At 36.4% G+C, this 112,841-nt stretch overlaps 11 protein-coding genes and 2 long non-coding RNA genes across 17 annotated transcripts; 9 read left to right on the top strand and 4 right to left on the bottom strand.

Annotated features, from left to right (window-relative positions):
• Positions 1-1,799: 1,799 nt before the first annotated feature.
• On the bottom strand, positions 1,800-10,646 carry LOC105153637 (uncharacterized). Its single transcript, XM_087406186.1, has 2 exons — positions 9,181-10,646; positions 1,800-4,127 (listed from the first exon to the last, which is right to left on the bottom strand). Exons 1-2 carry the CDS (start codon positions 10,067-10,069, stop codon positions 3,169-3,171), a joined length of 1,848 nt encoding a protein of 615 aa, XP_087262312.1. The 5' UTR covers positions 10,070-10,646; the 3' UTR covers positions 1,800-3,168.
• A 17,152-nt stretch (positions 10,647-27,798) lies between these two features.
• LOC147909797 (uncharacterized) lies at positions 27,799-38,094 on the bottom strand. Its single transcript, XR_015545098.1, has 3 exons — positions 37,141-38,094; positions 34,986-35,215; positions 27,799-34,283 (listed from the first exon to the last, which is right to left on the bottom strand). It is a non-coding gene; the product is annotated as an uncharacterized LOC147909797 (long non-coding RNA).
• An 82-nt stretch (positions 38,095-38,176) lies between these two features.
• On the top strand, positions 38,177-39,733 carry mRpL2 (mitochondrial ribosomal protein L2). The gene is made up of 2 exons (XM_011068448.2): positions 38,177-38,420; positions 38,976-39,733. The coding sequence occupies exons 1-2, from the start codon at positions 38,192-38,194 to the stop codon at positions 39,653-39,655; spliced, it is 909 nt and encodes a 302-aa protein (XP_011066750.1). The 5' UTR covers positions 38,177-38,191; the 3' UTR covers positions 39,656-39,733.
• On the bottom strand, positions 39,725-42,723 carry Sfxn1-3 (Sideroflexin-1-3). The gene is made up of 4 exons (XM_011068447.2): positions 42,258-42,723; positions 41,718-41,894; positions 40,919-41,307; positions 39,725-40,579 (listed from the first exon to the last, which is right to left on the bottom strand). Exons 1-4 carry the CDS (start codon positions 42,425-42,427, stop codon positions 40,335-40,337), a joined length of 981 nt encoding a protein of 326 aa, XP_011066749.1. The 5' UTR covers positions 42,428-42,723; the 3' UTR covers positions 39,725-40,334.
• A 385-nt stretch (positions 42,724-43,108) lies between these two features.
• Positions 43,109-57,266, top strand: LOC105153540 (uncharacterized). Of its 3 annotated transcripts, XR_015545096.1 has the most exons (5): positions 43,109-52,810; positions 53,234-53,510; positions 54,024-54,287; positions 54,685-54,772; positions 54,991-55,081. XR_015545096.1 is itself a non-coding variant. In XM_011068445.2 (4 exons), exons 1-4 carry the CDS (start codon positions 52,562-52,564, stop codon positions 55,077-55,079), a joined length of 879 nt encoding a protein of 292 aa, XP_011066747.1. In that variant the 5' UTR covers positions 43,109-52,561; the 3' UTR covers positions 55,080-57,266. The 3 variants fall into 3 exon arrangements, 2 of the variants coding, with proteins under 2 accessions (XP_011066747.1, XP_087262315.1); XM_011068445.2 differs by lacking the exon at positions 54,685-54,772 and having other exon boundaries at positions 54,991-57,266; XM_087406189.1 differs by having other exon boundaries at positions 54,685-57,266.
• A 3,782-nt stretch (positions 57,267-61,048) lies between these two features.
• On the top strand, positions 61,049-66,343 carry Osi24 (Protein). The gene is made up of 4 exons (XM_087406187.1): positions 61,049-61,691; positions 62,455-62,628; positions 63,265-63,563; positions 64,364-66,343. The coding sequence occupies exons 1-4, from the start codon at positions 61,049-61,051 to the stop codon at positions 64,784-64,786; spliced, it is 1,539 nt and encodes a 512-aa protein (XP_087262313.1). The 3' UTR covers positions 64,787-66,343.
• LOC147909796 (uncharacterized) lies at positions 61,107-64,535 on the bottom strand. Its single transcript, XR_015545097.1, has 3 exons — positions 64,425-64,535; positions 64,138-64,331; positions 61,107-61,232 (listed from the first exon to the last, which is right to left on the bottom strand). It is a non-coding gene; the product is annotated as an uncharacterized LOC147909796 (long non-coding RNA).
• Positions 66,344-66,570: 227 nt separating the features above from the next.
• Osi2 (DUF1676 domain-containing protein Osi2) lies at positions 66,571-70,169 on the top strand. Of its 2 annotated transcripts, XM_011068443.2 has the most exons (5): positions 66,571-67,635; positions 67,986-68,137; positions 68,443-68,746; positions 68,971-69,164; positions 69,735-70,169. In XM_011068443.2, exons 2-5 carry the CDS (start codon positions 68,008-68,010, stop codon positions 70,067-70,069), a joined length of 963 nt encoding a protein of 320 aa, XP_011066745.1. In that variant the 5' UTR covers positions 66,571-67,635; positions 67,986-68,007; the 3' UTR covers positions 70,070-70,169. The 2 variants fall into 2 exon arrangements, with proteins under 2 accessions (XP_011066745.1, XP_087262314.1); XM_087406188.1 differs by having other exon boundaries at positions 66,571-68,137.
• A 1-nt stretch (position 70,170) lies between these two features.
• Positions 70,171-81,176, top strand: LOC105153537 (hypothetical protein). Of its 2 annotated transcripts, XM_011068442.2 has the most exons (3): positions 70,171-76,240; positions 76,708-77,218; positions 77,898-81,176. In XM_011068442.2, the coding sequence occupies exons 2-3, from the start codon at positions 76,717-76,719 to the stop codon at positions 78,248-78,250; spliced, it is 855 nt and encodes a 284-aa protein (XP_011066744.1). In that variant the 5' UTR covers positions 70,171-76,240; positions 76,708-76,716; the 3' UTR covers positions 78,251-81,176. The 2 variants fall into 2 exon arrangements, with proteins under 2 accessions (XP_011066744.1, XP_087262317.1); XM_087406191.1 differs by having other exon boundaries at positions 70,171-77,218.
• Positions 81,177-82,858: 1,682 nt separating this feature from the next.
• LOC105153536 (hypothetical protein) lies at positions 82,859-91,564 on the top strand. The gene is made up of 3 exons (XM_011068441.2): positions 82,859-84,626; positions 84,704-84,823; positions 85,280-91,564. The coding sequence occupies exons 1-3, from the start codon at positions 84,179-84,181 to the stop codon at positions 85,549-85,551; spliced, it is 840 nt and encodes a 279-aa protein (XP_011066743.1). The 5' UTR covers positions 82,859-84,178; the 3' UTR covers positions 85,552-91,564.
• Positions 91,565-91,742: 178 nt separating this feature from the next.
• Osi6 (DUF1676 domain-containing protein Osi6) lies at positions 91,743-97,533 on the top strand. Its single transcript, XM_011068440.2, has 3 exons — positions 91,743-92,203; positions 92,444-92,546; positions 92,709-97,533. The coding sequence occupies exons 1-3, from the start codon at positions 91,877-91,879 to the stop codon at positions 93,089-93,091; spliced, it is 813 nt and encodes a 270-aa protein (XP_011066742.1). The 5' UTR covers positions 91,743-91,876; the 3' UTR covers positions 93,092-97,533.
• A 1,427-nt stretch (positions 97,534-98,960) lies between these two features.
• LOC105153534 (hypothetical protein) lies at positions 98,961-102,293 on the top strand. Its single transcript, XM_011068439.2, has 3 exons — positions 98,961-99,393; positions 99,503-99,678; positions 101,706-102,293. The coding sequence occupies exons 1-3, from the start codon at positions 99,125-99,127 to the stop codon at positions 102,098-102,100; spliced, it is 840 nt and encodes a 279-aa protein (XP_011066741.1). The 5' UTR covers positions 98,961-99,124; the 3' UTR covers positions 102,101-102,293.
• A 2,130-nt stretch (positions 102,294-104,423) lies between these two features.
• Positions 104,424-107,961, top strand: LOC105153532 (uncharacterized). The gene is made up of 3 exons (XM_011068436.2): positions 104,424-106,048; positions 106,616-107,112; positions 107,347-107,961. The coding sequence occupies exons 2-3, from the start codon at positions 106,632-106,634 to the stop codon at positions 107,634-107,636; spliced, it is 771 nt and encodes a 256-aa protein (XP_011066738.1). The 5' UTR covers positions 104,424-106,048; positions 106,616-106,631; the 3' UTR covers positions 107,637-107,961.
• The last annotated feature ends 4,880 nt before the right edge of the window (positions 107,962-112,841 follow it).

Genomic DNA, 112,841 nt, shown 5'->3' with positions numbered 1-112,841 from the left:
GGGGGTTGGTTATTTCACGGTCCACTCGCTCTACTCACACCCCTCAGAGGCGGCGGCGGCAGCCCCTTTCCCAAATCCACCCCTAAGAATTAATTCGAGAGAATCGTCCGGCGACCGACCGACAGCCACTCCTACCTTTTCGAGCGCCCTCGGATCATCTTCTCTCCCTCCTCTCAGATCTGTCTTCTCTCCCGTTGGTCTTCTTTCGTATTCCCGTTCGCGTCGATTTAACTTCCTTCTGACTTCTGCTTCGATAACACCGTCGTTTCGACAGAAGATCCGACAAAAGAGTCAAGATAAGAACGAAGGAACGAGTAGGTTTCAAAGCTCGTTCAAATTGCCTTTTTGTTGTTCTAGATATAAAATTTATCGTTGTTGTTAGAAAATACTGTTAACATATTGTATTGAAATTTTTTTATTTTTTCGAATCAGAATAAATCTGAGAAATTATTTTGCCTACTGACTATTGTTTAAATAGCCGGATTATTTTCCTCCTTTAATTTATAATAATCTATCAACGATGGAAAAATGTGCATCCGAAAATTTTTCTCGTAGTTCATAAATTAATACTTACCTTTAATTTTACTTATAAAATATTCTTCTAACAGGGCTGCTCAGTTTCATTTTTTAGTTCCATTCGGTAGCAAAGGACTCTCGCAGTAATTAGTTTAAGCATTTAAACAACATTTAACAAGTGTAAAAGTCACTTTGTCCTCTGTTAATGTAAAGAGATGCTTTTATCTTCAGTTCATAATTAAGACACGCATAAGCACATGGTCAGCTCGCTGACGACGCGTGTCGTGCAGGCCGGCCGGGTAGTTTCTAATTTGAGCATCAAAGCAAGGCGCGAGCAATTTTCCGTCAATTGAACGTGGCTGCCTCTGGAAGCTGCGAACAAGGCGGTGTTATACGGTCGGAATTACGCGTGGAAGACCGCGGTGCGCGGTTTTACCAAGACTTATGTCTCTCAAAGAACGAGTAACGTACAACTAGCATCCGGCCATCTAATGGTTCACTTCACTTAACGCGTCTTTTCATTTTCTTCCTCGCCATAAGGTTTCCTCTTTATCTTCCGCAAAAAAAAAAAAGAGAGAAAACATTTTTTCTCTCATGCCCGAAATTAAACGGGCCACGCTATCGAGAACGACGGACGAGCGATCACCGCTCGTTAAGAACTGATAAAGAAAAGAAACGTAATCGGTGAGCTGCAAGGGAGAAAGTAGGAAAGCAATTACGATCCAAAGAATTAGAGAGATACGGAATAATTGGCTTTCAGCACCGTCTTAATTGAACTTATGGTTTCTTTTTCATAGAAACATTGTGTTAAGACGCTGTAAAAACCAAAAGTGTCGCGAAATTAAAAATCGTTGGACGACGATCAATGGATTTTGATTTCAATGTGCCGACGAATGTATTGTGAGAAATTGAAATTCGAGTCGAGTTTAATTATTGAATTTGTTTAAATGACAAGAAATGAATCTATACTTGCATCTACTCGTAAAAAAGAATTATCTGTAATAAATTTTAATATAAAATATGTTCTTTCAAATTGAAATCGCGCTGATATCGCACCGATATCACTGATATCTGTATGATAATTGTTGTAACGCATTAGACAGTGGATGAGATAAAATTTGTAACTTCATCCGGCAGCAGAATTATTTTAGGACAAATGCGAAACGTAAACAATACGAGATATCGTTGTTACAACACGACGATTAGAGTGTGATAAGCAAAATCAATCTTTATCCTTGTACATGTATGAGGGATTATTTGTATCTATACACACTGGATAAAGGTTTTTACGAGCGTAACGTATGATTTTTATTTTACACAGGAACGATCATTACGTTCCGGATGTGCCTGATTTTTGCGATCAGCACGAAACATGACTCACTAATTTTTCTCGACAGTCGCAATCGTCGCACTCTCCCACTCATTCTCGCATATTCATTTACATGCACGCACCTTACTGCTATATATATAAGAGCGTTTCTGATAAAATCTACTTCCCTTTAAGACAAGTTTCTCCCGTCGCTTAATCGCGGCGACAAATGGAGTATATTACAAAGGTGAGAAAACGACAAGGGCGCCGGTGTTCGTGTTACTCTACTTGTTAGGAGAAAAGTACCGAGGTTTCTTTTTTTTTTATTGGATAAAAAATAACTTGCGCTAGTTCCGGACAATAATTTACGCCTCTGTTTAATTTTTACGAAGCAAAACTCGCAAGCGAGAAGCAAGTGCAAATTGGAGAAGCGAAAGCAATCAAAACTTTTTAATGAAGTTCTGCCTTCTACCATTCCACCTTTTGTCAAATGTCAGGTTGCCTATCGAGAGACCAGTGCGTACGTTTTAAAAAGACGTCGTTCTCTTCACCATTAGTCCAAAGCTCGACGTTTGGAGGAAAATACGTATGGAATTTAAATGTTTGGCCGGTGTCGCGCCGGAATGATACGCTCGTTTTTTGAACGTCACCCTACGTAAACCGATTATGCTATCGAGTCGTTCCACGTGCGCAACGGGAAGGCAAAATATAACATTGGGGCCGCTTACGCCCCGATCCAACAAACGAAAACATTACACCCATGTCCAATTCAATACTTAATTAGATTTCAACATTTTTCTCTTTAAACTTATATATAGCACATAAAAATTATATAATACTATCTTGATGCCAAAACAGTATTCCATACTTGTACTTTGAAAACAACATAAGTCCAGGAATTAAAACTGTTGAGATACAAATAACAAACACAAACGTTATATCCCTTAATTATAAATGTTACTTTCAAGTGGAATAAGATTTATATATCTTTCTTTTAGTCGTGTATCTGCAAGAATTATGAACTTATGTTATTTTCAAAATAGTCAATTTCACTTGTTATATATAGCGACGAAAATATATACTATTTGATAAAAAAAAAAAAAACAATCACGATAACCAGAAGGAATGATCATCAGGAAAAAAATAACAAATTGTCGGCAACACGTTCGGAGATGATACTAATAAGAGTCTAAGAATTTTGTTTTATATATATATGAACGCGCGCAATCTGCGCTCCTGGTACTTTTCTTGCCACGGCCAGAAGTACTCACACAAACCCACCGTTTCCCTGCCGAGGACTACGAAGGCGAGGACGTTGATGCAGGGTATCATCGCCGAATTCGCTACGCGTGCGGATGCGTGTGCGGATGCGGATGAGACGAAAGAGCTAGGCCGGTGGAGGAAGGCGTAGAGGTCGGCGGCGGTCCTGACGCAGTCGCAGCAGGAGTCGCCGACAGATGATGGCCGAAGAAGGTCGGTCCGGTCGGCGGGTAAGGTGGGGCCGCTGGGTGGTAGTATCCGGGCGGTGGCGGCGGCACTGGCGGCGGCGGGTGGTGTACGTGAGCATGTGGATGTGGATGCGTATGCGAGTGTGGCAATGGGTGCTGATGAGGATGCGCGGCGAAGAGGAAGGCGGGTGCGTACGGCGACGGATGCGGTGGCGTCGTCGGCACGGTAGGGCTGTTTACGTCCAGGCCAGGATTTTGCTTCTTCCATTTGGTTCGCCGATTCTGGAACCAGATTTTCACCTGGGTCTCAGTCAGCTGCAGCTCAAGCGCCAGATTCAGACGTTCACACACGGACAGGTATCTGGTCGTCTTGAACTTGTTCTCTAGCCTGACCAGCTGTTCATATGTGAAGGCTGTCCGCGCTCTTCTGGGTTTGCCACTGGTATTACTATTACTTCCGCCACCTCCACCTCCACCACCGCCACCACCACCGCCGCCACTACCGTTGCCGCCACCGCCGCCGCCGCCGCCACCGCCGCCGCCGCCGCCACCGCCAGTACCGTTTTGTCCGTTTTGACCCTGACAATTTTGTACCTGAACGCTGCTCGACGATGTAGATGACGACGACGAGGATTGTCGTTTCTTGCAGTTCGACGTGGTCGTGTTGGTGCCGCCGCTGGTTGTATTTTCCCGTCCGACGCTGCCAGAATCTTGATCCACGACTCGCATTTCAATCTCCTCGTCCTCTTCTTCTTCCTCGACGTCTTCTTCCATTTCCTCCATGATGGTATCCGGTGTACCTTCCTCATCTTCTTGGCCGCTGCCACAGGCGAATTCGCCTCGCGAGTCGCCGTCTGAAAGTAATAACCACGGGATCATTTTTGTGGTACGTGGATGAGAGATAACTACGAAGGGAGAAGCGATGATACGGGGTCGGTGTCAGATGACGAGGATTGATTATATACGAGGGACAAAATTGCGGCGACAAAAAGACGTCGCGTTTCTCATTGTATGAGGTGATTCTTATAGATTTAACAGAAATTCATTTCACTTACAGATATTTATACGTACAGATATTTCTTTTTTTCTTTAAAGAAATTTAATTTATAAATAAAGATCAATTTCAAAAATTCACGAGAAATATAATTATGAAGAATATATAATAACAAAATAGTAGTATGTTTTCAAATCGAAGACTTCTATTAATAGATATATATACACACACACACATATATATATATATATATATATATTATATATGTAATATGCAGATTGTTATAATTTGTATTGTGTATAGCAAATGTTAGCTTTTAATGACCGATTAATGACTCGTATGCACCTGTGTCGTTTACTGAACAACGTTTAACCGAATTCCTATTTGTGATTGATTGTGAAACGATTCGGCGCGAGGAAGTATTGCTTCTTGCATATCGCGAAAGAACTGCGTTGCGTAGCCGAGACACACACCGGCATTGAGCCTGCGAGAACGGAACGATTTGAGCGCGAATCAGAGAGGAACAGAGAAAAGCGGGAAACAGAGAAAGAGAGAAACGGCCAATCGTTCGCTCAATGAGAGAGGAGATTGGAGATTCAATCAGCACGCAGATGTCCCGGGGACAGATATTCCCTGGCTCTGGTCCGTGGGGGTTGGGGTGCCCCTGGGATGCTGCGAGTGGGGATAGCCCGCCGAACAAAACCAGAGAGACAGAGAGGAAGAGAGGAAGAGAGAAAAAGAGAGTGACATAGAGACGATAGGCGGAAAGTGACGAGGACGGTACGTCGACAGTACGTTGAAGGCAGTAAGAGAGACAAGAGAAAGACGGAGTAAGCGAGAGAGAAAGCGAGAGGAAGACAGTGGGACTTTATCCGAATTGGCGTGGCTCGTGGCCCATAGCCTACAGCCTAGCGCACAGTGCCTGGGGGTTGGAAGTCCGTAGGGGGCGACGGATCGAGAAGGTTTACGCCGTAATGGGATTTGTATCTCGTTAACGCGCGATCGTTCTTGCCCCGTCGTACAGGCCGCCAAGCGGCTACCTTTTCCCATCTCCCTATCTCTCTCCTCGATTCTCTTTGGCCTTCTTCCGTAGACTATACAGTTCTCGTATAACTCGACTGTCTCCACATCGAGATATACCTGGCCGGCGCCGATTGATTGCGTCTAATTGAATTGCGTAATTTATATTGTTTCTCCTTCTTCTCACTTCGACGCTCATCCGCCCGCTTCATCAAGGATTGCGTTCTGTTTTGTCAGCCGGAGCATTTCGCGGTCTTTGATAACGTCAGGTAGGGTCCTTCTTTTCAAAATCTCTCTCTCTTTCATTTCTAATGTCAGTGTACTCTATCTAGTACGATAGAATTTCAATTAAGAAGGTGAGAATAATATAAATGTGTAACGTAACTTGAAATTGTTAAGTTTTTAAATTGAAAAATATGAGCAGATTATCGAAATACATATTCAAAATGGAAATTGATTAATTAATCAACTGTCGTGGCTTTGAATTGCTTTAAATATAATTCGTGTTTAATTATTTTCGCAGAAGTTAGATTTAATAAAAATACTAATATCTTTTATTGCAAAGTGTTGTCTTAAATTAAAGACAGCACTTCGCTCTGTTCCAAAAAACGAAACGTATATTTGTTAGCGTAAATCTGGGAGAATAATGAAACTGTGTTTTCTCAGGAGAAACATTATCTATGTCATTTCGTCGCCTAATATGACAGCTGCGACAACGTGAAATTAATTGAGTTCATCAGAAAATTAACGACTGCAGATAGCGTTTCTGTCATTGCGTTTTTATGGCGGTAGAATCGCCGGCTAGAGGACCATTCATATCATTTAGATCTTCTTCATTAACCACGATCAGGCGGGTTATGTGCGAGCGAAGCGATCGGGGATACATGCCAAGTCCCTAAGGGATACGTTAAGGGTACACAAGGGGGAGTCGATCGTAGCGTGCTGCGACAAAGCAGTAGACACGGGAATACTTATCTCATTTCGGTTTTCCTCATTAAACACAATGACAGTGTTTAACGACAAGTGGCACGATCGGGAAATACGCAATAAACAACATCCCTAACAGTTCCTGTCTTATTATAGCAATGAATCCGCAATATATATATGTTAGCAGATTTCTAATAATGTATAGTTAACACTTGAACGCCTTAACGTAATTTACGCTATGATATTGTGTATAATAATATGAATAATATGAATGTAACAGTATATGATGTTTATCGGATCTATAATAGAATCGATTAAAATTATATCGAAAAACAGAGAAGTTTAATAAACTTTGCGTATATAATATTACACAGGGATTCTTTCATTCGTGATAATGAACGTAGCAGTTGGGAGAAGCGATATATGGATCAGCGATATCTCTTAGGATTTTTCGAAGCGTACGTAAGATAATTATAAATTTCGTTGAAATCTAGCGGAAGATCTCGGATCTCGAATCATGAACGCGGTGCTCTGAGGGGTGACTTTCGTGGATGCTGCGACAACTAGCAGGGGCAAAGTGAGAAAGAGAGAGATAGAGAGAAGTCATTGTGATGCAGAAGAGCCAATTTTCTGGGCGGCTTGGCGCGATGCGGTGCGATACGGCGCGATGCTGCGCGATTATCATAACAACCGGCGATATTATTCCATTCGGCGGATCCGTGTGGCGGGGGTGGAACGGAGATCTCGGTGGCGGCAGTCGAAACGGATTGGCTTGGGTCTAATGCACTTTTAATAGGAAGCGGCGACCATCCTGGTAAGATGGATGAGCCGACAATCGTGTAATCTCGATTTCGACGGCTGCGATCGATCCATCGCGCACGGTTTCCCGCGTGTCCTTTTCTCACCCTCTTTCTTTTTTTCTTCCTTTTTTTCTAGCCTATGCTCCTTCCTCGGTTAACGATAATAAATACTTTTAGCCGTCGTACCGACGGGAGATGCCACGACAGGCTGGACCGTCCATCGAGATGCTGATTTCGCAAGCACCCGGTGTCCCGTACCGGGATAAAGGAACGACGATGACGGGGTTCAAGGACTGGTTAACGCAGATTAGCGGAGCAATTTGTCACGCTCCGACAGGCCGCCGCCGCCGCCGCCGCCCGGTCGCTACCCCTGCCCACCTCCGTCGTTGCTGCTTCTGCCTCGATTCACCCCTTCTTCGGGACACTTCTTCCATCTCTTATCGGCCTGCAGGACCACTTCTCTCGTCTGCCCGCCAGACTCCATTAAATTCGAAAGTCAACTGTGAAATTGGGATTCTCCGCGGCAAACGGTCACCGAACTCGGTCCGATCCACCAACCATTTTTCTTCACGGTTGCAAAGTTAGCGTAAAGAAAGACAAAAAAATTGGTGAGATCGACTTAATTGTTTACATATATCGGTAATACGATGATCTTTCAAATTCTTAAGACAAAACGGTTGATATATTTAGCATAGAATTATTATAAAATATAAATCTGAACGTAAATTAAGATTCTTCATCGATTATAAATACTGCAATTAATACGGCTTTTTTCAAAAATATGAATTCTTTGCAAAATACTTTAGTTCCAATATTAATTATTTTATATCCCACAAAATTTAGAACAATGTTAATGGAATCTTTGGATTACATATATCTTGTAATAGCATTTACTTTTGTAGAATTATTTACCATTATATGTTACTTTAGCACACAAACTGAACGATTTTGCTAAACTATCTATAAACTTAGCCAGATTTGATAATAATTTTATTGGGCCATCAAAATAATTATATTGGAATCTTAAAGCATATTGAGCAATGGTGAACAAAATTTAGTGTGACAGCTTGAGCAACTTATATAAATTATTTTGATAGTTCGACAAAATTATTTATTTTCAAATCTATATTTATAGCTAAATTTTTAGATTCATCAACAAAACTGTTTTATCCGTGCATTATATATTCTCTCATATGTAAATTAGTTTCCATCGCGTTGCGAAACCTGTAGCTTATGTGTATCGCTTCGCAACCATATTAATATTATCGTAAATGACGTTAATGAGACGCTGGAAGAGTTTCATTCTCACGTTTCGAGTGAAATATCCCTACGTTGTCACTTTTGCTGGAATCTTCGTGTATCGTCGTACACGCAAATAGCCCGACAGCTCCCAAAATTGCACGATCGTCGGAGAAGAAGTCCTCCTTCTAGCGTCTAAAGTTAGAACGAGGAAGAAGCAAGAGAGGACCAATGAAGCATCAAGGAGGCTAAAACGCAGTTGCCGGACGTGAAAAATATCGCTTGAGAGATCGCGTGAAATTTTTAAAGACAACAGTGGAGAAAGTATCAATTTTTTTTCTGCAAATAATCGAATGGATAATACTATATAACGTGAGTTCTTATAAAGATTTGTTTTCGAAGTAATTAATTCACAATTATCCCATTTCTATATTATAAAAGTGCTCATATATAAAACATTTCTATTATGCAATGATTATACAAATGTTTGTTTTATTATAAATAACTTTGTCTATTTGTATATTTTTTAACGATTGTATAAAAGATATAAAAAAATACGCGAATTTATTTCATATGAAAAAGTTATATTATATATATTATCGTTTTGCAATTGTATTAGAATATTGTGATTAATATACATGTCTACTTAGAAATAAAAATCAAAGAGATTAAGTTTACTCCGAAAAGATAATTTGAGTTTACCGGCTGACTCTCTCCCTCTTTCTTTCTGTTTCAACCAATTAAATTCTGACTGAAACGCGCCGCTTAAGACACCACGCATTCGGTTATTCTTAGTTCATTTGCTGAGATAGCACACAGTGTGTTTCGACATAGATACGTGTCAGGGGTCTCCGGCCCTAATCAAGAACGTCAATCGGGAGTTCCAGGAAGTGGAAGATAACAAAAGACGAAAGCTCGTTTATTCACCTTCGTGCACGCTGCCGGCGCGCCGATGTCGACGATGCTGCACACGATTATGGACGACACGGCCACCGGTAAACTTGTTCGGATCGAGGATATTCTCGACGGAGAATGCGAGGCACCGCTTGTTGTTGGTCTGCACCGTGCTGGCAGTCGTGGTAATGCTACCTGTCGACGTGCCGGTAGTAGTGCGCGCCACGCCACCGGAAGTACACACCGTCATGACGGCCGAGCCGGTAGCGCCATGCCCGGATATATACACTGGTGTCCCGTGACCGGCGGGCCCGTGGCCACCACTTTGTACACAGGTAAAAGAATGTACGCGGTTGGCGAACGGATGAACAAATTGCTCGGATGCGACACCCCTCGACGAGGGCGCCGTGAGATCCACCGGGCTGCTTGGATTGCTCTCGTCAGCATCCTCCCGGCACACGTCGACTTCGACGTCTCCGTCCTCGTGGTAGCTGCCGTTTCGATGTCCTTCGGGCTGGCTCTCTTCCTCATCCTCTTCTTCCTGCTCCTCGTCATCTTCTTCGTCCACAACAACGTTCCTCCTGCTCGACGTGTTTCGCTCGTCTTCAGCCTCATCCTCTTCCTCCTCATCCTGCTCTTCCTCCTCTTCGTCGTTGGACCTTTTCTCCCTGATGTGCGAATCTGTCTCATGGTACTGATCTTTCTCGACGGCAGTGACGGATCGTAGGATCGGTGGACTCGACGGCGACTGTTGTTGCCGTACGTTATCGTATCTCGCAAATGATTCGCCGGTGCGTACGAGCAATACGGGTCTCCTTTCCTGCTGCGGCAGCGATAGACCGGCACGCATATCGGCTTCCTCTCGTTGCAGGACGACCGGTCCTAAAGGTGACACGGTCCTGCTTTCCTGCATCCTCCACATTACCCGCTAGTAAAAAGACGATCTTCCTTTATCTAGTTTCGCGTCGTTTCATCTTTGCCTCCGAAAATTATAACAGTCACTCGTGGAACCATTTGTAAATTCCTCTGATCAGCAAACTTCACTTTTAGCAAACCAATACCGATCGGTCACGTCAACGCAAATCCATTGTATTTATATACATTATATTCACACTTTTCTTCCTTGAACGTCACTGATCCTGACACGGTCAATCTCGGCACTAGTTTGTTATAATAGAATCGTCGTACAACAGCGAAACAATTAACGAACGCGAGACATTAATTTGATCGAATTAAATAGCACTTTCCGAAGGTAAATGTGATGACGAGTTGTCGCGATACTTGGTGACAGGGTTGGTCAGGTATGTGTCAGGTAAATGGTAGATTTAGGATATCCTTCGCCGCATGGGTGAAGTGCGCGATTAGCAATGTCTTTGGTAGGTCGACGCGGCGCGCGTACCGTGGCAGTTACTCTCGAGAGTCCCGCGTAGAGCCATGGTGGCAGAATTGGTGGTATATCGGCGTATTATTAGCGCCGAGGAGAGAGAGCCGCTGCGCGAAGAGCGAAGAGCGGTGGCACCGTGGCCCGTGGAACGGCCAAGTGGAACGGCGAAAGCGGGGGTTTGTTCCGCCTCGACAGGGCGTGGTTAACCCCGCTCGTACTACTCGAAAAGCTACCGTCAGCCGCCAATGGGCGTGCCGGACGGTATTCCGCTAGGGGTTGCGCGCACACACGTGCTTTAACACGCTCGTAACCGAGAATCGCACCGCGAAGGCCGGCGTGCCTATGTATTGGTCGCGTGCGCATCGTTGCACACACTTACACGTACAACACCCACATCAAAATGGTTAATGTACATGAGCGCATCGCGGCGCTGAATGGACGAGGCACGAACACGCGGACGAGTCGCGTGCAGACGTCTCGCGGTGAGCTTTCGTCAGATACTCGGCTGTGTACACACAGGTACCACTTCTATCATCCCCTCGTTCCCTTCTCGTTCCCTTTTCGCGTCTCTCCGCCCCTTTCCGCGATCGGACTGCTCTCTCTCTCTCTCTCTCTCTCTTTCTAAAGTGGTTTGTCTTTGATTTAACCACCACAGCGACTCCGTCGAGCGGCGCCGATGAAGGAACACCTTTTCCCTCCGTACCCACGCGAGCGACGTCGGGGCATCATTCGTTGCGCTTGGAAAGGAAGGAAGGCAAAACGTGTGGAGGAATTGCGTGCTCGCCGCGTGCATTACGCGTTCGCAAAACGCTCGGTGGGTTTGGCGATGATCATCGGTGTGTTGTCGGCGGTGGGGGCGGCGCATCGCGGCCTCTCTTCAACGGTTGTGTATAGCGATCTCTCTGTGTATAGGGTGGAGAGTATAATCGTGGTACACGGAGCGCAGGTATCTCCCTCTCTTTTCCTCCCCCTCTACCCTCCCCCTCTCTCTCTCTCTCTCTCTCTCTCTCTCTCTCTCTCTCTTTCTCTATCCTTTTACGAACGCGGGGAGCGGGTTGTGGATGGTACTAGCGATCAAATCAGGACCAACACACAACGACCAAACGACCGACGAACGGACGGACTGATGTGAGAGCTTGGTGCCGCTACCGCTCTGCTCTTAACTCGGTGCACGGATATTGTTTACCCGACCATTTAGGTAATTGCTGGCCTACCGCCCTGCGAGCCAATCGAACGTAACCAGCGGATGTGTCTGCAATACCGATCTCCCTCTCTCGCTTCGTCAATTCGCTCTCGTGATCTTCAGCTCTTCTTGTTTCTCTCTAATTTCTTCTCTCTCTCTCTCTCTCTCTCTCTCTCTCTGTGTCTCTTGTCTTTTATCATCGTTTGCTCTGCGGCGTCACTCCGTCGATCACTCGATCATCATTGAATTATCTCGAGACCAATTGTTCGATGAGACTAACACTGTTATTGTCACGGTGATCGATTCTTTCCAGGAAATTGGCGAGATTGGAAAGATACATACGCTTTGCCAAAAGATTGTGGCAGTGGAGCGTTTTGACAGTTTTAATGATTGCCGTTGTATTGTTCCGGTGCTGCATTCGATGATAAATGGTCGACCAATATAATGTAGCGAGCTCTAAGCGTTTCATGCGCGACCGCACTTTGTTCGCGCGACATTGAAAATGCGATTGAGCTTGGAATAGTTTTATAGATGGTACATACGTAGCACACACACACACACACACACACACACACACGTTTGCGAACGCGAATATTTCGTTTTGCAAAATTATGACTATGACAGCGATCACGTTGAATGACAAATTGGATTAAGCGTGCCTCGACTAATTCTCAATTGTACCGTCTCATTATTTGGTTAGCGCTCGAGTGAAGTAACGGCGCGGTAGTTGAGCCGCGCGAGAAGGTATCGTGGTGTTATCATGTTCAGCGAAAACTAATTATCGCGGGTGCCGTAGTTAATGCGATAATAGACCTTTTATTCATCAAGTCTAACCATTTTGTTAACCGCATACATTATATACATATCACAGCTTGTACCGCGCGTACGGGCACTCTAGAAGGGTCGCTGTTCTTTTCATTTATACATTCTCCGAGCATATTTGAAGTATAATATTCTTTTTAAGAAAATTTTGATCGTCCCTTTCTCAGTGCTTTAATATTAAATATTTTTATAAATTATTCTCTAATGATTCCATTAAAGTAAAATTTAAAGAGTCGCTGCTTTTCTCATTTGCGTGCTTGAAGCATTATTCCTCCGAGCGTATTAACTTGTCAAGCTATTCACTGGTGGCTCCGAATTAATGGAAAAATACGCTGCTGAAAAAACCGGAGACAATTTTGGAACACCCTTTGCGTTCTCGACTTCAGAAAAAGGTAGAAATACGCTCTCCTCATTCCATCTTGTCACATAAACGGACGAACGTAATTATTCACCGCACGTCTCTGTCTACAAAAATATCGCTTTCACAACGTCGTCGGTTTTTGAAAACGTCATTCTAAACTTAATGTCAATTATCCGCGGACAAATGAGCGCGGTTTCACTCACGTCACTTAGGGACGATTTAGTCAACGTCGGTCGCGACACTAATCTTTGTTTGCAATATGTCCCTTTTCCTCAAGCTGTAGCGAGTCATAATTTGTACTAATATTCTCATTACAAAATAACGATTGAGAAAACTATCTAATGAGTCTCACAATTAACGCAAAAATAAATGAGCCTTATTTTTCCCAATTTTTACGATAAAGATATTGTAAATTTTTACAAAAATTTAATGTACCTTCTGTGTTCCATTTTGCGAATCAATATTTTAATTATCGCAAGAGATAAAAAATTAATGTACCTACTTGGTAAGCGTCACGTACGATGGATCGAGGTCATTTACGGTGCATTCCGTATGCATGCAATGTTTGCTACCCGATTTGTAGTACGCTAAAACTTAGTTAATAATTCAGGACGTTAATATAACGTACATCAATGCACGCGATCCAAGTATTCTAAGCGCATTGCTCGTCTCCGAGAAACGATTAAGTGTAATAATGTATAAAAAAAAAACTCGTTACGAATAATCTCGCGTACGCACCCCTGATGAGGATCGTAGCGCGAGCCTATTGTTGATCATTGAGCGTGCTGGAGCGCATCCCTCGTGTCATTATGGCACAGGTGAACACTGGAGCCGGTGGATTACTCCACCTGCCAAAGTGATGTGGATTTAGGCGGGGATCCCTAATAGTTCCGAAACGGTACGCGAGTCGGGAGGTTAGCTAGTTGGCGAGATAGACATGGAGCACGACGGCAGGATGCAACGGTGAGGGGGGAGGAGGGGTTGATAGAGCGATCGAGCGGCCAAGCGGGGTGAGGAATGAGGAGGAGGGTGGCACAGAGATCGGACAGACCAGCCGTGACCAATTTGCGCCCGTTCGTGCTCCCGATTCTGATCCCGATTCTATCCGCCGCACACGAATACACGTATACAGGTACTGTTCGCACACGTACATATCGATGTACGACCCCCTCGATCTTCCCTTCTCGATACCCATACATCCCCTGTCCCTTCCCTACCGCCCACTCTTCCTCATCCCCGCGCCCTCTCCCTGATGGATCCCCCGATCCGCGCGCGCGTTGGCACCCTCCTGCCAAGAGATATTCGTCACAGAAAGTCGCGTTGTGTCGCTCGGTGAGCAGGCCACCCCAAAAGTTTCACGCCTATCTGGACCGGCGGCACCATCTATTCGCGCCACGATAATTGGCCAATTAAAACCGGGCGAGAGCGTTCGAGTTACCTGCCATCCGATAATTATACGGTGTCCTCGCGGCGGTTCGACCACGTATCCACGCGACTGGGTGTGGGTGGTGGAGACGAATAGCAGTGGAAAGAGAGAGAGAGAGAGAGAGAGAGAAACAGGGGTTGCAGAACTGAAATCGCAGGATGGACGTGGGAGGAAAGGTTCCTCCGGAGGGCCGAAAGGTGGAGGACGGAATCGACTATTCCGATCACGTGGCTTCGGATTCTACAACTACGGTGATCCTTCCGATCTCTCTCTCTCTCTCTCTCTCTCTCTCTCTCTCTCTCTCTCTCTCTCTGGCCTTCCTCTCTGCGATGCCACCCCGTTCCCGCTTCCGTCTCGCAACCCCGCGCCACAACCTCCGCGACTCTCCTCTCGTTCTCTCGCTTACTCCTCCTCGGCGTAAATCAATGCGGACAGCACGCCCTTTCCTTAACCCCGCGACGCATGACTGGAGTACTCCTTAGTGCCACATTTAGTCGCGATGGACGACGTTTACCGAGATATTCCGATTAACTGCAGCGTCAATAGTGGCGAATATTAGCGACGGATTTCGGAAAAGCCATTATACCATGAAATATTATATATTCAATTCTTCATATTATTATTCATATAAATAAAAAATTAACAAACATACAAATTTGATTATTGTATTTTATAACCTCGATAGTTGCCTAATAAAGGGTAAATCGATTTATTGATATCACCTAAAGTATCAAACATAATTTCTCAGTAATAAAATTGTTACAATATTAATTATATACTAAAAATATTTGATTATTGCATAATGTAATATATCTTCCTGATGCAATATCAAAGTTATTAATGAATCATCAATTCAGAATTTACACGATAAGAATTCCTACGTCGTCTGCCTTTATAGAAACAGAATTAATTAAAAAGCATAATCCGAAGTAATGTAACAATTATCGCGAAGGTTAATTTAATGGACGTTTAAGAAATAAGTTTCACGTTCATGATACACATCTCATTAGGAAGCTCCTCCTCTGATTTACTTCGAGACCGAATGATTGATCGTTTATCCCTAATTAGAGATCGGGGAGCTCTTGAAAAAGTAGACGAAATTACGCGTGACACGAGCGGAAATTAGGTTCATGGAGAGCAGAATGATATATGGCGTTATACTTCAGTAACGTTAGCGACGACGGTGTTAAGATAGAACTATATTCAGTGACAGCTCTATTTCAGAAAATCTTAATTTCCCTATCTCGCGGTAATAACGTTAATTACGACGGCAGTTGGCATTGCGACGTTATCGTTTTCGATCTATATTTCATCGTGAAAAATGTAGTACCGGTGAAATCGCGGTACTACAATGAGCTTACTAGCGGTATTAAACGGATTAAGCTATTTTAAATGCGATCCTACAAAGTGTCATAGATTTCACGCTTAATTTTGTACTGGCAAGACACTGAGACATCGAAAACTCGTCCAATATAAAAAAAAAATTATCGCAATTTTTCTTTCAGCGATGAAATTTTTCTGAGTTGCAACTAAAAAATAAATTTTATTTTTATTTGCATTTAAATTGACTTTACTTTTTTCATAATATTAAATTGATATATATATATATATATATTTATCGTAACATTAAATACCGAGTAAAAATTACCTCTCACGAGATTTCTTCAAATGAAAAGTCAACGTCAGATTTATTAATAAAATCCTCATTAAAATTAAGAGAGATATTTGGGTAATACTTTCTCATATACATACATATACGTACACATATATGTACTGGTAGTTGAACAATCAGAAACTGATGAATTCATTTTCCGTAAACGCAATTCGCGGATTTTGCAGAAACTCGCAGACATAGTGCGACATGCCGTTACGGCTTTGTACCTATATATGCATCGCGAAAGCGGCGCGTATTACGATGTGTGTTTCTGTTTGTTCGCGCGCGAATATGTTACTAATTCCCATTTACGTCGCAGTTTTCCTCCTGGCTGCTGCGCCGCCGCCGAGTGTACGCACTCGGAGCAACACAATGACGTCGGCTGTGTAATCGCGTGAACGTTAATTGTTAGCGATTACCCCGCCCGCAATTAGCATTTCCTATAGGCTATTGAGCATCGATTAATGTAAATTATTAAGTGCAATTTCGTTTAAACCGTCGAACGTTTCGAACAGTCAGCGCAGCACTGGCTAACGTGTAAAAGCACATGTATTGTGACTTTCGCGCTTGAAAATGTGAAACGTACGTTGTTCTCCTACGATGGTGAAAACGAGCACATAACGCACAATGGAGAAAAAATATATATTATGCATTACTCGAAAAAAAAATAGTTGCATTATATATATCTGGCTTGATATGTTCGATTCATAGTCCACAAAAGATATTTATTTAACGCTATTGTTTAAACTACCGCATATTTAATATTCGTATAAAAAAAGGAGGAAAAAAAATAAACGTACATAATATACATACAAAATTAATTAGAAAACAATCTAATGTTTTATTGCGGTAGGTAGAGTCGCGTCGATGAAAATCAAAGAATTATTTCGTGATACAATGAAGATAATAGTAGGACTACTTTCAGAATAATCCGACTGAGAAGGACAATTTCTAAACGACTGTGATGATATATATTGGGGATCGTGTGCGAAAGAGCGAATCGGACCCAAAGGAGGTGATTATACGGCTATATTGAGTTCCGATACACGATTACGTACATAAGGAGAATCCTATAGGCATTCTTTCATATACAGCAATTCTCCAACTAATTCATTATATACGGCAAATATATATCATTGAATTGTATATACGTATAATATATACATACATGTATTATATATACAGACACGTGAAAAGAATATAAAGGGACGCGCATATATACATATATATATTGTGTCGTATTAGACGCGAGGGTCACAGTCCGGGTATCGCTTACGCGTTATTATTGCAGCGATACGACACGCCATGGTGTCAGCCGTGACCTCCCATGGGGACTCTGTGCGATATCATATACAATGTAGGTACCAACTGTCACACCGTCACCGAAACCGGGGATCCCCGGGAAACCGGCTAGGCGTGCTTTATGGTGCGTCAAATTAAAAGATTCCCTCCTTTGCGTTCCCTAACTGCGATCTGATCCACTTGGCCGACATATATATGTATCCATCTACATCGCGTATGGATCCATCTACATCGTCGAGTTCGTACGTGCGTCTTTACTAGGCGAATATCCCGCATGTAACGCCTAATACCGAGCGACATGCGACGCCATAGAAGCGGCTTTAATTCGCGATTAATGGCACGTTTAATGGCAACCGTGAAATTTCAAGCGGAATATCCCCGGTAAATGGACCGAACCTACTTTTCATAAACGTTACAATCTAAATCGTTGTCGGCGTATGACTTTCCAAGATTAGTTTTTAAATCATCGTAATGTATCTTTATGCTATAAGATGTGATGCAATTTTCAATGGAAAGAGTTTACAGAATAGGCTATCATTGCGCGAAGTAAATGATCGAGTTTTGTGACGTCAAATAATGTATACTTTGAGAGATTAATTCTGAATATTTTAACACACCTACTAATTCTGTCATAAACTGAAAAAAAATATATAGTCAATTTTAATAAATTTTTAGTTTAATATTTAGTTGAATACTGCCAACTAAATATTTATTAAACATAAAAATATATATTTATTTGATACAAGAAATGTTAATTTGATTTAACAATCCTTTTTTTTTTTGAACTGAATAAATATTTATTTACTATAAGTAAATGTTTAGTTAGCAATATTGAATTAAATATTTATTAAAATTGACTATATTTTTTTTTCTCAGGGTACTTTCTTTATATTTTTCATTGTAATAAATTTTAAACAATTTTTTTTCAATTTTTTTTTTAGAGTACAATGTAGATATACGAGACAAAAATTTCGCGTATTACTTCGTGGTCTATTGAACAAATTTGTTCCGTTTAATTTGCGATTAATGACGCGTCTAATAGCAGATCCGAGTGTGGTTTCAGTATGCACTGAAATTCACGGCTATCCACATACTTAACGACACGTATGCAGCTCTCGCGCGAAGAACTCGCACGTGAAATGTATATGGCTTTGCCAAACGTTATGTCGTGCCAGACGTCTTTCTGTCGGAAACACCGCAAAGCGGCTGAGCTCGACTGTGAAATACACGTCGGACGGAGTCTTGCCGCGATGGCGAATAGACGGCTAATAGTTTAAGCTATTGCAAAATTTGTTGAAGAGGAGTTACACTCGATAGGAACATACGTGTATATATTAATCCATATATATAGGCCGCTAATTTATACTTCACATTTATCACGCCTTTGCATTAACTAAGTAACATAAGTAACAGTGCTTTAAGACTTTGGCGCGAGTCCCGGGGTACGTTAACCCTTTCCAGACTTCTGGCATATGTATGAGTCTCGCTGTGTGAATATTCTTAGGAGACTGACACTCGAGATTAGGTTACCAACAAAAATATAAAGTACATTCAATTTTACATTTATGAATTTTAGCTCTATTAGGTCAGCTCTAAATTAATTTGATTTATATCTTTTCTCGTATGTTCACAAATCGATATAGATAATATTCTAAAAGAAACAATAAAAAGAGATTTTACACACTAAATTTACAAAGGCAAATAGGGAGGAAAAAGTTTTCTTTAATTATAGTTCCGTTGATAAATTTAAACTCTGCTTTTCTATACATCTGCCATAAAAAGATTAATTGCGTCTGTCACAGGTTACGATCTTTCAATTTTCTTAGCCTTAACTCGCTCGGTGATTAAATTCCTGTTAGAGTACGACCCACTTGAAATCGAGCGAAAAATAAGATTTCGTTATCCCATTCACGCTCCAGTAGCTCGTTTGCGGCAACATCAGAAAAGTCCCATCCCATCGCGTCGAAAAGTCTTGTCGCTGTTGAGCCGCGCGTGTTCGCGTAAAGGCAACCTCATAAGTTTCGATCTGCACGCGATTCCGTCTCAGCGTTGCGGCGCTCGACGTCTGAATTTTAAACGTTGCATGAGTATTAACGGAGCGGTCGGTCGCAATTTCGCGCGAAACTTACGGCCGTGTCCCATCGCGGCTCGTTAGCAAAAATAATTTCCGCGACGTCGCGGCGAAGGAACGATAGAGAGACCGAGAGACCGTACAGATGGCTCGCTACATCCAGGGACGGATGCTGAATTTCAGAGCAGAATAAAACGATTTTTGAAGACCGTCAAAGAGTTGAGACGAAGTGAAAGACGAAGAGGGAAATTAATCTTCGTATTACGATAAGATAAAGATATTTTATAAAAGAAAGAATCAATAGGTTGCGAAGTTTAGTTTATTAGCGATGTAAGTTAAGAATGAAAGAATGATTTATCTTCTCTTGTACATATTCTATACAAATGTAATAAAATGTAATATAAGTACATATAAAATTGGAAATACTCTTGTAGAAGAAACTTCAGTTTAAATTCAGTTTTCACGCAGAACATGTTTCGTATTCTTGGACCTCTTCTCGGCCGCACGCACGTCTCGTACAATCGCTGGTTGCAAAGCGCCAGCACGATGTATCTTGACGAGGAGAAGACGCGGCGCGGCGCGGCGGTGCAATGTAAACGAACGAGTCTATAAGTCCGTGTCGGTTCCGCCGCGCGAATAAACTCGGACGTTTCTGGCACACGGCCGAAACAAATCAGCTTTTTCTCTATTTCACTCACTCGGGCCTGTTCTTCTGTTCTTCTCCCTCCCCTCATCCTCCCAATCACCCTCCTTCTCCCCTTTTTCTCGCGCTTCTTGGACGTTTGCCTCTTCAAAGTGTCAAGTGACAAACGGTCCCGCTACCGAGTAGGCGTAGTCGCCGGGGTGGATATAATTTGTCAGGAAATCACCCAATTAGCCTCCCAGTTATGCGGCCCAACAGATTTAACCAATTAGTTTAGCTATGCGAGCCCTAATACATTTCCACGCCGGCGGCGACTACCAGCCACAGGCGTTTCTCCCTCGGTCCGCCTGTCAACCCTCTCTTCTCCTCCCTTCTCTCGTTCACTCATCCTCTCTCTCGTTCTCTCTCTTGCGATTCGCGTTCGTTCTGTCCTTCCTTCGTTCGATTACCACATTTCTGTCTCTCTCTCTCTCTCTCTCTCTTCTCAGCTTTCGCTGCACTTCTCAACCGCTGCTCGATTGCAGCCTGCTAGGCGGTTATAGTGACAACGTGGTCTGGATGCAGTACAAAGGACTCCGTCGTCGTCGACGCCTACGACAACGGCGATCATGTGATTGCGGCTGTGCTCAAATTGCGTCTTTGCGTTTACATGTACGCACATGCCAAACGCGCGCGTCACGTACACGTGGAGCCACGTGGAGAGGAGACCGCCAGAGCTGAGAGCTGAGGGGCGAAGGAGGCTGTTCGGAGACGGTTGACGTCTATCTCTATAGAGATTGCTCCACTGCTCACACGCGCTCCCGTGATAGGGAACACGCGCGACGAGATGGGGGAAAGGGCAGTAGGGGGAGAGCGTATAGAGTCGAGAGGTGAAGCAATTTGTCTCCCTAATGAGATGTCACCCCGTCCGCGTTGAGATGCGGCCAGTAAGGAGGCGAACGATCATCCCTGAAACGGCTGAAACCGATCGACCAGATATTCTGCTCCTCTCTTTTGGAAATTTATGGAAATCTATATGGATATATTATCGTTTTGCCAGATCACTTAGGAATGTCTCTCGAGAGTTCAGTTCGTGCTGACATATTTTTGTGACCAAGTGTTCGAAGGAGTGTTTCTCAATAAAAATTCTCTCTTCTTCCGATTCCTTATTTCGTACGTGCGAGATAAGTGATACGTAACTTGTGATACGCAAATAATACTTGAGTGTAATTAATTATGATGAATATACGGTTGTCATATTTCAGATCTCATCTACTACAGATGTTAAGTTTTTCCGCAAAACTGTAAAGATTTATTTAAAGTAACAATACAGTCAAGGATAGATGTTTAGAATCTCAATCTCTCTCGATATTTAGAAAATCAATTTCAAATTGGAATTTGATGTAACAAAGGTAAAATATCGTACGCAAGTAAATTAAAAACATATGAATGAAGGTACAATGGCGCGGATAATGTGTAAAACAATCCCCGCATTTATTTTCTAATCAGTATGACTGCGCATTTCAAAACGTTCACCAGTATAAAATATAAAACGTCTATGAAATATTCAAGTAATGAGCAATGAACGAAAGAGCACAAATTGTTCGCGAGAATGAAAACATAAATATCGTTGAAAAATTTACATCGGCGAGCATTATTGCCACACAAAAGAACGGTCTCTATTTATATCGTGTTTTTTACCTACTATTATGGTCGGTGGGTGGTCAATTCACCGTTATTACCGCGTAATTATTAGCGATATGATAAATTTCGCGAGCCTCTCTCATAAAAATATCGTTCAATAAAATTTATTAAACGCAATTCTATGGAACAGCATTTTCGGTGATATACTTCATAGATATTCTCTCGCATAGAAACAAACTTAGGGGCGCTTTAATCGTAGGAAGAGATTCCAGCAGATCGATCGCGCAGAGTTACACGGTATGGGTCGAGAGAACGGTCAATGGGACCGGTTGAAGTACAGGATTGCTCTGGTTGATACTAATTGAATCGTCCTTTGGCCTCTAAGCGATCGCAGACCTGCCCGCCCACTGTGTTGCTGACGAGCGAGACGTTTTACCCTCCCAGGCTTCTATTACGTGTACCCGGTGCACGATGAAGAGTGGAGACCTCCGGGCAGATGACTAGTCTTATTTTAAACGCGATCGACTCGATCTTCCTCTGTAACGGGAAAGTAGAATTCACAGAATACACCGCGCTTTTAATAGCTGCGCCATCTTGTACCTGAAATCGCTGGGATTTTGAAATAGAACTTGAACTTTTAACTCCAGTTTATAGAATTATACGCTTCATAAATCTCTGAAAAAGAATTACTTTCCATTATTTTCAGAATTGTAAAAATTTACAATTTACAATTTTCGATTGCGCACCTTTTCTTCTTTCTTTAAGACATTATATTTTAATATATTTAAGAAAATATAATATTTAATCCCAAGACGTATACATATATGTTAGACAGTACACGTCAAAAATGTATGCATCGAGCTATAGATATTCTCTTAGATTATCGCTTGCTTAAATATGTAAATATCCATCCCACGTTCATCGCATTATACATGGACTTTTGTACTTGAGAAGAGAATTTCGTAAGAAATTTTGCTTTTTTGCCTGATAAATCGCATATTGAAATATGCAATATTTACGTATATTCGCGTAGAAATATATGAATTTCACTGGATATTTACAATTTTTGATTTAGAAGTTTAGAGGTTGACGATACTCGGAGTTTACCATGCAATCTCAATGCTTTTTCACGTTTCGATCAATTGATCCTAATTCGCAAAGAAGCTTTCTCGGTAAAAGACCGACAGGTATTTGTAGGTTGACTTCCCATTCGCTCCATTCGCACGCGCCGCTCGTTGATCATAAGATATGCGGGAGTCCGCCCTCATCCCGAAATCTTTCCCTTTTAGAATTGAGTGCCACGCTGGCGCGCACGCGTGGGTATTAAATTAATGTAGTCGACTCCGTAGCCGGCGATTAAACAAAGGGTGAAAATTGAGCACCCTCCCCCCGCGATTCAGTGCCGACGGTAAAACCGCCGACGGGTGGCACGCACACCTTCAATGAATCGACATACACACACATATGTACGTAAATGTGTATACACATCTCGGTATGCATCCCGCGCGCAACACAATCGACCGTGTCTGCGTGAAACGCCGATTTGCGCGTACACGTATATACGTACATACATACGAACGCTCTCACGTACATCGACGTACGTAGCGGCCTCATGCTCGAGTAACCACCGCGTGTGTACACGCGAGTAAAGACTGTATGTGTATTTGTGCATTTGTGTGCGTTCGATAGAAGCGCATATCATGTATACGGGGGTATACTCCGACTATCTGCATTTTCTTTGATCTATGGATCCTTGGATTGAATTTGAGATAAATTAACAGAATGCATTTGAGTTAAAATCTTAATTATTATTACAGACGAAGAAAAATTTCATCGTCCGTTTTGAACAAATTTCATTTTAACAAGACTTTGAAATATCGGAAGGCTATTCGCATTCAAAGCTGAATGTTACAAGGCCATCGACCATCGAAAGTATTAACGTGTCCTTAAAGTGTTTCTTAGCGAAATAAAATCTTTTCGCTAAAACACGATTTTATATAAATGTAGAAAATATAGTAGACGCAAGGAAATGTGGAAAACGTGAGACACCCGGTATACGACGCGCCTCTATACCTATGTACACATCGGGGCGGCCGCCGTGGGGTGGCCGGGCGCGGGCTTCGTTCGTTGAATGCGGTTTAATATTAATGGGAACTGATGATAAGCAGCGCAAACAAGCGTCGAGTCTCCCGGGAGAGATCTGCCTTCTGTTAGCCGGCGTGCGCCCGAGCGGGGTCTCGCACACCGACACGAGACACGTCGACGAGAGCCACACCGCGCCGTCCGTGTCGTCCGCGCCATCGGAGGCTACACCGTCATTCGTGGTTGCCGTTGCAACCACCCGGGCGGCGTAGGGCGCGCAACTCCCGAAAGGGCAGAGGGAGATCGGAGAGGAGCAAGAGCAAGAGCAAGAGCTCTACCCAACACGCAACGCACGGGGGACGCACGCAACCCCCAGGTCCCAACCGTGCGGTGTGCAGCGATCGTTTACGCACGTGCTCTACCCGGGGTACGGATCTATGGACGCGGATGTCTCGTCGCGTAGCAATCGTCGGTGTAATGCGTGTAAATCAGCGAGAAAAGAGGCGAAGGGGAGAGCGGACTGCGGAAGAGGATGATCGTTATTTGCCGCTACTTAGAACGCTTTCGCTTGGACCCCCCGCGGCGGGATCCGCTAAACTATATTCGCCATCGATGCCTGCCTGCCGTAAAGCAGAGTGTTTGCTCGCCAAATTAGAAAACCATCGACGAGCGACCCGCCGAAGGGAAGCTGTACGCACGCAGGCTGGAGCCCGTATCGGACAAGTGGTCGCAGTCAGGTTCCGACCACCGTTCTGCTTGAAATAACATGAGGGATACGGTGGACGAAACGGACGAAACGTAAAGGCAGCCATCGATGTAGCCTCTTATTAACGGAATCCTATAGTTAACTTTAAACTTGGCAATGTAGCCTACGCTGCATATTACGTAGTTTTTAAAATAAATTTTGGAAATTACTTTACACTTTAAGCTTTTTTCATTTCTCAAAGTACCTACTTATGCATTAATTCGTTATCGCGCTGTTATTTCTAATATATCGAAATTGAATGAGATTTTTGAATTTAAAAAATAGCATCTTAATTGCAGTACTAAATAAGAGCATATCGAATGTGTTTCATTCTAAAGACGCTATAACTTAATGGAGTACAATTAAACTACTATAATAATCGCGCCAAGCTGCAAGATTACGTCGGATAATGGTGCGCGAAACCCAGCGATTCGATACAAGTTTAAAACTCGCCACAAAAGGCCGAGTTAATCGAGAGCTGGCTTTGTTCTATGAATAACGAAGGGGTGAAGGAGAGAGGGGAGGGGAGGGTGCGATATTCAAGCGAAATCATAATCATCAAGGATTTCATAGCAGGACTTGGTCGGTTTGACGCGCGCGAAATCACCAACACTCGCAATTCGCCTACATTGCGCATTCTACAAAAAAAAAAGGAACAACCTTAAAAAAACGTAACAGCAAAAAATCGAGCGACACAAGCTTGGCTAGGAAATGCGAATGCGATGGCGCGCACGCGGAAGCGCGCCCGTAGAGCGCGGGGCTCATATCGTATTAATAGGCAATCCGGACAGCCGAGGGGTGTCATAAACTCAACCCCCTAATACTCGCCTAAACTACCTCGGTTAAATAATGGAATCCCTATTCCCACCTCCAGGCGCCGCCGCCGCCGCCGCCGCCGCCGTCTCTGCCACATTTCTCTGCGCGTCGCATCGGTTCCTTGCTCGTCGGCACCCGACCACGAGCACGAATCATCGTCGTGCTTCTCACCCTTCGCCAAGGTTTCTCTACGCCGAAGACTACGCTGCGCCGGCATGCCTGTACTCGGAACTAGGAAGCGTGAATTAGCTATTGTCCGCTTGCTAATTCATATCCTGGGGACGCTCCGGCGTTCACTCTACCGGTACGGATCAGTTAATTATAAACATACGCGTCATTTAAATTGTAATTGAGTATTTTGCGATAGTTCGACCGGGTTGATAGGGCGAAATAGCTCGCCCGTATTGTCAACGGATCAAATTACAGACACACGTCGCTCGGCGATGAACCGCGCCGCGTTCCAAAAAGTGGCAATTGCGTAAATTGGCTCTACCATGAACCGTGTCGCGTTTAATTAATCGGTTGCAAGTAGGGCAAATGCGAGAGGTTATCCCAGCCGTAAAGCTTAATTCGCCGAAGCACTGGAATTTGATATCGTTTGCTTACAAATTGCTATAATTCATTAAGTATTGATAATTATTTTTGTTATTACTATTTTTATTCATAGGTCAGTATCTGAGCTCATATAATTGATTTAAAGAAAAATTACATAATTTTTATAAAATTTTATCTATAAAACATAACGCCGAATAATAATTTAACCATTTTGAAAATTTAGTGATCACGATTGTGATCTTTTTAATTTATCTTTTCAATTTGATTACTTAATATTGTTTATTAATATAATATCGTCGCTATAATCACAACATGATGGCTGTTTGTCGTTAACATTGTTTAAGATTATTCGAATTATTTTGAGTTTGAGTTTTCAAATAATAGTGGAGAGAAGGGGGAGGGAGGGGGTAGAGAGAGAGAGAGAGAGAGAAAGCGGAGTTTCCCGCAGCGATCTCATTGAGATGCAGCTAGGATTCAAAGTTTGCGTAAACGTTTAAAATAGCGTAGCGAGAAGTTTGCACTTGGGCTTATACCCAAACACGAATTACCATTCGCCTAAGAGCTAATTAAGAGATGATTTCATTCGACGGCTCGTCGGGGAGCAACTCTAGCGGAAACAAAATTCCACCGACTTAGCAACGTGTCTTGACCCCAGGATTCGAAACGCAAGGATAAGTAAACCCTCTGTCGTTCTGCGATATCTATATATATATATATATATACGCCAGGACCAACCTCGAGTAATCGTTACGACGTATCGTAGACAGATAAGAGCATCGGCTGCTTCCGCCTCAATTCTCTCTACCTTCTCCTTGCCATCGTGTCCCTTCGTTTCCCTTATCCGTAACTCCAAAAAGCATACAGTTCTACCGGATTCTCTCTCCCTGGAGTCGACTCAGATACCCAGAGTAGATTCTCCTAAAGTGGCGGACGATCCTCGATGAACCGTGACCGCTCAGGATTCAACGGATCTTCGTATTGGATAGCGAGGCAGTTGCAGTGGCAAATTCGATTCACGGAATGTGTACGTGATGTTTACTCGACTTGACTTTTAGACAGATATATCTTCGTGAAAATACGCTATCTTGTTTTTTCTGAAAATTTCTTCCCAGCTTGTTATCTACTGCGATAGTTTCGGCTGTGATTTAACCCTATTAAATCGGTATCATCCTCAATGTTCTCAAATGAGTTTTTTTTATAAGTCTTAAATTGAATCTAAATTGACCTGACATATTTAATGTTATCAAAATATTGCAAAGTGATAATTTGATAAAGATTGTATATCACTGAAATATTAATGCGTCAATTTTTGCTACAAGTTATTTCTAGATTTAGCGGATGATACGCACTTAAGATGTTTCTCACAAGTTTATTTTTATAAAACATTTTGTAGAATAATATACGTAAGGACCGATACCTATTGGACAGTTACTTTTCGTTTATTTTGCTTTTCGCGCGAGTAGAGAGATAAGTTGTAGTCTGAACGCTTCGTGGCGCACGAAAGAAACGAAACGGCATGGAAAAGTAGTCGGAAATCGTAAAGTGCTCGACACCTTGGTCCTCCTGGACAAATAAGACAGCGTGAAAGAGGATGAAGCGACAACGACAACGATGACGACGACACGAGCGAGCGAGCGAGCGGCACATCGTTGGACGTGAGACATGTCAGAGTCGACGAGAGCTCCGAGATTCGGTCGTCTTCCATTCAGCCTGGGAAAACGAGAGAGAGAGAGAGAGAGGGAGAGTAGACAAAGACCAGCGAATAGAAACGATAAGAGAGAGAGAGAGAGGAAGCAAGATGCAGACACACGACGATGTCGGCTGGGGACGTCAGGGCCGAGAGGGTGGCAGCTAAATAATAATTCTCACTTAACTAACTCGGTTAACTAGCTTCGCCGCGGCTAATAATAAAGGAGTCGTCGTACGTTGAACATCGCCTAGCGGTTTGTCGAGTCTCTGGAAGAGGGAGGATGAGTGAGAGAGAGAGAGAGAGAGAGGAGAGAGAGAGAGAGAGAAGGGAAAAGAGAGAAGAGGAAAGGATCGTTTTCAGAGGACAAGGGTGGGAGGAGGATGGTCGTGAAGCGCGTCGAGGTCTGAAGTCAATTTGTCGGGGAATGCGTTGGGGCAACACGTGTGGCACTCGCAAGATCCCCGTCTCCTTCGTCCCTCTCAGTTTCGTATCCACGATTAATATGCTGAAAAACCTCCATGAAATCTAGGCGGGACGCGGAGGGCCATCGTTTGGAATCGCCCGAAAAAGGCAATTAAGCGTCTGGCAATTTGAGAAGGACGGTTGGATCAGACTCGTGGTCTCCTCCTCCCAGAGGGAAGAGGATTCGCTTTTCGATCGCAAAGTGAAGTGATCCGTAAATATTTCTCGATGATATCCATACACGTTTCCATCTTCGTCAAAAGATATATATTTCTGATAAATGAGTTTGGTAGGAAAATGACGTAAATTGTTTTCCCTCTGCTTTTAATGAAGATATAAAAATTTGCAGGACATTACGCAAATTCCATTTTATACATGTATATACATATATCCTTAGGATCGATTTAATAATATAAAGAGGAAAATTGAATCTTTATATAATTTATAATTTTACGTTGGAGAGTAATTATATGATGGAACAGACATGTATCAGTCTGTTTTCATTATATCATAATTGAAGATGCATCCTTTAAATCTTTTTATATATATTTTTAGGTTCTTATTGAAAGTTACGCTTGAAAGTAAATTTTTGGTATACACACATTTCTTATAATACAGATGAATAGAAAAAAAGATTCTATTTTAATTCTTATTTCGGAGAATAGATAATTAGTCGGAGAATCGGGAATCACGTCTAAAAAGCAGACCCGCAGTCTGCTCTGAAAGACGGAAAGTTCGACATGAATGCGAGGGAGATGAGTATCCCTGAATTCGTAGAAACTTTTCGTCTTAACTTCGACTTGTCTGCCACTATGAATTTTTTTTTTACTAAGAACTTATATATTAGCATAGCAATAAATTAGCCGATCCTTCTTCGCACACGTAGCTAAATAAAGCAATTTCTAAAAATATAATCCACACCAGATATTTCCAAATTGTTGTCTTATATTATGTTATCTTATATTATAGCTCGATATAAGTTTACTGTATCAGTATTTCTTTATATGTGTTACCTCTCTATTGTGTATATCGTATCTTTTATTTTATATATTTTTTAAATATAACGTTAAATATACGTACCACTTAAATATCATGCGAATTTCTTCTGTTTGGTATTAGTTACCAGAATCAAATAAATATTTTTTATGGATTAATGAATTGTGCTTATTAGCTTCTATCTCTTCGGAGAAATTCTAATTCACGCAGAATCGAAATTCTAGAATTTATTGGTAGAAAGCTATAAACGTTTATTCGCGTCATTAAATCATAATATATTATTCTGATTTATCAATTTGCTAGTTATTTATATGATATAGAACAGCGGTAATTAAGACCGAGTTAGAAACGATATCACAAAGATTCTTGAAAATATTTTTTCTTTCAATTTTTGAAACAAAATATACAATGTTTTTCGATAAAAAAATTTCATTTAAAAAATGTAAATATTCCAACAAAAATAGTTTCTAGTGACGAAATAGATTTTCTTCAAAATGCAGTGACGAATGGGAAGACAATTAGACGAATCTGGACGAGTCGGCGAATTGTGTGCGTGTGTGTGTGTGTGTGTGTGTGTGTGTGTGTGTGCGCCTCTTTTTTTTTGGCGGTCCAGATTCGAGGATCCGATCAACCTTTCGGTCGTCGGGGTCGCGTCCGCAGCCAGCCACTACGTAGGTATCCACTTATAAACACGACCCTACTTACTCTTTCCGTAGTCCTGGCCTCGTAGGACTCGCGTCAGAGCGGTAAAAGGGTAGATAGATACACGGCACGGTATTAGTAGGTATTAGGTGTTGGCCTGGGAACGATTGCACGTGCTGGCGAGGAATCCCATCCCTCCTGCGAGTTCGGATAATTCTTTAAGTGCTTCCTTTCCCCCCGCTCGCGTCGCCGCCACCCACGACTCCGTCGCTCTTACCCGGGGGCCGATCCTCGGTCTCGGGTCTCGACCTCTACCCCCGGCTACCCATCAGTATCCAACGTGCTCGCGGTGCCACTTCAGGATCTATATACGACTCGCTCTCTTTTCCTCTCTTCTTTGTCGTCCTCGGTGCCGAGATACTGCCGAGTAGCTTTTAGCAATTTTCCGTATGCACCTACTAATCTCCGCTTCTACGAGGGAGAGACTGAGAAAAATAGATAAAAAGAAAGAGACAGAGAGAGAGAGAGAGAAAGAGAGACATACCTTAACGTAATACCGTTAATCTCCTTAGCAATGCGAAAGTTAAGTGGCTTCAGATTGAATGCGCTGTAATGAGTACACGAGAGCACTGTTCCGATATCAGAAGGAAATTATGCCGTTCTATGTACATTAGACTCGAGATGTAATCTTAAAAAGGATCAAATCAACAATTGTACGACAAGTGACGATTTCAGGAAACAAGTTACCCAAGTAGATACTAAATAATGTTTATTTATTTAGAAGATGTATAGGTAATAACCGAGACTTTACACTTTCTTTGCATATAATAATTTTTCTTAATGAATAGTTACGAATTATAATTTTCAATGGTTAATAATTAACGATATCACGACATCAGTAGCAATTTTATACGTATTCTTCTTTGTGACGATTAAAATAAAAATTGTCTAATTAAAGTTGTTGTAAGCAAATTTAATAAATAGTAACCGTGCTATTCGATAATGAATAAGAATTTAAACAACATGACGAGATGCAAGCATGACGTTTGACTTTCCACTTGAATTTTCCCAGCATCCGTGACGTATCCGTTAATTTGTCGATCCCTGCGCGTCACGTAGCACGCGTGTTGCATCATAAATAGAGCATTACTACCGCAAATTTGAAACGTTGAGTTTCATAATTGCAACGATATTACTACACACGAGGCTCGTAACTTCCACAACTGGTTAGAGCCGCGCGAAGCGGCACGCTGTGTGCCCGGTAAATGACATAATTATCCCTGAATGAGTACGCGCGCGGATCGACCCGGTGTAACCTCCGCGAGTGAGTAAAATTACTTGCATGGCAGCTAGTTTTCCATGTTTGCCTGCGATGAACAAAATAATCCTACCAACTACCCTATTTACATGCCGGAATTGTGTTCGTGCGTGCACCCGATATAGCGTCAAGTTTGTCGGCAAGGACATCTCGAGAAGCCATTAAAAGGGGTGAGAGCCAGCCGGAGCGCTGCCGCAGGAAAGTCAACGAACCGTTCGAAGATGCCTGTGAACATCTGGATGAAATTAAGTCGAACGGCTCTCTTCCGTAGACACGCTGTCTCCGGTGTGTTTCGACAGTTTCATATTTTTTTGGTCCCCATCACTATTTGTTTAAAATCCGCCTCAGTTTTCTATTCCGAAAACGGAAAAAGGAAGCGGAGACACGGAAAGGGAATGTCCCGCAATTAGTAACGATATTAATAGTCTTTTAATCGCAAGACATGATAATTTTTTACAATTTATATCAAAGTTTCTCAATGAAGATTATTGATGTTAAATATCTTCGATAAAAATATTGTACATAAATAAAAATCTTCGTCACTATTTAAAAAAATATAACTTGGTTTTTTTTTAATACGCGATTGAAAGTAACATTGTTAGAAATGTTCTAAATTTCATTAACTTTTAAGTTACACAATTTAATTTCATGACAATATGTTAAATTTAATGTATTTATAATTAAAAAGTATATTTGTGTATATGTACATAAAATTTAACGTATTCATGAAAATTTATGAAATTTAATGTACACGTTCATTACATTTAAGTAACTACTGTAACTTAATTTTCAGTTAAATCATTCATTACTTTTAATTTCATTCATAACCATGAGCTTCATTTACATGTAAAGGAAGCTCGTGGTTACATTTCTAACAGTGAATTTAAATATTTTAAATATTTTGATTAATAATGACATTTAAAATTATTTTAATGTCATTTTAATGTATTCAAATATAAAGTTCAATACATATGTTATAATTAAGAACATAAACTTACAATTAAAGAAAAATCTAGAAACTAGATATGTAAATCCATTTCTCACATTAGATTCAGGTTTCAACCAACTAATTAATGAGCAAGAAATTAATGAGCGTTAGTCTGCGTAGCGTTTAAGAACTTGTATAAACATTAAAATAGGTAATGCAATTTGTGACACAGACGTTATTACAATCGCATCAAATTACGATTTACACTTGGTAGGCAATCCCATTAGAGGCTGGCAAATAGTAATTTCCTACTAACGAGAGAATTCAATAGCATAATTCATTTGAAAAATTATCACGTACCGAAAATATGATTCCATAATGTCTTAATAAAATCGGGATTATAAATACGCGGTTTTTTCCCAGCAAGCACGTAAGCGTGAGCGGGGCGGCATTAAAATTCCATGGAGTTATCCGTAGTTTTGATATTCCCGCTCGTTTGCCAGTGCGCAGCATTTCCAGCGGGATTTTTTTCCATGCGTTTCGAGCGCGCGCTGTACAATTAAAACAAAAGCGAGCGCGAGCGCCGGACAAATACGCCCGGCACCAGGAAAGCGCGGCAGTGGCGGCGACGAGTATTCGAGGTGCTTCGACATATTCGTGGTTGGCGTACAAAAAAAAAAAGAAAAAGAGAAAACAAAAGAGAATCGACCGTTAACACTGCCATGGCTGAAGACAATCGTCGGTAGGAAAGTCCGTCGTTTCGCGTCCGGATATTACGCCAATGGTGAACAATGCGCTGTTCGCCGGGTGCAAATGCGAAAAAATAAGTAAAAAAGAGAACAAGCATAGAAGAGGAAGAGAGAGAGAGAGAGAGAGAGAGAGAGCCGAGTAGAGCGAAACGCGCGGGCGTTCGAAAGCATCAACCTCACCGCCATAGAATTTATAGGTAATTATTTTTCTCGAGCGTACGTCCCGTTCGCCAGTATCGAGGATGAGAACGAGGGAGAGGTGCTGGCGCGGGGTGTGTAATGGGAGCTGCGAATGAAGCTCGTCAAGCGAGAATCCGCGTCGAACGGCGACTGCCATTGGGCGTGGAAACTAAAGCCAGATCGTGTCGCGGATGCGGGCGTACATTTTCTACGGGATACACTCGTATACACGAAGAACACAGCCGAGGCCGAGATAGAGCGCGAGGGAGAAGGAGGAGGAGGAGGAAGAGCCACTGGCGGTAGGATGGTAACGCGGATGGAGGAAACGCGGCAGAGAGAGTGAGGAGGATGCTCGAGGGGTTGGGGTTGGGGTTGGGGTTGGGGTTGGGGTTGGGGTTGGGGGTATATAACGCGACAATTGCCGGATGCGACCGTTCGTGCGAATTGCGCGCGGGGAACTTAGGTACCGTGTACGCGAATCTCCGCGAGGAGGATGTAGGCGAGAGAGAGAGGGGGAGGGAGGGTGAAGAGAGGGTGGAATGATGGGAGGACGAGCGGTGGTAGAGATGAGCGCAGCTCGAGGAGGGCTCGAATGCGAACGAGGGTGAGGGGTTGTATAGATACGTCCCTGCGGCGGTGGTTTGTAATATTATGATAACCCTCCCTGCCTGCGCGCCTGGCTGCCTTCCTCCCTCCTACTCTCTCTCGCTCTCCCTCTCGTTTCCCTCCTACGCGTATACCAGGCGGCCACCCTCTTTCAGCGGCCATGTTGCCGGGAAATATGATTATTGTTATTATTTGCACCCTCCTTCGGTCGTATCCTCCTGACTCCTCACCTCTTCGTAACAGTCCCGTCATCCTACCGGCGTGGCTTCTCTCTCTCTCTCTCTCTCTCTCCTCCATTCCCCTCTTTTCTCTCTTCTTCCTCTTTATTCCTCTCGCGTAGCATCCCCGCAGTCATGCCATCCTGCGTAATGCTCTCTCTTCGCAGCTCCTCTCCTGTACTCCCCTTCTCGTCACGCGGATCTCTTTCGATCTCCCACCGCCGACTCTCGCGTCATCCTGCGACTCCATTCTCCCGTTCTCTCGTTCTCCGTGTGTAGATTTCTCTCCGCTTTCGGTGCCGCTGCCCGACGAATTGAGAGGAAACGAACGAGAACAAGGCCGACCGAAGCAACCGAAACCGCTTTCCTCTCTCGTCTCTTTCTCTTCGTCTTTCGTCGTGCATCCGCCGTCCGCATCGTTCTTTCTACCATCCTTCCTGGTCTTCCCCTTTCCTGCGGTTACCCGGAAAACTTTATAACGCGAAATGCTATCCCTGCGTCGTACTTTTCGGCTCGCTCTTTCTCTATCTGTCTTTTTATCGCCCTTTGTTTCTGTCCTTATTTCTCCTGTTCCTGTAGTTACGCGCGGGTCCACTTTTTTCCATCGTTCTCGCTTCTTCTTTCGCTCGATGCTCCTCCCCCGCAGCAGCTTTCCACGCGCGGTTCATTCCAACTCGTCCCTGCGGAAACGTTTCATCGACCACCATTTTCGGTTTTTTTCCTTCGGGCTTTTTCTCGCCACCTCGAACTTTTCTCGCGTATCTAATGTCAAGACTATTCTTCAGCGAGCGAAAATCCCGCGTTAAAACTATGCCGCGTCGTATTAAATACCGCTACTTCTGATCAATATGTTGTATTTTTGCATAAAATGTAAATTATTATCGTATATATGATTTTTGCATAAAATGTAAATCATTATCGTACACATTTTTTTTATACTTTTTATATAAAATATTGTCTTATAGCGGAATTGCAATTTTTAGCTCTTTAGAAAATACACAATTTAGTATGTTATTTTAAATAGCACGCATCGTGAAAAGTAAGTGCGCTGTTCACGTTGTAAACAATACTGTGACTTTTCGTAATGCAAGCATATGCAAGTTAATTATCGCACGTTGAAAAATAAATATACGAGCTTTAACTTTAGCGCGAGTTGCGTCAGAAATATACAACACATTTGAATTTTAAACGTACATTTAGCGCTAAATGTAGCCATCTAATTCTCATTGCGTTGTCCCATTTCATCTGTTTACATTGCTCGCATACGATTTTCATATTAAGCACATAAAGGACAGAATCTAACACACTTAGTGTTAAATATACGAGAAAATGGAAGGACCAAATTTTCAGGAGTTAGTTTAACGAAGAATTTATATACGTACCTCCAAAGAGTGACCTCTTAATATCGCTTTGCAGTTTTCATTACGACGAAGGCTCGATAGTTCGTGCCTTTAAACGAATAGAAATGATAATCACTTTGAAGAGACGTGTATCTCTAATGCACGTAATTCGTCGTAAACTCGCTTAATCGTGTTGAGTCTCTAGCCGTAAACCGCGAGCGTAGCTATATATAACAGTAAACGTTGAAGATAATAAGGTGCTCGGGAATAACCTGAAACAAAGGAAATGTCAGATGTGGTTGAAAACTAAATGAAAATAAATCATAAAATAAAATTAAAAAAAAACACGAAAATAAAGAATATATAGGGAAATTGATTTTGGTAATCAATTTTCACTCAAAATGATATAGGGAATTATATAGGGCTGAACTTGTTGATAATGCATGAACAATGTGAGCATTATGAATAAAATGCATTTCTTTAGAAAAATCGTATGTTCTAATTTTAATAAATTTTAAGCAAATACAGAATAACAGCACACCTCGAACAATCGCGGCTCTCGTATTCATAATTCTCTGCAAACATTATTAATATTATTCGCAGTTGAAAAGTAGATAGTAGTGCTACGTTTCAAACTGATGTACCTTTATTATGTATAATTCGTAAAATAATAAAGACTGTGGGACAATATTGGAAAACAAAAAAAAATAGATAGGAAAAAATGTTGGAATAGGTATCGAGAAACAATAGAATAAAGTGCGAATAATGAAAAATTAAAAAATATGTATTAAGATAAAGAAAGATTAAGAAGAAGATTCTGAAAAAGTATAATAAAGTATAATAAAGTTGGCATGTTAGTTGTGACACATACTTAGTAACACATAAATACAATAGGAGAGTGTTGATTAGTAAACTGGCGCTTGTTCGGGAGCCACTCGATCGTTGTTAAATCTAGACGAATAGAGCACAGCGACGCGCTACAAAGAGAGAGAGAGGGAGAGGGGAAAGAAAGAGAGAGAGAGAGAGAGAGAGAGAGAGAGAGACATAGTTCCTAGTATGAGTAATTCTCTGTAAACTCGACTAATCGTGTTATTCGAGCTCGAGTCGGGGAGCGGGCACGCGTAGTTATGTAATGGTAGCGTTAAAGCGTTAATAAGGATCGCGGTGGTGCTTAAGAACAGAATGAAGAAACGAAGAAAATACGCGAGCGATACGCGTCGAAGGTGGAGGCAAGAAGAAGGGATGAACGGTGGAAAATGGTGAAGGATGAAAGGGAGCGTGCGGGGAAGGAAGGCGTGTGGGGGCGGTTGGTCTTTCAGTCGTGGTAGTCACGGGAGTCGTGGTAATAAATGGGCAACACGAGCGCTTATAAGGGGGTAGGTAATCTAAAGCTTTGGAGGCGGTGGTGCAACGGGGGCTGTCGAGAGAAAGGGCAGGCGAGGGAAACGGGAGAGGTAAAGGAAAGAGGAGGAGAAGAAAGAGAGAGAGAGAGAGAGAGAGAGAGAGAGAGAGGACCACACGATGAAGAGGAGGTAGGTTAAGCGGGGTAAGGGGAGGGGGAGGGAGAACGGTGTGTGTAGGGTGAGAGGGTCTGGTTGGAGGAAAGCATAGCGGAGGAAGGGGCGGATAAGGGTGGTTACGAGCGAGGGTGTGAGATAAGGTATAAGGTGGGTAAGATGGCGGACAATTTGCCGCTCGACTACTCTTGCCCGCACCCCTCCCTGGACGATTCCAACCTCCACTTCCTTCGATCCCCCTTCCGCTCTATGTACCGGGTAATAGATGTTCCTCCTTCACGACCAACGCGGAGACGGAGACGCTGAACGCGCGCGCAAAACCGTACGCCATCCTCCTTTATCTCGTGGCTTCTTCCCTCGTTCTCGCCTTTCTCTCTTGCGGCAAGACAGAGGGAGACAAGGGAATGACGGCTGGGGAGGCAAGCGCATGAACGTGCGTGACGGTGAGAATTGCGCGTGCACGTGAGGCATGTACGTACATACATACATATATATATATATACATACATACATACATACATACGTACATACATACATACATACATACATACATACATACATACATACACGATCGAGAGTTGCGGCCGCGTTTCACCTACACGGAAAACTACCGCTCTGACGAAGTACAATCGTCGGTGGGTACGTAGGTATTTAAACGTTCTCCACACAGTCATACTCACCCTGAGCTGCCGTCGCGCGACCGACCCCGCCACCCCCTCACTTTCACCCCTTCTTCACGTCCGCCCCCTGAGCCGTTTCCGTCGGCGTCCCCTAGTCGGCAGACCGCACCAGCGTGCTCTCTCTTAGCATTCCATCCGCCATCTTCTCACTTAATAAAATAATTACCCCGGGCCAATTAAGCGTTCCCCTCTACGCCGTTCGTTCGTTCGTTCCTTTATGTGGGACCTCGTGCGCGTTCGCCAGTCGCCACGGATCTCGCGCGGCTTTCAGGCTTTCCCCGATATAATAACGCGGCACACGTTACTTTTACCGTTTTATTTGTTATCGTTTTGCGTGGCGAAAATCTTAAGGAATGTCGACTAATTGGCACGTTATATCTGTGCGCGTTCGCGCGACTGAACTTCAGCCTCATTATTAGATAGCCTGTAGTTACATAGACATGGTTTTTGATTGTACGTGACTTTACGTAACGTGTTTTCGAAGACACGAAACAATTCTAACAAAATTTAATCGTGTATTTTTTGCATCAATTACTAAATTTATTTATTTATTGAAAATTGGCGCAGAAAATTTTCGTAAAAATATATTATAAATATAGTAATTATTTTTTTAGTTATATATTTTTAAATATTTTTGGAGATTAATCCTTCGCAATTCATTAAATATAAAAAAAGAAATTAATATTTTGTATCAACTGTTTAATTTGTAAAATTAACATCCGTTCTTTTTCTCAATAAAAATGCAGTTAAAGATATGCATTCTACAGTATTAGTGTTACTATATATCCGATTTGATTGAATGCATATACGAACATATGTATTAATCTTTTTTCAAAAAAGCATAATTACATCGTGCTTTATAAATATATGTATATAAACTTTACATCAGTGGTGAACTCTTTCGACTATTCTTGAAGCTAATAATCATTTACGCTTGATTTTATTAAGAAACACCTACCTTACTTTCCAACGATGAAGGGATATCGATCAAAATTACGGCAAGAGGTGCGTTTGCGAAGATGGCACCACTTTTAAGTTCATATGTGCCAAGATGTCTGCTGCGACATTAACACGTCGTGTTTTCGGTCAACAAATACCTAATTTCGTCGGTTTGACAGTTTCGGTGTTGTCTCAGGTATCAAGAAGGTACAAATGGAAACTCGTGCAGCTACCAGAACCGGGCACAGGCAAAGCCTTTCGAAGAATCGTCCATTTCAAAGATAACTACACAGTGAAGCCTTTGAAAATTACGAATCTAGCAGGCAGAGATCCTATCACAGGTACGTGAGATAATATCAGCTTACTTCCGTCAGCTTTTTTTAAAAATGTATCTTACCTTTACTAATAAGTTTTTTTTACAAATTAACGGGGATAAAACTCAATATTGAGTCGAATATCGTGCATAGATTGTTATTATTCTCGAGAGGTCTGACCTCTACTGGCGAAAGTAGAAATTATTGGTAGATAATATAGATATCTTACATATCGGCTTAGATTAGACGTGATTTATTTCATTGAGAAAGAAATTTGATATTATATGTACGAACATCATATCAAAATACATGTGTATATATAATATAATTTTTATTGATTTGCCTTATATAATAATAGATTATCTATCATTCATATGATAGACAATCTCTATGTTAGAAAATATTATTTTTGAATTAAAATTAATTTCCATTCAATATTGATACTTTTGGTTAAGATAAATATTTTTTTTTCAAATCATGAATATATTAAAGCATATTGTATTAAAGCATCTTATTCGAAGCTAAATTAAGGACTATTAAATGAGTGAAAATAAAGAAGAATGAATCGCTTTTATGAAACAGGCAGAATAGTAGCCAAGGGTATCGGGGGTGGCATAAAGCACAAGTATCATTGGATCAAGTGGATCAGGGATGGACCTGAGGACCTAAACGAACCGCCAAAGGAAGAAAAAGTCTTAGAGGTCTTTAAGGATGGTTGTAGAACGAGTTTTGTCGCGTTGATTGGTAGCAATCGTGAACTGAAATATATTTTAGCTACGGAAAACATGAAATCGGGCGACATAATACGTACTCATCGAGGAATACCGCGTAATTCTGTGAGACCCTCAGAGGGAGATGCCTATCCTCTTGGTGCTTTACCCATGGGAACTCTCGTTCATTGTGTAGAAAAGTATCCGGGATTGGGTGGGTTCCTAATTCACTCTGCGGGTACCTTCGGAACACTAATAAAGCGAGAGGAAGATCGTGTGGTAGTACAGATGCCTAGTAAGAAACTATTTAGTCTTCATGAGTTATGTATGGCTACGGTTGGTCGATTATCGAATATCGAACACGATTCTATTCCAATTGGTAGCGCACAGAAAAATCGAGAATTGGGAAATCGCCCGAGGAGTGGTTTATGGCAACGCAAAACTGGTAGATTCGGTCGTAAAATTAAACCACTATCTCGTGTACAACATGTTGGCGATAAACAATCGACACCATATGATGTGCTTGTTTTGAATAGCTTTTACAACGCTTAAACTAGATATCTCAGATAAATTATCTGAGATAAATTGCAGTTATGGGTTAAGATATATAATAAATGTTCGTTTCAAATACTCAACTTTGAATTTTATTGTCTTCGTTACCCTTTCTCATTCAACAAGGAAAAACATTTAGACATATCTTAAATTCTATTCGTTATACATACATAGGCCGAAAAACGAGAGATATGTATGCATTTGGACGTATGGCTAGGAGACTCGTTTCTGAATCGTAAGCAGGGTGTTTACTGTCTAAGAAGTCTAAAAATCTAGGAAGATTTCTCAAAGATTTTTTATTCGAAAACATTAAAATATTTTATCATAATTCAAAAAATTTCTGTGTAAAGAATTTAAGAAAAAATTTTATATGAAAGTTTGAACAAGGAAGATTAAATAGATTTTTAATAATTTTTTTTTTTTTTCAAGATTTGACTAGACATCCCGATATAATCAAATTTTTGCAAATTTGTATCTCATAACACATGAATATTGATATTTATGGAAGTATCAACAAGAACGAATCACTTATGAATCGTTGGAAGTCCATGATAGGTATAGTCCATGATAGTACATGCTTTCGAATGTTCGATTCGGGAATGTATATACCTGAGTTTCAATAAATAGGCTGTGTTCTTGGAATGATAAAAATTCAAGAACTATATGATTCTTGTCACGTTTAAAGGCCCTTATTGTAATATACAGTCTCCAGATTAGTATCGTGCAATCGTACTTTCTCTCGTATATCAGGTTCCAGTTGATTTATTGAAATAGGGACGCGCTGTGCGAAGAGAGCACAGCAAAGCGGCGTTGCAAACGTGAGACACACTCCGCAAATTAAAACTTGAATTGGTCCAGCAGCCCATTTCGCATTACGTAACAGCTGTCTCCGATCTAGGTAATTCATTACTATTGGCGCCAAAACTGCAACAATAAAATAAAATGCTCTCTATTATCTTCATATATGATATTTATATCGATTTCAATTGATTGTTTTAAAGAAGAAATGTAAGTTTTCTAGAAAAAAATATAGAGTTATTTAAATAGTCAATATGATAATAATATAGTTATATATATTTATATAACTTTTTGTTCATGAATGATTTGCCATTTTATATCCATAATAATATAAATATAGAAAGACATCATGTCGTTAAAATTATTATTAATTGATGTTAGCATAATTGGCTCTTACTATCAGTGAACTCGGTTAGAAATTTGATTAATGAAATATTATAAAAAAATAAATGCAACGAAACCTACTCATACTCGGAGAGGCCATAAGTATTCGCGATAATGTCACAATTGCTATTGCCTGTTTAGCTGCTTGTTTACTGTGGCCGACTTTCGTGCCGTCCTCGGTTTGTAATTCAATACCATTTTGAAGTTCAGTGACTCTCATAAGAGGGATATTCACACAATTAGCTGCCGCAACTGCCGCCAATGGCACTAATCGGCCTGCCAACGGTGGTGCACGTTGAGCGAGACGGTTCAGAGTCAATGCCGTTATCACGGCGCCTCCAGTAGCGCCGATGTAACTCTGCGCTAACGTTTCCGTTGGAATCGGACTTGATCCACTACGGTTCGTATAATTTACTATTGCATTGAATGACTGATTTACCCATTGCCAGAAAATTACAGCCGGCGTTGATCTACAAAATAATGCATCGCGATAATTACGCATTTTTATATAACTATTAGACTGGTGGATTTAATTCGCAATCTCTTTAATGATTTCTTAAATGATAATTTCCTGAATGTTTCTTGAATGATTCATGAATTGAATTCTAAATTTTATTGTTGTTTAAGATCGAGAAATAATTATATTTGAGTCTTTTATTTATTTATTTGCTTCTGTTTAAAACTCTGATCGTTCGTCGAAAGATATAATTATCAAAATTATATTATTGTATTCTAACATTATTCCAACAGAGGTACAATTATATCTAATACTGTTTTAATGTGTCTTAACACATTTAGGCATTTAGAATCATAATATTTGAGTGTTGTTATTATCATAATAAGTTTTCGTGTGTTATCATAATAAATTTCGAATACGTACTTGTAAAATGTCATCATACAGCCGGTTATCATCATATTCATGGGAACTTGCGCGCTCATACGGCCTATCAACAGCATTTTCTCCCCGGTATCAGGGTGATAGGCGCTATCGTAAAGATATTTGCATCTCCATAATTCGTTTTCGGTGATTCCTTGTTTTTCTAGGCCCTCACCCTGTCTGCAACGGGATAATATCAAGATTACATACAGATGATCGTTATTTCATACGTATTTACACAGTAAACAAACAAATACGTTACATTAATATAAAAGTGAAAATATGAAAAATGATTTATAACATGTAAATTAAAGATATATGACTTGTGCTGGAATTGTTCGTTGCGATATTTTTTGCGAAACATGCGATTAGCAATTCTGCAATAAACGAAACTCCAACTCAAGGCGTAAACAAAATGCCATTGCGACATAGCAGTCTAACACATGTTCTCTACGCGTGTAGTAAAACGTATGACGTCATCGTGCTGATGACTACTCCCAACTGAGCGGATAAAAAAGAAAAACTAATTATAGCTACGACTACCTGTATTTCGTGACGACATCACGCGCGTGTTCAAGTTGCTGGCTCGTGGCAAAGACATTAAGCGGGTTTGTTACCGTCAAAAAGTGCAATGCCCTTCCGCGGTAAGTGCTCTGATCCCAGTACGGTTTATCAATGTCTATTTCCTTCGGCGCTCCGATTCTTCCAAACATCTTTTCAGATTTCCCTCCCAACGTCTTTGGGCTTGGTTGACTGTATCCTCTCTTCCTCACCTACGTTCACCTATTCTTCCTCACTTCGCTATCACGACGACGTGTCAGTGAATCGTCGTCGTGTTTTCGTCACACCTGCACATTTGCTGGGAATCCAGAGGAGTCAGCTTCCAGAGAAACGGCATACGTGACGTTTTACAATCGTTCGCAAGACAAGCTGATCACCCAGCTCCCAACCGACTGACCCGCTCCAGAGTCCAGTCACTGAGTCTCCTCTCTCTTTTTCTCTACCACGTTCCGCTTCCACACGCTCGGCGCCGTTTCTTCCTCTTCACTCCCCTTGTTCGATCCGTGAACCATGTCGCTGGTGGCTTTGCTTTTGCCGACTCTCATCGATAAGACTTGGTGCGTGCGCACAAACCGTCCAGCAGTATCTACGTTTGGCGGATTTACCACGAGATGGTGGCACGCTGAAAGTTTCTTCGTGTTAATTCATACAAATTTATTAATGTAATTACAAATATTAATATTAATTTTTTAGACATTGACGCGAGAAAAGCTGAATTATTATTTAATAAATTTGATAAAACAGTATGTTATAAAGAGAAAAAAATGAAAACAAAATGATTATGTTAACCTTGCGAATATTATCTTATTGGCGTTACATTGATATTATTTTGATATTATATTTCGTGTATAAACGTGTGATGATCCAGTAAATCCCAATATTAAGTGAAAGAGGAATGTAATTTATATTGTCAAACCAAATCTTTATTATGAATAGAAAGAGAAGGATAATAATAGTAAAGCAATATGTTGACTGCACATTTGTAACAAGTATCTGAAGTTGGTCTTCATTCAATGAAGAAGCCGAAATATGTAATACATATTTTATCGAATTTTTATACATTTAATATATTACATTATAGAACTTGTATACGTGCTTAATTACGTTGATTCTTATGTGCCCTTCACATCTCTGTATTGTTTTTTAATAGTAAAGTACTCTTATTATTTTAATTGTAATCATTTAATGTCTCCTTTTAAATATAACGCTTAAAAGTTGACAGATATCTAACAAAATATTAACTTTATTATATTGGAAGTATTTCTATAGATATTTCTATATTTTTATATTTTGAACAGAATTTTTATTTATATGAGCTCATAATTTTTTTATATACGTACACACTTATATCGATAATATCTCAAGTTTTATTTACTTTTATAGATTACAAAATTATTAGATATCGTATAAAATAAATGAACACATTGTCATTGTGATTTAATGTACTTGCATTTTTTTAAGTAGCGCATTTGATTGTCAAATGAGTTTTCTGGAACAAAAAAATTCATTTACAAGGAGATAATACTGCTAAGTGGCCTTACTAATTAAACACATACTCGTGATAATAAAGAAACTTTTTACTGCTATGGGTATAATCCTTTTAGTTAGCATAATAGAATTACGGTTCTATTAAATATATGAACATATATTTCATACATTACGAGGCAATAGTATTAAAATGTTATTTTTTCCTAATCTAATTAACCATTAATAATATAAATAATTAATAATTAATAAGTTTACATATTTTATACGTAGCATTATGATATTATCAGTATATAATTATTAGTTTAATAAGGATTGTTTTTTTTTATGAGAAATTTATAAGCACTTTATGTCAGAGTTTAACACAGTCTTTTAATAATATGAAAGGTAGTGTTCTACTTTTATTATAATTATATAGTAAGATTAATGATATAATTTTAATGACATTAATCTTAACTTATACACACGTCAACAATTTTATGAATGACACATTACAAATAACAGCTTTTAGAATAAATTAATATTTACTTTTTTTTCTATTTATGTAATTCTATTATAAAAATTATCGGAGCATTTATAAAAATGTATGTGATGTATGTGATGTAGCATCCTATTTTATGTATTTTCTATCCATGATTAACAATGGACTCGGTAATAAATATTCCAACCTTATAATATTTATTCAAAAAATTAAATACTATATGTAAATATCTGACACTGATCTTGAGATCAATATTTCGCATTGAAGAACAAAAAAGAAGAATTTATGTTAAGTCTAACTAAAAATGAGTAAAGCATAAAAAGATCAAATGCACAATGTGATATAATCTTTTAAATTATATAAAATTATATCCAACTATTATCATGCAAATCTGATATTGATACGATAGTTACGTTTCACCACTTATTAGTGAGGATACTATGTCAATCCTTGATGTCAATAGCTAAGTTATACAACCTTATATTATTATTTGATTAGCATATTTTTGATGTTATATGTGTCAACATGATCATTCACTAGACTTTCTAAATCTTATTATTGTAAGTATTATATGACTTGATATAATTTTATGGCGCAATTTAAGTTTATTATCCTGTTGTTTTTAGCTCAATTATTTGATATTACTTTGGTCTGATATATTTATTTTAATTTATTATCCCGAGATCATCTGGACATTACGACACAATAATTGTGAGCCAACAAGTTTTTATTAGTATGCTGTGTGATTAAATTCATATATTTGGTTGACATTTTTAATGTACAACGCGATAACAATTTTAATGTTGACATTTAATTATCATTTTCTAATTAAAAAATAACTAATTTCTGTTAAAAAATGGATCAGCTGTGATTGTGAGTGATGTTTTATTTTTTAGCGAAACGATCTGCGAGATAGATTGTGCCAATGAATCATATAATCCTATTAGCACTAATTAAATGCGATGACCGCAATCAAATCGCAATTTCAATGGCCGAAATGCCAAAAAACTTTTTATAAAATTTTGCTAAATTTGTATTTATATTATCGCGATATTCTTAATGGGAGTTATATAAATTTGTATGATATTAAAATTTTAATTGAGAGAATACACACACACACACAGAAACATATATGTGTGAAATGTATATATCAAGGCGCGTCATCATGCATATCTCGCATTCCAAACTAAAAGATAAATCTATTAATTTCATAGCAAAATACAATTTAATGTTCACAAGACTTTAATTTAGCTAATATATGCTACGTACAATTTTCTGTGAAATGGAATGCAGAACGAATGTATCAATATTTTATGAGAAATATAAATATTAAGAAAAGATATTCATTATTAGATGATTGTGTGTCATCTGACAGAATAAATAATTAATTTGTCTTACAAAACTATTCCACATATTTATTTGTATTATATTTCAGACTTGTTAGAGAATTTAATTCTTATACTATCAACGAGAAATTTGAGAAAACACTTGCTGAAAGATATAATAAAGCGTTAATACGATACTTCACTGGGTGATAATTTACGAAACAATGTTCAGTTAGCACCGGATAAGTTAGACATAACCATCCGCTAATGCTTGTTTTTTTCTGTGTCACATTTCATACCAGGATGATAATAATAGAGATGCACTACTAGCCTACTTACATGTTTGAGTATGGAACCGGGACCGAAAATGAAATGTACGAAGATGGAAAGGAAATGTAGAGATTGTGGAAGGTTACAGAAGTGCACATTCACTATGATATCAAGATATATTTATTTGTGAGTGCGTGCATATCGTGTTATTCTTCTTTAGATAAGTATCTCATCTCATGCGAAACATAACAGGTTTTTCTACGTATCCATTCTATTGAAGATTCAACTTTGTATTGAAATACAAGTTACTGATAAGAATATTTCCAATACATTGTATATAGGTATTTTCGTAATCAAAGTCATAATAATTTACCGTTAAAAATTTTTGGAGCATAATACAATCGGATTTAACCCCCGTTAAATTCTATTAAGATGTGACATGGGATTATTCTGCACATGAAAATACTTTTTTTCATATGAAAATTTAAGAATGAAAATTCTTAATTTATAATAAAAAAACATAGTGTTACTTGAAAGATATCAATTATTTATGTATAGTTTAAACACATTTTTTTACTTTTATGTAGAAGAAAGTGGGGGAATTGTAAAACACGAAGTAAATACAAACGAACTATTGCAGTACACATCTCTATTTCATTTTTCACATTCAGTTATGCATGATAGATCAATATACGTTTAATGCCATACTATAACATGATCATGTATAAAACGTACACACTATTTATGATAAATACTATTACAAGTTTTTGATAATTTTGATGTAGGGCAGAGTAGGGAAATTTGCGAATACTTAAAGAAAAATTTAAATAAAGCCGATGCTTATTTATCAATTATAGAAATCTTTATTCAAAAGATATAAGAAAGATATAAGAAAACAAAATGGATTCGGCATTATCTCATGTAGCAGCGGATAATTCCGAATTGCAAAGATTTCATTTTTCTGTTTAAAATTATATTATAATTTATGAATGTTAATTATTGTAATTTAAAGCCAAATAATTAGAATATTTTTTGAATAGAGAATTCTAATTAAATTGATAAATAATCGCTGGCTTTATTTAATTTTTTCCTTAGATGTTCGTAGTTTCTCTCTACTTATCATCTCTTTTGATTTTTATTTTGTTTTACTTCATTTTCTGTGAATGTTAATTTGTTGATATCAATATCTATATGACTTCTCGTATCACTTTTGTCTATTATCGCGAATAACTATTATGCTTGTGATTGTTGATAGCAATTTATTCTATTTGATGATATATGATCTTGACACAATAACATCAGACACAGTATAATACATAATACCCTTCTCTTCGTAATCAAATATAGCTTTATGAACGTGTAGTTTTATTGGTAATTAAACTAGATGCTATGAATCGCATTTATATTGCGTGCTAGAATTCAATAGCTATTATACACTCGAGAAAAGAAATGTTATCATAGTGCTCTTATTTCTCTAATTCTATTACAAAAGTTTTATTATGTTATATCTACAATCTTGATTGATTTATTTTTACCATATGCACTAATATGAAATTCGCGCACTTTACAAGGATGAGTTTCTAAGCAGCTGCAATTATGTCTCTTTATATTGACATCTTAGGAAAATATTTTCTATGAGACTATATATGCATAGTTTCTATTTCAATAATTTGATACGATTACGATACTAGAACAAATAATAAAAAGCAAACGATTTCAATTTTGTTGTTATGAATATTAATAAGCGGATCCACTTTGACTAAATATTACCAAATTTATATTTACGCGAAAATTTATATCTTCCTTACATAAGAAATCACAAATACGATGAGTATCATTTGACATTTTATAATATATTATGTCCTTTAATGTTATTTATTGTAGATAAGATGTTTTGAAAGAAATCAAAAGGTGATTGTCGAGCGATTAAATATTTTAATTTTATCTTCGAAAATGATTTAATCGATGATGATAGTTATGGAATGGTGATTGATTGCATAAATATGAATCGAAAGTATAGATGATTTTATCTCCATATTTGTAAGAGTTTGATGGAAGATGACATGGATATAATAAACACCGACTTCTAATTCGTTTATTTAAAAGAAATGTGTATGTTTCAAAGCAAATAATTTCAAACGTTAATAATTAATTTTATTAAATTCATAGGATAAGAAGAGAAGGGAATAGTGTTCAAAAAGAGAGATTATTCATGGTGATTAAATTTTGGAAATATATAATAACACATTAGAAAATAAATTTTGGAAATATATAATAACACATTAGAAAATTAATCTATTTAGTTTCAATTAATAATGTGATGCTATTATATGGCTTGCGAATATAAATAGTCGTAAAAGTAGATTTTTATTAAAAATAGATTAAATATGGAAGTGAAAAATATGTACCTTGATTTTCTGATTCGACCGTGAGAACTCGAGAACTCGGAGGAAATATGTTTATATTGTGCGATTACAATTTGTGCATGACAATTTGTGCATGACAATTTGTGGTTTACAAATGTTGATGACAGTCAAAGGCCTTAATCGATGCTCTTCCGGGTTAATTTGAAACATTTCTCTAGTCACGAACTAGCCACTGTATATGACTTCAAATACGTGTTTACTTTACGTGAATTAATGAGTTGAACATAAATTAATAATGTTCATTGAAGTGACACGTGACACACAGTATGAATAGATATCAATAGTTATATTTGCAATATAACTTCTGTCCGATTCTTTGTTACGAAATTTAGTTTATAAAAATATTTTTTCCGCGGAAATATGTAAAAGCGATTTTATATTTAAATATTTTATTTTATAAATTAATTTTTTATCAATGTTTTTAATAATTATTTTACATTGTTTAAAATCTTTCTTAGTTGTCTTATTAAAACCATACATTTTATTCGATTAAAATGTATGGCTATTTAGCAATATTATGTGACGTGTGTCTGCCATTGTTTATATAACTGTGCATATAATAACCTTTATGAAATAGGCCGTAAATGTCACAAAGTAACCGTAGCTAACTAAGCCGCTGAGATAAATCTCGCGCGTTCAGGGTGGATATTAACGATTGGTCGCGGCTTTTAACATAGAATAAAATAAATTGCTTGTAACATTATTGTAAATGTGCACCAGCATCAAGGTTAATGTCTGTGAAGTCTTGTGTATGCTTGTGTTCACCTTTTTTATTCATTTTTGATATCAGATCTTGATTATATTATAAGATTGTCGAAGTGATTTATTGACAACGCTAAAATAATTTACTTATATAACCGCAGAATCTCTATTTGCAAACAGAGACGTATTTGAGGAAATTGAATATATCACTTATTTTTAAAAAGACATAAATTATGGATATACATATATCGTATAAAATTGTGTTAACAATATATTTTGCAAATTTCTATTTGCATTCTATCGCAAAGATATATAACCCTGTCATTAATCTTTACTAAAGTAATTTCCTAGAGGATTGTACTTGGATAAAAAAACAAACTTCTTCTTTATAAAATATTTTTCTAATCTCTCATACCTTTTTTAAAACACACGACGACAAATTCACATTCCATATAGTGTACGCTTATAAATTTTCAATCACTAGACTTCAATTAACAAAGTTCGATCTGTGATTAATGATGTTAAAAAAGATACTGATCTTCTCGCAGACAGTTTCTTGCACCTCTCTCTAGAATCTCTTTTTCAAACAAGAATGTGTAACAAGCTGGAATATTGAGATCGGTAATCGGTTGCTGCGATATTACCACTTCGTATCCTGTCGACGTACTGGGTCAACCGGGCAAAAGAGTAAACAGGTTATATTGCGAACCAACAAGCGTGCGTTTCACCCACTAGGCTCGCCCATGGCGCAACGTCTTCTTCATAAGCCTCTCAAGCCTCGGTGCAAACATCGATGAACGACAGATATCTTCGTCGTGCATTGCTCTATAATCGCGAGTGAAAGCAGGTGCGCACATACTCGTACGTGCTCGACATACTCGAAGAATGACATGTTTGTTATCCACTCTTGGCCATTACAACCCTGTTGCGTACGAAAAACGATCTTTCGGTGATATTCCTCGATAGAGATGCGATAGATCAAGTTTCCAGGCCAGTGGAGTAAGTTGATGCCTACTAGCTTCGTATACGGCAAAAATTTATTGCCTGAGCATAGTGGGTTAACAAATCGTGTTTCTTTTGTGACCCAAAAAATAAGTTTGATGAACGCTTCCGGTTTTAAGAGTTTCTGCCTTCATCGAATTATTAGCGATTGCATAAAGTCTAATAATTGCATTATTACGAATAAAAATCAGAGTTAATAATTACGGGTTTTACGCTTGATGCATACAAGATTTTCCAGTTTTTAATTTTCTATGAAGTAAGCTCTTCCATGCGATAACTATCTAAGTTACAGGATTCATAACGTAAATGTTAGTTATAAATGATTTATAACGTGAATGGTTGATTATTAAAACTTGATTAAATCAGTAAAAAATTGTCAATAGCGAATGTAAATCGCTATGAATAATATAAAATAAATATAAAAATATAATCTTAAAATGTACCTATGATTTTAAGTAAAAAATGTTGTATATAAAAATCATGAAATTAAAGTATAACCAAAGATTTAAATTTTTAAAGAGACAGCGACAGATTTTTTTTATTATTTACTCTTATTTGTTTACTTTATGTTAACGTATGTATGTTGCTTGAATTATGTTTGCTTATAAGTCGTGTTTTGAAATAAATCAAATATGCTGAGAAAATTAGATTTTAATTAAAGAAGAAAAACAATTTTAAAAATTGCACTAGATTTTTAAACAGTTTGATGCAAGGCCAAAGTAAAACAGACGACTGTTGTGCAAACCGGTTACGGAAAAGAGAGCTGTACCGCTAACGTGTGTGCATAATATCCTGATTCCACTTGAAGACTGCGTTAATAGGTCAATCAATTGCCTTTTATTATTTGCTTCTTGTTGATGACTTATCGCATTTTGCTGTTATATGTTTGACTGTTATATAATTAGCTATTATATAATAGTCAATTTATATAACATTATATACATATATTTTCTTATACTTTTTCTTATTTTTTAATAATTTACAATGATTTTTATAACAAAAACTCATCTTTCTTCATATTTCTTAACATTCGATATTAAATTTTGTCGCAAAATAAAAATTTTTAATTGAAATTAATTTGAATATAATATTTTATTATCTTAAATTAAATTGCATTTTGTATTTGAATTTATGAGAAATTCTAAATTTTTTAATTAAGTTTAGAACAGGAATTTATTGAGATCTTGGTATTTGTTTGGTAAGAGAAAATAAGATTCAACATTAAAATTATACGCATTGTATCGGATATGATTTCAGATTTTGCTAGTAGATGAGTATTTTCTCAAAAAACCAATTAGTATGTCCAATTTTATTAAATTTCCGCTATACCAAGAGATAATTTATGAATTATAACGTTACCTGTTATTATCTATGTTAAAAAAAACTGAACGACCGTTGCGGGTGGGTGCACCAGAAAATGTAGTGCTTCTACCAGCCATGAGGAATGTCGCAATTATGTGGAGGAGAATGTCGTGGAGAAGACCCTTCGTTAAATCTTTAAAACGGCTAACGGAAGAATAGTAATTGTTATCACGGTGACACGTGCAACCGTTTGTTTTCTTTCTATAAATTCGAAATATAGAATTTCTCGCTTTTTTTTTTGCTGATCGTGTGATATAGAACGAAAATGTACTATGCAATGTTTAATATGGTATGGTTCACCATTGTTCCTGCAGCTATTAGTTTCGTGAAATACCTTTCTGATTGTGTGGTAGCTATTAAGCCGATAATCATGCGGCTGTGATATACCGTTAAAATTATATACTTGTCAAAAATAAGGACGTATTCTTTCGAAGATCTTCGGTTCTAATGGATCGATCGAGCAATTAAATTAGAATCTTTTAAGGTAATTTAATTGTTTCTTTTATATACAAATGCTTATTAAATATTTTTTTCTATTTTTTTTTTTTGGAAATATGAAAAAGCAAGAAAATAATTTGCGAAGAATATTAATAAATCTATCGCAAAGTATCTTTGCAATATTGTTGGATAATCTTTCTAATACTCTTTTCTCAGTCTTAAAATATCCGGTTTAATGTATCACGAATTTTATGGTGCGATGAGTTTGTCTCATTGTTATTACATGGAATTTCCATGACCAGCCAGCGACCATCAGCGAGTCCTCGAGTGTTCTCTCAAGAGGTGTACCGTGTAGAATGCAGGCGCAATCTCTGTATAGCATTATCTAAGCCATGGACCGTTACCCCCACCGACCTAAATGCACGCCGTATAAATGGTCAGAACACCTTCTAACCACTGTCAGTGAGCGTGTGCACCTAATCTTGCTTTTCTGCATCATCCTGCATCATTCTGTGAAAAGAGTGCGCGGTATTATGTGATAATTTTTCGTATCATATAATCGTCATTTATGATTTTTTTTTTTGATTAATTACGGCATTCACTTTCGCTGCGATGTATCTCGATGATTCGTATAATTGATGAGCAACCATCATGAGTAACAATAACAATGACTGTACAGAAATTCGAAGCGAGACAGGTGATCGTCAGAATTCTCTGCAATGAAATATAAATCAGTTGATCAAAATTAACAAAATTCAAATCAATAGTGTAAAGTTAAAGTCATTGACCTAAATTATGAAGTGCGGATATTTCGGAGTTATTGAGTGGTCTCGCAAAATCGGATATCCAAGAGTGATTGAAGTATCGTGCTGGATATTTATTTTATTGATTGTTTGTTCACGACGGACTCATTCATTGGCTTTTGATAATACAACGGATCTTTTTGTTCAAAAATGTGAAATGGAATGCGATTTAAAGAGAGACTACACAACTTGTGGCAAATATAAAGTCGCGAAATGGTTAAACACAATAGTAAGAGAAAAGGTACGTGTTTACTATTTGTGATTACATAAAATTTGATTATATCCAAAATTAGAAATGAATAATCCACATTGCATAACGTTAATTGTAACAAAAAGCAATTAAAATTTAATTCTAATCTTAATTAATTCTGTATCTTGTTACAGTTAACGTTATGCTATCAAAATTATCAAAATAATAAATATGTAAATAATTTATTATAAGAATTAAAAACAAATTAGTACATATACATTTTTATAATTTTAATTTGATAGAATTATAACAAAATTAAAAAAATTAATTATAGGCATAAATAACTCTAAAATTGATTATATATTATTATACGATAACAATTATAAAAATGCATATAATGTATATAAATTTATAATTTAAAAAAAAGAATTATACATATAAATTAGTTAATTAAAGCAAATTATCATAATTCAGGAATTTAGTTACGGACCATTTCGAATAATAAGGATACCATCGATTTACAAGCAATCCTTTTTACCCTATTTGCCACGTTCTCAAGCATTTAAAAGTGGTATAACAGAAGCTCTGAACTTTGTTAGAGATAGTGTAGAGGATTTATTGACAAAACGTGCCATTGTATATACAATAGACAACTCGGCAGTTGCCAGAGATGCCAGAGACTTCTCTTCGAATTTGATGTTTATGGATGAGGATGAACTTGAGCGGCTAAAGGATAGCAAAGAACCGGAAGGTAAAATCTTATATCTGCTGAATAATAAAATATTTAACGATTTTTTTCTCTTATATTGTTTTTTACAATTTCTTTTTCTTGTTATTCGATCAAATATTTTTTATCTATGTTAAATATAATAAACTGATGATGAATATTGTAGAGTGCTTTATTTTTTCTTGAAGTTCTGAAAAAATTCTGAAAATTCTTATAATGGTATATTGATCTCCTGGCAATAACAAAGAAAAGATGTATTTACTGTTCTATGTAACGGAATGTTTTGATGTGTCCGAGCGTAATTATAGTCTATTGCACTTTATTTCGGATAACGTTACACGTAACAAGTAATCATTGTAAAAACTATGCAATCTGCTATAATGTGCTATATATTTGAAAAAAGCGATGAACAGCGAAATGGTAGAGTTTACTACCTTATATTTTCTGTAACGGCAACGATGTCAACAGTTGTATAGTCTGTAATAATATTTGACGATTTTCGAGAAAGAGAAAATTTATGAATTATTCGTTTTACAGGCGATTGGCGAATTTTCAAGAAGAAGAAAAATATTATCTTCCCCATTCTTATATTATTAAATTTAATAAAACTGAAACTATTGCTGTTACCAATTTTCCTAGGAGTTCATTTTATCAAAAAACTTCTCGTACTTGGGTCATTAATTTTACCATCGGTATTTGCCCATTTAAAGATTTGCAAAGTGCAACACCCTCATGCGCATCATGCACATCCTTTTCATCTGTGGTCCACTGCAGCGGATGCAACAGTAGATTATCCAACAGGTAAGAGTATTTTAAAAATATTTTTTTGTCTTTGACAAAAACACTATGCTTTCTAAGCAAGTTATATATCAAATTATAGGTATATAGACATATATTTATTATATTTGGTAAAATTTTAAATAAAACGAATGATGCGAAGAATAATGAATATTTAAAAATTGTGATTCTTTTATTCGTTATATTTATGTTTAAAAATAGTATTAGAAATTCGTTTTATAATAAAAATTTTTTGTTTATTTTATGTTGTTAAGTTTTATATATATGCTAATGTATGAAAAAATTTTCTTATCAAATAAAAATAACTGGCACACCCTAGTGATAGTTTGCACGATTATATATTATGTAGGCTAAGTTAAGATAGCGTCGCTCAGCTGTAACAGCTGATACATCTTTATAGACCAATACATATGACGTATTTATGTTGGGATAAACATATTTGATGTTGGCCAACAGCGACAAGTATTACATTTGAAACAGCTGTCAGTGTACGTTATATGATAGTGTTTTATATTTGACATATTTATATTTAATAATTCCTTTAAATCTTTAATGTCACGTCGCGTATCACAAATCTTTGACATCGATAATACTGTCTTTAATCTTTTCTTATATAAAATTTGCACACCTGAATAAAGATCTTTATGTATCTATTTGTTAAAAACATCATAAACTTGTAATATGCATTTTAACATTTTCTTTGCAGGATACGGAACGGATGACAGTAATTGGCATAGAAACGATTATCAGTTGGGATATCCGAGTTATCAAATACTTCGCAATCCTTACGGGTGAAAATATATCAGAGTAATTCGTGATCATCAACGATAATATCGTGTTTGTTATCTTCTGATAAGCTTTCGAAGGCGAGTCAATTACATCGAAGCACGCGAAATAACACTTCAACAAGTAGTACAATTACGATTAATCTAATTGTGATCCGTGTATGTGATCTTAGTAATTTCCTGTAAAATTACTCATGGCAATTATGGTGAATGGATATGAATGAACGTCGCCAAACGCTACGCTTATCTCGGCTACGCTCGTTCATCGCTTATTCTAGCAAAGAACACTCGTGAAATAACTTTCACATAGTTTACCGTTATTTGAGGAATGTATTGATATATTTTAACCTTTGCAACTCACGAGTTTTGAGAAAGGATTAAGATGTTAAGGACATCCGGCTTTTTCTTAAAACTTGCATTAACGGGAACGCGAAAGAGCGTAAAATACCTGTTAATTTTTTAGAACATTAATTTCTACAACTTTCTATCTTTTATCTCTTGTTTTATATTATTTATTAATTTTATTAATTTTACATCGAGATGATATCGGTGATACATCGTTGCTGATTAGCTTTGATTTTTTATAACTTGATGTTATTAATGAAAGCTATTGCAAAGCTAACTGCAAAACTAACTTTCTAGAAGATTATTTACACAACTGAATGTAACTGCCAAAAAATGCAGTTGCACTATTTTTTATTGACACTATTAAATTATAAATATTTACGGCAAAGTAATTAAATTACAGTATAGTCAGCAGTACAGTCAAGTGTGAAGCTCATCCAGGTAATCCAAGTTCAATTAATCTTCGCTTGTTTTTTAATTGTTTTCTAATGACAACAATATATGATTAGAATATAGCGCAAAGTATCTACTAATTTTTTACCAAAAATATTCGGCGTACTTGTTTCTCATGGACCGTCTTTCCTCAAATTTCAAAGTGAAAATCGCAAAAAATTCTGTCACTCCACGGCAGGAGGACCATTTGTGGTCAAGGTCACTCAACCGAGTACGATGGCCCCTCTACTGACCTACTGACAGATTTGGACAAGCGCCCAGTTTGTAGCTCAAACGCGTCACGAGCCAATTCATGTGTCGCTGTTATGCGTCCGTGTGTCTACCTTGACCGTGTGTGTCCATGTATATATACAATCATGTGACCCATGCACGAGTCGATCGAAGACCGTTATTGACTCGCGGACAGTACACGGCGAGAGCCCAGTCATCGTCGACTTGTCGTCGACACATATTTTAAGCTCCACATGACGATTACAATTGATGAATTTTGCTCTCACCCTTTCCCTTCTTCAATACGCTTTTCTTGACCCATCACGTGTTCATCGATAGGATTAATCTTAGCTTCCCAGCGGTGAAGTTTTCATCGGACTTTCCAACGCGAGTCTTCGATGCCTAGTCTGACGTAAACCGATTTTTTTTTTCATAAAGAGTGAATTTTTCGTACTATTACAATTTTTAATATTTTTTATTGCAAGAATAAATATCGTATATCATAAGAGACGCGTTGTGGAATAATAAAAAGACACGCTTGACTTTGATGGCAAGCGATAAAGTGACAACAATGCTTGGGCTCCACGACACACAATAGGAAACGCGAATCGGAAGCGACACATTGCGCATCGCTACAGGATAGGTACGATCGATACGCAACGTGCACTCATCCGCGACAACTCGACCGTTACGTTCTTACGTTATATACGAACGAAAAAGTCGCATTAATGTAACGGACCATCGTTCATGTCACGGCGTTCGACTTGCGTATCTACGTCGAACGTATTTCCTGCATATTGTACGATTCATATGTATTTGATTCATGCGCACGTATGGCGAAGACGATTCTGAGTGGTGTGCGTTAAATACCGGAGGTACTTCTCGAGATGCCACAGATGAAGTTCACAGAAAGCAAAGCCTCGTGAACAATTGTAGGTCTAGCTTAAATAGAACAGTCCTTCCTTTTTTTTTTTTTAAATGAACATCGTTTTTGCGGAAGTCAATCAAATTTGTATTATGACGGACGATTTATCTCTAGAAAAAAGATATTATTTCGCGACAGAACTTCAATTTTATCACATAAGAAATACTGTATATTGTATATCAGGTTTTAGTACCGTTTATGATTATGATATACATTATGTGTATGAATAAATTTCAATAAAATAAGAGTAAATGGAAAAAAAAATTTTTGTAGATATTGATAATCATTTGTTTCGCATTTTTATTTTCTGTCCTTTGAAATTTTTCAACGTTTAGTGAAACCGAGTTGTATGTTTAATATTATGTTATTTCTCATTTGGATGTGTGCGTATATGTATGCGTATGTGCGTATGCGCATGATTATAGTTATAAGAAAAATAAAATTGTAGAATAATTAAATAGTTTTCTACTTTCCTTTCCTTAAATTGGACATTATGATATTCTTAAGAATCTTTTTCCTTGTTTTTTATTAACAGATCAATGATAAAAGATTATAACGTCACATTTATTCATACATACTTCATATGTTATTATAAAAATATTTATAAGAATGTGATTTTTCTTTATTATTTCCAGTATTTAAAGATAAATTATTTTATTTATAAATTCTTGATTAATAATTAATTTCAATGCATAATGAGTCGGATATTTTTCGTTTATTGTCAGATATGAATATCAATACTTGAAAAGAATCTTTCTCTCTCTCTCTTTTTCTCTCTCTCTCTCTTCTCTCTATGAAAATTATAATAAAAATAAAAACACGGAGAATATATACAATATCTATACGTTTTTAAGAAACAAGCGACGATTCTATGGGTGTCACCGATTTGAATGTGAAACTGAAGCCAAAAGAAGAACACACTGACCCGTGTGACCTTCTTTTTATAAAGAGAATACACTTTTGCATAAAGAAATTTAATCAAAAATTTTAATCTAAATTGTAAATATTAAAAAATGCCGATAAAAAGTTATAAATTATTATGAAAATATATTCTGAGTTTGTAAAGACAAAAGAAACCGTGCTCATTTTTAAATTAATTATTTCCTTGCAATTTAAAATATTCACATAAAAGCTGCATTTGAATTTTATAGAACTATTACTAGCACAGTACTAATTTTTATGAAAAAAATTAAAATGTTATATTTTGTTACCCCTTTTCTACATTTAGTAATTTACAATGCAAAGTTTATCGGCTATAAAGTTTTAAAAAATTTGTTTTTATTTCACAATATTGACAGCACTCTACAATATACTCGCAAAGATTCTTTTGACGTTATGTTATAACGGGTTCCTTCTGTCAATGTCCATTAGTAAATAGTACTTTGAAACACGGTACTTGTATACCGTGATTACCGTCAAATGTAAATGATAATCATTTTATAATAATTGAATTATTTGTCATATCTACCAAAATGAATAAAAGATTGACTAACATGTTGATGTAGACGAAACCCAAAATTAATGTCCTTTTTCGGAGGTCACAAACATTATTTGGGATCGGTAGATTTCCGAGAAAACACAAGAGAAATCGTTTGTAAAGGTGTGTAACCGCGATTGAACTCGTGACTAATTTGATTGGACTTGAACGAGTGATCTTTGCTGACGTCATAACCGAAGATAGTTTCCATATGAAAAGTAGATCACACGAAAGAGATTTTAAAAAATCGCTACTTTTTACTCTTGACAATTAAACGGATGTGGAGTAGTCTTAATTAATCAAGCTGTTTTTTTGTTGCTACAAAAAATTATATATTTCCTATAAGAAATTGTTGTAGAAGTGTTTAGAATCATATCCTTTCAGGATATAAAAATAGATTTATTAATAATTTTCATTTAGTTAGGAAAAAGTTTCGATTTTTTATTGTATACTTTACTCTTTTGTATTTTTCTTATTTCTCTTAAATAATAAAAATTATTGTAGAGCAGAGATAAAAAAAAAATCTCAAAGAAAAATATGTAGACTGAACCAAACTGGGAGTTCTTAAATCAGCTTAGATTTATTTCGCTCATCCCCTTATATATAATTTAGCCTCCTGTTTGCTCTCTTTCTTCCTTTTCCCCTTCTCTTCGATTAAATTAAGCTCTATTAGCAAATTGTGTCTCGGAGAATCATCTGTACCATTGGGCGGCATCTCGTCAGGCTCATTGAACTGGCCGATCTGGACATTCGCCGAAATTCCGCCAAGTGAAAGCGTCGTGTGGAATATGTTTTCGATAATTATAGACCCGTGACGAATTCAATTGATTAAATGGGAAAATTTCCCCCTCGGCTAATAGTTACATTAGTCGATTTTGCCAATTCTTCCTTGGAAGAAGGGTAGCTCCTAAACCGAATGGCGGGAACGAACGGACGAATGAACGAACGTGGTGAGCAAGGAAGGCGGAAAGGGGAATGGATAGAAGGACGGACAGACGGATGGCCGGGTAACCCAGATTGGGTCAGTCGAGCCGATCCTACGGAGACCGGCTGCCAGTATAGTATCGGACGTCGTACACGATTCTGACTTTTCTGGCTTGATTATTCAGGCGCGCATAGTCGACCGGTCGTTTTTCAATATTAAAAGAAGTTACTGAAATTGACACCGATCACTTAGTCTAAGTGCGGGCAAGTTGTTGATGTCAGAGATATATTGTGAAAGTGAGTATAAAATCTCATTTACAAGAAGAAATTACTGACTAATAACTTTCTATAAATAGTTATGTGTATTTGATTGGTGAATGAAATTATGTTTAACATGTATATGCGGAAAAATCCATAGACAGAGCATTGTTAATGAGATTGTATTAAAGTCACTTGGTGAAAGAACACTCGTATAACCGTACACTTATATACCAGTTATGAATTCTAACTGCACACGTGCGCATAGTTGGATCTTTAAAGACTCAATTATGACTTAGATTAATGTATACACATGTATATATTCTTTGAGATTTTTCATTTTTACATTTTATTATATCGTATATATGTAAATATACACATAGTTTCTTAATAAAGCAAAAGATTATGAGATAAAAATTTGTTTGATCGAATTAAATTTTTCTTTATTTAATTTTATATATGAACAATTTAATTAAAAAGTATTTAAAAAATATATATCATTTGTTATTCTGAAAATACGTATTAAGAAAAATTGAGATAATACAGAGAGAGTATTATAATTAATATTAACATAATGGTGCAATATTTAAGATTAATAAGAAATAAATTTTCAATAATTAGTTGTTGATTGACTTTGAAAAAAACATAATTAAAATAAAAGCTTTTAAAAATAACGAATAGTTCATGCAGATTTCGATAAATTATAGTTGAGTAACAGAATTGATTTAATTAATCAATCACAAATATTTAATCTTTACGTACAGTTCACCTGCATGAATAAAAGAATCATGATTGTTTTCGGTGACACAACACCGTACGTGCAAGATTGACCTAACATAATCGAATTTTGTTACATTTACAGAGTACTATATTATTATTAGCTTTCTTAATCATTTGAATAACAATATTTTATTAGTACTATTATGTATTTTTTTTTATAATTTAATAATTGTAAAATCAATAAAGTTTTCAAAATGTAACGTAAAAATATCGTAAATCAATAGAATTAGATATCAATAGATAGACAGATATTAATTATTTCCAACTCAATAATTTTATATTCAATTCATTCAATAGATTTACTAGAAAAGCAAAAAAAAAAATACAAAATTATTTTATGTATTTGTGTCTAAGGAAGTTTATTTTTCAGACTTTTAAGTCTTGTACTTATCTGTTTTTTCTTTATCGGTTTCTCAATTATATATTCAGTTTTTTATTTTTGCGCTTATACAGTAACAATTATTATTTTATACATTTGATCTTAAAATTTCTTATTCTTGTGTTTTCACTTATTTATCTTATTTTAGAAAACGAAGCCGCAGGTCGAGATGCAGTTCTCCTGTAATAACTGTAGCTAGCCAATAGACAAGCGCCTGGTGCCTTTTTCATGGATTGGACAATGGCAAAAGGGAGGATAGCCATAATATTCTCGATTGTGTTCCTGGCTATTGCGTGCCACATTCATTCTGTCGTGGGGGTCAAGGTCTACGCGGAGGTTGCGTCCTTGAACGAGACCGCGCGCAACGATGATGATATCGCCGAGGAGAACGAGGTGCCGCTTTCTCAAGAATCTAAAAACAAAATTGACAAACCCTTGCGTGATCATCCGCACAATATGCATGGAAAACCAACGAAATTCGATATCGAAGACGACAAATCGAATTATCAGATTGAACCGACGAGAATAGCTAATGTTACAGCTAATCCAATTGAAATGAATTCATTGACCAGTCGATCTCTATCAAATTCTTATCAAACAGAATGCAAAGGAAAGCTCACGGTTTCTTGCCTACGGAAGGATTTTTTGAACTTTTTAGATCAACTCTCGAGGGTTGATACGTACAACGTAACAGAAACTGTGCAGATTATAAGAAATCCTGAGGTCAACGTTACGTGCAACGGTCGAAAAAAAAATGATACGGATTTAAATCTTTTGGATAAGGTTCATCATTATGCCAGGACACACGTGATGAAGATACAGCTGAATAAGGATCTCAGTCTCGCCAGGAAAGCCAGGACGTTCTTCGGTTGTGAGTTTCTAGACCGCTTGCTACAGATTTTTGTCGCGTGTGTACTAGTGCCGTTACTTTGTCGACGCGAAAGGTGGATTTTCTGAAACTACGATTGTTTATTATATTGTTTGTTATATTGAGCGACATAGTATCTATTTTTATTACCTGTATTATGCGATGCTTACTATAAAGCAATTGCATAATCTCTAATTGGTACGTAGTGAAAGTAATCGAGCAATTTACTGAAGAAAATAACGCAATCTTTTCTATTTCCACCTTTCAACTTGATTTTCAAGATATTTTTATAATGCTTTCATAGAAAAATGCAGTTTTTTTCAAACATTTTGCCTGAAAAATGATTCTCTTTTTAAAAATAAATTATTTAATTTTTTTAACTACCTGATAAGCGACGAATCTAGTACGCTCGTAAGCACGATCTGGCATAAATAAAATTAGGGTGTGAGAGAAAGCTTTAACTTCATGAATTGGCTTTTCGGAGTTAAATCAAGTAACGAGGTTGGGTCCATGCTAATTGGCAAAAATGCAAACTAAACCAGCGATAAAAACGGGTATGAGGAAAAACGAGGCGTGTAACATTGTGTGAGCAGTCAAATTAATTATAATTACGGTGAATATTTTTTTTATTCACACGTGGAGTGTGTTTCAGCAAAATGCGTGGCACGTGGAGTTGGAGAGGGAGAATATGAAAAAAGATGCTGCTTGCAGCATGGCTTTCAGGGCTAACCGCAGGGCTTTAACGAGCTGGTACTTTTGCTTTCAGCCGTGTTTCAGGGAAAGAGTACCTTTTTAACAGGATTCGGGCTTGGTTTTCTAGCATTTGGTCTGAAGAAACTGTTGCTACCCTTGTTCTTCGGCGTACAAATAATTAAGAGTGTGTTACTTGCTCTCTTCCTACCCAGTATCATCGGCAGTATTGGTAATATCGTTGGAAAAGGTACGTATTTTGCGATTAGTAAATCTTATTACAAACATATTGTAAATATTTTAAAATAATTTGTAATGATTGGTATAACTATCAATATATTTTATTTCTTTATCAAAGAATATGCTATGCACACATACATGTAGTAGACGGTAAGTGTCTAATCGATGTTAATCAATATTTGCGTATGACATTATTTAATACTGAAAAATTAATAAGTTTTAGCAATTTAAGTAGCTTTAGTGATTATAACTTTATAATATATAAATTTTTATTTTTCAATCGAGTTTTAATAAATTTTATTTTTTTGTGTGCGCATTGAAAGTTTAGAAAATTGAATCAATTAATATTAGAAATTAAAAAGTAGCATATATATGTACACATAAAATGTAGAAATCAAGTCTTATTGAATGAATAATTTAATAATAATATTAAATGAAAATAAAGAAGTGAAAAATAGCATATACGTATATATAAAATCAAACCTTATTGAGAAAATCAAATCTTATTGAGAAAAAACAGTTTCTCCATAGAATTTCTCTATAGAAAATAATCTTTTGTACTCTTGCAAGAATTCACGTAGTAGCATTAATATTAATTGAGAAAGCTGAACTAAAAGTGTAAATACATGTTACGCATAAATTCCAGGTGTTTCCTCTTTCGCGCAATCTTCGCATGCCGCGCCCGTGGCGGCATCGGAAGAGAATTTCGAGTTTAAAGATAATTCTGATCTTTATAACGATGATTATCTGACGCGACAACCGGTAGGCACGTTACCAGCATCCGCCATGTACGACGAAAGTATGATGCAGACACAGAAAACTCCGGATATTGCGTCCCGCTATGGATTCGTCGATTCGAGAATATCTCACGCAAATGCGCTTTCGGATCGTTACTATACGCGACACGTGGCTGCGCATGGACTTTCTAAACCGCAAGATTTTAAGGTGAGCTTTTTGAATAAGTAATACACGATTTTTAATTGGTTGCGTTCGGCAGAGAAAACTGATCAGTAAGCGCTCAGGGATTCTTTGATTTGATTTGATTCGTACACTTATCCAGCAAAGAACTATCCAGAAAAGTAAGAATTAATCATATGAAATCATTGAAAATCAGTTTTCTTTGCTGAACGCAGCCAATTACTTGCAGATCTCATATATTTTCTTGTCACAAAGTAAATAAATGACTTTCAAGTCACTGCACTACTTTCTTTTTTTTTGGACTCGGATAATGCTATTCCGTACATTTAATAAGGAAGTCTAATTGAAACTACGTAATTGTCAGCGAAACTATTAATTGTCAAGACTGTACTTATTAATATTTAATTAATGGAATTCTCGATTATGTAATAGTAATAATTCTTACCGAATGATTGCAACTGATAGGATCAGGAAATGCATGTTGATTTGTACACGTTGCTGTCACATTGATAGTCGCATTAATAATCGCGCATAATCACGAAAGAATTGTTTGTTAATATTTGACTCAGTAATAAAATGGGTAAGTATGCCATAAGAATACCTTTGTCTTTTTTTTTTATACTGGAACTTTTTCTCATCGTCAATGAACAGAGATGACCGTGCTTTCCACTTTTGATACTATTCGACTATTGACATCGGTCATTGAGATTCACGTCATTGCGACCCACTTCTTTGTTTGCTTCGTTTTAACTCAATCGGCGCCTACCTGCACGCGTAACGGATACCATTATGTAGCTGTAAACACGCATATTGATTATTGGCGGCAGGTCTTTCATGAGATACCAACGAGCTCTTTGCTGTTGACGAACTACGACCCGTTCTACTCACCCCTGCTGTCACGTCTGGACGCCGTTTTCTCTCGCCTCGGACACAACACGGAAGGTTGCAGGGAGTACGCAGTATGCGCGATGTATCGGAGTCCCGCGCGTTATGCGCCATATTCGAACCTGGTCTCTGCTCAGTTGTCTAGGGAGTTGAACGAGCTGAGGAAACCCAGCAGCGACAATCCCGACGTTCTACGTTTCTTCAGATACATGAAATCCGCCAAGGATGGTCAGGATGGCGTCAAGTGTGAAGAGATTTATGCGAATTGTGCGAACGCTCGTGAAGATCAGACCTTAAAGCAAAATCAAGCGATGCTCGCGACATATCAAGATATTAATAAGCTCGTTCAGGCCAGAAAGATCTGAGAACGTTATAATTTATTTTTTGTTGTTGCTATTATTAATTGCAAACGTGATAAGAAAAGAAGACGTCTCTCATATCGCTTCATCGAATACATGAGCTTTAGGAGCAGTGGCTTATAGTTCTGATCGGATGCAATCGCTAAAAAGATTTGGCGTTTGCTCTAATGATTGAACATTCATAGATTTTGCGCGCAAGTAAAGTTTTTAGGTATTCTTAGTGGTGGATTATTACGGTCGCTCATTCGGGACTTCAAGATGCAAAATGCCAATATTTTTTCCTAAAAATTTGATTAACTTTTAGTCAAAATTTAAGACTAAAAACAATATTTAAATATTTTTGAAATTGTTTCAATTTTGGAATAGTGCCTTAGATAAGAGAATCTGAAATTAATTTGCATTTGGGGCTCCTGAAACAATTTTAATTCGCCATTATTTAAATCTTCAACTTCCAAAACTAAACAAGCTCTTGGTGGTACCATACACAATTTCCTAAATTATCGTTTGTAGCAAAAGCGCGATGTCGAGTGTATAAACGTTAGAATATGTAAACCTGTAAAAATCTTAGAACTTTTATTTTTTTTTTCAAGAAATTAAGTTTATAATTAAAACGCATTTTGTAAATGATTAGGATATATTTTTTAAGATTGTTAAAATTATATTGAAGTTATGAATGCATGTTTTTTATAATTGTTTACTATGTTATTTAAACTTAGTTTTAAAATATGTTTCACAACATTTTCTTGCATATACACTACTAAATTCAATGAAAGTGCATTATAGAAACAGGAAACATTTTACATAGAACAAAGCATTCGATTATGCCGACATAATTGTGAGCAAGCCAGTATTATTTTCTAAGTATCTCTTGGAAAATAGAAACTGTGTTGATACAATCAAGAACATCAATTTACACATAATAATATTTCGCTTTAGATTACGAGATGAGTATATGTGATTTAATCTACTTCTCACGTAATAAAGCGATTTTTGTATGAAAATAGAAATGAGATCTGCTTATGATTTTGAATGAAAATATTAGAGAAATTTATTTCTTTGTAAACGATTTTAAAATATTTACGGTCAACAATTATGCTAAAAAATATTCTCATCAAGTTTAATTTGCTCAAAACTCTCGCAAATCTTAAAAAAATTGTAATAAATCAATGGATATTTATAAAATGAATTTACAAATGAATGTTCGGTAAATAATTTAATAACGTTAATAAATAATTATTTGATGAGTTATGCAAAATATGACGTAATTAAGTTAAAATTATTGTATATTTAATTTATATTTATTTATCGAATACTATCGTGTACAAGATTTAATCTCACGCTGGATGATAACTCTGGATATTTATTTATTTATATAATGTGAGGATGAAGATGCTAATTTATATGTAATACGAACGAGAAACATGTTGCTCAGAGCGTATGTGTATTTAGATTAACTCTAATTTTATTCAAAAATTGCGATTATTTCATTAATTATATTTATAAGTTGATGTACAGACTGAGTACGTCAATAAAAGATTATGATGTCATATGAATTTCTCCAAAGTAATACGTCAGCATACGACATAATCAATTATGTAATCAAAATCCTATTTAGAATATAAAGCGATAAAAAAAACGAAAAAAAAAAAGAATTTTTAAAATTAACTTTATAAACATGAATTACAACAATCATGGAACAACATGATAAATCTCTGATTAAACCTCATAACAAACGAAACTCCGTACTAAACACTGCGCACAGAAAAAAATGATGTTATCTCACATATATAGGGAAGTAATAGAAATTAGTTTAGAAATCATATCATGACGATGATAGTGATTCAGGAATCATTATGCAAGAAAAAGAAATATCGGTAATAAAAAAGAATTGTTCCCTAATATGGCGATGACGCACGTTGGGTTGTATAAACCGGAGATGAAAGTACGTTGACTTCCTCTCTCCTATGTCGATGTACCTTCCGTCTCCGTTTCTTGAGTCTAGTTCCGGTTCTTATTCTGGACACTACTTTCACTTTCAATTTTTGTAAATCCTCCTGTTTGCCGTTTCTGGGAACGACTTGCGGATCCTATCCCCTCTCTGCATTCGATGGTACACCCATATAAATACGAAGATAATGCGTGTGTCAAGGCGTCATATAACTTTTGGCTAAAACTGTGTTCAGTACGTTTTTGTCAAACTCGTTAAGGCAATCAGTATTAATTATTTTTTGAAACGTTTGGCATTTTAATTTATATAAATAATTCTTGCTTTATATAAATAATTCTTCCTTTAGTTTTCAATTAATAAGGTAAGTTATAATATAATCTAATGTAAAAAAGTTCAAATCAGTTTTAATTTTTGTCCCTTTTCTAGCAGTTTCTTTCATCAACTAGTTTGAAATTCGTTTTAATCTCATTCTTTTATCAATTTTATTTTTGGTTTATTCATCGTTTGTTTATAAAATCTTGCTCAGTTCATTGCTTCCAAAAGAAAAAATTCACCGTTATTGTTACAATTCGTAATCATGTTATGGAGCAACAATTTATTTTGCAATTTCGCAACTTAACCGAAAGATTTGTGGTTAAAAAGATAACTTTAGCGATATATATACTACTATTTACTTAAGTGGAATGCGCGCGTGATCAGAAATTGGAATCTGCTTGTTGAAACCCGCTTGCTTTCGTCCTTTACTTCTGATTGGTACGCTCATCTAACGGCACTTGGTGAACCAGTGCGTCGACTGCCAACAGTCGATCTCACAGACTTGTAAGTGTTGTTTGAGAATCACCACGAGAACGTTTTTTGACAAGGATGTCGCATAAGGAATATCAAATCACGATAATTTGACAGTTTGGTGAGATATCTGATTGTATTTTAACTTTTTGTCTTCTTTAAAAATCAATAACATGTTACTATATTTCCAGTTGTTACCATATTTCGTGTTCAATAGTCATATAATTGTTTATTTTACGCGTATATATTTAAAATATATGTGTGTATATAAAATATTTTAACATTGATGTTGTTATTGCAAAATAAAAGTGTTGTTACAAAACAAAACAAATTTATAATGATGAAATTTGCGCTAGTTTATACATCGTTTAAAACAGCAGGAAATGTTAATTATATCGATATGTGTGATGTGTATTTCTTCTAATATAGAAATATTTTATTAGAAATATTCATGATGAGACGTGATTGCAGGTGGTGTAAAGAAAAGAGTAGAATGCAACTGCAGCGGTTGTTGATAATTCTAGGAGTTCTTTTGGTATTGTCCTTGCTGGCGTGTTCTCAGTCTACCGGAAAAATTACTTTTCAGGATAGCGAACATGAAGCAGATAAGCAAGATAAGCAAGGTATTTTAGAAATTATTTCTATTAAAAGACATGAATATGTCTTATACAATTGTGCCAAGTGTGACAATCGCAAAACAGACCGAGATTTATAAATAAATGTTTGTTAATAACTTTTAACAATACTTTTAATTATATATGTTTAATTCATTGCGCAATACAACTTCACTATCTAATTTTTTCGTGTTATATAATTTAAAATTAAAAAAAATATACTACATTTTTGACAATATACAATTGACGAAAATTTAAATTATTTTAATTTATTTTAATAAAAATCAAAATTATATATAAATTTATAATTTCAGAGAATCTTAAAGAAATTACATCGCAACAGAGAGGATTTAATCCTGTTCAACACGTAGAAGATTTATTCAATTATATTGGTTTTGGAACTGGACGAAATGTAGATCCGTATTTGGCAAAGGTCAATGAACGTTGCTTAACTGGTGATTTAGCTGAATGTTTCAAGTCACGAGCGTTAACATACTTTTCGGATTTTTTCGATCATGCTGAATATTCCTTAAATGATAACGTTCAAATTAAGCGAATGTCTGATCAAGTTGTAAGAGAAGTACATCGTCAGCCGTATGAATATTCTAACGAACCTAGGTATGTTATCTATATCTTTATCAGTATGAAAGTACATACATATATTGTAATTGTATATAATTGTATATATAGACATTTCTTTTTACATATAATGATTTTTACGTGCGCCTAAGATACGTAAATAATTTTTCTAAATATATTGATAATATGTCGAGAGAATATATTGCTCGAATTATTAAATAAATACTGCGATTTCTAAATTAAAAGTAAAATATGTTGATTAGATCCGATGAAACAGAATGGGATCAAATGATCAATTTTATGAAAAGAAAGTTGGAAAAGTTTGTTAAAACAATGTCTTTCGAATTGACTATTCCTGAAGAAGAGACTGATCTCAATGATGTATATAAACCAAGATTTTTGAATGAAATTGCTGATGAAATTGATACACTTGAGGATAAAAAGGATACACTATTCTGTAAGTATTTATTTGAAATTATTACACAAAAAAATTTTCTTAAATATTTGTAATGATAAAGGTATTTGAGAAAATATTTGAAAAATTCAAAAGCATAATACATATGCATTTTGCTTGCAAATCCATTGTTAAGTCTGGGGAATCTAAATCATTTATTAGAAAGTCTATCAGAAAGAAAATTATTATTTTCTTTATTTTATTGTAGCAATTATTAATTCTTAATTTATAATCACATTTATGTATAATAAGTATGCAATAATAGAATGCCATTGTGCATCATAGTCAATTAATTCCTCGGTTTATTATGCAAAGTTAATAAAGATAATATTTTTATTTAATATTTTTATTTATTTGCAAAGTTAGTTCTTTCTGTCAAATAAATTATTTAAATTACTAAAATATAAAACAATTAACTAATAATAAATTAACTTAATTTAAAACTTAACTATTATGTTTATTAAATGTTGTTTAACTGCTAAAGCTATTTAAAAACATAAAAGCAAGATTAGGTTATTTAAGTTATTTTAATTAATTAAATACTTATTAAAACAAATTTTGAATTTGTTTTAGCTCGTCATCAACTCAGAAAATTTCTTATACCCTTTTTACTTGTTGTAAAGCTCTTCAAAATGAAACTTCTATTATTACTACCTTTGATTTTGGGATTGGCTTCGTTCAAGAAGTTCCTTGGATTTTTGGCGATCGTCATACCTGGTCTAATAGGTTTCTTTAAGCTTTATAAACCGTATCCAAGTTATTATCCCCCAGTATACACTAAAAACGGAGTTGCTCAACCTCATTATGAATCACATCCGAATTTTGATTATCATGGAGATCATTATGGAAATATAGATTCCTATGGTCATGATTTGGCATATCGAGGATATCAGCATTATAAATCCTAATCTTTATTGATTTATTTATTACATTATTTCTAAAAAAGAAACAGATTATAATCAAATAGTTAAAAATAAACTTTTAACTATGAAGATTATTTATGTACAAAATATTAGGTGTTGGAATTAATTCGTAGCGTTTTTTAATGAAAGAATGTTATTTATTTCACATGAGCATTAAAAAATACATTAATGAAAGTACTTCCCATCACTTGTAAAACGCTACGAATTAATTCCAACACCTAATATTTATTTTGATTAAAAAATATGAAATTTAAATTATATTATTATAAAGCATATTTTTTATTTAGTTATTCATATTCAACACACATATCAACACACTAAATTTTGCATATGTATATTAAACAATAATTTAAATATCTTGTATATATACATATAATTGAAGCATGCATGTGTAAGAGAGATATCATACGTTTTCTTTTTCAATAAAAGTACTGAAATATAAGCTTGTTATTTTAATTTTATTATGTCAATTTTTATATTTATCGGAACGTAAAAAATCAAGCATGTTTTTTAATTTATGTATACATTATTATGTGTATGTATTTAAGTTAATTATATATATAACAATCCGTTTTTTATTAATTTGTCTTAATTTGTACATAATTAAAATTTCATGTCAATATTATTAAATATAATACATGTATATAAAAAGATAAATGTATATTAAAAGATATTCTATTTATATTTAAAATGCGTCGAAAATGCTTAAATCTTTTTATACACGTACACATATGCGTAATGGTATACAACTAACTTTCTTATTGTCTTAGTTTCTACCTATTATTCCTGCGCTACTTTTATATATACTTTTATAGTATACGTTCGCAATTTCGAGAATCGATGCATGCATAGTATCGCGTGATATGATTAATTTGTTTGTAAAAATTATAAGAATTATCGCAATTGGGTTAATAATTATGATATAAAATTAAGCAAAGGAGAACACGCTTAATTGTTTTCTGATCTGCTATTAAAATGAAAATAACGCATCTTTATAAGCTTTCTATAGTCTCCTCTAAGTGAAAACCAATTTAAGAATTTATTATTAAAAGGATAAGGTAAAACTTCAACAGTCTGTGTATTATAATATATAGATGTATAAATTAATACTTTTAAAATTAAGTAGATAATTTAATATATTTAAAATAAAGTGAATAAATTACAGCATTTATTTATACATTTATACTTTCTTGGATTTTAATTTATTTAAAATTTAACTTAATATTAAACAACTTTTTAAATATTATTTTAACAGCCTTATTAAAAAAGAGTTCTAGAAATTATTTAAAACAGGAAAAACTATAATTTTTGATGAGAAATAAATCTTTCGAAGAAAGATTCACTGTAACCAATAGCGTTTATGATTCTTTCATGAATCAATTTCACATATATCAGTAAGCTGATTACTTAAGCATTAATATATTTCATATTCGTTTTCACTATGACGCTTAAATTAAATTTTATTTCTTTACATTGTATTAATAACATAAACAAATTTAAGTTAGATTTTTATATCCGTAAAAAATGTATATGCTTAAAAAATAAGATATTTTTTATTTAATTTTTTGAACATATGTGCGCGTAAGAGAAATTTTGTACAAAAACTTATTGTTTGTAAATATAAAATTTTATAGAAAAGGTGTAAATAGATATAAGTATTGTAAAATTTATATTAAATTTCATAAGATAGAAAAAATGGAAAATTGTATTCAAATTATTAATTTAACTGTAATATAAAGACTTATGGTTTTAATTAATAGTTAATTAATATGGTTTTTTTTATCCGATCAAAAGATATCATTATACCTAAAAATACCAGTTTGATGGTAGAATTATTCGCAGATAACTATGTCGAAATGTCTCTTTATAATTGCATGAAAATACTGCGTGCGGTTTTACACCGGTTCTCTCTCAGGTGCACAACGAGGAACTATCTTGTACTTACATAAACCGGTTCGATATGATTCTCACTCGCGATCCAGAGAATCGGATAGAACAGACCCGCTGACCAAGTGGCCCCGTTTGCCGAGATGACCGGAAGCTGCCGATCATCCCGCGATCTATGGAAAACAATTCGATAGAAATGTCAGTTTTAACCCTTCAGAATTGAGGGATGTTAAATTATTTTTCAAAACAATCACGGATCCAAAGAAGAAATGAAAATATATACACTACAATTACAGAAAATAATGATAGTAAAAACTAAAAAGATAACAAAAATGTCACATTAAATTACATTACATCCCCTTTTTAGATAATAAAATATTGATGTAAATAATAATGATTAAATTGAAGTAATCTGATGTATTTGTAGTATTTTTTATATCGATTAATTTGTTGATAAAAAAGATATTAATATAAAATAAAAAGAATATTACGTATATAGATAAGAATGTTTTTTTTATGATTATGTTATGAAAAAAATTTCCGAATACAATACAAGTATTTGATGGCAATAATTTGTATCTGACAGAGAAGATAATTAATCTTTTTTGTTTGGCGATTACGGAAGTGAAAGAAGATTATTAAAATATAAGCTACGGCATTACAATGCAGTTATTTGATCGTCGTGTTGCAAAGAAAACACAGTAGTACGTGCGAACTAGTACATTTATAATAACATAAATTTTCCTAGATACTCAAGCATATCTATGTCGAATTACACCAAGGACATTGATGCTCACATGTATTGTAAATGCAGTGCAGCGAAAGCGATGCTCACATATGCGTATGTAAAATGGGCCATCTGACTTTTCGGGTATTTTCTATTAAATTACCGGAAATTTCCTTGTAAGGAATAGCTTGAAAACTTTCTTCTATATACTTTCTGCATTTCTATCGGCGATTTCATTTCCTACATTACTCGCTTCAACTCTAAGTAACAATATATGACTGTACAGTTACACGCACTAAATAATAATTGCCAATGTATATATCTTACGAATAGATCTAATCATTAACGTTATGATTCTTCAGTTTAAATCATACTTTCATATCTTTTCGCATTATCGTACGATGATTCCAAATTATCGCATGTTAATTAGTACGGAATCTAGACAGTTACTCAGAGATATTTACTCAAAACTTTATGTTTCATCGAGTATCTATCTTGCGATTTGCAGTTAATGTATATTTTATAAAATTTGTATACATTAGATTTATAAACTTTAATAAAAGTAAATAAGAAAGAAATTTGTAATAGTAATCATTTAATGGTTCAAAATAATGATGAAATAATATTGTCTCATAATATAAAATGCAATTATATGTTTGCACGTTAATATCACTCTACTTATTGTTAGTTTTGAATAATAAAAATGTACATTCCGGATCCTGACAAAATGTTCGTCCGGAATTCGACGTAACGGTGCACGGAGCACCGAAACGCTCGTTTGCGAGTGCCTTAGGTCTCACGATGGATGCCAGTTGCGTGGGGAAAGATCGGTTAACGTGTATATGGACGAGCTTTCGCGTCTAGGTCGCGACGTTAACCTCTGTACCGCGAAAGTCGCTTTTACAAGAAAACGGGCTGAATTCAAGAACGAGAGAGGCGGATATGGTTTTCCTCGATATTCTCTACGCCTCATTATCCATCCAGTTAACAGTATTCGATTTATTTAACAGATATTTCAGATTATAATATTGTATATGGTCTTAAACACCATTTCACCCAGCGCGTTTTACTGAATGATTATATTACATCTTCATTTCGTATTTGCATAAATATACATAATATATATGTTGTAACGAGATTGTGAAGATTATTCTAGTATTTAATGTCACATATGTAATGTTTAACATGATTATTTTAAAATTAGCACATCTGGTAGTAAAATATAATATATATTCGCATCACTGATTTTGTTTGTCATAATTATTACGGCCAGTATTTATTGCAATAAAAAATGTTAAAAAAAAAAAGAAAATCTACAGATTTCTTTGATGTTAAATAGTTATATAAAATTATCTCATTACGAAGTCGATATTGATATGTTATCTTTTCATAGATTGTATATCTTCTATTATCATCTCGTGAAAAATGTATTTTGTCAGTCAAGTTTAGTGAGAAATTGTTTTCAATATAACAGTTCACTGTTATGTGTGTGTGTTTGTGTGTGAGATCTCATCATTTAATTAAACCACATCATGTACATGATTAATTATTAAGATAATGAAATTTGATACCAAGCTCGCATAACTCTTGGCAGTCGTGTGAAACGTGCCTCGCAATGCTTAGTTTAGTTTGTAGATTATATAGTTACTTTCTAGAATAATTTCTTAGCTCTATATACTTTGTCTGTTGTGGATCAGTTGTGTAACGGGTATTACAAGTCCGATAAAATATTAATGATCTTTGCTCATTGGAAAATGTGACTGAATGATGCCTAAATAGCACTCAACTTATCAACGTATCCGTCACATGTGACATGCAATGCGATAAATGTGCAATTGACGATACCTTCGCTGCTCGTCTCTTTACCTCTCTTTACTTTCCTCGGAATTGTTGTAACGCAACGCTGCTTTCTACTCGTTTGCACTTTGATTTCGTTTTGCAATCGAAATGACGTAGACAGATTTACGAGTGAGTTAATGAATGACGAGTGAGCACATCCGATAGTACTTACTCCTCAATAAGAATCTTATTTAAGAATATCGGGAACAACGGAAGCAATAAAATTAATCGAATCCGAGAATTACCTGATTGTTCGTCAGACAATACTTAGGTATACGTAAGTGCATGTGTGTAACATTTGATTAGATATAACGTTGCCTGCACGCGCATTACCATTGCGAACGTACCGATACGTGTTAGAGTTTCTCCTCAATACCCTGAATCCTTGTCATTCTGGAACAAACGTATATCCGGTGCATCTGCATACCGCCGCGCCGCTGAAGTATGTTAATCTGCCATATGCAATTGTTACGGTCAACTTTTTATAATTTTCGGAAAATTAATTAAATTATCTCGTAAAGAGAATTAATTCAAAAGATTCCATGGATATTAAATCCCTGTCGGATTACTCTGCTCCAGTAATTTCCTCGAACCGTACTTATTTATCCCAGCTTTCCTAGCATCTTGGCTTTCTTTCCTCATGGTTAAGTCTCTCTACCCTAAAAGTCTATGAGTGCGTAGAGAAGGTTCGTGAAAAGACGCGGCTAGAGCTGCGATTAACGTGCCGTACAAGTCGCACGATCATATAAGGTAGATGCTTACGCATTTGCGAGTCGGGGATGGATGGCATGCGTGCTCTACATCCGTGACACGGTTCTCGCGGGCGGGCAGGTTGGGTAATGGTCCATCAGAACTACAGGGGAGCTCGCATGTTTCCATGCGGCTGTTTATGAATCGCGCGCCGTACATGAACCGTACACACAAGAATACGCCGCTTCATCTACACACAAGAATATACGCGAGCGATGAGCCGCTACTCGTTCGCGAGTTTACGACGCCAGTTTACACGATGCACCATGCATCGTTGGGAACCAGTTTGCGCGTATGCAGGAGGATGCAGGAGGATGACGACGACGATGCCGTTCTCTTCCTTCCAAGAAAAAAAAAAAAAAAAAAAAATACGCTAGCGTCGCTCTCTTTTGCGCGTCGTTAGGCGTCGTGTATATGCATTGCGGGTAAAACCAGTTTGCGGGTAAAGGATGGCGATAAACTTTAGCTTCGGTATCGGGTTGATCTTCTCTTACGCGCTTGCGAGATAATCATGAAGCGATTCATCCCACTACCAAGAACTATCCGAGTCTACCGTAGCAAGCCCATTGCAGCCACTCTCAAAGCCATGTTAAAGGCAAAAGTGGGCACCACTACCATTCGTCCATAGCCATCGCCACCCGCCATCGTCCGCACCAACATCGTTTCACAGAGGCCCCCTATATAGTTCCTGCGGGAAGTGGTGGGTCAGCTTGCGACGACATTGTGCACAGCTTGGTATCTATCTACTAAGGCGGAGATCTACGTATATAAACTCGTCGGGGCGAGACGCGAGTCAGAAGTCTCGTGCTACTCCTTGATCTACGTATCGGGATTGGGAAGAGAAAGATTCTTCTCAATACGGGATTAACCAGCTGATCGGATTGAGAGAAGAGTCGCCGCTCTTTGCCTTCTTTATTCTTTTTTTATAGTTTTTAAAGCTTCGATTCTAATAGGTGGGTTAATTTATCATTCCGTTACTCGTGGATCACTGTATGCATGTTATACATCGTTTGGAGGCACATGCTTGAAAGTTATATCTTATCTTGCATATAATTAGCATTTTATCATACGTTAAGCATTCGAATTTGTTTTTACTATTCTGTTTCTGTGTGTGTGTGTGTGTATGTGTGTGCGTGAATCGAGTTTTATCTTATAAAATTTATTTTGTTATATATACAGACATTAAATCACTTTTCGGTTTTTATTTGGATTTTGATCGGTCGAGATAAGATTTTTATCTATTTTATTTTTTATATTTTATCTATTTTAGATTTTTAATTTTAAATTAGTTTAAAAATAGTTTGTATTTTTTTTATTGTTAGTTTTTATTGTTAGTTTTTATTGTTTTGTTTTTTATTGTAGTCAATATTTTTCTGTGTCTATCTTGGAATTATTAATATATCGTGAAATATTTTAACAGAAAAGCATCATGAAGACGAACTTCATATTGATTTTGTTTGGTCTTGGAGTATGTTTGGCCAATCCTGTGGAGAAAAAGGAAAAGATAAGCGTCATCGAGCAGCAGTCTGTGATGCTAACAGATCGAGCTAAATACGAGGAGGAACTTCTTCGTAAACTCAACTCAAAATGCTCCCAGAATGATATCAGCAGTTGTGTGATGTTGAAGTTGGTGACGTACATGAACAAGTTGCTGAAGAAGGCTTCGATCGAGCTCACGGACGATATCGAGATCAGGAAGACGAGTCAGACGTCGGAAGATGTAATCACGTTCGAGGCCGGTAGAAGCAAGGACGATGAGATTCAAGTCCTTGATCTTGTCGCGAATAAAGTTTACACCTTCATTAAATCGAGAAGTATTAAATGGAGAATTCTACCTGAAGATGATATTGTGGTATCCGCATCGGAAGATGAGACCGGTTCGTTAAACTTAGGTCTGTCTATTGAACGCGCCGACAGGCCCGTTCAAGAAGGTAATTATAATTTTTACAATAATAGCTCTCCTAAAGAAGTAAAAAAAAACAAAAAATATTTTTAATAGGATTGTGTAATTTAATTAAGTAGTAAGTGTTAGATATTTAATAACTTGCAATAAACTTGCAATAAACGCATCTATAAATATTGATTTGCTTTATTAAATTCAATTATGCGCCATGCTTTTATAGATTTTGAAGATTCAACAAAAGTAAATTCGATAATTGAGCTCTAAGATAGGATTCATGTAAAATACGATTATCTATTGGTCATTTTTAATTTATAAAAATTTTATTTAACTTTAATTAACTTTAATTATTCAAAATTTAAATATATTAACATTTTTGTTATTATAATATTATGTCAGTATTTAATAAAATAATATTCTGATAAATAATATGATCTTTAACAAAATTATCATTAAATATAAGTGACGTTTCAGTTTTACTCTGGTTTCAATTTTCACTGTTTTCACACGAGTAAAGTTGTGTCACCGAATGCGTAAACAAATAGCTTTCACCTTTACTTTGTTCATCTGCTCATTCATCTGCTTATCACCGAACTTTATTGCTTTCTCCATGGAAAGTATAATTATGTACCTGCAAAGTAGTTTCTTCGTCTTTTGCTTGACTAATTCGCCGAAAGTGACAATAGCGTAATTTGTTCCATCTTTTGTAGGTCGTGGAAAGAAGAACAATATGGGTCCATTGATCGCTGCGGCCGTCTTGAAGATTGGTCTCATCGGCGGTTTAGCGTTCAAGGCTCTTGCTCTCCTAGTCGGCAAAGCTCTCCTTTTGTCGAAGATCGCGCTCCTATTGGCTAGTATCATAGGCCTAAAGAAACTTTTCTCGCAAGGGAAACATGTAACTTATGAAGTGGTAGCGCATCCACATCACGGCTCGAGCCATTCATTCGATCATGGTCATGGCGATAGTTACTCCAGTGGGTGGGCGAGAAGTTTCCACGAACAAACGTTGATTCCTGGACAACCAGATGCTCATGAGCTGGCTTATGCGGCGCATGTAAAGTGATTCCTATCATTGAAAGCAGGATCCAAAAATCGTTGAGATCGTCGTTTGAAATGAGAAGAGCGATGTCCTTGGATCCGTACTAAACTTATTCTTAAATCACCGTCTAGATCTATTTCATTTAGAATATTTATTTCCATCCATAATTACTCATTTTACTTTGCTCTTTTTTTCATTTTTCTTATCATCAACATCGTGATTCTCTTTATTTATTTTCATTGATAACTCTCTTTCTCTCTTTCTTTAATACCTGTTATTATACTTAAATTTCCGAATGACACGACGCATGAATACGTCAATGACATACAGCGACGCACGTGTTTATGACAATGGTGACATTACGATTGACGGATACGTGGGCAGGAAACTCTTGGATGCGTATGTATGGAGGATACGCATCATAAGAATCTTACCTACCTACTTTCGCGATTGTATTTGTGAATATAATTGCAGATACTACGAGACTCTCGTCATTAGGACATAAAATTATGCACGAGCGTTATATTCTTCTCGCTTCTCACATTATAGTATTTAGATCTGTGATATCTTGAGAGCTTAGAATTATGTTCACGGTGTGCATTAAACGTTAAATGTAATTATTCTACTTTCAGTTTGTATTCTTGTCGTTATTTATATTTGGCGCGAGACGTAGTCATTTTATATTGAATAGAAGTTTTATTCTAGATAAATCATTTAATGTTAGAGGTTATACTGTGTGACTATATTCTTGCGGTTAAATGAACATAAAAGAATATTGTTTTTTATCTTTTATTATTTTTAGTTTTTATTTCATATTTATATTTATAAGTAATATTTATTTACATTTAACATAAAGAATTTTATTTATCAAAGCTAATCATTTTAACTTAAATGTTATTTAAAATTAGGACGAAAGATGTTATGAAATAAGATCAAAATTAAGACATGTGAGTGATACGATACCAAAAATTCTCTAAGCTCTTTTTATTGGCTTTTTAAAGAAATTTCTATGTAATTTTAATGTGATGAATCGTTAAGAGAAAAGTATATAAAGTTCTCTGTACGCTTGTAAATAATTAGTAAATGATAAAACAATTATAACAATTATACACATGCTAATTAATTTGACGATTATTTCGTGTTGTAAATTAAAATGCGTTATCTTTAATAGAGAGTCTTGTAGTGATTTATTTGACGCAACAGACAGACAAGTTTATATAGATACTTGTTTAACAGAAAAATAAAGCCAAAATGATAAAAAATCAACGCGTAAAGCAAAAATGACGAAAAATAATGACAGCCACATAAAGTGTATGCATATTTTATTTATATTAATATTAATATTCTAACTTAATATATGTTTATAAATTTATAAATTTATAAATTTATGATTGTCTGATTAATAAGACTGCGAAATGTATAATAATACCTTTTATATTATTTTTTATATAAAAAGATAAATTATTTATTATTTTTATACAACTTTCATTTATCTACCATTTATAATTATAAAAATATTACAAGCAAATTTTATTTTTATACTTCTAACTATATGTATATATTCTTTATATATTATTTTTGTTTATACACATGTTTAAGTTAAAAAAGATGACAATATACTTCAATAAATAAAAAATAAAATAAAATAAAATAAAATCAAAATCTAATTCAAAAGATATCAAATTAATAAAATTTTTTATTAGAGCACCCCTGATTCACATACATATCGTGTATATTTAATTCAGCATATACTTATTTTGTATTTTTCACAACAAAACTTGGTCATAATTGTTCAATTATAAAACGTAGAAAAAATAATAGTAAATGATAGAATCCTGTTGCAATCTTTTAATGCGATACTCATCTTTTTTTTGAATTGTTGAGAGATTTAATATTTACGTTTACAGTTGTCCTGCTTTTTTCATAGTGATGTGTGACTGTCTTAAAAAAAAACTTTCAAGTAAATTGATACGCTCGACTACGTTAAACATAAATCCCTGAGAACGATCTGTGCAACAAATATTTTAGTCACGATCGTTAGTCGTGGTCTATTTAATACAACTTGTAGACCGGATAGAGTATCGCGTAAATGCGAGAATAAAAGTCATCGCGATTTTACGTCCAAGCGATTCATTTCGTTAGTTTGGCTACTTAACAATGTTGCTAGTGCGACAGAAATTTGATATATAATAATTAAAACATCTGATATTATTAAATGATAAATTATGAAAGTATTAAAATTGCCTAAGGTCGATACAATTTTTTTTGCTGGTAAACGATTTATTTTCTATAGGTTTTTCAAAGAAATTGTATTCAAATTTATTTTATTTAATTTAACAATAGATTTAACGTAAATTATCACATAAGAATTTATCTTATTTTATCTTTATCTTTATCTTTATCTTTATCTTTAATATTTATTGCAATGTACAATAGCAGAATTATATGTAAAGTACGAAATTTTTCTTAGCCTTAAAAGACATACTGAAGATAGTAACCCTGTTGGTTTTAACCAGCTATAATTTATATTCTATATGATTTACTATACAATTGTATCTTTTGAATCAACATAATAAAAAACTCTAAAAAATAAGAAATAAAATATTTCACAGAAAAAAGTCTTACATTAACAGACAAATCAAGTCAGAGAAAAGAGTTGTTAAATAAAATATTAATAAGAAAATAAAATACATGTTTAAATGTAAATTTATGCCAAATAGATTCAAACAAATCAGCAGGTTAAATTAAATGTCAAATACAATTTGACATTTCCCGATTTGTGATTTTTAGCGGGATTTTAGCGCATGTGATTATTTTAATTAGTTTTTACATATGCATTTGATAGAAATATATTGTAAAATCTCGTAATATGTTGCATATTAAAAAATTGCAAAATCTTTCTTTTGCAACTGATAATATATGCATCATATAATAATACAATTCTTTAATTTTTATACACTTTCCATATAATTTATCTTTCAATTTACGTATACTATATGCATATCTATAGAATGCACTTATATAATATTTATCTAAATGAGAACAAAGAATTTATGTGTTAAAAGAAGAATTAGGCACGTCTATTAAATAAAAAAAAAAAATTGTCTGGACCACGTGATATGCCAGACATTTCTCATTTAAATAAGTTGACCTCTATCTGACAATGTTTCCGCTTTCTCCATTCTGATCGATTTTGAAGGATTCGAAGGATATTCGCGAGATAAGACAGACGCAATGTGGCAGAAAGAGAGTACCGTTCATCTCGTACCATTCAAGAAATCGACTTTCGATTTCCAACGTACGGGGGCATCGCGGACTTGACCCAATTTCTTTATCCTTTTTTCTTTCTCCTTTTCTTTTTTGAAAACCGTTCTCACGCGTGGTGGAGAAAGAAACTGAAGTCTCTGGTGTGTCCGAAACCTCGATCGTATACGGATATCGTTGACATACCGATGTTCGTTGATAAATATATATTTTTTTATCTTAACTCAATTACTGTTATTACAAACTGTTACTATCTGATATTTGTTGGCGGTGCCTGCATTCTTCTTCTTACCTGCATAATTTACCATTTATCGCTAGGCAAATAATTAAAGTTATCGATATCAGAAAATTATCACAACTGAACGAATCTGAAATTAATTAATTGTTGATTTATTATATGTAGGTCTTTGCTAATAACCTGAATTCTTCTTTATTTGAGATGCAATTATTTAGATCGGAGATATTAACACAACACCGAGCAAAGTAGTGAAAATTTTCATTATAGAAGATAAGATCTACTATCTCGTAATTAACACGATATCGGTTTATTTAATATATTTTCCTTAGAAATAGCAAATAATCTTTCTAATTCTTAATTCGGTCTTAAAAGTAACATCAAAACTTATCATAACAATAAACTTTACAGAATGTTAATATTATTTTAGATTTTTGCAATTGTATATATTTAATTGAATCAACAGCGAACAAAATTAGTAGTTTTTTTATAGATAATTTATTATTTTGTTAGTTAGAAATTTATTAAGTTAAAAGAGTTCCCTAATTTTTTAGGACTTACCAAATTCTTCTATTTAGTTGCCATTTCTTCAGATTTTAGTAGAATTAAATATAGTGAACGAACGAAATAAAAATATAGGAAAAAATACAACTAGAGAGAGAGAGAGAGAGAGAGAGAGAGAGAGAGAGGACGACACTTAAATGCGAAAATCTCGTAACGCGATAATGTCACGATAACATGCTTGTGTTACGGCCCGTTAGATATTTAAACGAACATTACATTGCACAAGATAAATTTACAATAAACCTCCATTTTATGAATGAACTAAAATACAATGCAGTATATACACAACGAATGTAGTCGTAAATATCCGTGCTTCAAAATAAACAGAGCACAGCTTAGCGTGCACTAATTAAAAAAACTATCATTCGGTACGTAGTGTTGGGAAGCGCGCAATGTTGAGAAAGTTACTTTATAAGTTACCTATAAATTACTTAGGTTACCATATGTACGTTTGTTGTAGGAATTGAGTGTAAAAAATAATACAAAATTGGAGCAAATGATAAAATATGATAGAAAAATTAAAATATCCGAACTTGTTGAGCTCAATTTCTATAATAAAAAGTAACTTGTAAGTAACCTGTAAAGTAACTTTTCCAACCCTGCTTAACTGTAAGTATGAATTCCGCATGTACACGCGATAAAGCGCAACTGCTTTCGACATTAATCTAATTTTAATAGATAACGCCGTCTTTAAAGCCTCGTGAGCTTCGGTAAAGTTTTTAGTTGATCACGATCGTCCGCATGCGATCGAGCCGTGTCGTGGAACGGAAGAATAATTTGGAATCGGTTGTAGTTATACCTATCAGACTCTGCTACGTATATATTGCGGTGTTGTAGGCATGTGAGGGGAAGTGGAACAGAAGAGAAAGGCACATGAAGATGAACTAGATTTGGATAGTCATCTCTCCTTTCCTTCCACGCCATTCGTCATCTTTGTCCATCATTGGTTTCTTTATCTCTTTCTCGTTTTCCTCCACACCCTACCCCTTCCTACGTAAATTCGCATTTCTCACATTCTCCGCTACATCGTCCTCCTCATTATCCTGCGTACGTTTGACACGATCTACCTGTCAGAATAAAAACTCGCCAATATATAATTAATCTGTCTCGCAGCCATCGATGGAGGGACGCAAAATTTTATGTTGGTTTCTCGCATGGGTTCAACCACGTTACGCTCGCATCTATTATTTATCGGAGATGCGTACGATTGTGTTACGATCGATACCGGCGATCACGATTCGAAATCGGTACGTTCTCTTCCGCTCTACTAAAGCGCGGGAAAGAGAGAAAGGAAAGAGAAGCCAAACTACGAGAAGAGAGTTGCGAATGATCCGGGAGCCAGTAGTAGTACGTGATCTAGAATAGTGAGATCTCGCTAAATGCGAATTACGTCCGACGGAGCAGGTAAAGGAAATAGGCGAAGGAAGGGAGCGGAAGATGCGTGAAGGCGTCATCCGCGCCGATGCGATGATGGAACCTCGCTCTCGCAAGCCAACCGCGCCGTAACGCTCTGAAACGCGTCAGAGAAACAAGAATTAAACGAATCGTCGAAGAGACCGGCATCTAAGTGAACGAAAAATTACCGTCTAATGCACAGCAAGAGCAGAGAACGGCAGCCATCGTGCCCGATGCTCTCCTTGCTTTTTTCTTGGTACAATCACCGACCCTCAAGTAGATCTATATAAATGGGAATTGCAAGCACTTACGCTGCAGCACTCGGACCTCCGCCGTAGGTTCCGCAGCTTCACGATATACGCACGCGACGTTCCCTTAGTTTTGCCGCGCGGTGGTTTAACGACGCAAAAAGCGCAGGGATAAAGGCCCGCCGCGATTTCGACGGAGCCAAATCGTTTTGTTCGTCGTGACACGCTCGTTTCCACGACGAAACGATGCTTTGGATAGACAGCGTACCGGGAATCGATCGCCGACGTCTGCACATCTGTCTGACGTTGGCAATCTGCGGATTTTTCATCGTCGATACGATCGACGCCGCCACGAACGAAAGTAAGGACACATGGACCGGATTCTCGACGTCATGCACGTCCGAGGATTCGAAGAACGCGTCGGTTTCTTGTCACGGAGTGCGAATTGTACGGAAGATTGTACAACAGCTACTGGAGACCACCAGTAAGGAACGGGACATACAGCTCTTCGACGGAATATCTTTGGTCGAGATACCTGGCTCTTCCCGAAAGGCTAGAGTTTTGAAGGGCTTTGGAGGTCTCGGACCCTTTTTACAGTTTCTGGAAGGCAGAGAACTGAGAGTCAAGCTGCCGTCTTTACTCCCACCGAATATTGAAACCGCTTTGAAGGAGAGTTTGCCTTCCGAAGCAGAAGGTTTGTAATTTATGAGCGACACGACTGAGATGTCGAAGAAAATTTATGAAATTTTCTGAAAATCTTACATTTTTTAGCGAGAAAGAGTGGCGATGGCGGTTTTGGCGGCGGCGGCGGCGGCGGTGGCGGTTTTGGCGGCGGCAAAGGTGGCAAGAAGGGCGGTGGCGGTGGACTCCTTTTAATGATGCTTATGATGGGTAAGTTTCCGTGAATAATTATTGAAGAGGTGATTATAATTGAAAAAGATAATTATAAATATTAAATAATTATTACATTCTGTCTAACGCATATATACATTAAGTAATACATCTTCGCGCAAATATTTCGTCAATTTTGTTAAAATATTAAGACGGTAAATAATAATTATTTTTTATTTTATATATAACATTTATTGATTTCGAGTTTATGTATTATATTTGTGATAAATATATGATATTTAGGACTTTATATTATACTTTTCAAACTGTATTTTTATTCAGTTATATCTAACAGAAGAAATAAGTATATATTTACATTCAATTATCATTACATGTATATTGTTACATAATCATACAGTATGTTTTTAACATAATTTCATGTCTCACGTTCGATTCTATCTTATAATGTAAATTTCACTGTAATTTAAAATTTACTTTTCTTCTGAAACAATCTAGGTAAGATGATGGCTGCTATGGGTTTCGGCGCATTGGGTCTCCTAGCCATGAAGGCGTTGATGGTTTCGGCAATGGCTTTGATGCTGTCACTGATTGTAGCCGTGAAGAAACTAGCGAGTGGTGGCGATGATCACGGCGGCGGTCACCATGTCGTTTACGCGCAGGAAGTTGGTCATCACCATCGCAAGAAGAGATCAGTCGAAGACATTGACTTCACACAGTTGCCTTATAGAGGATATACTCATCTTTACGCTAACTTGGGACCGTCTTGATGCTTTTAATCGTTAATTGCACCAACCTCGAGATTGAATTGGTTCTCCAGCTTCTCAACTCTCTTATCGCTACTAAAGCGAACTTCTCAGATAGATACGACTAGATACGACTACGTTGACAACAGCACATTGACATTACGCTCACGTAATTTACATTTCAGTCACATCATCATTATTCTCTTATTCATCATCACATTCATTTAACGCAACGTCCATCCTTTTCACAACGTGGCTTTCGTTTCTTTATAGTTTATAAAACTGCAAACGTCAGTTGCGGTAGGAGGGTTAATAGGCGCTGGGAAATAACTGAAGACGTGACGCGACGCAAGATCAGTGACAGTGACATTGACGAAACGACAATGACTGATTGACAGCTACGGTAGAAAGTGATATTTAACAAATGCTTGCTCGCGAGAAACGTGGTAACTGATCTCCATTGATCTGCCACTTCGACAGGACTCTCAGTGAAAAATTACAGACACGCACCGAAGAAACCAAAGTATGTTGTTCGATTTTTTTATTTATTTATTTATTTTTTTTTTTACCCACGTATTTATTGTTGTGCAACACATGTTAATAAAGCATACGTGTTTGGAAGATACGAAATATATACGTGTTTTACATTTATTACCATCTCGATTGAAACGCGAAATTGTTTAACTTACATTTATTAATGACATTAATAATGAAATCTCATTTATTTTAATTGAACGTTAAACAAGACGTGTATAAATCACAAAATTAATTTAAACGGAAGCAACGTTTAGTAGGCAATTTTCGGACGAGCCAGCGTAACGTCGCTTATTACTAGAAATTAATAAGATATTTCGTATAACAGGCTTGGAAACGAAGCGACACGGTTCGCTGAGTCGAGTCCGCCGATATTTCCCATTTACTTGCACACGGAACATTGGAAAATCGCAGGAACGAGGTAACAAATCGAGCCAATGAGGAAAGTGTGCCAGCGACCTACCGTGTCGCATATTCACCTGCGTTTACTCGATGAGCGTTTATTTAGCTAACGTCGCGACGATGCAAAGCTAATAATAACCCGTGCGCGAATGTCAAGCCTAAATAGACTAATAGCGATAGCGCATCGAAAGTTAAACATGGCTGAACGACGATATATGAATCTGATTAATAACGCGGCGTTTCATTATGTACTTCATACATTTGCTTATTCAAGATCGCGAATTCATAAAAATTTAGAGTCGCTTGAGCTTGGAATGTAGCGGGATTCTGCAGCAATTTGTACGAGGAATTTGATGTGAATCTTGAGAGAGTCCAATTTGAGTCTTTCAGACTCAAAGATAAATTACGAGAACACGTCTGTGGACGCAAATGCCGGTGCTTGTTTTTATTCACGATGTTCCCGCGCGTGCACGTGGATCTCATGCCCAGAGCGGATTGGAGAGCTCGGTGGAAGGAAAAAAAAGCGAAGGAGAAAGAGATAGAGGAGAGGAGAGGAGGCATGATGGAAGAAAGGCTCGATCGAGTGGTGTAAGAGGAACGAATCCTCTTTCTCTTTACGCATCTCTCTATGCCGCGTCTTCTCTCTGTCTGTATTGGATTCCTCCCACTACAGTCCTCGGCTCCTTCTTTCTCCACGTGGCGTGGTAGGGGAAGGAAGAGGCTAAGACCCACTGGCATACATACCAATCGTTTCCTTTTTTACGTTTCGAATATCATAAAACGTGGAGATTCGCACCGAAAGCAGCTCAGACGGCGATGCAGTCTCGAACAGAACCGATCGCTTCTCGGCGTCTACAGTCTGTGATCGCTATATCCATTCCTACGTGGAATGTCGGATCAATTAATTCATAATTCGTTATTATTTGATTATTCAAATCAAATTTTTTACGAAATTCACCATTTAATTGTACATCTTCTCGCTTAATTTTCTACCTATATCCATTGCACTACTTTTCTAATGACTAGAAAGAATAAAGATGGCGCGTTATACTCACTAATTACGATCAAACCGGATTCATTATATTTAATAAGATTGAAAGCAGTAATCAATTGCAATTACTGCCAACGCGGTGATTAATAGAAATGAACGATTTATTTTCTTTTCTTTGGTCTTTCTAGATAACTTTTACAACTCTGTACAAAGGAATGAATGGGCAATATATCTATTGTCATGTTTCGGATTATCGTTTATTTTGTTCAACTCTTCTGTTGTATCTTTATTAATTATTCTGAACTATAATAGAAATATATGACTTAGATGGTTTTTAATGTTCATTATTAATTAATAGTCTAATAATATTATATATATATATAGAGCTGATTTGTGATCTATTGCTTATGATGCTCAATATGGAAAGAATTACCGGCAAAGTTTCTGGCACAGCAATCGCGTTATGGTCCATAGACGAGAAGAACCAGTTGGGCGCAGAAGAGTGCCCCGTTACATTCCACATTCATTACAAACTTCGTAAAGAAATTTAAAATTCAAATTTGATCTGGTTGGCTACCGGTTGATTTTTCAGGTCGTACGCATGTCGATGGCCAATTGATTGAACATTGCATCAGAAATTCCTAGCACAATCGATTGACAGACATTAAACCAGTTACTGACAAGTTCGAAGGCTAGAATATCGAAGACCACCGGTTCTTTCCGATTTAGGACAGGAAACGCAACACGATTGCTAGATACGCTTTTATGGACGTTGCTGTCCTAAATCGATACACTTTTTGAGTGATTCTCTAGATACCAGTGGGAACATTTTGTTTCATTCACATATTGGTGTGGAAAAATACTATGACCTCTAAAAGTCGGTGACCTTAATATGTAGATATTTACACATAAACTGGTAATGCACTTGAAAAGAGGGTAATTCTTTATAAAAAAGTAATTAAAAAATGTAGAGTTAAACTTTTCCTCACATAAGACTTTATCAAGAAAAGCTATGAAAATTAAGAAATTAATAATATTCTAACTATTCTCTAATATTCTTTATCATTATAAAATTATAATTAACAATTGTTCTAATATAAAACAAATATTATTTATTGTTGTGAAAATGAAATTGAGAGAAAATTAGGAGAATAAATTTGAATATAAGTTATATTCAATAAATTTGATAATAAAGATAAATTTGAATATAAATTTTCCCGATCATCTTTTTCATAAAATAATATGCAATTATTGATTTTAATAGAAGAAATTATATCAATTCTATCTCTTATATTATGCAATATGCCTTTAATATATTTTTTTGATACTTTAATATTTTAAAAAGAAGTTAATCAAGTAAATTTTTTCAATAATAATCACTTTAATAAATTTGTGTGATAAGAGCGAGAGTCATTGTAATCTGTTTAATTGAAATATCTGTTTTCAATCTGCATTTCATTGAACGAAATCACACGTCTCATCTACAACGTTGTATTCCCGCGTAAAGGATAGTGATTTTACCACGATGGGCGTGCCTGTGGTTTAACGATCATTGCTGTCGTTGTATATACAGGAGAAACTTTGGTTTTACTTTTTAAGGCTGCTCTTCTGTTGGGAGTGAAGGATTGACGAAAGGATTCTGAGTGCTACCCAATGACCGAGAAAGGATGAATGAGCATTGACGTAAGATCGGGAATGGGAACTGTGTTGTTGTTGTATTTGCTTTTCAATGAATCCCTTCTTATGACGAGAGAATTTGTTGACCGAATTTAAGACGAGAGTGCTCCTTCTTTATTCCGTAGTGATTATGTACATAAATTAACAAAGAGACTCGTGCGGTTTTTAGTAGAGAATGGACGTAAAATGTACAATGTATAATGAATGCAATTTTTTCACTTCCTCTCTTCCACTTTATAATCTCATTTTATTGAACATGTAAATGATAAAGGAAAGTAATGATTGTAATGTGTAATGTTAAAAGATAATAATATCAATGTTAGAAAGTCTTGCAAATTTATAATCGGATGATGCTTATCTTTTCCATAATATTAGGTCGTTTACTATAAAAATATGTGGAACGCGTTTCTCATCTCAGTTCTAAGTCACATGTCTTTAACTGATTTAAAGATAAAAAAGTAGAAAGAGAGAGAGAGAGAGAGAGAGAGAGAGAACGCACTTTCTATAGAAAACGTCTAATATAATACTTTCTAAGTAAAAAAGTCTAATTCCTGTTTCAAATTTAATGTTGCTGTCTTTCCAAGGTATAAATAAACATTTTATATCTTACATATATTTTTAATTATATTTCCGCAAATTGGAAATTTTGATTAGTATGGAAGTATGCGCCCTCGCATTAATAGCCTTGCAGTCTTACAAATCTAGTCCTATATAGACCATTGGTTTTACTTTCTCGGAATTTAAACCTACGCCGCACATATACGCTTACTGAATGTGAAGATTTTCTTGATAGTCGCATTGTACTGCTTTATACTTCCGGTAAGAAGAAACGAAATGAAAATGACAAGAAGCGTTATCCATTGGCCCGTGAGAGTTGCAGGGTCACACTAGAAAGTGGTGTCCGCATGTGCCGCGATGAAGGTCGGATCCGGGATGTTTGAACCTGATCTATACCAGTTTTCTTTCATTCATATCGATCATCCGTATCTGCTCCTTAAACGCCGAACGGCTCACATAGAAGGATTTATGTCCGAAAAGAGAGTATTGCAGACTCTTTCCCTTGAATTGCAATGATAGTTCATCGCTAAAAAGCTAATTGAGCTACTTAAGGATCGCTAGTTATATTATTATTTGCTTACACGAGTTTATTCGAGTCTCGTATAGCGGTATGTACTAATTTTACAAATGAAGTTTTCAGTAGTAAGAGTATAGGATTCAATCAGACGTAAAGATTACGTTATTCGTTACTGTTATTTACTATCATTTTTCTTTTTTCCTTATTGGAAAGTACAATGCAATAGACTGTTATATAAGCTTATTTAACATTACTTATTGTTGTTTGCAGAAATTATAATAAATGCATTATGACTAGATGAACTTGGCAATTAAATTTTTCAATATCTTCGTAATTCATATACTACACATTATGCTCAATTGAAATAATATTCGTAATTTAAAAAAATAGGTAGCTATCGTTTCTTATTAAATTTTTCATCGTTTTTGTATTAAAGATGATAATGAACCGAAGCAATGTTAATATAAATTAGGATAGATCAGACATTTACCAAAGCGAATGAGAGTTAAAGCTGGAGTTTAAGAAATTGTTGAAAGAGCTTTCTCTAGAGTTTATTTACATAAAATTTAACACATTCTTGAAATTCAGGTCTCATCCAATTTATCATCAGGTTTCTCCAATTTAAGTATGTAAATGTGTAAAATAATAAGAACAAACTAGAAATTTTTTAAATTCGTTAAATTCGAGCGAACATAAGTCTACCTTTGAAAATGAATAATTTACACAATATGTGCGTATGAATTAAATATTAACATTATTCAAATAATTATCATACATATAACATTATTCAAATAATTATCATATATATGTTTCATAAAATTAAAAACTTATTAAAATGACAAAAACAAATATTATTGAGAGAGAAAATACTAAATTATTTGTGATTTTATATTATTATATATATATATTAAAATATTTCTTATATGAAATGCGAATAATGTTACTCATATTATTTACAAAATTCAATTCAATGGAATTAAAGATTATGTAACAAATAAAGTTAAAAAAATAAGTAATAATACTATATACATGCCTATGTATAAAAATAGAAATATTTTATATTCCATGTATATAATTTTTTATATAATCATAATTGAAATAATTTTTTAGTAATGCGATATTACATAATTGTGTTTTTACATTCTATTATATATTATATTCGCATTTGGTCGGAGTTCTTAATACTCTACATCCAATACATTCAACTAAAAATTGCATATCCTGTAATGCAATGTAAAGTTAGTCCGGTATACTTAAGAAAATCGTTGTTGAAAGAAAGCGATTTTAACACTCAAGGTGTAGCCCCTTATAGCATCTATACGCCCGACCTCTATTTGTTTTGTCGTAGGTAGGTCGTAATAGGCTTAGCCAAACCTCTGTCATAAGTACACTTCGTCTATTGGATGAATATGTATTCATGCATGCCAAATAGGAAAAAAAAGAAGTCGGTGGGGCAATGATGGAGACCCATACCTAAAGGAGGGGTCCACCAAATATAAGCTAACGGATTGTCTCTGGACCACACGAAATTTAACTCTACACAACGAAGTTTATTCGGTGAATTTTAATTTCGTAGATCCATCGGTATCTACGAATTTTTTATATCTCCTATAAACGCGCGCTGCAATCGGGTGCTTTTATCACACGCCTCGTGGAATTCGCAACAAGTCATGAAACTACTGAAGCAATTCATAATTTTGATAACTGCGGTCGTTTTTATCACCGGTCAGAGTATTGACGAGTGCCTGAAGCAAGACAGCATATCCTGCGTGCAGAAGACTCTATATAGGACCGCCAAAGAATTCTTTGCTAAGGATAAATTAGAGCTTATAAACGGAGTCAGTCTCGTGAAGAGTAATGTTAATGCCAGATCTATCAAGGAACTTTCTTATGACCAAGAGATGGAGGCCGCTAATAATATCGTGGAAAGACAAAATTCTCTTGAAAACTTCATTAGCGATGAAGCTGGGCAATTTTTGACCGGTCGCAATCTTAGGGTACTTAAACAATTACTAAAGCTATTACATAATTGTTGTTTATCGAATATTAAACAAGGATAAAATGATACATAGGGGTCAAAATTTTGGGAAATACGAAATGCATCTTAGTAATGGTTTAATGTTTTAATGTCACTTTAATGATTCATAAATCATATTAATGTAAATTTTTTTATCTCTCTTAGCATCTTATATTCAGAAATACAATGTGGTTGAATGCAAACCACCAATTTTTTTCAGATCAATCTTGCATCGGTTTTTGAGAAAATCCAAGAATCGGGTCGTGCCTTCAGTGAATCTGCTCCACCAGAAATTCGTCAAGCTGTCAATGAGATTGTTGAAGGTAGCATTAGAATTAATAAATTATTTCTAATAATTTTCACACTAATTTTATCTCTATTTGTATTACGATAAAATTAAATTGAAATTACGTGTCTTACAATTATTTAAAAGAATAATTTAATTTGATTGATCTTAAATTAATAAATCTTTTCTAACATTCTAGCGCGAGGCAAGAAAAAAGGATTTTTAAAAGGACTCTTACCCCTCCTGATTGCCGCAAAAATAAAGTTTGGTATTTTGGGAGTTCTCTTATACTTTGTCACCGGATTCTTAGCGAAAAAGGCGATCCAAGCGTCCATCATTTCTCTCCTCATCTCTGCCTTCATCGGTTTAAAAACATTCTGGTCAGGCAAAAAGCACCACGACGTCACTTCTTACAATGGTGGCTGGAGTAGTGGATTTTTAAGTCCTGTTAGCGGTGGATGGTCAAGTCCCGTTAACAGTGGATGGTCCAATTCCGTATCCGGTGGATGGAGCAATGGTGGTTCTTCCGGTTGGGAAGATTCTAATTACGCGCACAGCCAAGCATATGGATATCATCACTAGTGATCGTTGATATTTTCTTCTTCTGTTTCTTCTTTTTATTATAATCAACGAGAAGAACGGGATGTCGATGGAAGTCTGTCGATGGAAGATGACTTTTAAGCCTCACGTTGATTTTTATTCATATAATCATGGAGATATTTATTTTTATTTATTTTATTAATTATCATTAAATAGTAAATAGGGCATCTCTGGCCCTTCCGTGATGTACATTAAATATATAACAATACTTCATCCGCATAAACATGTGCAAAATAGATCAATAAATAATCAAACTGAAAAGCTAGTCATAATATGTATGATTGGTGAAGATGTAACTTGCTAATTATGAAATACGATATTATGTATGTATTACGACTTGGCGATTTTTGCATAAGTTTTAGCGTGATCATAAATGTTTCTGTAATAATTCGTAATTCAATAGTTAAATCTAGTCCAATACAATGTACATGCAACGTATTAAACTATACGCTACGAATTTGTAATATGTAATTCATTAATATGTATTTAAAAAATTCGAATGTGTATTTATTGATTTTTTTCCATTTATGCGCGTTTTCATATTTCAAAATAAATATTTTATTTTTCTTTTCTGTGAGATTTCTGTGAGACTTCTGTAACATAATAGTGAAAGTACTTTATAAGTACAAACTTAAAATAATAATCAATTTTTATTCGTTAACTCCACTAATTTTAAGAAGCCCTTTTTGTATTTTTATTTTTAATCCTGAATACGAAAATCGTTCATAAGGCCGGTAGAGAGAAGCTTCAAAAAAGAGAAATCATCGCGACAGCAGCGGCAACTTTCCAGTCTTCCAGGAAGGTCCGAAACATTCTTTTTTTTTCTCACGAACGAAACTGCGCCGCGGCCGCGTTGCATAAAGAGCACATTCGAAATCGTTAATACATCGCGAGTGTTCTGCTTCCTTGACGAGTCATCCGGCCAGCGGCGGCTCGAAACTGAGCCGATGAGATGGAAATGCCGGCTGACTCTCGGCATTCTCGGACGGTTGTAGGGGAAAGTGCATGTCTCAGGTGCATCCGGGCAAAGTCGATTGTTTTCTCGGTCCGTGATGGCCAGAGGTCGAGAAGAGGTCGCGGCACACGTACGTCATTTCTAATCGGGTCGAGAGGATAGGCATACAACTAAATCTCTCGAAACGGATGTCCTTAAGTCCCACATAGAAGAAAAATAACTAGCTGGAAAGGAGGTTGAGGCAAAATAACGCGTTTCTTTCTCGCACTACGTTAGAACCTCACTTGATGTAATAAAAAGAATTTTACTTCGACAATACATTATAGATATATCCAGATACATATAACGTCGTATTTTTTTAGAACGATACGTTGGATTACGACGATGTGGACACTGATAATTAGTACTTACATATACTGAAAAAATATGATTGTCATCGAAAAAGAAAAGAAAGCAATTAATAGTAAGTTTTGGGAGTAAAGTAAAACTTGTGATTTTTTTTAACCAGCGTATAGACGACTCCATGTAATGAATATCGCGATAATAGCCCGTAAATAATTTGCTTTAAGCAAAAAGCATATAGCTAAATAGAAAATATATTAGATTTACAAGTGAATAAAATATGGCAAAAAATATATTATTTGTACGAAACATAGCATGAGATATAAGGATGGCGCGAAGAGGAGGCAATGCGTCAGTGTAAAAAAAGCGATTGTCATGCATCATTACACTCCTCTGTAACACAACGACTACAACGACGTGACTGCTGGAAGAACAACGGGGAAAAAGACGCGGAATTGCTTCGAGAGGAAGAGGAGTTACTTTCGTTCGTAATATAACCGAGTGCAACGTTATATTAATACCACTGACAAGTGAGATTGGAGCAAGTATCTTTTTTCTAACAATTTCAAGCTATTTATTGCTTTATATTTTTTGTATTTTATATTCAAAGTATGTATATTATGTATTTAAGCCTCTATATTATTTATACGTTGCAATAAAAGATATTCTTTTAAAATTTTCTTTTTAAATTTCAATTACTTAATTCATAGAATTCTTGTTTGTGTAGTAATATAACTTATTTACTGTATATTCATACTTACATTTTTATATAATTAGTAATTTATTTGTTTCAGATAATCACTTAGAATTTTACTCAGTTTTTGTTTAAAGTTTCATAAAGTATCATACATCGCAAATATATATTAGATATACAAATAAGTTTCCGCCGTTTGACAAAAGACGGCGCCACTAGCAAGCTATGGTTAAAATTGTCTAATGTAAAACATTAATCGTAAGGTTGGACATCTGTCAACAACATAACCTTGAAATACTAGCGATTTTGTATCAGCATCATATATTTTTTTTTGTGCGAAAATGCCGAGTTTTGAGCCGAATAAGCGTCATTTGCGGGAACTTTTGATTTACTTCTTTAATTTGAAGAAATCTGCAGCTGAGGCTCATCGATTACTTGTAGAAGCATATGGTAAGGCTGCCTTAAGTGAGAGAAGTTGTTGTGAATGGTTTCGAAAATTTAAGAACGGTGAATTTGACGTCGAAGACAAAGAATGTAGCGGAAGGCCGAAAGTGTACGAAGATGCGGAATTGGAAGCATTATTGAATGAAGATTCGTGCCAAACGCAAAAAGAACTTGCACTTACATTTTGGCTTACATCAATAAAACATTATGTATCATTCTTTCACAATAAATACTTAATTTTTGATAAAAAACGGCGGAAACTTATTTGTACACCTAATAATAATATTTTGAAAATAGAAAATGTTATAATATTTCTTCTGTATCATGTAATGCGAAGCGATGTGCGTGGAGTGAATAAACAAATTTTATGAAACTTATCATTGTGGCCCGCGTTGAACAAGCGGATGAATAAAATCGTTCTTTGAGCTCAGAAAAGCGTAATTTCTCCGTGTTGATAGCGCCAAATGTTCATCGTCTTATTATTAGAGAGTCGTAAAGTTCCGTGTCGATCGCGTCTTTACTCGCATCTAAATCCAAGTATGATTCTCACGTCACGATTAGTTTCGAGAGTTTCTCATGCGTCACTGGGTTACTAGATGATAGGTCGATTTGCTAGGTCATTATTAGGTGTGCATATCGTCAATTGGCATAGAATGATCTCTTTATCATTTTGCGTATTATTATTTGCAATTCAAACATTTCTCTTCATTAACGGTGGCGAGATATTTAGCAATTTAAAAATTTGAATCATTTACATTCCTAGATATATTCTATTTATTTATAATGTCAGAAATATAAATAATAAAGTCTATATTTTATTCATATATTATTCATATATATTCTACTTATTTATAAGTAAAGTTCATTCAATCTTCCATTTGCGAGTCAAAATTCATCACACGCTTTATCTACTTTTCGATCTTTTATTATTATGTATTTAATTTGACAGATTCTCACGTAAGATACCCGTGAAAAGCACTCTTACTTTGCAGATCAGACTGAAATCAGTCTGAAATCTTGATACATAGTACATGCATAAGATATTGGTGTCTGAATTCAATGGCTCATGTATAGACATTATGCATTGGCTAAGATGCTGGCTACACATACAACTTGAACTTAACCGAGCGCCACGATTTCGAAACAATTGCTAGACGACCGTTACCTTTCCCGTGACTTTCAACGACTTACGGCCAGGGTCACGTAGTCGTATAAAATGGATATATCTGCTATAATCTGATTGCTGTTCTTGTGCTTAATTGCTTTCGGCGGCTAACTAATTAGTATCGCAGAAACGTTGCGATATTCGAGCTCGGTTTCTCTCATTCACTTATTCTTGACATTCTCTTCGTGCTTACCCAGCATTGATCTCTCTGTCTCCCCTGTAACACGTTCTGAGGAACCTTTAATAAAGACTTCTCTACCTTCAGTCAATTTCCTTGTATTAATACGATCTAAAGATGAAAAAACAGCGTGCTGATAAAAATGTGTTAAAATAATTCCATTATAAGTATAATACCAGTATAATATTGATGTAACAAGAGTATGAACATCAATTCATTTATTCATTTATTCATATATTACCAGATAAACGAATTGTTAATGAGGACATCGGTTATTTTTCGATCCAGTTAAGTATCGAGGATATACGAAACATTTGCTTTTATTTAAAAGATATAGGCGTAATTTTCTGTTCAATATTTTGTTCGTTTTACTTGAAGCTTGTTTTAAAGAACCCGCCAGGTTACAGGCCGCGTCAGGTGTGTGATTTCGCTCAAGGCGACATTCGTTCTTGGGTACAGAGGGGATCTTGATCCCCGAGAGAAGTCGGGATCGAGAACATGGTTACTGTGAGAAAGAATAAGAAAAAGAGAAAGAAAGACAGAGATAGAGGAGAGGGAGGGAGAGAGAGAGAGAGAGAGAGAGAGAGAAAGAGAGAGAAAGATACCAAAATGATTGCCCAACTCTCGACCCAGTTATAAATAGGTGAGCGACCTCGTTCCAGGAATGATATCTCATGTTTATCATCTGCCAATGAATTTTCGGAGGTAGAGCAATATCATCTCAGCACAATTAAATGCTTTCTGTACGTTAAGAACGCTCGTATACGAGATGTTCTTCGTATAGTTTTGTCTCTATCTATAGGTTCAGAGCGATCGCTATAAATCACAACTTCCGACTAAAATTAAGCGATCAGATGACAAGATAATTCCTTATATTCACCATTGTATTTAGGAAAGCTGCGTAAAGGAACGAAAATAATTACAATTTACCGTAAGCGACTTAGTATCTAGATTCTTTGCGTTCTACATTGTGCTACTTAGTACAATGAATTAATCAAGCCAAAGTTGTACGACATGAGTCATCAGTTGTCGCTAATGGACCTTGTAATCGCATCCGCCGACACTGAATCTTCATCCTTGAGAGGTACATGCGACGCATCGTATACCTATCGAAACTACTGCCTATATGGCCTCGTTGAGTTGAAGTATCTGGAGCGGCCGAAGCACTTCTGGTTATTTGAATAAACGAGGAGAAATATTGAGTAACTCATTTTAAGAGCCCAAGAATTTCGTTCCATGATTTGCACACTGGCAGACGATCATCGAGGAATCTCACAGTTGACCAGAATTTCTCGATTAGGCGTCTCGAATCAACGTCACTACGACGCATACGGCCGCATACTTCTGCATGTGCAATGGTAATTTAAGTCGCACAACACTCTAGGTCGTAATAATAGTAGGCGGGTGGTCGGGCGAAATGGTGCGGTAAATCACAGAGGATCTACATATACTTTTTCCATCATCCAGGCTGCCTACAAGTTTCTTTCATTCCATACTTCCTTCTTTGTATTTAGTTCCAATTGATCTCTCTCCTGAAGAGACTTTTCTTCTTCGTGGGTTAATGTGACTTAAAGTAGGTCCATAGCGTGAGACCATGGATACGTTAGCAACAAGAGTATAGATGGAGAAATATGAAGAAGAAAAGGCTTGTAGGCTTCAGAAGAATATAATTTAAGAATATGTCATTATTTCAGAATACACGTCATAGCTACAAAATGCTGAGTATGTATCAAGATAATCGATATAGGCATCTGTACTATATATTTTTTTCAATCTTTCTTTGATCGCATTTCTACCATTTTTCCTCTTTCTCGCGCCACGCTTAGTTTTTACTTTGTCAAAATAAGCGGGATGACGAGAGGGAGATCGACGAAAGGGGAGGAAGTCAGTGTGGGGAGATCCTGTGGCATCCGATACACTCTACAGAGCAAGAGAGAGAAAGGGGTGGGGGGTAACGAGAGAGGAGCAAGGCGAAAGGAGGGAGGCGAGAGAGCGTATGTCGCGAATGCGGACCCCCGGTGGCCTGCGAATCCACGAGGGTTCCCCTCGTGCGATACTTCGGTATAAAAGCAAAGCAACCTCTTTTAGATGTAACACACGAGGCAGCATCGGTGCATCCTGGCGTGCTTGATCGAACAACGCGCACGTTGGGCACGGAGGAGTCGAGAAACGGACTGCACGGTGACGCACGCGACTTGACGACGCGTATAACGCGGTGAAGTCGTACTTCGGTGACCATGGCCAAGCATTTCGTGACGTTATTGTGGGTGTCGGCGGCGTTGACCGCGACCTTGGCATTGCCGACCAGCGACAAGGCCAGCGGAAGTGAGAACGATCTGGTGGCGAGCATATACAGCGATTGTTTGAAGAAGGAGTCCATCAGCTGCATCAAGTACAAAGTATTCACGTTTGTCGACAAGATGCTGGCCGACAAAGAGGACATTACGCTATCTGAAGGCATCACTGTTGTAAAAACGTCCAACGCCGAGGGCGAAGGTGCTCCAAGGTTGGTTGTTTGTCGTTCTGTGTTTGTCAGCTACGAGATTGCGCTTATGCCAATTTAAACATCGAACTTTGTTTGAATATATTTATGTTTATATTCGCATTTTTGCCAGATCTATCGAATCCAGCGATTTGGATACATTATTGTTCGATCGTCTTGGAAGATTCCTGAAGACACATTCAGTCAAAGTTGACCTCAAGGGCAGCGATATTTTGGGAGCAATTGAGTCTGCTGGACGCAGTTTTGAGGATTTTAGCGACAATGCTGTCGAGAGCCGTGGAAAAAAGAGTGAGTATAGCACGCCATGAAAATTACATCTTAATATTTATCTTAAGGACTTGGATACACTCGAATACAAATGTAGTACAGCTCGTAATACAAAATCGATTACAACAACATCTATAATTACATTTTATTAAATTTGCTTATAATGATTGCTAAATAAAAGATACTTTAAAAGCGAAACTAGCAATCGAGTAATTCTGTGAATCATCCCAAGTGTTCTCAATGCATCTACTTATTATATATTTGCATCTATTTATCATACATTTGCATCTATAAATATCAGAATTTTAATCAAAATTATACCTTTTTTAATTACTCCATACAATACGGGAAGAAAGAAATTATTTATATAAATACTTTAAGAAATAATTTTACAGTAAAAAATATTTATTTATGCAATTATTTACAATTTTTATATCATGTAATTTCGGAGTTTTAGAGCTTTTCTCTATTATATATCTGCGTGTAAAAATTTTTTTTATTAATATATAATACAAATAATATCTATCTAACGTTTCTCTGCTATTAATTTGCATTCTTCTACTTTTTAACAAGAATATTTTTTAAGTCATATATAATGAAATATATAATAGAAAAGAAAAAGAGGTAAATTCTTCGCATAACGAAGAAGTAATCACAGTTCATCGGGACAACGTCAGCTGCGGTATGAGAGTTCTCTGCGTTCATTGCCGCCGTGTGAACAGCGACGATGACGACGAGGAAGCTCATACCGGTCGCAGACGTTGACCCACTGAGAAACTGGTTCCGCTTCTCCTTGAACCTCTCAACGGAGGAGGAGAGCGCCGGTGATACCGAAAGGTTGGGAGAGAGATAGATAAAGAGCGAGAGAGATCCTGCCGCACAAGATTTTTGACACACTTTCCATCCTAGTACTTTGCCTTGACCTTCGACTATTCCGTTTTAAAAAACATTAACATCTCCGTGATCGGCGTGACGTGATTTGACAGAAGACTATTATTATCGGGCTTACAAACGACGCTCGAACAATTGACTTGTGCGCACGTTTGTATCTCAGCATTTTATCTATTTATAAATTGCTATTACTGTTACACGATTATTAATTCCAGCGTACGAATATTAACGATCAGTTTTCCATACAAATTAGTTCGGGATTACATCACATCATTTACAAATTTTATTATCTTGATCAGTCGTTACATTATGACATTTCAATCAATATACATATTTTTTAAAATCAAAGTTTGAAAATCATATTTTGTTATATTAATTTTATATCAGATTTTTAAATCTTTAATTATTACTATCTAAGAATTGATATTGTCTTTTAATAAAATTAACTTTTCTTATAATTGAAGATTTTTATATCTTTCTCAAATTGAACCTAAATGCATGACCAACTATAAATAAGCACACAAAGATGATATGCATTTTGTACGCATTTTGTATGCATAAATATATCATTCCGTGAAAACATAGATAAGTTGATAGTACATCAAATAATAAGGTAATTCGCATTATAGAATGAAAATTGTATATTCTTAAACTATGCCTGCTATACAGCTGACGATGTACTCAAATTCCCATTCTCCACAGAAGTGTGAAAAGAGAATGATAACATCAAACCTCACAATTCATATTTCATATTCACATTTCATAATTAGCAAGAAATATACATAAATATATGAATTACATTTCATAATTAGCAAAAAATATACATAAATATATGAATTACATACATGCTGATCTTATTTTACAAATAAAATGTCTGAACAGACTAATAATTTACATTAATTACAATAATACGATTATAAATTCTAAATAGACATATATAAAAACACGTTTTTTTTTAATCAAAGATATACTTTCAGGCGTTTAAAGTAAAGTATGACAGAAATAGTAAACAAATACGATTTTAAAACATATTTATATGCTAATAAAATCACATTAAACAGCTAGAAGCTCAAGAGTAATTTTGAAGAAATATATCCGAGACAAATATCTATCCCTTATTTTGATAAACTAAAATATAAACATTTTAAATATTACAGAGAAGGCGCAAAAAATCTTAGGACCCCTGATGATGGCCATGGCTCTGAAAGCGGCCGCTTTATTACCACTGGCACTCGGAGCGATTGCCATGATTGCTGGCAAGGCTTTGCTCGTGGGCAAGATCGCTCTCGTGATATCAGCCATCATCGGGCTGAAGAAACTTCTCGGTTCTCACCAGAAGCATGTGACTTACGAAGTAGTTTCGCATCCGCATCACACCAGCAGCCACGTTAGCCATGATGACCATGGCGGTTACGGCGGTGGCGGCGGCGGCGGCGGCGGCGGTGACTTTGGCGGTGGTTACGGTACCAGTGGACACGGATGGGCCAGGAGTCTGCCACAAGATGCTCATGAAATTGCGTATCGCGCCCACCAACCCCAACCACAAGCTTAAGCGTACCATAGAAAGTTTCCGTCCCGCGCCGCTTCTCGCTTCTCTTCCATTTTCTTCTGATGATTCTCTTCCCTTTCATTACACTCACGCCTGCTTCACTTGCTGCATTCCTCGTTATTTCTTTCCTTTTTCCTTTCTTACTTACTTCCTTTCTTACTGTTGCTATGAATCTATCTCCTACTTTCCAAGAAAATATGCCGCTACCTACGATTTCCAATGTTATTTTTGATTCGAGATTTCGCTATTTTCAGTTTAAAATCTTCTCGAATTAATCTATCTATCCTTTTTTCATCCTTACGTGATCTCTTATATTCTGATTCTTATCTTCTTTAACTTCTTCTTCTCTTTTATTTTACCTTATATAACATGGCCGATTCCGCGGCCAGTCACCAGTACCTCTGGGAGATGCTCATTGTTTTATATACGTAGCCTATGTGAATTCGTTATTTATTCGTTGTATCTTATATTAATTAATATTTATTTGATGTTCGACTGCGTGCTTCCATATGACACCTCCTGTTTTTGTAATAAAAAAAACAACAAATGAGATGCCTCCGTCCTTATCCCGAAGAAAAAAAGTTTCATTGATAAGTTCATCTATAACGTTCGCCGGCCGAAGAAACCAGCGCATCCTGCGGCTCTCGTAAAAGTGACCGTGGTTCATGACCGAGTGCTTCTATTTATACATAATACTGCACTTGCACTCGTAGTCATAAAGCGTAACGTAAGGCCGTGAAATACGGTCTATTGAACTCGTAGCAAGACGATCATAGACCGGATGCGCTGCTGTACCACATTTTCCATACATAAATAGATAAAGAAAATAGGATGAAGTTTATAAGCGCGGGCGAAAGTAGTCGAGGAATGTGCAACATAGACGGTCTATTACAGGAACGCAATATCATATAATATATACAGGATCATGTACGATTCATTTATAAATGTAAATTTACGATATAGGCAGAAATAATTTGCAACTTCTGTCTTTCTCTCCTTTTTGCATTTTTTGTTGCCTATTTTTATTAGAATTATTAGCAAATTTCTACTTAGCAGAAATTCAAAGCAATTTTCTTATTCAAAAACTCAAAAGGGATTAATATTGATTGAACACATCTTATTTTTTATTTAGCTATTTCTACACACACACACACACACACACACACACAACACACACACACACACACACACATGTGTATGTATATTCATATATAATTAATTTATTTCTGCAAAAATTGAGATTACTTGATTTGAATTATTTATAAAAAGTTAATTTATCTTTAAAATATAACCTTCATTGCAAAACACAAGTTAATATTCATATAAAAGCGTGAGTAGCATTAATATTAGAAAAATGTGTTTCCATGTCATATAAACATTAATATAGGACACTAATTTGACTCATTATTAGTCTCACAAAGATTAATTCTACATAAAGCGTCCGTGAATTTTAAATAAGATTTTTCTAGATTTTTCGCTGATTCATAGGTATAGTGGGAATAAAAAAGTGCATCATAATCACGGTATAACATAGTCGATATTTAATTTAACCCAGTAATTATCCTCCAAAACCGGACACACAGGCAGTCAGGTACAACTGGTAACCTGCATACCGTGGGTAACACTGCTCTTCCCGCTGTTACCAGAGTGGCCTTAAAGAAGAAAAAGGATGTATAATAACGACAGTTTCATCGGCCGAGCAGCCACGCGTATCGGGCCGGTTGGAGAAAATCACCGTACGACGAAACGGTTGTGCAAAATGGAATTCAGAACTGCGGCCCGATGGTTCCGCGAATCGGAAATGGAACCTGGACGCACGATTATTATCTCGCGTCTTATCGTAATGTCCTACGTCCGGATGAGATCCGTCGCTTTCGCCATGCCGCGCCGTCGCGTTAGGAGATCATTTTCACGGCACGTATGCGTATGAGAAATCGGTAACGCGACATTATGCAGGTAAGTTCCGGCCGGCAGCATTGCAGTCGCGTGGACTCGTGACGACAACGCGGCGCGACGGGGAACGAACTGCGAAACGATCGAGAATGAGAAGAAGAAGCGTCTCTTTCCTTCGCATCCGTTATCCGGTCGCAATGCTTTCTTGAGTAGCGTGTGACTCAATGAAAACGTCATGCGCTGACAGTTTTAACGCTGTGTTAATGAAGACGAAGGGGGTAGTACAATGATATGCGCTAAGGAAATTATATTCTAATAATATTTCTACGATTATAAAGATTATTTTACTATTTTTTTTATTTCACGTGATGATCTTTGTTTTATTTTTTTCCTTGTGGAAACCGAAGTATCCAAGTAATAATATATATACGTGCTATGAGTTTTCACTTACAATTAGTATGACCTAGTTAATGCTGTGTCCATTGGCGTATGTCGAATTGAACAGGATGAAAAGTCAAGGATACGAAGGACCAAGTAGAAGGATGAAGCGTCATGTGAATTAGATGATTAATTGGATGAAGAAATTGTGCCTAACGCGCGTAACGGTATACGTTAATTCGCCGATTCATCGTTTCTCTTTTTCGATGACATGATTATGTTAGTGCGTAAAGGGAAACGTTTGTTCGATCTTTCATTGAAAAGTGGAACGTACATTGTCACCTTGATTTAATAGCTGAACCAAAGAATCACAAGTTTAATGCCAGTAGTATAACTGTGTGTCCAATACTTGAGAAATGCAGTTATATCCAATCGTACATATGTGATGATGATAATTTTGTATCGTAGTAACTTTAAACTGTCTCGATCAATATCTGGATAAGTTTTTTATGAAACATTTTCAGGTATTATATTTGGAAATATAATCTCTTCTACTAAATCTCTAAATTTGGTATTACCGCTAAAAAATCTCAAATAATTAAGACAGTCTAGGAAAAAGACAGACAGGACTCGCAACGGATTCCTAAAAATTACCTCGCCGCCTTGGTTTAAGGAAACGATTTTATAGTATCATAAACGGGGAGAGAATAATCTATGGGTATGTAGCCCCGTGCCAATAACACACTTTATATTTTATTGCGCTTCCTGCTTATCAAATATATCAATGACCGCGTGTGAACGTCATTCAATGCGCTTTCTATTGTACATCCGCGACATATTCTAATATTTCGACTTGACACTTTGGTGCGTGTATCTTGCGTTTTCAACGGCTCATTCCGAAATGGGTTCATTCCTTTCATTTTCAATCTTATTTTTATGCCTCCATGAACCTGAGTGACGACGAGAAATTAGATCTAAGGAACAAAAGCGGGATCATCGAACCGCGTCGACTGGCAGTTAATACGTAAGTATAAACGTGCCGCCTACGCACAAGAGGGGCAACGGAATAACGATACGAACAAAATGCGGTTAAACCGGTCGAAATAATTCGGCGGTCCAAATAATTGGATATCAACGTGCGAACGGGCGAAGGATAATTAAGAGGAAGAAGAAGAAGAGATCCTCAGGAAAGCACGGAACTCCGCTCATGGCAAAACTGCGATGGAATCTCTCGGATGCACCTAACGTGTCGCTGGTGGGAGACAAATCCGGGGGGAGCACTCGATAGATCATGAAGCGCATGGAATTCTGCTCTCTACTCTCGCCCTCCCGGGTGGTTGGTTGTAAGTGTAAAAGCAAACCGTTCTCAAATCAATGTCCGAGTATGAAAATAGTCGCGAAATGGTGGCGGCAAATACTGATGCTAACCGAGTGGGGAGAATATCGCTCGGTACGGAGGTATACCTGGCTAGATATATAGAGCTAGGGCAGGGCTTCCGTTACGTACAGTCTACTTAGAGTGCTCTCAGGTATACACGCATCTCGTATATACGCTCTCAGGTATATACGCATCGTGGTATTAACCAAATTAACCAAAAGTCGGTACCCGCGTGGATGCAGTCGGATAGCTAAGAGAGAAGCAAAGGACAAATTTGATTTTCATATCGAGCCACGTGGAAGGTACAGTGATTGACTTGCGTGGCTTCATTCGAACTTTGAGCAATCGTATTAAGTGTTGAAGTTTTATAGACCTGTGATATATACGAGAAATACACATACACACACATACGATTTTATATAAAAATATGTCCTGAATTTATCCTGAGTTAGATAACGCAAAAGTGATTCGAAGAATATCATGATATATTCTTGAATAGAAATTATGCTTTGAGATATATTTTATAGGGCATAAACATTTTTTATAAATTTAGAAGTTGATTTTTTCTAAGTTTAATAAATTTTAATCAATTATAATTTTTTTAACAATATAGTTAATTGTGGTATGAATAACGATTTTCTTACAATTAAAAATTTTGAACTATTAAAAAATTATTTATGTTTATACACATATTACATATACGAAAATAAATAATTACCTTATCCTTTAATAACTGATTTATTTATTAGTTGGCTTACTCTATCAACATGTTAGATCAACAGATAATTGTCTTGATTATTAAATTATAGAACTAAATTATTGATATATTAATCATTTAGTGTGAATGTCAAATTAATATTTCTTCGCAGATATTCACTTTGCAAAATGAAACAGTTTGCGCACTATTATATATGTCTGGCTGTATTAACAGCGGTCTCTGCGAGATCAGCTGAAACTAATCCCATATCTAATTCCATCAATGAGCAACAAACCGCAAGATCGAATAGTAATGGCCTATTTAGCGACTTACGCTCTGTCTATCAAGTATACAAGGAATGTTCCGGTGCGGAACTAAGTCCTTGTCTAAAGCTGAAACTCTTGTCGGCTATAGATAGGGTTTCTCGAACTGCACAATTGAATGTAGCTGATGGCGTCACGCTAGTTCAAGATGAATCATCTACTAATGAATCTGAACCAGAAAAATCTATGCAGGAAATTGAGGCTAGTTTACCCCGAGCATTGGAAGACAAAGAGGACGCTCTTAATAACATGATTTTCGACAAAATTGCCAAATTCTTTCAAAGTCATACTCTAAAGCTAAAGTTACCGAATGTAGAAGAATTTCAACGTAGTCTCACGGAAGAAGGTAGGAAGATACCGTTAATAAAGTTGTTCCAATAACGTGATAAATAATAAAATAAAATATCTTTGTATAATTGAAATAAATATGTATATATAAAATATAGGTACAATTTAAACAGTTTACATTTTTATTATAATGAGATTAATTTAAATAATTGTTCGTTATAATCCTATTATTTTATTGTTAGATATATGTAGAATTTTTTTCATTAAATCGTAATTATATTATTTTTTCTAGGTCGTAAGAAGAAAGGTAAAATGGGTGGTCTTCTTGCTATTCCTTTATTAATTGGTGGTACATTAGTACCCCTGGCGCTCGGCGCTCTCGCGCTGTTAGCTGGTAAAGCATTGATAGTGAGCAAACTTGCTCTCGTACTCGCTTCTATCATCGGATTGAAGAAACTCGTATCTGGTAGCCACGAGCATGGACACGAAGTCGTTCAAGTTGGGGGAGGACATGGATCGGGCGGATGGGCGAGATCGGGACATGATATCGCCTATTCCGCATACAAACCATCGTCAATCTAGGAAAAAAATTACAAACGTTATCATAGCATCTTTTTAATCATGTCGTCATTTCCTCTTGCAAAATTTTCTTCTTTTTTTTCGTGTAATTTTTATTTATTTCCATCTTGCGGATAATTCTCTCTAAACTATTGATAAAACTCTCATATTTGTAATTTCTCTTTTCGCTGTCTCTTATTCAGTTGTGTTCACTCTACGACATTTTAGATCATCGCACGTATGAAATCATTCACGCACCAATCATCCTCGATATTTATTGTTTTGCGTAGCTGCGATAAAATATGTATATTTATAAATACGCAAATAAATTAAGTCTATAATTATCGAATACGGCTGTATGTTTTATTTTCTCATTTTTCTTTCCTATCAACGAATTCTTACTATTCCTTGAATGAAATTCAGATACGCATGGCTTGTTGTTTTAACTTTTTACTGTGTGTTAATTATACTCGACTGTACTGTCTCGTATTTTCACACTTACTAGCTGGAATTCCGGTATCGTCTTCGAGATATTTAAAATTCGGATGAAACTAACGGATTAAAATCGTAGAGCGACGAGGAGAGAGCAACAAGCAGAAAAGAGCGAAATGCTAGGAGCATGAGTGAGATAAATGCGAGCAGACGATGAGGCGTGTAAAAGAACTGGAGCCTGACCGACTGATGGCCCATTGATTCGGGACTCGCGATCGAAAGTAAGAGATCTCAATGCGCGAGACGCGACGAAAGATGGAGGGATGAGAGAATCAGAGGTGGAAAGCGCCGAGAGATAAATACATGAGATAGAGAAAGGCTTTTATGGGCATAGGCCGAGTACGCGATGAGTTGTCATCTGAATGACGGTTTAGCGTTTCGGTGCAACTAACTGGACATACGTCTCCGAAGTCTCCGGTTGTCTCTTTGAGAAAAATGGAGAAAGATCGTCGAAGTAGCGAGCAGCGGAATAGGATACGTAGATACATAGATAGAGGGATTGAGGGAAGGAGCGGCATCACCTACATACGAGAAACGCACGAATAAAACCTGATGTGTCCACGCGAGCACATATCCATCTTTACGCACTTGTTCGACTCTCGTCCCGTCCACGATGTATTCGAGCGTGTAAACGTACACGTGCGCGCTCACGAGAGAGCCTGCGTATATACGTAGGATGTACACGCGGGGACCAGTCGGTGGACACATACTCGGGAAGTAAACCAGGCCGAGCAGACCGATCGGGCCAGTCAGCATCCGCGCTGAGTCTTTTCAAGGTGCGCCTAACACTCTCTACCATACTGGAGAAAAAGTTGAAGCCTGGTCCCCCGATTCTCGCCGATATTCTGCAAGTCCACGTCTCTCTTTCCCTCTATATTCGTCCTCATCAATCGATCTCTCCATCTCTCATCCAAATCCGAAGTTTGTCGATTTTCAAGAACGCATCTCTGGCCGAGCAATCCCTGATACGTTTGCTGGGAATGCCCTTCCACGTTTGAATTTCAATAGTAATCGAGTCTCAGTGAATCGAGATTTGGAATTCTTCACTTCTTCTTTTTTTTTTTTATTTTATTAGATACGGCATGTATCGATCGCTTATAGATATTTTATGCGTTTATGCATTCAAAGTAACAATGTTGCTCGTCTCAGTACTTGCAACGGTATTCCTAGAAATTCCAATCATGATTGGCGAACAGCGAACAATAAAATAGGCTGAGGAACGGATTAGGAAAGTGTATGTAGGTCATACGCGAGAATTAGCACTAACTAGTTGAGTGAGTTTATATTAAGCACAAATTTATTCTCGTGAAAGTACTAATATCGCTGCTTTCTTCGGCGGCGAATAAACAAATTAGGGCTGTGCACAGAGAATACCCGTATTTGCGGTATCGCGTGCGCTGTTATTACGAGGTAGTTATTAACCATTCATCTGCTTGCCTATCCTATTGTTTGCATCTTAATGGGTGTATCATTTCAACGATTATACATATCTAGACCTTGTACATTTGTCTGTGCGGCTTTATTCGTCTGTGTGATTTTTTAGTAGTCCATCTCGTTTGCTCTAAATGAACTATAAAGAGAAGAGCTAATCGCTAGGTAAAAAGCAACGGAATCACATCCAAACGCAAATGAGAAAAAAGAGAGGCGAGAACTTTCGTTTCGTTCATTCACATGTATTTCCAGCGTGCAAGGTGCGAATCCTTTTCTTTCTTTTTCTTTTATATCCTACTTCTCATTCCCAACGGTACGAAGCAAAACGGATCAATACTATGATTTTACTAACCCGCATAGCGACATAAAATGCATGTAATAACTGCACAAAATTATGTACTTTCATACACGTTTCACTTATCTTTCGCATCATATATAAAAAGTAGGAAAAAAAGTACAACTCTAACGACTTCGGATAAATAAATTTAAGAAACGATTTTATACGTAGTAAAAAATATTTTCTTTATTCTTTTATCGTGATAGTTCGTTTTGATAAACTTTTTTATAAAAACGTTTCATAAGCATTAAAGAAGCGGTCAGCGCACGAACGAATGGACGGAATATATGAAGGTGTAGGATGAGGTATGAGAAGAAGCAGAACAAGCAGGAGAGCGAGAACTCTCAGGTACGGAGGCTTCACTTCGTGGGGGCCTTGACCTGACCTCGATCCTCGGACGAGTTCACTCTCGCCGACGTCGACGAGAGGAAAGTGTTCCACCACCAAGAGTACGCGCGGCTGCCACCCAGCTCGATGTACCATTCGGATTAGCGTTTTAGTTTGCGATGCTATGTACAAGTTAATTTATAAGATATACATATATAATGGTAAGTTTTAGCAGAACTTTCAGATTTGCTTATCATAAAGGGACATTTGACAACAATGGAATCTAACGTGAAAATAAATGTTTCTTGTGCGAGACGAGAGAAAAAAGTAGCGGGAACAAAGTGAAAGTTGCACTTGAAACCCATTGTATATTATGTACTGTCGCGAGGAAGTCACGATAAACTGAGAGAAAGAAAAGAGACAATAGTATTTTAGAGCAATAAAAATACACATAGAAATAATTAACATTTACATCAGTTGTTTTTACATCACGATAGTTTATACAAAAAATGTATATCTTCATAAACCAAATATTGAAGTTTTTTTTTCTCATACTATTTAATATTAAAGTTTTTTTATATTCTCATACTTTGTATCTTATATCTCTAACTGAAAAAAAAAAAAAAAACAAAAGAATGTTAAGCGTTTTAATATATTTTAGACAATAAGAACAGAAAATATATCTGTATAAAATATGTTTTAAAGAAGTTTTTAATTTGACGTATCTTTTAGGTATTTATTTTACTTATTCTAACGTAAATTTCATCAATTTAATAAATACAGTAAAAGAACAATTGTAGAATTGATTTTTAGACATCATTTTTAAATAAAGATTTCATTCATTTAAATAGCTTGTCTCGCGTGTTAAAATACCGTAAGCAAATTCTTCGATAAGACGAGTTCGTGACTTCGTGAGAACGTAAGCTGGACCGATGCAGAGATTCGTTTGACCATCTTCGAACTTGAAGCGCGGAGAAAGTCAGTCGTACATCCGAGTTCTTTCCTTCGCACATGGATACACTGGCAGCGATGAAATACTTTTGGATATGTCTCCTCCCTTTTTCCATCTTTTTTTCTAGACAAGAAGCCTTCGGGTCACGGTGATGTGAAACGAGGGAAGGCAAGGTGAGACGTAGCGAGGCGCGGCTTGTCCTCCTGAAGGAAACCTCTGGCTTGGGCCCAACTCACACACATGATCGAACCACAGTGATGCACGCACATTCCATGTGAAAAACCGTTAAATGTTCCGTGCGACAGAGTCACTGGAATACATTAATTTCAAAGATCACTGACTGGTTATCATATTGATCTTAACTTAACAATGTTTAAGTTGTAGGACTAATATAGTGAATGAAGGACAGAAAACAAAAAAGCAATAGATAAATAGGAAGAGAAAGAGGGTAAGCGGAATAGAAAATTAAGAGGAATGCAATATCACAAGTACATAATCTAAAAGTAACTATCATCAGCGAAAATCGAGATATGTTATTGGGAAATATAACTATAGTAATAAAGTTAATTTAAAAAATATGATCCCATAATAAGAGCAAAGCTTCGGCAAGCGAGAAACGTCACAATTACAGATAATAATGAATGAGTCGCGGTGCGACTTCTTGCAAGACCATCATCGGCTCGTATAAAATTATAAGCATATTGGAAAGTTGTTGAGGTCTACGCGAATAAAGTATCATCTACTTGGTAGCACAGAAGTACTCGGTGAAATATACTTTGAAAGTGAAATCATAAACTTATCTTGAGTGTTTGATCAATATAATCGACTATCGACTTCTCTATTAACATAATATAAGATCTTTTGCAAATGGTGCCATGAGATTTTTTGAAATAAAAGTAGCGTTCATTAGAGATTCTAAGACACATTTCTTCTTTAAAGTTTAAGCGCAAGTGGAAGTACATTATTACAATAGAGATACAATTCGATAATAAATTAAATATGGACAGTCCCCTTATTCTGTCCTAGAAACTAATTATGATAAGTGACTCAATTTGGCAAGTCATCTCAAGAGTCATCCGGAGAGAAGACTACGCCAAATAATTTATGCTACCACAGATAATTCATCTTTAATGCATAGCACATTGCACATGTGTCTCTTTGAAAGTTCTGACAAGTAGGCAATTCCTGTCGCAGCTGCTGTATCTTCACCATTGCATTTAGCAAATAAAAAACAGGACGTAACATCTAAATCTTTCGTGAGAGTAGTCTCGCAAATTTCCATAGTTATTTGCATATTGGTTAGCGCGAAATCGTTAAATCAATAAGAATCTCAATCACTGGCACATTGGTGAATGATATCCGAATGACATCGAACAAATCTGCTTTCTTATCTTTATCTTTATTTTTAATCTAAAAGAATATTCCAAGAGGACATTCCGCATTTCATCTTCTACCTAGTTGCTATCTGTGCTTTTGGCTCGTGCCGAAATTCTCCTTCTCGATTTGATTGTGATCTGATCTTGGAGATCCGGAGGAAGAAGCCAGTAGTGCGTAAGTACATATCATCCATCTCTCGGTTTTCACCGTCTCTCTCTTCTTTCTTTCTCGTTTTCTTCTTCTCACGAACTGTGAGTCTGTATGCGAATTACGCACACGTACGGGGCGGGTTTGTCGACAGTCAACACACCCG

This window comes from Acromyrmex echinatior, chromosome 5 (genome assembly GCF_024713525.1).
Source record: "Acromyrmex echinatior isolate Ae372 chromosome 5, ASM2471352v2, whole genome shotgun sequence".
Classification (NCBI taxonomy): Eukaryota; Metazoa; Arthropoda; class Insecta; order Hymenoptera; family Formicidae; genus Acromyrmex; species Acromyrmex echinatior.
This window is presented reverse-complemented; position numbering and strand designations above follow the sequence as displayed.

Excerpts from the sequence above, each read along its gene's own strand:
- Osi24 (XM_087406187.1), top strand. The coding sequence starts at position 61,049 with ATGGATTGGACAATGGCAAAAGGGAGGATAGCCATAATATTCTCGATT. Across the intron at positions 61,692-62,454 it reads AGCCAGGACGTTCTTCGGTT|CCGTGTTTCAGGGAAAGAGT; the intron begins GTGAGTTTCTAG and ends TTTTGCTTTCAG. Across the intron at positions 62,629-63,264 it reads TGGTAATATCGTTGGAAAAG|GTGTTTCCTCTTTCGCGCAA; the intron begins GTACGTATTTTG and ends CATAAATTCCAG.
- LOC105153534 (XM_011068439.2), top strand. The coding sequence starts at position 99,125 with ATGGCCAAGCATTTCGTGACGTTATTGTGGGTGTCGGCGGCGTTGACC. Across the intron at positions 99,394-99,502 it reads GAGGGCGAAGGTGCTCCAAG|ATCTATCGAATCCAGCGATT; the intron begins GTTGGTTGTTTG and ends CATTTTTGCCAG. Across the intron at positions 99,679-101,705 it reads CGAGAGCCGTGGAAAAAAGA|AGAAGGCGCAAAAAATCTTA; the intron begins GTGAGTATAGCA and ends TAAATATTACAG.
- Sfxn1-3 (XM_011068447.2), bottom strand. The coding sequence starts at position 42,427 with ATGTTTGGAAGAATCGGAGCGCCGAAGGAAATAGACATTGATAAACCG. Across the intron at positions 41,308-41,717 it reads TGTATGATGACATTTTACAA|ATCAACGCCGGCTGTAATTT; the intron begins GTACGTATTCGA and ends ATTATTTTGTAG. Across the intron at positions 40,580-40,918 it reads TATGGCCTCTCCGAGTATGA|TTTTGGCGCCAATAGTAATG; the intron begins GTAGGTTTCGTT and ends TTATTGTTGCAG.
- Osi2 (XM_087406188.1), top strand. The coding sequence starts at position 67,966 with ATGATGAGACGTGATTGCAGGTGGTGTAAAGAAAAGAGTAGAATGCAA. Across the intron at positions 68,747-68,970 it reads GAATATTCTAACGAACCTAG|ATCCGATGAAACAGAATGGG; the intron begins GTATGTTATCTA and ends TATGTTGATTAG. Across the intron at positions 69,165-69,734 it reads TAAAAAGGATACACTATTCT|CTCGTCATCAACTCAGAAAA; the intron begins GTAAGTATTTAT and ends AATTTGTTTTAG.
- Osi6 (XM_011068440.2), top strand. The coding sequence starts at position 91,877 with ATGAAACTACTGAAGCAATTCATAATTTTGATAACTGCGGTCGTTTTT. Across the intron at positions 92,204-92,443 it reads TGACCGGTCGCAATCTTAGG|ATCAATCTTGCATCGGTTTT; the intron begins GTACTTAAACAA and ends AATTTTTTTCAG. Across the intron at positions 92,547-92,708 it reads TGTCAATGAGATTGTTGAAG|CGCGAGGCAAGAAAAAAGGA; the intron begins GTAGCATTAGAA and ends CTAACATTCTAG.
- LOC105153540 (XM_011068445.2), top strand. The coding sequence starts at position 52,562 with ATGAAGTGCGGATATTTCGGAGTTATTGAGTGGTCTCGCAAAATCGGA. Across the intron at positions 53,511-54,023 it reads GGATAGCAAAGAACCGGAAG|GCGATTGGCGAATTTTCAAG; the intron begins GTAAAATCTTAT and ends TTCGTTTTACAG. Across the intron at positions 54,288-54,990 it reads AACAGTAGATTATCCAACAG|GATACGGAACGGATGACAGT; the intron begins GTAAGAGTATTT and ends TTTTCTTTGCAG.
- LOC105153537 (XM_011068442.2), top strand. The coding sequence starts at position 76,717 with ATGAAGACGAACTTCATATTGATTTTGTTTGGTCTTGGAGTATGTTTG. Across the intron at positions 77,219-77,897 it reads CGACAGGCCCGTTCAAGAAG|GTCGTGGAAAGAAGAACAAT; the intron begins GTAATTATAATT and ends CATCTTTTGTAG.
- LOC105153532 (XM_011068436.2), top strand. The coding sequence starts at position 106,632 with ATGAAACAGTTTGCGCACTATTATATATGTCTGGCTGTATTAACAGCG. Across the intron at positions 107,113-107,346 it reads ACGTAGTCTCACGGAAGAAG|GTCGTAAGAAGAAAGGTAAA; the intron begins GTAGGAAGATAC and ends TATTTTTTCTAG.
- LOC105153536 (XM_011068441.2), top strand. The coding sequence starts at position 84,179 with ATGCTTTGGATAGACAGCGTACCGGGAATCGATCGCCGACGTCTGCAC. Across the intron at positions 84,627-84,703 it reads TTTGCCTTCCGAAGCAGAAG|CGAGAAAGAGTGGCGATGGC; the intron begins GTTTGTAATTTA and ends TACATTTTTTAG. Across the intron at positions 84,824-85,279 it reads TTTAATGATGCTTATGATGG|GTAAGATGATGGCTGCTATG; the intron begins GTAAGTTTCCGT and ends GAAACAATCTAG.
- LOC105153637 (XM_087406186.1), bottom strand. The coding sequence starts at position 10,069 with ATGTGGAGGATGCAGGAAAGCAGGACCGTGTCACCTTTAGGACCGGTC. Across the intron at positions 4,128-9,180 it reads CGCCGGCAGCGTGCACGAAG|ACGGCGACTCGCGAGGCGAA; the intron begins GTGAATAAACGA and ends TATTACTTTCAG.
- mRpL2 (XM_011068448.2), top strand. The coding sequence starts at position 38,192 with ATGTCTGCTGCGACATTAACACGTCGTGTTTTCGGTCAACAAATACCT. Across the intron at positions 38,421-38,975 it reads AGGCAGAGATCCTATCACAG|GCAGAATAGTAGCCAAGGGT; the intron begins GTACGTGAGATA and ends TTTATGAAACAG.